Raw genomic sequence first — 137,489 nt, 5'->3', positions numbered from 1 at the left:
TCCCTGTTTCTTACCCTAATAGTTGAATTTCAGGATCTCCTATTTGTCAATTCTAAAATATCGCCATGTCTTTCTTTGCACATTTGGACTACAGGAACAGAAGGAGAGTTTAATTTCCGATTTCTTCACCCTGATTTTACTAGTGTAACCTTGATTCCATTGCAGAAGAAATAAGATATTCAGAATCACTACAAAATATAAATAAACCACTCATCTACATGCAGCAAATTTAGTTTGCCTCTGTGATGAAATCAATTTACAATTGTTGCTTGAAAAGTCCCTTTATTTTTCTGTTTTAAAATGTTGCTCAAAATGTACTGATCAATGATAAAAGCTACAAATTCTTTGAAATCACTTGGTGCTAAAGACAGATTTCCATAACTATGGCAAATTTATAAACCACATCTATCATTTTAAAAACCTTAACAAAAAATAAATAAAAGTGATAGACTATTTCATTTCTTTTTAACAAAGAAGTCCATGTAACCTTCTTCCAATTGGTAAAATTTAGTCATGAATATATTGTATATTGAAATCTAAAGATGTTGACTATTTCTTTTTCATTCTTATTTTGTAGGAAGATGAGAGATTCAGTAGTAATAACACCTGGAGCTTCTACTGATTCAAAGGTTAAAAGGGAAGTTAAACCTGTTCTTTTAATTACCCCTGATAGCCTCTCATAGAAGTAAGGTCTATAAACAGAGTTGCTAGGAAGGGAGTCTAGAAGTAATTTACATCACCGTCAAACACAAATTATGCCTAACGGCTTTGCATTTTGATAACTCAAGCTAAGTTAGGAAGAGCCAGTATAACTAATCTTGTGTATAAAATGAGACTTAGATTTAAAAGACCGCTTTTCAACATCACAGAACATGCAAGTCTCATACCTGAGAGTGGTTACTTTCAAAAACACATTGAAATGAATTTCATTTTAATCACTGTTCCAAACGCTTGATTTTATTAATACATAAAAGGGTAAGTACATAAAAATAATAGTACATGTGTGGAATTGTAGATGCAAGAATATCAATTCAACCTGGAGACATTGTTTGATGTACACACAGTGATTTGTCCCTTACTCTTTCATGCTCTGAATTTATGCACTCTTCATAAGTTGGTCTTATAAGTGGAAATTTGAGCCCTAAGTTTCAGATGCTGTCTTTTAAAGCAGATTTGCATTTGCTTCTCCTGGAAGTGAAAGGTAACTCTCTTAAACAAGATCACACTATCCCCTTTCCATCTGCTCTGGCTTAATTTCAGGGTTTCAGAGTCTGACCCCCCAGCCTTGTCCACTTGTCAAATGCTTCATCTCACTGTTGAAATACAGATACCAGCATTTTTATTTTTCTTCTTGCTGACTTTTTTTCAGTATTTGCTTCCTTTTTAGTATTTGCTTACTCATGTACTGGCTTTAAATGAATGGGGGACCGAAAAAAAGTAGCAAATGAAATTGTAATTCTGACTATTAGCCCAATATACAATTAAATACAGAGGTTAGATATTCTAAAATGACAGCCAAGATATCACTCCCTTGCTTACTAACTATAAAATTAATTGGTTGACTTTCTTCTCTAAGCCTTAGTTTCAGAATTCTGAAATGGGGAATATACTAATACACAATTAAGATTATTTCATGTAAATTCTTAGTAGTGTTACACCTAGTAACTGTTTAATATATGGCAGCTATTATTTATCACTGTTTTAATTTCTTGTTAGATAATGCAGAAACAAAAAGGAAGAGGACGGAAAATACAAGAATTGTAAGAAAAATGATCAGAAACCAAAATGCCGTTGTATATTGATTAAGATACAAAGAGAACAGGAAATTGAGAGAAATAGATATAAAGAAAGATAAACAGGCATAGACTCTTGGAATAAGATACAGAGATAAAGAAGTATTTAGGTTCAGAAAAAAGTAGGGCCGAAAAAATGAGAAACAGATTATGGAGAAACAAATTCAGAGAAAAATGAAGCAGTGAGAGATTCTGTAGATACTGAGTGAATTACATTTGTAAAGATTTGTACTGAAATCACTTAGTTGTAAAAAATCAAATGTCACGACCTATAAAGTTTCTTTAATTCAGATTTTTTCTAAAGTATTTCCAATTATTGTGACTGTTACTCCAGCTTTCATTCATTTTTACACTTCTGAAAGTTACCATTATATAAAATAATTAATACTTTAAATATCCATTTATCAAAGGAAACACAAAAAATATATTTTAAGATGACCAAATGGCATCTAACTGCTTAATTTTTATTCAGTTTTATTCATTTCTTTATAATGCCTCTTCTACAATTGCCTGAAGTGATATAAAAAGCTGTGTCTATATTCTATTATTAGCAGTGGAAAGAAGAGAAAACCCAGAGTCCCTATGTAGTCAGATTCATTGTCAAAAACACATAATAAGAATCAAAATATAGGATTAAGTGTACAGGAAGACAGACGCTGTCTGTGTTCATAAAATCTATAGAAATGTCTGGCATTCATGAATGAAAAAAATGTGTGAATGAATCACTGAACATATAGGAAGGTAATGGAGGTGGGAAGGAAACTGACGTTTATGGAGTGTCTGCCAGGATGTATTAAGCATTCTGCCTTTGCATTTCATTCAGTGCTCAGCACTATCTTGTATGATAGGAACTACCATGCTTGTTTTCACATTAAACTCAAGTTCAGAGTCCCTTGGTAACTCACCTAAGGTCACATTCATACTGAGCAGTATCGTCAGGCTTCTCGTTACAATTTGCTTGATCTCAAGCCCATTACCTTTCTACTACACTGTACTCTGTCCCCACTATACAAATATAATTTTCAGAATTAAATGATTATTTTTCTTGAGGAAATCTGCCTTTATAGCTTCAGCAACTCACTAGTGTGAAGGATTATTCTCTAGGTCACACTTTACCTCTTCTTATTCCAATTAAATTGAATATAGTCCATAGAGCATTGCACAAGCAGTCCTGAAAACAAGTTTCTAGTGTTCCTTATGGCATAAACTAGCAATATTACTTTTTGTCAAGTTAATAAACTTTATTAGAGATAACTATTTTATCAACTGAGCTTTGGATTTAAATATCCTTAACATGGTAATTCATTGAGACAAATCGAAGACTCCCTCAACATTTTCATCTTGTATATCCAACTATATAAATCATAGCATGTTGTAAATTAAACATCTTTTTGTAACTTTTTCTCCATCTGAGTATCATATATCTTGTTTTCTATTTCCTGTATATTTCACTATGTCCACTCCTCAGTATACTTTTCCACATGAAATCCCACGCCTTTCATGAGGTTTAATGCTTCCATGGTGGACATAACCTGTGTTTTAATTGACATCTGTGCATAGAGTCACTGGTTAAAATTTGTTTTAATCACAGTCTAAAGTCAATAAGACTTGTGATTATGCTTTTTTCTTTTCTCATATGCACCATAGTACTTATGAATTATTAACATACAAATTGAAAAACAAGTTGGTAACCAGAGTTTAGTGGCTGGCAGTAATCCATATTAGTTCCAAGAACAACTCTACACACACACACACACACACACACACAGACACAAACACACACACAATATGATCTGATATATGTTCAGGAATATATATATATATATATATATATACCCATCTATGTATAAACCTTGATATAAACATATATATATGCTTATCTTCCTTTGAGTAGAATAATTCATAATATCCTTTTTTGTGATTTATTATGTGAGGAGACTTACTATACTGTGTCAAACTGGACTCCATCATGTCTATATATTCAATCTTGACAGACATGCTCTTTTCTTGAAGAGTGAAAAATTGACTTTATTAATTTATAATCAAATCTTATTTTAACTATGAACAATATCTAAGATAAAGACAATGTGACTAAAATTGTACAACGTATATTTGATAATCCTTTATATGTTTTAAGTGCAATTGAATTAATCAAAAATTTTGGAATTTCAAGAAATGTTTTAGTGATGCTATACTTTTAATTCTAAAGGGCAAAATGTAGTTACCTATCAAAATTCACAAAGAAGGGAATGTTGGAATATAATTACCATCAATATTTCTTAAGTTCAATATCACCTAAAAAGAAACTCCCTATCTTTATTGAGGATGGAATGGCAAATATATAAACACAATTTCTGAGATGTATTTAGTGTTATAAAAAACAACCCAAAAAAATCAATGTTATGTAGAGACCAAACATTATCTTTAAAAAATAAAGTAAAAGAGACACCATACTGGAGAAATATTAGGAAGTGTTATTAATAATGCTAAAACTAAAGAATATATTCTCACCAAATTTGATATGTGGAATTTTGCCTGAAAACAATGAGTTAATATTTTTGAGTATGCAAGCTTTTGTTTTCTTTTCTTTCTTAAAATCAATACACTACATTTTGATGACTGATAGAGGAGATATAGAAACAGGGGAAATAATAAAATAATTCAAAATTATTTGATTTTATTGTTTTCACACACTTGTAGCAAGAACCTTTAAAAATTAAGGTATATTTAATTTAAAAAATCAAGAATCCTCATTGTATAAAATTGTAAAATAAACTTATAAAAAGAAAAACTAAATGCAATTTAATCTTTCAATCTAGATACAAATTATATTACCATTTTGGTTTCTTCCTAGGTTTTATTCTAAACATGTATCTTTTAGAGTCAACTACATATTAAATAGTTTATCTTGCTTATTGATATTTTTACATAATACTAAAAGTACATGCATTCAAAGTTATTTAAAATTATTAACTGTAATAATCTTGAATGTGTGTGATTTCAGCCTATGTATATACCGAAATATTATCAAGCATTCCAAGAATGAAGGGTATTTAAGTGTCACCAATTTAAATACATATATATTTAAATATTGTGTGTGTGTGTGTGTGTGTGTGTGTGTGTGTGTGTGTATTTTAAATATAAAACACTGGGTGAGGTAAAAACAGATGCCTAATACAAGGGCAATCATTTACACACCACTATTGTCACCTGAGAGCTGTTCTTATTCTTTCTTTAATTTCAAAGGAGAGAAAATAAATGGTTAAAGGTGCAGTGAGAATGAGGCCTGATCCCTTTATATAGAGAGAAAAGTGTAACTTATTTTCTAACAGTGCAAAAGGGAAACAAAATACTGTACTTTGAAAGTTTGGGAGACCACAGATTTTAAATCTGGAGGTCTGATAAGGAATAGATGTATTGAGAAAGTGATAACGGAAATGTAAACTGAGAAGGAACATTCATTCTGAGGCAACTTTGGGAAGCTTTATCACTTCCTATTTTTTTTTTTTTAATATTCTACTAACTCATCAAGGAAGTGTCCTTGGTCTAATTAAAATAAATATTTTAAGGCAAATGGTGGTTTATCAGAATATTTAAAGATCACCTTTTAAACTTTATGTTATTTAACTTAACTAATTCAAAGACAGTGTGGGATATTTCAGTATAATACATGTTTATAATTTTCACTTTCTAAGTTTATGCATCTCTGCAGCTAAAAATTAAACCAATTTTTTATAGTATCTATCTGGAATAATTATTACTTCTTGCAGCATGTGAAAAAAATAGTAGTTTCCCCAACAGCAGCCATTCACTGTTACGCATCTATGATCAATCTATTCTTTTCTCATGACGGAAAGAAAGGCATACACTACGGTAATCTCAGAGGGAGACAAGCACCACTGCAGTTCATACACCTGACTCCTCTTCTTGCCTAGAGATAAATCTCTGCCAAGGTGAAGTAGGTAGGAAATAGGCAAGGAAGAAAAAGCCAGGAGAGACCCATTTTTCTTATCAATTCCATTAACAAAATACAAAGATTCAGAATCTGAAGTCAGGAGACAGTAAATCACTTCCCAGCAAGCTTCACACTCATGGAAGCTCTATGAAAGATTAACATATAAGGACTCCTTTTCCTGCACAAACACAGACTAGAGATAAGGGCAAGATTTCTTCTAACCCCTTGCTAAAAATTAATGAGTGTTCAGATAATAAGCCCATTTTATTCATCCAAGCCAAATCAGGTATTTTCTTTCACACTAGGACTGCGCAGTCAAACTGGAACCAAATATTTAAACTACAGCTAGATGATTTCAATTCTGTAAATGTTTCAATAGTTCTTTGTGCTTTTTTATTTCCCCCTTCAAAATGGAAATAGCTTATTCATACAATGCTTTGAAAGAACTGTTAAATAACAGACTTCAATTCTAACTAAGGATTAACATTTTTGGTCTTTATTTGAAATATTGTGGTTGTTATGGGAAAATCAATGATGCTTAGCATTGGAGAATTAATAGACCTAGATTTCTTAGGAAACTAAATAAAATAAATGAGATCAAATGACATTTAAAGAATTTTAAGAAAATTTGAAGATAATCTTATGAGATTGTCTACATAGCAATTTTCCAAGGAAGTAGGGAAATTCACTATTTTGAAATGGTTCAGAGGGGGAAAAATGTAATATGCATTTTCAAACCTAAAACTCTGATCTGTGTAAGTATGACTCAGAAACCACTTGATGTTCTAACTATAATCACACTCGTATTATATTATAATCTTGTTTACTCTTTCTGTAATATCCATTCCTTATTGTCCATCTACTCCATGAAACATTCCTAGTTTAGATATTTTAAATACCACATTGCTCATGGCTATGGAGATATTTATATTTAATCTTTATTAAAAGAAACATTTCAAAAGAAATTATGTTCTAATTTGTTTAGTCATGTGAAGTGTAAGTCTAGATTCTTTAAAGAAATGTTATTCAGGTGAGGAAATCCTCCTCCTTGAACCAGAGGTAGGCACACCATCCTGGGTCACAGTAATTGTTTCAGGGGTAGGAATGAGATTAGGTCAAGGAAAAAAATAATTCTTTGTTCCTTGGCTACCTTTATAAGGAGTCCCTCTCTTTACTTGAAGCCAGAAGACTCATGGACTCTTCAGTTTATCTAAGTCAATATGAACTCTGTTTGTGTAAGCAAGATTGTTTTGGGTTTTTGTCTCTCATAAATGCAAATTATTGTCTAATATAAGAGGAGTTAAACTTAAGTGTGGATTTCCAGGAACATCAGCTGAGAAATAAAGAAAGATAATTTTCCTAATTAGACTTGATTTAAAATTCCTTCCCACCAAGCTGTCTTAGTTAAATCATCGTTATATCAGATAAGGATTTTTAAACCTTTAGTTACCCAATTATCATTCCTGTTAGGCATTGTCTATATTTCCAAATGGAAAATGCCATTGTACCTCATATATTTTGGTAGAAATAACTAATTTTTTTAGAAGATTTTTGTTTTGTTTATTTGTTTTATTGAAGTATAATTGACATACACCATTATATTAGTTTTAGGTGTACAGCATAATTATTCAATATTTGTATACATTGCAAAATTATCACCATAATAAGTCTAGTTACCATCAATCCCCATACAAAGTTACAGATTTTTTTCTCTTGTTAAAAACTTTTCAAATTTACTTTTTTTAGCAACTTTCAAATTTGCAATATATTATTATTGATTATAGTCACCATGTTGTACATTAAACCCCCATGACTTATTTATTTTATATCTGGAAGTTTGTAGCTCTTGTTCCCCTTCATCCCTATCACCACTGTGGGGACAGAGTCCCAGAGAGCAGATTCCAGGCTCTCGGCCTCACGTGGAAAGGTCCTGGCTCAGGTAGTAGATGGTAATCAGCTGTGACTAGTTGGCCATTAGCTGTTACCGGTTAGCCATTAGCCACTGATATACCTGCGGTGGCTGAGCTAGCAAGTGCGGATTGCGGATTGCTAAGAGGTGGATTGCAGTTAGGAAGTGAGGTTGGTTGGCAGAGAGGCAGACAGTGAGTTGCGGATCATGTGGCTCCTGCTTCCTGTGTCTCTAACCCAGCCGCCAAGGAGACTACCGTGGTATGACTCCCCTATCTATGGCTCCGTGGGTGTTCCTTTTTGGCCTCACCATGTGACCTCGCATGACACCCCGCATGACACCCTGCATTACAACCACCCACCAACTCTTCTCCCCTCTAGCAATCACCAGTCTGTTCTCTGTAGCTGTGAGTTTTGTTTTATTTTATTTTGTTTGTTTATTTGTTTGTTTGTTTAGATTCCACATATAAATGAAATCAGACAATATTTGTCTTTCTCTGTCTGACTTATTTCACTTACCACAATTCCCTCAAGGTTTACCCATGTTGCAAATGTCAAGATTTCATTCTTTTTTTTTTTTTTTTTGAGTTGTTAGCCAGGATTTATTTTTAAATTTATTTTTTAAATTTATTGGGGTGACAATTGTAGTAAAATTACATAGATTTCAGGTGTACAATTCTATATTACATCATCTATAAATCCCATTGTGTGTTCACCACCCAGAGTCAGTTCTCCTTCCATCACCATATATTTGATCCCCCTTACCCTCATCTCCCACCCCCCACCCCCCTTACCCTCTGGTATTCATTCTTTTTTATGGCTAAATAGTATTACACTATACCACATCTCTTCATCTATTCCTTCATAGATGGACGTTTAGGCTGTTTTTATATCTTGGCTAGTGTAAATAATGCTGCAATGAACATGGGTGTGCATATATCTTTTAAAATTAGTTTTTTGTTTCCTTCAGGTAAATACACAAGTGGAATTACTGAATCATATGGTAGTACTATTTTTTTTTAAATTTTTTAAAGGAAACTCTATAATGTTTTCCATAGTGGCTACACTGTGGAATACACTAAATTCCCTCCAAGAGTGTACAAGTTTCCTTTTATTGCACATCCTTGCCAACACTTGTTATTTCTTATTTTTTAGATAATGGACATTCTGATAGGTGTTGAAGGAACAGCTTCACTGAGTTCATACATTCTTCTGAGTTCAGTGACCATTTTTATGAGCATTAGTTTGAACTCTTTATCAGGTAAATTATTTATCTCAGTTTCATTAAGTTTTTTTTCCTGGGGTTTTATCTTGTTTTTTTATTTGAAACTTTATTTTTTTCTGCTTGTCCTCTTTGTTCGTTTCTATGTATTACATGAAATGGCTATCTCTCCCGGTCTTGAAGGAGAGGCCCCATCCTGACATTGCCCTTTTATCCTTTATTTTGAAGTATAGCTCTTCAGCATATTCTCAGCTTTTCAGAAGAATTGTTCAATATCTATAAATCCAGCTATAGCTTCATTGTGGCCCTGGGAGGAGATGTGTTCAGGATCTTCCTACGCATCCTTCTAAAGAACAGCTTCTGACTTAGGGAGAAAAGCAAGAAATCTGGCCCCGAAAGATAATCACTGTGCTTCCACGTCTTGGTCTTTGTATAAATGCACTCTTTTTAAAAGCAGCAGATAAAAGTTGTACACCTACCTAATTCCTTTCATCAAAAATATTCCCAAGCATTCTTCTCAGATAGTGATAAAGGGAGATGAGGAACACATATTTTCTTGAACCTTCTGTCAGTGTTTTTGCCAAGCTATGTGAAATATGGCAGACTTACAGTGTATCAATAAAGGAGTGTAAACAACCATGAGACATTTAATGTTTAGGGGGTTGGAGTAGTTTGTTATAAATACATAACACGATCCATTGATTGATTGTCTAATATTCACTTAGTACCAATATAAGCTTGGCTATATGTTTTATTACTAAATTAAAGATGTCTATGTTACACTTGAGCAGAACATATCCTATTTATACTGTTTCGACTCTCTTGGAAAAGAGTATGATATCTAGATTGAAAGCATTCTTACAATAGTTGTTAATTTCAGTGATCAAATGCAGCACATAGCACCTTGATATTGTTAGAATACAGTTAAAATAAGCATATGGGTAATGATCTCTTATTGCACCCTCACACAGATCTGTGCAGAAAGCCTTTAGGCAGCATATCTGGAAAGAGTTAAGTACTTTTGTTGAGTAAAAATATTTAGACAGTGTCAACAATAATGGGAAGTCAAGTTGCATATATTTGGAAGGAGGAAAAAAGGATAGATTACTACGTACCAATTTGTGTTCTAGGTGCTTTTGCATATAATTATTATTTCTTATTCTGCAATTCATGAAAAGGGGAAAGGGTTTAAAAGGGATACTAGAAAAAATAAAGAAAAGGAAAAGAAAGGGAGGGAGGGAGAGAGAGAGAGAGAGAGAGAGAGAGAAGAAAGAAAAGAAATCACAGAGAAAGTGATCGGATGTTTCTAGATTGGCCAATCTTCCTAGAAGTTTTCTTGCTATGCATTGCTGTGGCATCAGAGTGAACTGACTTTTGAAAATGTTGAGAGTAGAGATGAAATAAATCACTGAGACATAAACATCTGTATGTACAAAAAAGATGATATCAATGGAGAGGTGAGGTCATAAGAATGAGGTTTGTAAGAGTCATGGACAGTCCATGTGTATGGTTTGGGGGGGAAATGAGACTTATTAAGGCATTAATACTATGTTTATGCAGCGGGGTTTTTCAGTCAGCCTTCAGTCAAAGAAGCAGAATCACTATAGGTGTTATTGGATAAGGGATTTACTGTACTAATTTGATTTTTTATATTTGTTGATGGAGCTTGGATAGCAAAAGCTGAAATGGGGAATTAGAGGAACAAAGAAGTCACTGATCAGTCAGTCTCAAATGCCAAGCACCTTTACCTTTAAATGTGGGCCTGAGAAGACTAAACTCTTGATGAGACCTGTGTGAGGATGCTGCCTCGGAGTAGCTGTCATCTCTGTCTCTCAGCTCAGCATATGGGGGTGGGCTTGGGACTATGTTGTTTAGCAAGTTCAGGAGTAGGAAAGAAGAGCTAAGGAGATAAAAGAGAGTTTGGAACTCATGGGTATGTAACAATCCTCAGTAATGGCCCCTGCTTCATTCCTGTTTTCCAAATTTCATGCACATTTCTCTTTTTGCCAAACATCACCTAGAACCATACAAGGAAAGGGATTCTGAAAAACATAGTTCCAGTGTAACCAAATCAACAGTACACATAACATGACCAAAGTTTTAGCCCCTTAGAATACCAAGTTGTCTAAAACCAGACTTCAGAGGAGGAAATCAACCAAAGAGAGTGTCCAACCTTGAGAAATGTGTGCAGTATGTCACATATTCAATAGAAAAGATATGTAATATTTTAACTAAATACGACAAAGTTTGGCCAAACTCTATATTTATATAGGTACGGCTTTTGATTGCGACTATGAAAGGGTGGCCCATAAAAACTTACTACATCTTACCATTTGCAACAACATGGATGGACCTAGAGAACATTATGTTAAGTGAAATAAGTCAGAAAGAGAAAGACAAATACCATATGATCTCACTTATATGCGGAATCTAAAGAAAAGAATAAGTGAATGAACTAATCAGAAACAGTTTTGGAAACATGGAGGAAAAAACAGAGGGTTGCTAGAGGGGCGGGGGGGTGGGGATAAGGGGAAGGTGAGAGGTTTTGGGAACGTACAGAGGGATAGTGGATGGGGGGAGGGGGGTTCACACAGTGTGAGGGATATAAATGATAAATGTCTAAGTTTTGCTTTGTCTTGTGCACCTGAAACTAATTAATAAAAAAAAACAAAAAAAAAAAAAACTTACTACAATGTAGAAAAGTGTTTAACATGACAAAAGCAAATTACAAATGACTAAGTAAGAGCTGTTTTCAGAAGAGAGAGTGTCTTGCACTTAGCAGTGAAACATAAAGAATGAATAAACAAATGCTAGGAAATTGAGATAGATGAAAGATACAACCAGTAGTAATAGCAGCAGGAACTAAAGAAAAGTAGCAGCCATTACAGTTTAAAGAAATTAGTGCATAGAGGAGCTGAAAGGTCCTGGGGCTGATGTACTTTTAAAATTACCGCGTCAGGAGAAAATCACTAGTTGGAAGGACAATACAGATTCCAAGGGCAGAATGACGAAACAGAAAACAGGGACAGAGCAGGACACTGCCTCTAGCTACATTTTGCTAAAGCACTTTAACAGTTCTTGATAAAGAGAAATGAGCAACTAAAGAAGAGGGCTATTAATAGATCATAAAATAAATTATAGACAGATAGACAGATATTACGTTTTAGTTAACTTAGATCATTTTCTCATAGTGGAATACAGATCATTTCATAATTTGCATTTAATTATTAAGCACAATATGAAGTGATCCATTTCTAGTTAAACTAGAAATTATCCAAGTGGAATGAACTAACTGTTTGGAAATCACCTTGTAATTATTGATGATCGCTGGACAACTGACACTGTAATACAGTTTATAGAGTTGACTCTTAAACACGGACTAGCCATTTGTGGCCAGTCTTATTGGTGCTGCAATCAGTTGAAAGTTGTTATGCATTTCTGACTCCTTATCCCCCCCCCACACACACACACTTTTATCACAGTGATTGGAAGGCTAAACGCTACATTTGTCATTCTCTCTTGAAGCTAGAGTTCTGTATCTATCTAAATTTTGTTCGTAAAAACACTCTCATGGGATTTGAAAGAAAGTTTAGCTTAGACCGTCTTCTTACACTTTTGATGCCTGGCAAGCAAGACCTGACATATATAAAAAATTGTAATTGATTCCAAATTTTTTGTATTTATAAGTTTAGCTATCAGTGTTCTAGATGTGAGGCACACAGAGAATGCAGTGATGATAGACATACTAAAAGATTCCTTACATCCTCTGTCTCCAGCCCTTCAACTAGTGTTGTAACACAAAATATCCTGTATTAAATTCTTCTTGGTTGAGATTCCTGAAGTAGGCTCTTGCACTGTTTCTCTTATATTGTGCCCTGAGAGATAAACAAGTGCCTCTTACAATCATTACTCGATTACATGTATACTGGAATCTTAATTAAATACCACAGGAGACACTGAATTATGAAGTTCTAATACAATATTCACTTGGTTGAGAAAAGAAAACATCCCCTGTTGGATTCTGAGATAGTGACTGTACAGTAGTACATTTTAAATATCAAAGTAACCTGAGCACATGGACGGTAGGGCTTCCTTAAACTTCTGTGTGATCTCGCCTCAATTGTCCCACATCAGCTGCACTTAGAAATCAGATGAGGTGTGTGCAAACATATTGGCACACTCCTAAGCAGCCATTATGAGTTACTGTCAATTATTATGTTTGAAATTATGTAAAAGCAATGTGATAGTACTTCTTACCCCCCAAAAATACAGATATTTTGACTTTGCAATTTTAAAAAAGGAGACAAATAGGGAAAGTATTTTTAAATCAATCAGTTATTTGTGAATAACTGATTTATTTGTATTTTTTATCACTACAATGTATCATTTGTGCTTAATATTAATAACTTAGTCATTCGATACTGTGATAAACTTATTTCACTCAGAGTATGGTATCCATACTTGCTTTACTCCATAGCATTTCTCAGTTTGTTTGTTTCTGACTTTATTGATACTTTTATCTTTGACATCAAAGCTTTTCAACTTTTTGGACCATGTCCCACAGTTAGAAAAAATATTATTTTTCAATCTAGTATGCACACACATACACACACATTTTCAAGAAACAATGCATACCCTTTCTACATGAAACATACCCTACAATTTTATTTTTTCCTGTTTTTATGTTTTTGTTTATTTTGTTCTTTACATTCCACATATAAGTAAATCCTATGGTATTTCTTTTTCTCTGTCTGACTAATTTCACTTAGCATAATACCCTCTAGGTCCATCCATGGTGTTGCAAATGGTAAGATTTCATTCTGTGTTATGGCCAAGTAATATTCCATTCTACATGGTCTTTATCCAATCGTATATTGATGGGCACTTAGGTTCTTTCCATATCTTGTCTATTGCAAGAAACACTGCAGTGAACACAGGAGTGCATATAAATTTTGAAATAATGTTTTAGATTTCTTTGGATAAATATCCAGAAGTGGAATTGCTGGATCATAAGGTAGTTCTGTTTTTCCAGTTTTTTGAGGAAACACCAATCTGCAATCTCACCAACAGCACAAAAAGGTTCCCTTTGCTCCACATCCTCACCAACATTTGTTGTTCGTTGATTTATTGATTTATTGATGATGCCCATTCTGACAGGTGTGAGGTGTTCCTCATTGTAGTTTTAATTTTGCATTTCTCTGATGATTAGTGATGTTGAGCATTTTTCATATGTCTATTGGCCATCTGTATATCCTCTTTGGAGAAATGTCTACATAGGTCCTCTGCCCTTTTTTCAATTGGATTATTTTTTCTTTTGTTGTTGAGTTTTGTTGTTCTTATATAATATATGGAGTAAGAAGATGTTCCAGTTTCTTTTCTTTTCGTTCTTTTATTTTTGCATATATCTGTCCAGTTTTTCCAACACCATTTATTGAATAGACTGTAATTGCCCCATTGTATATTCTTGCCTCCTTTGTCATAGATCAAGTGACCATATAGGTGTGGGTTCATTTCTGGGCTTTATTCTGTTCCGTTGATCATATGTCTGCTTTTATGCCAGTGCCATGCTGTTTTGATTGTTATTGTCTTGTAGTGTAGTTTGATATCAGGTAGCATGATACCTCAAATTTGATTCTTCTTCCTCAAGATTGCTGTAAATATTTGGGGTCTCTTGTGGTTTCATATAAATTTGAGAATTATTTGTTCTAGTTCTGTTATAAATTCCATTGGTATTTTGATAGGGATTGCACTGAGCAGGATTGGTATTAGATCCTCTTTGAAGTTTTGGTAGGATTCACTAGTGAAGCCATCTGGTCCCAGACTTTTGCTTTTGGGAAGGTTTTGGATGACTGATTCAATTTCGTTACTGGTGATCAGTCTGTTTAAATTTTCCAGTTCTTCATGGTTCAGCCTTGGCAGGCTACGTGTTTCTAAGGACTTGTCCATTTCTTCTAGGTTATTGAATTTGGTGGCATATAGTCCTTCATAGTATTCTTGGATGATCCGTTGTATTTCTGTGGTGTCCGTGATAACTTCCTCTTTTTCATTTCTGATTCTTTTTAAATTTATTTTTTTTTAATTTATTGGGGTGACAATTGTTAGTAAAATTACATAGATTTCAGGTGTACAATTCTGTATTACATCATCTATAAATCCCATTGTGTGTTCACCATCCAGAGTCAGTTCTCCTTCCATCACCATATATTTGATCCCCCTTTTTGATCCCCCTTACCCTCATCTCCCACCCCCCACCCCCCTTACCCTCTGGTAACCACTAAACTATTGTCTGTGTCTATGATTTTGTTAATTAGTGTCTTCTCTGTTTTTATCTCAGTGAGTCTAGCCAAGGGTTTGTCAATTTTGTTAATCTTTTCAAAGAACCAGCTCTTTGTCACATTAATTTTTTCTATTGTCTTTTTGTTCTCTATTTCATTTAGTTCTGCTCTGATTTTTGTTATTTCCTTTCTTCTGCTGACCTTGGGTTTCACTTGTTCTTTTTCTAGTTCTTTAAGGTGTAACATGAGATTATTTATTTGGGATTTTTCTTGTTTCTTGAGATAGGCCTGTAATGATATAAATTTCCCTCTTAAAACTGCTTTCGCTGCATCCCAAAAATTTTGGTAGGATGTATTTTCATTGTCATTTGTTTCTATGTATCTTTTGATCTCTCCTCTAATTTCTTCTTTGACCCAGTCGTTCTTTAAAAGTATGTTGTTTAATCTCCATGTATTTGTGTTTTTTCCCCGCTTTCTTCTTGCAGTTGATATCCAATTTCAAAGCCTTGTGATCAGAGAATATGCTTGGTATGATTTCAATCTTCTTAAATTTGCTGAGGCTGATTTTATGTCCCAATATATGGTCTATCCTTGAGAATGTTCCATGTACACTAGAAAGGAATGTATAGTCTGATGTTTTAGGATGAAGTGCTCTATATATGTCAATTATGTCCATTTCATCTAATGTGTCATTTAGGGCTACTATTTCGTTATTTATTTTCTGTTTGGATGATCTATCCATAGCTGTCAATGATGTATTTATGTCCCTAGTATAATTGTGTTTTGGTCAATTTCTCCCTTTAGTTCTGTTAGTAGTTGCTTGGTATATTTCGGTGCTCCCTGATTGGGGGCATAAATATTGATGACTGTTATGTCTTCTTGTTGTATAGTCCCCTTTACCATTATGAAATGTCCATCTTTGTCTCTTGTTATCTTTTTCACCCTGAAGTCTGTTTCATCTGATATCATTATGGCTACACCTGATTTTCTCTGGGTACCATTTGCTTGGAGTGTCAATTTCCACCCTTTCACTTTGAGTCTATGCTTGTCCTTGTAGCTGAGATGTGTCTCTTGGAGACAGCATATGGTTGGGTTTAGTTTTTTGATCCAATCTGCTACTCTGTGCCTTTTTATTGGTGAGTTCAGTCCATTTACATTTAGGGTGATTATTGATATGTGAGGATTTCCTGTCATTCTATCTTTAGTTTTCTGGTAAGGCTGTGTCTCCATTGTTTCTTTGCCTTTTGTTGTTGTCTATTATTTCTGTGTGGTGGTATTCTATGATGTTTCCTCTGTTTCTTCTTTTATTACAGTATATATTTCAGTTCTGGATTTTTTTTGAGTGGTTACCCTTAAGTTTATGTAAAAGAAAGTTTGATATTTAGAGTATTCCATTTTCTTCAGCACGCTTACTTTCTCCATTCCCATATTCCAGTTCAGGCCTTTACTCTCCCCTTTTTATGTTTTGGTTGCCACAAATTGTCCCTGTTGATGGTGGTCGAATAGCCTCCTTTAGTATTTCTTGTAGTGCAGGTCATGTATTAGAAAATTCCCTCAGCTTCTGTATGTCTGGAAAGGTCTTTATTCCTCCTTCATATCTAAAGGATATCTTTGCTGGATATATTATTCTTGGCTCATAATTTCTCTCTTTCAATAGGTTGAATATTTGGTTCCACTCCCTCCTGGCTTGTAGAATTTCTGCTGAAAAATCTGATGATAATCTATTGGGCTTTCCTTTGTAGGTTACCGTCTTATTTTTCCTGGCTGCCTTGAGGATTCTTTCTTTGTCATTGATTTTAGACAGCTTCAATACAATGTGCCTTGGAGAAGGCCTGTTGGGATTGAGGTAATTAGGTGTTCTATTTGCTTCTTGGATTCGAGGATCCAGTTCTGTCCACAAGTTTGGGAAGTTCTCATCAACAATTTGTTTGAATATATTCTCTGTTCCCTTCTCTCTTTCTTCTCCTTCTGGTATGCCCATTATTCTTATATTGCTCTTTCTGATGGAGTCAGAAAGTTCTTGTAGAGTTCTTTCATTTCTTTTAAGTCTCAAGTCTCTTTCTTCTTCCATCTGTGTCATTTCCAGGTTTCTGTCTTCGATGTCACTGATTCTTTCCTCCATCTGGTCAACTCTACTACCTAAGCTGGTTATTTCATTCTTAATTTCTTCTATTGAGTTCTTAATCTCCAGAAATTCTATTTGGTTCTTTTTTAAAATTTCAATCTCTTTTGTAAAATGCTCATGTTGTTCTTTGATTGTGTTTCTGAGTTCATTAAACTGCCTTTCTGTGTTTTCTTGCATCTCGTTGAGTTTTTTCAGAACTGCAATCTTGAATTCTCTGTCATTTAAGTCACATATTTCCATATCTTTAAGTTCCTTTTCTGGAGACTTTTCACTTTCTTTCTGAGCTGTCTTGTTGCCTTGGTTATTCATGGCAATTACTGATTTATTATTTCTCTTCCTAGACATCTACAGGAGTGGCTTCTGCAACAGGTTGATAGGAAGAGGTCTTTCTTTTGTTTTTTAGTACTTGTTGGTAGAATGTTTTATTTTCTCTCCGACTGCAGCCCTTTTTTTTCTCTCTCACACGGTAGTGCTATGTTTTCTCTGCACTATTCCAGCTTCTAACACAATGAGGGGATTCCCTGGGAGACGGGTTTCTCCTCTGTTAATAGTTCGCTTGGGTCACAGGGCGCAGTGTCCGTGTGGGTATGCGGAGAGCTTTTGATGTTCCAAAGCTCTTCCTGCACCAGATTCAGAGCCCGTATGTTTTAGCAGTTCTGTTTACTCCTGCAGGGATCCACCCAGATAGTTGGGGCCAGGGGTGGGGTGAGTTGTGAGAGGTGGCCCAGACCAATGGCATCGACCATCATCACAGCCGGTCCTTCTTCCACAATTCCCTCCACTTTGCTGGAACTAGTTGGGCTGCGAATCTGTGTTTGTGTTCCATAGTTCTCAGAACAGCAAATATTCTGTTCTTTTTATCTGACACTGCTACTGTTTTCTCTTCTAGCACCAGGCAGGTGGGGGCAGGGCGAGCTCTGGGAGGGTAGGGAGGGGGCGGCTAGTCTCAGTGCCTAAGGCTTCCGTTCTCTGCTTGGCAGTGAGGGCTTAAACCACCATTTTCAGCCTTCTTCCCTCAGTCTTTTCTCCGAGGTCTCTGCGTGAGCATTGGGTTCAGCCGTGTTACATGCTGCCCCCTCAGCCCTGTGGGCCATAAGCAGAGCCCTAGCAGTCCGAGTTCTTCCCTCTCCCACAGCTGCGGTAGTTCCGGGATGCAGCGAACTCGGAGCACTGAGCTAGGTCTGCGTCCTGCGCCTGCGCGGCTCTGTCTCTGCTCTCTTCTCCCTTCCCTCCTCCCCCATTCGTGCGATTCGCCCACCTTTAGGTGAATTCAGTAGTGGGCCTCTTCGGCTTGCTTGTCTGCTGTGCAGGGAGTCCTTTGTGGAGTTATTGTTGTTCGATTAGTTGTAAATTCCAGGGGAGCTTTACAGAGGCTCACCTCACGGCATCATTTTGATCTCTCTCTCTATTTTTTTTATCAACTAACGGCTCAGTCTGTCCATATCCTGAGCAGTGTAGTCAATACACTGGCAATCTCATACACAACAGCTAATAAGCTCTGAAATTAGTCTTGCCGACGACGTGGTATTTAGTCTGCAGGAAAGCACTGGTTACCTGTAAGTCCTTCTCTCCTTCATCACTGCCCCTCCCACTGCCCTGTTGCTATATCTGTATAACTAGAGTTCGTCTTGCCTTGATAACCTTGTTCTTGTATGCTAAAATTCTGGCATTACACCAAACAAAAGCAAGCTGGTTGGAGCCTTGACACTCAAGCTTCCTTTTTCCATTCTCCCCAAAATTCTGTTCCTTCGTCAGTGGCACTATTCTAAACAGGCTGGTTCACTATTATCTGTCTGATTATAAGCATTGCTTGTCAACTATTTTCTCACTGTACCGTATCTCGCTCATCTTGATGGGCCTCCTCAGTTACCCAGGCCTGCCAGAACTGAGAGAGTTACGCATGACCCCTTAGAAACAGCAAAACTCTAAAGTGCCATATTTTTCTGCCAAACAACGGCCTCCTTAGTCAAGTTACCTCCATCAGTTCTTTTGCTATTCAATCTCATCTGTTTCAGTGTCTCTTTTTCCTCCTTCTGTTAATATTGCTCCGAAAGCTAATCTTTTCTCTGCTGGACATGATGAAAGCATTTCAGTTTTCCATTTCAATCACACTCCTTAGAGCTCATAAATCTTACACCCTTTGAGAGTAGGATAAGCAGTTTCCAAGCATACAAAATCTTACTTAGGCATGCTTTTCTGAATGTGTATCTTTTTTGTTTGTTTGTTTTCATTCTGAACAACTGGAAGTTTATATAAAGCTAAATAGCTATCAATAGACAGTGTAAGACTATTTCATATGCTAGGATTTATTTTAATCAAAATAAACATTGATTAAAGGACTTCCAAGCTGCTCTACAACACACAGACGCTTTATACTTGTCAATTTCTCAACATCTTCTTGAGCTGCTATTTCAGTGAAGAAGAAAAAAAAGAAAAATAACAGCCTTTCCAGAAGTTTCACACAGATCAAAAACAAGTGATAAAGAAATGTAGATATTCTCTTGCCTGTAACACCTACTGGCTCCACATATTTTTTCCTTTTGAAAGGAAAATCCCCTTATGGTGTATCAATAATATAGAATACTTTTTTGTGTTTAAGATGTATTTTACATATTAGGAATTAATTTGTTGATGCATCAATATAAATAAAAATTTTGAACAGGAAAACATTTAAGGGAAAAAACCACAATAAATGAATGCTTTTTATTTGTATATGAATGTCCATATAAATATATGTATATGAATGTACCAAATAAATATTTGTATAATTTAAAAATAATCCTGTTTAAATTCTCTTTTCTTGGTCTTCCTTTCATATTTGTCAAACTTCAACAAATTAGGGAAATAATGTTTAAGGTTGTTTAGAGCCCTGAAATTCTATATAGTTCTATGAAATCTATGTATAGATCTCATACACTTAATTCAGTAAGTATGCCTCAAAAGATAGTGTCTTGTAAAATGATTAATTGCTCTCATAAATGCATTCCATTTTAAAACTGTTTTTTCTTAAAAATCAGTATAACATAAAACCCTCATAACTTTTTGAATCAAATAAAACATATAATTATTTTTAAAGAAAGTAAAATTGTTTGAAAGTTAACATACTTCCAAAATGCTGAGGACACCTCAAATGTATTTTTTAATGGAAAATTTCCAAAAGTAATTGATCTGTATAGTGAGTGGTGTGGAATGGAAATTAGATATTCTTAAATTTAAGTGTTTAAATCTGAATTCTACTTAGTTTAAACTTGAAGTTAAGATGCATAAACCATATTTATTCCTTAATCTATTATTTATTACCATTACAACTAGGTCACCCAGATATTTTATTCCTCTTTAATTCATATCTAAGTGTCAAATAAGAAAATTCATTGTTAATATAATTATCTGTAACTTGGATCTACAACAATCTAAAATTAAGTTTTAAGCAGCAAAAGCAAAAATAAACAAGTGGGGCTGCATCTGCACAGCAAAGGAAACTATCAACCAAGTAAAATGCCAACCTATTGAATGAGAGATCCGCAAATCATATAGCCAATAAGGGATCAATACACAAGTAAGCTCAATAACAACAATAAAAAAATCTGATTAAAAATAGATCTGGGGGGCTGGCCTGGTGGCTCAGGCAGTTAGAGCTCCATGCTCCTAACTCCGAAGGCCGCCGGTTCGATTCCCACGTGGGCCAGTGGGCTCTCAACCACAAGGTTGCCAGTTCAACTCCTCGAGTCCTGCAAGGGATGGTGGGCTCTGCCCCCTGCAACTAAGATTGAACACGGCACCTTGAACTGAGCTGCTGCTGAGCTCCCAGATGGCTCAGTTGGTTGGAGCACATCTTCTCAACCACAAGGTTGCCGGTTTCGACTCCCACAAGGAATGGTGGGCTGCACCCCCTGCAACTAACAAGGGCAACTAGACCTGGAGGTGAGCTGCGCCCTCTACAATTAAGACTGAAAGGACAACAACTTGACTTGGAAAAAAGTCCTGGAAGTACACACTGTTCCCCAATAAAGTCCTGTTGAAAAAAAAAAAAAGATCTGGATAGACATTTTCCAAATAAGTCATAAAGATGACCAGTAGGCATATGAAAAAATGCTCAACATCAGAAATCATCAGGAAAATGCAAACGAATGCTGCAATGAGATATCACCTCACACCTGTCAAAATGTCGATTATCAGAAAGATAAGACATAGCAACTGTTGGAGAGGATATAAAGAAAAAGGAACCCTTGTATACTCTTGGTGGGAATGTAAATTTATGCAACCACTATGGAAAACAGTATGAAGAGTCCTCAAAAAATTAAAAAGAGATTTACCATGTATTCCAATAATCCACATCTGTGTATTTATCTAAAGAAAACAAAAACAGTAATTCAAAAAGATATATACACCCCCATGGTCATTGCAGCATTATTTACAATAGTCAAGATATGGAAACAACTAATTGTCCATCTTAGGATGGATGGATGAAGAAAATTAGATACACACACACACACACACACACACACACACACACACACACTGGAATATTATTTAGCCATAAAAAAGAAAAAAATCTTGCCATCTGTGACAACATAGGTGGAACATGAGGGTCTTATGCTACATGAAATAATTCAGATAGAGAAAGACAAATATTGTATGATCTTACTTACATGTGAAATCTAAAAGAGCAAACAAAGGAAAAAATAAAACCAAGTTCATGGATATAGAGTATAAACAGATAGGGGTTGCCTGAGGTGAAGGTTAGGGGGCAAAATGGGTGAAGGTGGTCAAAAGGTACACATTTGCAATTACAAAATGAATAAGTCATGGGGGTGTAACATACAGCATGGTGATTATAGTTAATAATATTGAATTACATATTTGAAAGTAGCTAGGAAAATGGATCTTGAGAATTTTCATAATGAGAAAAATATTTTGTAACTATGTGTGGTAACAGATGTTTGCTGGATTTATATTGGTGATTATTTTGCAATATTACAAATTTTGATTCATTACATTGTACACCTGAAACTTATACAATGTTATGTCAATTATACCAAAAAAAAAAAAAAAAAAGCAATACTTTTGCACTCCCCCACCACCTTATCTGTAGTTTTAGTTACAAAGTTTATGGCTACCCACAATCAACTATGGTCTGAGAATGTTAAATGGAAAATTCCAGAAATAAACAATTCGTAAGTTTTAAATTGTGTGCCATTCTGAGTAAGTGGGATGAAATCTCACGCCATCTGGCTCGGTTCGGCCTGGGATGTGAATCATCCCTTCGTCCAGTGTCTGCGCGCTGTGTACCTGCCCTGCTTCTTAGCAGCCATCCAGATTATTAGAGTGACTGTCCTGGTGCTGTAGCTTATGTTCAAGTAACGCATATTTTACTTACTAACAGCTCTACAGCACAACAGTGGTGATACTAGCAATTTGGATATATCAAAGGGATGTTGTACAGAAGAAAAAGTATTTGAGGTTTCTAAGATCTGTCATAAGAATGAATCTTCGTGAAATTGTGAACAAGAAAAAAAAATTCTGGTTTTGCACCTCAAACTGCATAAGTTATGGCCACAATGCAAGTAAATACTCAGTTAAGATGGGGAAAACAAAACAAAACAAAACATTAAATTTTTGAGTGGAAGACATGAACAGAAAAAGTGTTCCAAGTGATGGCAACATGTTGTGCCAGGAAGCAAGGGATCTCCTGAAACGAGTGACAGCAAGCCATTTATTGCAAGTAAGGAATAGGTTTGGACTAAAAATTGTAAAAACTACCTGAGAGAAAGCGAGAAAACCACATTTATGTAGCAATTTTATTACATATATTGTTATAATTACTTTATTACATTGTTATTGTTAATCTCTTACTGTGCCTAATTTATACATTAAATGTGATTGGAAGTGTGATGTATAGGAGAAAACATAGTCTATAGAAAGTTCAGTATTATCCGCCGTTTCAGGCATCCATAGGGAGTCTTGTAAGTATCCTCCATGAATAAGGGAGACTATTGTAAAAGCAGGATGCTGTACTGTTTGCATACCTTACTATAAGCATTTGTTTAGGATACAATATGTCAAGTGCAATGTAATAAAAAGTTTTAGAGAAATGCAGACAATACCATACAATAAAAAAGTTCAAAATTGTTTTAGCTGAAGGGGGGCCAGGTGTGGTTAGGGGTATATGCAACTTGGAATAAACAGCCAACAATCGGGTTTTGGTAACATCCCTCATTGTTCAAATGAACTCAATTATTCTTTTAAGAAGCTGGCTTCACGTCTTCTATAATATGGGTGAACTAGACTGAAAAACCTACATAGATCCTTCGACTCTAAAACCCTGTATTTCTACGAGTCTAAGTCTTACCCATGCACTGGCATTGCTGTCTAAACCAAAACTCAGGGCATGTGATCTCATGATGAAATTCTGCATTCTTTCCATCTGTGAGATGTGGTCTAGATGCCAAGATGATGTATGTGAGATAAGTGGCAGCACAGTGCCCAGAGCGTGATAAGCACTCAGCAAATATTAGCTGCCCTGGTTTTTACACTCTATCTATACACAGATGGCTAGAATAACTTTGAAACAGTACATTTCGAGGAAGAGGGCTGTGCCAGGGTAATTCTGGAGGAGAAGACGCATGGTAAGATAAATAAATGCAAACTTACATGTTCATTGTAACTGAAGATGTCCCCCGATCTTCACAGCTGATACCTAAGTGTTCTGGTCTATTAGTTGTCTCTGCCTGTTATTTACTTTTTTAAGCTTATAAAGATATTTGCTGCTTAAGTACAGCTTTGCACTGAGGGAAGCACAGGACTGCTTCCCAGGCAGGCACCCTACATAATATCCCTTTGTTCTGACACACAGGAAAGACATCCGTTACGTCACCTGGGCAAAATATACGCATGAAAGTTCTTGTGCTCAACCCTGAAAAGTGATCCTCAACACACTCACTTTCTATTTAGGCGCATCCCATAATAACCTGCTGTGGGGACAGAGTCCCAGAGAGCAGTTTCCAGGCTCTCGACCTCACGTGGAAAAGTGCTGGTTTGGTTATTAAATGGCCACCAGCTGTGACTATTTGGCCGTCAGCTATAACCAGTTAGCCATTAGCCACTGATATAACTGCCGTGGTTACGCAAGGGGTTGGTTGGTTGGCGGAGAAGCAGATGGCGGATTGCGCATCATGTGGAGCCTGCTTCCTGTGTCTCCAACCCAGTTGCCAGCGAGACTATAGTGGTATGAGCCCCCCATCCATGGCGCCGTTGGTGTTCCTTTTTGGCCTCACCATGTCCTGTGTTCTGGTGCGGGGAGAGGGAACAGAGACCCTGCATGACACCTGTGGTTTTTTTGTGTGTGTTTTTTTCAGACTACATATTCCCCTCTGCACCTATCTGGTGAGTGTATACGACATGTTGCAAGTCTTCCGCCTTCTCCTTTCTGATAATTATTGCTGTTGTCGTATTGTGAGAGTATGATGTAACTTTCCAATGGGGATAAATGGTAGTACAAATGGTTGTAAATGTAGCACAGTGCTACGTTTCTTGATTACTCCAAAGGACCTGTTGGTCTTATGTAACTCTTGCATTTTCATAATACATCACCTTTTCAAAAATATATCATAAAATTAAATACTATATACAGCAATTCCTCAAATAAAATCATTTCAATTCAATTTCATTTCATTATAAAGTTAATGAAATGCTGTAGGAAGTTAACTCTTGTCTATATCAATTAGCCTATGATAAAGTTGGTTTTATTATACGTTGTTGTGCTCAAAGTTGCAGAACCTATAAATGACATTAAATGAGGACTTACTCTAGTTTCTTACTTAGATGCATTTGTTCATGAGGCAGCACTGAAAGTGGAACAAGGTGACCATTTTTTTTAATTCCTGTTTTCAAACTGGCTGAACTGTGCATGCAGTATTCAAAGTGCCTGAGGAAGACAAGGAGAGAGAATAATTATCATGTATGTGTGAAATTTAGGCCCATGTCAGACGTACTGATAAGAGCAAATGAATGTTTAAAATTATTTGTACTAGGTAAATTTCATTGTTTTTTAGATGTCATCAGAGTCAAATTTAATATTTAAGGAAGCTCGGCTGAGAAAATAAGGCAAGAGATATGATACTTTGTCAATATATCTATACATCAAAGGGAAGTTTTCAATAATATGGACAGCAATTAAAAATGTTTTTTAAAAGAATAAGTAGAGATGGAGATGATAAGAGTATAGAAGAGAGATGGAGCAAGCTTCTTTAGTAATCAGAAGAAATGTGTTTCAGATCTCAAGGACCACACAATCAGCATTAACAAGTATCATTTGTTGTCAAAATTAACCAGCTAAATCATTTACCAAACACCATAAATTTTTACTCACTGAATATTTGTGTAATGGATGAATAAAATATACACATAATGAAAGTATTATGATTACTATTTTGGCCTCTAAAGTACTTGGACCACAAATACAAGGAAATTAAAGGCTTTAAAGGGGAGATACTATAGATGACAAATTACTCAAAGTTGTTTAGAAGATAAACCAAAAATGTATAACAGAGAAAATACATCTGTCATATTCCTGCAGTTAGCAAGTCATGACTGATTAATAATTTACTGACAGAAAAAAAATCCTAAATTATGATCCTCAATATTTCTGACCTCAAGAGATTTCCTTTCTGTGAAAGAAACCAAAATGGGTTCTAAAATAAATAGCATTCTAACATCTAGTATTTCTAATATTTGGGGAAAAAGTTGATTATTGTACAAGACACTATAACCTGTTATTGAAGAAGAGACTATTCTATGAAGTATTCAGATTAAATTTCCTGAAGTAAAGTCCACAAATTGTGGACCCTTGCATATTTTAGAATTTATTATAATCAGCGTGGTGTTTTGGTTTAGTTTGGTTTGGTTTGGTTTCTGCCTTTGTGAGACTTAGGGAATGGAAGGAAAAAAACTCCCCCTCCCCCCCACCCCCAGATTCTTTTTTGTTAATCAGTCACCCTCGGTGTAGACAATCACTCATACCCTGGAATGATCTGAAACCACAAGGCTATCAAATTCACATGCTATGCTGAAGTCCACAAATGCTTAGGTTTCCCATCTTGCTCTATACTTCTCTGGGTCTGCAGGGTCCAATATAAATTCCCTGTGAGCCACATATGTAATGTTCAATTCTATTAGCCTCATTAAAAATAAAATAGACTTTGTTTTTTTAGAATAGATTTAGATATATAGAAAATTTGATATGATAGTGCAGAGACAAAGAAGTCAGCTGAGATTCTGTTAAAGATTATATTAAATCTATAGATTAATTTAGAGGTATTGCTTTCTTAACAATACTAAATACTCCAATCCATGATATAGAATAATGTTCTGTTTATTTTGAAAATCTTTCATTTCTTTCAACATTGTTTTTTTCAGTTCTCATAGAATATGTTTTGCACTTCCTTTGTTGAATTTATTCCTGTGTAGTTTAATCTTTTTGGTGCTATTATAAGGAGAAATGTTGTCCTAATTTCCTTTTAGGAATGGTAATCGCAAGTGTATAAGTATACCATTGATTTCTGCATATTGATAATATTTTCTCCAATCTTGCTGAATTTGTTTCTTAATTCTAATGTGTATGTATGTGTGTTTAAGTGAATTCCTTAGAATTTTCTATATATTTATAGGATTCTGTTATCTGCAAATATAGTTTTATCTGTTTTTCAAATGTGGATGCCTTTTATTTCTTTTCCTGCCTAATTGCCCTGGCTAGAAACTCTATCAGTTAGTTAGGGTTATCTGTTTATCCAGAGACATGGAACCAGTGGAAAAACAAAATTTGTGGGTGTATTGGAGAGGGAGGGAGGAAGGGAAGGAGCGAGAGAGGAGGGGAGAGAGAGAGAGAGAGAGAGGAAGAGGGAGGGAGGGAGGGAAGGAGAGACAGAGGGATGGAGGGAGGGAGGGAGAGAGAGAGAGAGAGTGTGTGTGTGTGTGTAGAGATTATTTCAAGGAATTGGCTTATGTGATTACGGAGGCTGGAAAGTTTGAAGTCTGTATGGCATGTCAGCAAGCTGGAAACTCTCAAGTAGGAGCTGATGTCATCTTGAGGCAGAATTTCTTCTTTCTTGAGGAATCCTCAGTGTTGGCCCTTTCAACTGATTGGATGAAATCCATGCACATTACAGAGAGTAACCTCTGTCCTGAAAGTCTGCTGATTATGGACTAACCACATCTCCCAAATACTTGTACAGTAAAGCATAAATTAGTGTTTGATCAAATAACTGGTTGCTATGGCCTAGCCAAGTTGGCACATTAAGATAATTCCCATGTTCCATTCCTTGTCACCTTGACATGCACAACTCCTTAAACCATGATTAGTCTCCAAGTAATGACAATTGCAAAACATATATCCACTTAACATGATGCAATTACCCTGCATACAACCAAAAATATATTAACCCTTTATTTCCCCAGAAGAGAATACAAAGTCCTTGGATGATGTTCCCTCTTCTCGATATTCTATACCTTAACATTAAGATGTTATCAATAGACAATTGGATAAACAAATTGTGGTACATTTATACAATGGAGTATTACGCTGCCATAAAAAAGAGTGCAACAACATTGATGGACCTAGAAAATATGCTCAGTGAAATAAGTCAGACTGAGAAAGACAAATACCATATGATCTCACTTATATGTGGAATCTAAAGAACAAAAAAAAAAATGAGCAAACAAAAATATACACTAAGATACAGAGAAGAAACTGAAGATTGCTAGATGGGAAGGGGGTTAGGGGTATAAAGAGAAGGTGAAGGGATTAGAAAGTACAAATTTGTAGTCACAAAATAGTCATGGGGATGTGAAATACAGTGTGGGGAACATAATCAATAATGTACAGATTATGTAGGGTGCCAGGTGAATACTGAGCTTATTGGGGGATCACTTCATAGATTGTGTAGATCCCGGACCACTGTGCTGTACGCCTGAAGCTGAAATAGAATAATGTTGAACGTCAACTATAATTGACTATATTCCCTATGTTGTACTTCACATCCCGTCATGGTATTTTAACAACTATATACAATGCCAGAGGGGTAGTAGACTTGGAGGGGGTTTATCATGTTGAGGGGTATAAATGTCTAATCATTATGGTGTTTTGTACACCTGAAACTAATATAAAAAATGGAGTAAGTAAAACAATTAAAAATTGACATATTACTATTATTAATACATCACATGTTATGTAATAAAAGGATAAAAGAGGAAAGGAAACAAATCTAATGTATATCAGATACACACACAAACAATCATAACAAAATACAGAAGAAATACTCAGAATATTTGTAGTCCTATTTCATGCAACTGCTCATGTGCTCATAGATAGGGTTTCTGACTACCTTTTCCCACTACCCGTTCTATATTCCCTTTTCTCTCAGCAAGCACTTCAGCTAGTTGTGAATCTTTACCTGGTGGGGAGACCCACACCTTCACTCCTGAAGTGTCTGAGCCATTAGTAATTCTGTCTGAATTGAGTTGGTGTAACTCTCCATCGGCAGTACTAAGAGCACCCTGAGCGATCTCCTGTATTCCAGACCTACTCTTCCTTACTTCCATTATCTAGTAGCAGTTCGGTTTCCCCTTGGTAATTGGAATCAATTACCCTGAGTAACTCCCTTTTCTGCCTGTTCATGCAGGAAAATGAGGAGCTCAAAAGGGGTTGGGTGGCAATCTTAACTGCCAGTTCAAACAAAGCATTATTGTGTCACCTGGTGGAAGCAGTCTTCCCTTTGGAACTAATATCTGTAGACCAACTAAGCATAAGATCACAATGACAGGAAGCAAATACTTTGTTAGTGGACCTCTGGGGGTAACAGTGAGTGGTGCCCCACTCATTTCTACCACGTGAAACTGGACTCGTAAATCCTGGCTATGGGAGAAATGGCACCGCATCTTGGACACTGATTCAAAGCATACTTGCCCTCTGGGGAACCCTGCCACCTAGCTGGGACTGCAGCTGCATGTTAAAAGGCCATCTGTCACTGGATCTGCTGGATCCAGTGGATCCTGCATGAACTGAGGAGAAGAGCCGCTTGCATAACCGCCTGGATCTGTTATGGATCCTTGTCCTGGATCCACTTAGATTTAGCAGCTTTTTAAGTCACTTAGCAATGGGCCAGAGTAGCACCCCTAAAAGAGAGATGTGTTGCCTCCAAAATCCAGAGAGGCCCCTGGGTGTTGTGCCTCTTTTTGGGTTGTAGGAGAGGCCAGATGCAACAGTTTATCCTTCACTTCAGAAGGGATATCTCAACATTTCCACACTACTGGAGCCCTAGAAATTACACTGAGATATAAGGCTCAGAATTTTTGTCAGATTTATTTCCTCTAACATGCAAATGTATTACCAATAAGTCTAGACTTGTGGCGACTTCTCAGTCACTGGGTCCAGTCAGCGTAACGCCCTCAGTGTAATGGACCAATGGGATATCTTGTGGACGGGAAAAGTGAGTAAGGTCTCTGTGGAGTAAATTACGACATTTGATGAAAGAGCTGATATACTCCTTATTTCTGACCTTAGGAGGAAACCATCCAGTCTTTCACCATTAATTTGATGTTAGCTGTGGGTTTTCCTAGATGTCATTTATCAACTTGAGGAATTTCCCTTCTATTACTAGTTTGTTGAGTATTTTCTCGTGAAAGGATTTGGATTTTGTAATTTTTTCCCCTTTGTGACTATGGAGACGATCATATGATTTTTAAAAATGTTATTATTATGAGGTGTTATGTTAATTGATTTATAAATTAATGTAACACGTTAATTACATTAATATGTTACATTTTGGAGGCAGGATAAATTACAACATTTCATTACTGAGATGAATCCCATTTGGTGTATAATTCATTTTATATTTTGCTTGATTTGGTTTGCTAGTATGTTTTGAGGATATTTGTACCCACATTAATAAGAAATGTTAGTCTGTGCTTTTCTTGTGATGTCTTTTTCTGGTTTACTATCAGGGTGATATTGGCCTCAAAATGATTTCTGAATAATTATTTTTCTTTCTATTAGTTAAGTAGCAGTACTCCTTCTTTTTTTCATGATTCTAGTAATTTTATTTTTTTTAAACAGGACTTTATTGGGGAACAGTGTGTACTTCCAGGCCTTTTTTCCAAGTCAAGTTATTGTCTTTTCAATCTCAGTTGTGGAGGGCACAGCTCAGCTCCAGGTCCAGTTGCTGTTGCTAGTTGCAGGGGGCACAGCCCACCATCCCTTGGATGGAACTGGCAACCTTGTGGTTGAGAGGATGCGCTCCAACCAACTGAGCAGCACCTGGGAGCTCAGCGGCAGCTCAGCTCAAGGTGCCGTGTTCAATTTTAGTTGCAGGGGGCGCTGCCCACCATCCCTTGCGGGACTCAAGGAATTGAACTGGCAACCTGGTGGTTGGGAGCCCACTGGCCCATGTGGGAATCGAACCAGCAGCCTTCGGAGTTAGGAGCATGGAGCTCTAACCGCCTGAGCCATCGGGCAGGCCCCATTCCAGTAATTCTGTGTCTCTTCTTTTTCTTGGTCAATCTGGCTAAATGTGTGTTAATTATGTTGATATTTTCAAAGAACAAACCTTTGATTTCATTCATTCTCTCTACGGTTTTTCTGTTTTTTATTTTATTTTATTTTATTTCATTAATGTTTGCTCTGATCTTTATTATTGTCTTTTTTTTTTTTTTTGCTTCCTTGAGGTTCAGTTTACTATTTTCCAGTGTCTTAAGGTACCAGGTTAGGTTATTGATTTGAGATCATTATTTTTTCTAAAATACTAGCATTTAAAAGTATAACTTACGTCTGTTGGAATTTGTCTGATGTTGTCTCATGTTCAGTCTGTGGTTGTGATTTCTGGGAGGAAGACACATAGGTAAGGGGGTATTCTTATTATAGCATACGTGGTACATACTATCAACATTGTTTATCACTGTTGATATTGACCTTGATCACCTGACTGGGGTAATGTTCTTTGGGGTTTTCTATTGTAAATTACTATTTCGTCCCCTGCCCCCATTTTTATGCTGTGCTCTATGGAAGGCTGTCACTCTGCACAAACCACTCTTAGGGAGTAGGGGGTTATGCTTCACCTCCCTGGGGGTGTTGTATCAACATAATTTACGCGGAATTCTTCTATAAGGAAGATTTGTTTCTTTCCTCCATATATGTATTTTTTCAATCATTTACTTATATTAGTGTGGATTCATGGATGCTTATTACACTTGATATAATCCAATACTAAGTTATTTATTTTGTTGCTCAAATTGGTCCAGCTTTGGCCATTGGGAGCTCTTTCAATTGGCTCCCGTGCCCCTTTAATATACTTTCCTCAATATGGGCTTTTGTGTTCCTGAGCGCTTTCCATTTCCTGTCAGTACAACATGCTCCAGGGTCATCGTGCATGTTCCCTGCCCCTGTTCTAGAATCAGCATTTCTATAAGGATCACTGGTCCTTTTATTGAAAAATGGTGTTAGAAACCAGGATCTGGGCACCAGTTGTGCTCATGCCATTAGGGTGCCACTTCTTCTAAGCCCTCAGCTAAACAGGAGAGGAAATACATGTGTGTATACTAACCTGTGTATATAAATATATCTATAAAAACATATGTAACTACTGTACCTGTATTAAGCTAAACATGAGTTCATACTATCTCCAATTCTATTCTATAATCCAAATGGATTTTTGCAGACTCCCTGATTATTTATCTGTAAATTCATGGTTCAACAGTGAGAAATCTGCATGTAAGCACTGTATTCTAGTTGCTAAAGTTGGTTCCTCCAGGGGTACAAGTTAACTATTCTGAAACTACTATACAGATATATTCAAATTCCAATTAAGTAAATAAATAGCTATTCTTAACCCTCTATTTATTTGAAAATGCACCACTTCTAGAATCCTTATTCTTGATGATTGGAAAAGCCTTATTTACCTTCATCCTATAAGGATACCATTTTAGGAAGTAGAAAATATCTGAACTTAGGAACCAGACCCAGCTATGAATGTCTGTGTTAGCACTTTCTAGCTAACTATTTAATTTCTATGGACCTCAATTTCCTAATCTTTCAAATGGGCATAATAATAAGATGAATCATTATAAAAATTAGATATGATAAGGTATAGCAAAACAATAAGCATATAATAGCTGCTCAATAAATATCACTTACCCTCTTTCCTATCTGTTTGTATTTTTCTCTACTCTGTCACTCTAATGATTCCCTCATTTACATGTAAAGTAAATTTTGCCCAGGTCAATTCTTTACTATGTGTCCAGACTGATCTTCAGGCCTGTATAACCACACCTATACCTTTTGATGAGATAAATCGTCACAAAAATTTAACTCCATTTATATACCTGTCCTATTCAAAAGAAATAGTATCTACCCACCCCCAACAAAAACACTAATACCTGCAGTTGAGAATAAAATGATCATGACATTTCACAATATAGCCCCTTTCCAAATTCTCCATTTTTACAACTTATACCATAGGCCCAAATTTAAAAAGAATGTCCAGAATGGTCTTGTATTGTATTACTTGAATTTCTTCTTAGATGTTGGTTTACTCTAACTGAAATACTCTTTCTATTGCAACCTAACTATTTCTCTCATTTCAGAAAGTTTATTTATTTAGAATTGCACATTGTAATTCCTTTTCATTAAACCATAAATAAAAATGACACTCTGCCAAATTCTCCACACATTTTAGATAAGGTGTTCCCTTATCTAAATTCTCTTGAAATAAACATGACCATTTTCTTTCTGCCAGTTAGATCATCTTTGATTTTTTTATTTGAGAAAATTTGACCCTTTATTGCTTACTTCTTTACCTTGTTTGACTGCCTGTATTCATATGAGCTGAGATTTCTTGGATCAACTAAATATATGACTGTGTGAAGCTCTCACAGATGTGTAAATCACAAATTGTGCATTACAGGACATTGATGATATGAAAATAGCACCTTCACACAGAGATAAGCTCAGTGCACATTCATAGAACAAACACTGAGGTTCCAGTTTGAATTGAGTTTTGACTGAATTGAAGGTCATTACAATATAACGTGCATCTTCACTACATTTTGAATATTAATGAAGTTGAAAGGAATTAACAGAGAAGGAAATTTGAAGTGCAGATACCAGTGTAGTAGCATACTGCATTTTAGTTCCGTGTGTACATTATGTTTTTGGTGTCACATTTTCACAATTTGAAAAGTTAAAATATTTATATCTATATCCACAGAGAGATATGAATATCTGCATTCAAAGTGAGTTCAAATGACTATCAAAGCTGGATTCTGGTACCATAAAGAATGCGTGTGATTCATGTTTTTGTGGAAACATTTAATGCAAAATTTCACATAAACACACTTTAACTGAACAATCAAAAGCTATTTGAAAAAGGATTCTTGAAAAAGTGAGGGATGATCTCTTATGTTTATAAATTGTGTTGTTTCTAAGGTCTATAGAAATGTCATACTTTGCATTTCCTTGAGTTAATCTCTATCTCAACTCTACCAATATATAATATATACTATAAATATATATGTATGTGTCTCTGTAATATCTCTTCTTATAATTATTTTATATTATTTAAGTTTTGGCTGAAAGATCTCTGTATCCATGAAACTTTCTCAGATCAAATCAGTATAACTGAAACCTAAATAATCAAGTAGTAAGCGAGTAAATAAAATGTGTAAGCAGATACTGTCAAAAATTTTATAAATAGGAATCTTATATTCTAGAAACTTGTACTAGGAAACAAAAGCTTGTGAGTCTCTCATTTAAAGGACCTTATTAATTTATTCCATATTGAAGTTCTCTAACTGTAGAGAACCTGAAAAAGTCCACCAAAAAACTATAAGAACTCATAAATGAATTCAGTGAAGTAGCAGGATACAAAATTAATGTTCAGAAATTGGTTGCATTTTTATATATGAATAACAAATTATCAGAAGGAGAAATTAAGAAAATGATCCCATTTACAATTGCATAAAATAAATAATAAAATAAAATATCTAGGAAAAATTTAACCAAGGAGGTAAAAGACCTGTACTCAGAAAATTATAACACATTGATGAAAGAAATGGAAGAATATACAAATAAATGGAAGCATAGAGTGTGCTCACAGATAAGAACTGACATTGTTAAAAGGTCCATACTTCTCAAAGCGATCTGTAAATTCCATGCAATCCCTATCAAAATACCAATGGCATCTTTCACAGAACTAGAATAAATAATCCTAAAATTTACATAGAGACACAAAAGACCCCGAATAGCCATAGCAAACTTGAGAAACAACAAAGTTAAAGGTATCACAATACCTGATATCAAACTATACTAAAAGACCATAGGGATCAAAACAGCAGGGTACTGGCATAAAAACACACACTTAGACTAAAGGAACAGAATAGAGAGCCCAGAAATAAACCATGACTATATGGTCAATTAATCTATGACAAAGGAGGCAAAAACATACAATGGGGTAAAGACAGTCTTGTCAATACATGGTATTAGGAAAACTGGACAGATAGATATGTGAAAAAAGATGAAACTAGACCACCTTCTTACACCATCTACAAGAATAAACTCAAAATGGATTAAAGACTTAAATGTAAAACCCGAAACCATAAAACTCCTAAAAGAGAATATAGATAGTAAACTCTCTGACATTGATCTTAGTAATACTTTGTTTTGTTTTTTTCTGATATATCTCCTGGAGCAAGGGAAACAAAAGAAAAGAAATAAACAAATAGGGCTATATCAAACTAAAAACTTTTGCATGGCAAAGAAAGCCATCAAAAAAAAAAAAAACAAGAAAAAGAAAAGACAACCTACTGAAAGCAGAAGATACTTGCCAATGATACATCCAATAAGGGATTAATATAGAAAATTTATAAAGAACTCATACAACTCAACACCAACAAACAAACAAAGAAACAAACAATGCAATTAAAAAATGGGCAGAGGACCTAAGCAGACATTTCTTCAAAGAGAACATACAGATGGCCAATAGACATATGAAAAGATGTACATCAGTAACCATCAGAGAAATGCTAATTAAAACCACAATGAGATATCACCTCATACCTGTCAGAATGGCCATCATCCATAAATCAACAAACACCTGTTGGTGAGGTTGTGGCGAAAAGGGCACCCTCCTGTACCCTCCGGTGGGACTGCAACTTCGTGTAGCCACTATGGAAAAGATTTTGGAAGTTCCTCAAAAAAACTGAAACAGAATGACCTTATGTCCCAGCAATTCCACTTTTCGGTATTTATCTGAAGAAATCCAAAACAATAATATATGCACTCCTATGTTCAACGGCAGTGCAATTACAACAGTCAAGATATGGAAGCAACTAAGTGCCCATCATTAGTTGATTGGATAAGGAAGATGTGGTACGTATATACAATGGAATATTACTTGGCCATAAAACTGAATGAAATCTTACCATTTGCAACAACATGGATGGATGTGGGAGATACTACGCTAAGTGAAATAAGTCAGAGAAAGACAAATATCATGATCTCATATGTGGAATCTAAAGAACAAAATAAATGAACAAACAAAATGAAACAGACTCATAGATACAGAGAAAAAATTGATAGTTGCCTGATGGGAGGGGATTGAGGGGATGGGTGAAAAAGGTGAAGGGATTAAGAAGTGCATATTGGTAGTTACAAAATAGTCAAGGAATGTAAGTACAGCATAGAGAATATAGTTAATAATATTGTAATAACTATGTATAGTGCCTGGTTGGTGCTAACCTAACTGGGGAATCAGTTTGTAAATTATATAACTGTCTAACCACTATGCTGTGAATATCAACTGTAGTTGGAAAAAAAATGAAGTATCTCAAACTGAGCTCGTATTATCTCTAAATACAAATATGAATCACCTTTCTTTATCACCTACTGACCGATCGCTCACACACTGCCCTAAACTTACCCACTAAACTATGGCTTGAACCAAACGTCAATCCAGCTTCTCTCCTCTCCACACGCCTCTCTAAACATTGTCTCGCCTCTAAATCTGAGCCAGCACTAAAGCACTAGGTGCATATTCTCCCTCCTCAGCAGCTCTTTCTGAGAATCAGCCAACCACACAGACAAATGTTTCTTGATGCATCCTGATTGCCACCTGCACACTCATACCATCGCTCTCTTCTCTTGCAAAGTCCCTGTTGGCTGTTTTTTTTTCTGGTTTGTTTGATTTTGAGATATTTCCAAATTACTCAGCTCAGAGCCTCCTCTGTATTATAATACTCTTTTAAAATAAAGTCTCCACTTATCTAAGCCCACATTTATTTTTCTTTGGTAATGTATTCACCTTCTCTCTCACCAAGATAGCTAGCTAATTATCAATGAAGTGTATCCTTTGTAGAAAACTCTATATCCTATCTAGAAGTGGTTTGAAGAATTATTAGGCTTTTTTCTTTTTTTTAATTTAAGCACAAAGGATTGTAAGGCAATGAAAATATTCTGTATGATATTATAATGGTTGACTCGTGTCATTAGACATTTTTCCAAATAATCAAATGTACAGCTCCAAGAGTGAACCCTTGTGTAAACTATGTTCTCAGTGATTATGCTGACGGTGTAGGTTCACACCCTACAACAATGCACCACTGTCAATAGAATAGTGGTAACGAGGACATAGTTTATGCGTGTGTGGGGCCAGGCAGTACACGGGAAATCTCTGTACCTTCCCCTCAACGTTGATGTGAACCTAAGACTGCTTTGAAAAAGTAAAGTCTGTTTTCTTTTTTTTTTCAGTCTTTGCTCTCTTTGATTTTCAGTTTTCGATGTTTCTATTGTGATATATTCATAAGCTCAGAGATTCTTACCTGAGCTGTGCTCAGTCACTCTTAAACACATCAGAGGCTTTCTCATGTCTGTAACAGTGATTCCGATGTCCAGCATTTTATTTTAGTTTAGTTTAGTTTTTTCTTAGTATTGCCATCTCATTGCTTATGTTGACTACTTTTGTTCTTGCATGCCACCTACTTTATTGATTAGAGCCCTTAGCATATTGAACACAGTTGTTTAAATTTCTGGTGTGATAATTCCAACATCCCTCCCATGTCTGTTTCTTAAGATCACTCTGTCTCTTTAAATCATGATTTTTGTTTGTTTGTGTGTTTGTTTGTTTTGCCTTTTAGTGTGCCTTGTAGTTTTTCTTGATAGCTGAACATCTTGTACTGGGTAAAAGGAACTGCTGTAAACGGGAACTGCTGTGAATAAGTCTTTCGTAACGTGATAGTAAGGTATGGGGGAAGGAAAGTATCCCACAGTCCAATGATTCAGGTCTCTGTCTTTTAATGAGCCTATGTGTCTGGACTGCGAACTTCACAGTGCTTTTCAGTCCCCCTCCCAGAATGGGACAACATTGCTAGAGTGTGTTGGAGTTAGTCTCTGATAATACTTCAGCAGGTTAGGCTCTGGTTAACTATTTTTTTCCTGAGAGCACATCCTTTTGAGAACTCAAGCTCTGGTATATTTCAATACGGTTCTGTTTTCCCCTCCCATTGCTGGAAGTATGAGAGTATGCCCCCCCTCCACCCGATATTTACTGTGAGAACTTGGTCGAGCTTTTGGAAGTAAAACTCACAAAAATATATGGGCCCCCATATAACTGCATCTTGCTGGAGTTTCTAATGCTCACACTTGTCTTCTCTCAACCTCTAGTATTTTGCCAATTATAGTTGAAATTTTCCTATTGCAGTCTTGTTTCCGCAGAGATTTCTACTTGTGAATCTCTGCTGTTAGCTGTGACCATCTGTATTCTCCTGTCTGTCTCTCCAATTTTGGAAGCCGGAGTTTGGAGGTCTTGCTTCCTCATCTCTAATGTCATTGGTTACAGAACATGTCTTTACGCTAAACTTGCCCTGTCCTTTTCTCTGACTGTATATCTCTTCCAATTGCCCATCCACTGTCCCATGCACTTACATCATTTTAAATGAACAATTTCTCCCTTATAGAGATTTGTGTTACCATCTAGTTACAAGGGCTTAGAAAACTAATTGTTGACATCTTTCTTATTCTCATATTCAAATCAATGCTTAAGAAACTGTATTTCATTCAATGGACTGTTTCATCTGTAGTTATCAATTTCTAATTCTTTTAATCTACAGATATTTATTAAGTGCATATTATGAGCCAGACACCATGACAAACAAGAAAAGCCCACACCCTATTGTCACCAAACTAGCTGATGAACGATGAGTGGAGGCGCTCTTACTTCTGTTCCCATTTAGTCAACTCTCCATTTATTAGTGGTTTTCATGGATCTTCAGTTACAATTCATACAGCTACTGTTTGTGCACACTTTACAAAGTATACAGCTGTATACAAATATATGTAATTAATTGTGTCAATAACTAAAAGCAACAAGGAGATAAAGAGGGCATTCATTACAATTACTGCTGTTTATTTTGTATTTTCCTTCTCCTTCTCTTCACTTTCCCTTCTTTTGAGGTTGTACAAATTTAGGGAAAACTAAAATTTTTCTAACAGCCACTCTGGTATCTGTGATTATTGTTGCACTGCCTGAGGGTATGAGAGTGATCATTTATGAATCACTGTGATTTAAATTGGAAATCTCCACAATTATTCCCAGATGTAACATTTGAAAAAATAGATACTGAGGTTTTACAGATACCTGGTTAATTTCATGATGGTATTAATAGTTAGATGATTCAGATAATTTGAAATTTGAACCCTGAGAATGAGAATTATTGGGGAGACTTCTTGGGAGACAGCTGGCATGTCTTGGGACAACACCTGAATATCCTCTTATAGCTGAGAAGTATGTATTCCAACAACTAAGTTTTAGTAACTTTTTTTGTTGTTGTTCTTAATTTTCTCATCAATAATAACATTTTCTTTTCTTTGTTAACAAGTTTCTTAGGTTAGTACAACCTGAAAAGCCTTCTTAACTAGGCTTTTACGTAACTAAAATTTATGCACAAGTGCCCTTTTTTATTATTTAGATATAATTTGTATCCAAATTTGTATCCAACAAGCTGTAACCTGAGTAGGAAAGAGTTAAGGAAGTAAGGCCTCCCAACCCCAGGCGTGGTGATGCTCTGATTGTGTGTCTTCTGTGCAGCAGGCATTTGGTAGTAGAAAGGGAGAAATTTGTTTAGCATGGAGAAAAGTTTGTGACTGTTGAGAAATAATCATTTTAGTTACATTTTGCCTGGAGTTTTTTTGTGTTTTTTTTCTTCCCCCGCCCCCACACAGAGGAATAATCCATCCCACATCCTCTGAGGGGGTTATAGTCAGTCCCACCAAAAAGAGTGGAAGGAGGAAAGCTTATGGTATCCTTTCAAAGTCCAAGAGGTTCAACCGCTCAAAACTAGACCCCCTGCAGTCACAGAAAACCCTACCATTGGATGTGCCTCCTTCCAGAAGGGCAAGGTATTGTGTATCCAAGGAGAGCTGCTGAAGAACAGAATAGCCGCCACAATAGAAACACATATTCACTGCGGAAACCCACAGTTTAACCTGCAAATCTTCTTTATAATCCACTCTTTTGTGTTCCTGGACTAGTTATTTTCACAAGGCCTAGGGGACTGGAATCTTAAAAAATAAGTTTTGATGGTAGATAAAGATGGGGTTATTAAAAATATGGAGCACTGGTGCTATGCAGAATTTCTCGGTGTGGAGTATGTACTCCAGAAAGATACCACTACTAACAACTCTTCATTACCAGACACGTGGGGATGTCTTGGTATTGTCTCTTGGACACATAACAGGCCTAAGGTCTCCCAAGACACCACCAGAGTGACAGTTCCCTTTGATGCATCTTTTCACAAAGTATTGTCTGAGGAAATAAATTTTGTGAGCTACTCTGAAATAAAATCATTTTGGAGTCAAATAAGTTTGTCTCTATATCATATCCCACAAAAGACTCAAATATGTCGCACATAACGCATTAAGGTATCTGAGAAGCCATGAATTAAATATACCTGCTTAACTTTGTTTCACATCATGGAGTCTCTCTTTTGTTTGAAATGAGTGATATCCTGTGGGTTTACTTTGGATAATAGGGCTTATTTCTTTCTGATGATTTTTTTTTGTCAACTTAGAAAGTGCTATCTATATGCCAAGCTGCTTTCTTAGATGAGGAAGCTGGGATAACAAGATGTTATGGTTATTTAGTGTTGGAGGCAGAATTCACACTTAGGGAGACAAAGGCATTTGATCACTACATATTAAAGTTTGACCTCAAGCCTTGAATTTTTAGAAACTTGATTCTGCTTACAAGTCAAGGGATGCTTCATCTGTAGGGTTGGAGGCACATTAAATAAAATCAAGAGACTGAAGTTTCAAAGCAGAATGTCTACTTTATAATTTACAAGGAATTGCCACCATAGAGATTAGAACATCAAAGTGCTTATTTATGCTTTCTTCCCTTCTAGGAAGACCTATGTGGGAAGCCAGACCACATGCAAAATGTTGCTGCGTGGAAATGAAATCAGAACAAGGAGAGTTAATCAGATCACTGTTTCTCATTCTGTGCTTCAGGGACTTATAATTGTGGGGGAAATAATGAGTGAAGTCCTTTATTACTGATATAGTGACGTTCAATTTTTTCTCACAAAAGTTCATTGTTTTTCCCCCACAAAAATTCTCAGCAGTGGGAATATTGCACCTGAATGGAAAAACTGAAAACGTGTGCTTGCTCACCTCTAAACGCCAATGAAAAGAAAGAGAAGTTTCATTTATTCAATGAATAAATCCACGACTAGGCCAAAGCTATACAGAAGGTCATTAGAAAACCAGAACTCGCATAAAATTTCTGAAAGATAAAAAGCAAATGTGAATAGATGTTTGAAGAGTAAAATCACAGGAAAACAAACTACAAAACATGAATAGGCTACGCCTGAGGTGGTAGTGATACTCCTGATTGATCTTGGCCCAATGTAATGAACATAAACTGTTGGATGGAACTTGGGATATTTCTCAGAGGATTTCATTGCTGAGCTACAGCTTGTGTCCCCAGAGCAACTAAGCCCCTCCCCTTCCCCTGTACTCGACCCAGCAGTGGTTTTGGTGTTGCTTGGTCACAGGATAAAGCAAAAAGCCAGAAAAGAATCATGCAATCAAGGCAAGATACCAGCTAGTTATCGGTGTCCAAGAAAGACAGAATTACCTCTACTTAAGAAAATTTAACTCACATCTCAAATTCACCACGGCCCTTCCCTCTTCTGTCCGGTCAGTATGAGGGGCAGGATGTGATCATCAAAGTAGTCAGGCGTTGTTCAATGTAGACATGATCAAAGAGTCAAATATATGAATTGCCACGAATCACTAAATATATGACGGAATTAACAACGTGAAAAAGAGTCACCAAAACAAACATAGGTACCAATAACACCTGACAAAATAGAGTAATTGAGAAAAGAGGAAAAAAACCTTAGGATAAGCATAATTAATATTTTTCAGAGAAGTTACAAAGAATTTTATGATCATAAAAGGGAACAAGGTAGAAATTTTGGACATTAAAAGTTTGTTGGAATAAAATGGAGTGGATGTAAAATAGGCATAACTACAGAGAACATTTTGTGAGCCTGGAGATTAATCTGGAAATTTTTCAAAATTTCAAGGAAAGTTTAAGAAAAGGATGGAACATATAGCACAATAAAATAAACACATAAAAGTAAAAGAGAATAAATTAATTCAGACAAAAAAATAATTAAATGTAAGAACCAAGAGGGAAAAAAAGCTGTTTCTTTTTTTTTTTTTTAATGAATAAAGTAGACAAGCCTCGGGAATAATTCATCAAGAAAAAGTGGGAATATGAAACTATGTTAAACATGAGAAAGAAGACCTCAATATAGATAAAGAGGAGATTAAAATGTGTGAGAAATTCTGTACAACTTTTTGTCAGTGCATTTGAAAATCTAGACAAAATGGATGACTTTGTAGAATTAAACCTTGCAGAAATGAATTCAAGAAGATGCAGAAATTGTGAATGGACCAATAACCAAATGAAGAAATAAAAAAGGTAGGTAATGATTTATTCCAAATTGATCTTTGAACTAAATACAATTCCTACCTAAATTCCAATAAGGTGTTTTAATGCAACTTGCTACACTGAATCTAAAGTTTATATGGAAGTGAAGAATTCCAGGAACAGCCTGGACACTTTTTGTAAAGGATAACGAAGAAGGAAGGGCTTCACTATGATGTATCAAAGCCTATTATAGTTGTAATAATCTAAACAAATTTATGTTAGTACAAGTACAGAGTTAAAAAGCAGTTCAATGTATACAGGAGAATTTTTTTTAAGATGGTATGTAAATTTAGAGGTAAAATGATGGACTAGTCAATAAATAATGTTGGAACAGCAAAGAAATAGGGTTATATGCATAGTCACATAATTTGGAATAGATTAAAGAGCTAAATGAATTTTATTTTAAAATCTCTGAAAAGGATTAGAAATACTAGGAGTTTTCTTTTTTTAATCTTTATTAAATTTATTGGGTGACATTGGTTAGTAAAATTATATCGGTTTCAAGTGTATAGTTCTGTAATACATCATCTATATATACTTTGTGTGTTCACCATCCACAGTCAGTTCTTCCATCACCACATATTTGACCCCCTTTACCCTCCTCTACCACCCCTCTCTTCCCCTCCCCCCGTAGTCTCTGGTAACCACTAAACTGTTTTGTTTGTTTGTCTTGTTCATTTGTTTTAGTTTTATATCCCACTTATTGAAGTCATACAGTTCTCAACTTTTTCTGTCTGACTTAATTTGCTTAGCAAGATAATGCCAAGCTCTATCCATGTTGTCACAAATGACAGTATTTTATCTTTTCTCGTGGCAGAATAATATTCCATTGTATACATTGTTATGTACCAATCTTCTTTATCCAATCATCTATGGAAGAACACTTTGGTTGTTTCCATGTCTTGACCATGGTGAATAATGCTGCAGTGAACATAAGGGTACAGATAAATGTTTGCAGTTTTGGGGTAGATACCCAGAAGAGGGATCGCTGGGTCGTATGGTAATTCTATTTTTAATTTTTTGAGGAAACTCCAAGCTGTGTTCCATAGTGGCTGTACCAATTTACATTCCTACCAGTAGTATATGAGGGTTCCTTTTTCTCCACAACCTCTCCAACACTAGTTACTTGTCTTGTTGATAGTAACAGGTGTGAGGTGGTATCTCACTGTGGTTTTGATTTGCATCTCTGTAATAGTTATATCTGTTGGCCATTTGTTTGTCTTATTGGAAGAAGTGTCTGTTCAGGTCCTCTGCCCATTTTTTGTGGAGTTGTATGAGTTCTTTGTATATTGGATATTAGCTTCTTATCGGTTGTTTGCAAATATCTTTTCCAATTCGGTGGGTTACTTCTGTTTTGTTGATTTTTTTGTTTGTTTGTTTTGTTTTGTTTTTCTGTCTATGCAGAAGCTTTTTAGTTTGATGTAGTCTCATTCATTTATTTTTTGCTTTTACTTCCCTTGTCTTTGAGGTCAAATTCATAAAGTCCTCTCTGAACCAGAGGCCCGTAAATTTAGTAGCTATGCTTTCTTCTATACAATGTATTGTTTCAGATCTTATATTTAGGCCTTTGATCCATTTTGAGTTAATTTTGGTGTATGGTGACAGCAGTCTAGTTTCATTCCTTTGCACGTGGCTTTCCAATTTTCCTAGCATCATTTATTGAATATGCTTTCTTTTCTCCATTGTATGTTTTTTGCTCCTTTGTTGAAAATTATTTGCCCACAGATATGTGGGTTTATTTCTGGGTTCTCAGTTCTACTCCATTGTTCTGTGGTTATGTTTTTCTGCCAATACCATGCTGTTTTGATTATTGTTGCTTTGTAGTGTAAATTGAAATCAGGGAATGTGATACTTCTGGCCTTGTTCTTTTCTCTTAGGATTTCTTTGACTATTCAGGGTCTTTTGAGATTCCATAAAAATCTGATATGTTTTTGTTGCATTAATATTCCTCAACTCACTGGTTATGGAGCTCTCAGAGTAAGGAGGAAAGCACTCAGTGTCATTGTGTGTGGCAGAGCAGGACAACCTGTGTATGATCCAACAGAGCACCTCCAAGTAGGAAAGTCCCCTGTTTCTATCACCCTCCAATGCTCAGGATTTCCCATTCTTTACATTTTTGTGGACATAAATATCACAGTTACCATCACCACCTTATCTCCTCCCCATAGGTGAAGCAGTCTAATGCAATCTGAAAATGCAGCTTTTTGTCTAGTTGTTTTTTGTGTTTTTTTTTTTTTTAGCATTTCCTCCTCTAGAGTATAAGGGTCATGAGGACAGGAACCTTGTTTGATTTATTTTCTGCTGTAAACTCTCTTCCTAAAATGGTGTCTGGAACTTAGTAGCTGCTCAATAAATTTTCCTTTTATGCTTGAGTGAATGTTTATGTTTGGTAACATTTAATGTTATAACCGCTCTTGTCAAAATTTGATAGAATCATAGAATGCTTGGGACACTGGGACTCAACCTAATGAGTCTATTTCATTCATTTTTCAGATAAGGTAGCTGTGGCCCAGAGGGAGATTGTTACTTGTGGAAAATCACATACCCATTATTAGAGCTCTTAGATGAAGAATCAGATCCTACGTCTGTCAGACTAAGGTATTTCTTACTTGTTTACATTTCTTCCTGTTTTTTTTTACACCCATTCCTTATGATTATCTTTGTGCAATCATTATTTATTATCTTGCTTTCTTAGCTATAGGAAACACTCAGTGTTTATTTTCAGTGTACATAACTCTAAATAAAGCTGTTCTTTGATTCTGGTCAGTATTAATTCTACTGGATAATGCAAATCTGTATCTCAAAGAATTAGAGGAAAGTTATTAATGTGCATCCCAAACAATTGTGACTGGAGAGACCTATGGTATAATCTCTTCCTTTGAACTTGCAAACAGACAGCAATATAAAGGCTTTTTCTACTCAAGCAGTTTATCATATGATGTTTTGAGTCTTCTCTCCATTTCCTAGATTAACTGGCCTACCTCATGGCTATTTCATCATCTTGACCCAAAATAATAAAGTTAACTTATGCTCCCATTTATTTTGAGTCAAGTCTGATGGATTTCTACCCAGAGGTGGTGCTTGACACTTCAAGATACATTACTTCACTCACTTCTTCAGCGGTACCATTAGCCCTATTTTAGGTAGGAGAGACTGAGGCTCCCAAATGATGACTTGCCTACAATGGCATATTAAGAGGAAAACCATGATTTGAAGCCAGCGTTCAGTGTTTGTTTACTGAACATGTCGTCGCCTCTCTTTCCTGTAATCTCCCATGCTTGTGGGGTGGGTGGGAAGTACAGACATCACTATTGATTTTGGTGACAACATAAATAATCAGGCTGACTCAGCTGTGAATTCACCTGCCATGATTATCAGAATAGATCCACACTCTGCTACTTTCCTCCACTTCCTTGCTAGGGATAACAATGCTTCCAAACATTTCCTAGGGTGACAATCTTAATGCAGTACCAGATAAAGGAATTTTATTGCTATTTCTTCTGTTTAAATATAACGGTTTAATCTGTGGAATGATAATAGTTTCATCTTTTCAGTGCCTTCCTGTTTAGTCTTTCAGGGTAGGACTGAAATTGACCATAAATGACATTCTGTGCTATATCTGGGCAAAAGGAATGGTGAGATGGGGCCCACTTATTCCACTAATATTTTCATTGTCGATGGAGTCATCATCATGGGCATCAGATTCTTTCATTTTCTTCCAAGAGTACAATGGAGTTTTTGCTTTGTTTTGTTTTAAAACCATGACTTTGGGATTTTTTTTATCAGTGTTAAAAGTCAGGCCTCAGAGGCAGTGTGACTTTGGCTTGGATCTTAGCCCTGTGACATGTGAGCTCAGTGTACTTTAGCAAGTGAGCCTGGAGGAACCTGAATTTTCTCATCTTCAAGATGGATACAACAATATATTTCCTATGCTTAATATCAAGATTAAATGGTTACTGCAGATAACAGTATGTGGCTCATAGTAAGCCTTGAGTGTATATACTATTTGGCGAACTTGACTCAGTGAAGAGTCTGCTGAACCTTCTTTTTTGCACAGATTATTTGAAAAATTGTAGGTGGACATCATTCAAAATTTAAAACATGAAAAATCGGAACTAAAAACAAATGAAGAAACAAGCAACAGTGCAGCTTCTTCATACTTTGCTCATCCCATCCCTGAACTCAGATACCCTCTTCTTTTCCTTTGGGACTCATTGAATCCCTGAATGTCATTGATTGATTATAGCCTACACACATTACCTACCAAAAAAAGAAAGTGGAGAAATGGCTCAAATCAGTTCATCTTTGTTGTTTTATCTTTATAAGCATATATAATATCAGTTGGATAAGTTCAAAGTTGACCAATCCATAAAAATCTATGAAAAGGACATTTAGGGCTGTTCCAGGTATATTATAAAAGATAACTGTCATTTTTTCCTTCAGTGTCACTTTTTATTTCTGTTAAGAGACAGAATCCTGAATTGGATAGGTAATGGTTCTGTCTAAAAATGGCATTTCCTTCCTGAAAGGAGTTGACTATAGACAAATGTTTATTCCTGTGTTCCCTGAACTATTCAGCAGCAGAAACATTGAGTATGAATCGATAGGATGAGGGTGAGAGTTTTAAGTGCAAATATTTATGACTTAAGAATGTGACCAAGCTATTGTTTGCTTTAAAATATATGGAAGCCTCCCCCATTTGAATGGCTTTCTGGAAGATTAGGACATGATTACATTATACAACTATTGGAGTGTTTCATCATGAACACAATGGCTGTGTGTGGGGTTGAGGGAAAGATTGTTGGCAAGTAGTTAACTAGCAACATGGATTGTGATGACCCTATAGAAAAAATGTTCTAAGACATTTTAGCTACAAGATGGAAACATATTATTTTAAATGCTGGTGCACTCTAAACGATCCATAGTCTGAACTATTTCTGTAATATTTGTAGTTGTTCAAGTGACTTAATTAATTTGACTGATACGCTAGAATGGATCCTTGGCGTTTGCTGAGGCCAAATATGCATGATAAACTTGCATATATTAAACGTGTAGAGTGTCACCTATTATCTTAATTCCTTTTGCTTGATCCTAACAACCCTGCTGACAAGCATATTCATGAGAAGTCTGGGCTCACAGGAGTCCAGCGTCTTGCAATGCCCACTTAGGCCTTTGATACCAGGCGTAGAGTAGCCCAGCTCCCTGCATTCTCCAGTGGAACTTTCCTCCCTGACTTCCCAATTTAAGTGGAGAAAAGTTTAAAACATTCAGGAAAAAATCTCTTATTAGGCTAGGTTTGAACCTACTGAAACCATCAATGTTATGAAGACTATTCTAATTCTCAGGGACAAGTTATTATATTGAGTAGCTATTTGTTTTTCTTTTATATATGCAGAAAATAAGAAGGAGATCACAACCAAACTTAGTGCCAGTTAAGGCCGATTTGAAAACAAGAGAAATAAAAATGTAGATGTGGATGCAGATGTGAAGCAATTAAGTATTTTCATCCAAAATAATTGGACTATTGGGATTTTAAAATACATAAAAATATAACATCTATTTAGATATATATATAACTGTAGGGTTTTGTCTTAAACTTAGAAACAGAAACTAATCCCACACCACATTTTAAACTGTAGTCTCTCTACATGTCTGTAAACATGGAATTTAAAGACTGATGCGTGAAAAATGGATTCATTTCAGCCTTCTCAATGAGCAGCATGGCTGTCTGCATATATTCTCAGTATTGATTTTGAAGGATAGCTATGCTTTCATCCAGATTATCTATTTCATTGTCCCAACCATCTTATTTTGATGACCTTCTGTCTAAAATACTACCTATTATTAAAGAATTACCTCTGAATATTTTTTTGCAGCAATGCTTTGTAAGATTCCAGTGTCTTACAGATAACATTTATTTTGATATGTTAGACAGAGTATGTGATTAGAATTAAATATTAAAAATACAAATTATAAAGAATGTTAATTTATTTTGTTCTGAAAACCTATTAACTGGAGAAGTCTCTCTTTTTTTAAAATCTATTTTGAGTATCTAGTGTCAGCAATATCATGCTCATAGCACACCTCATTAAGTAAGACAATTTAACAACAACAAAAAAACTGTATCCAAATGAATGTTAATAACTTATAAAAGCACAAGTAAAATTGAATTTGTATGAGGAAGAGTTTGTCTATGTCTAGATAATGGGTAATCATTAATTTCTACATATTTCCTAGAAATAATTACAGAATTTCATTGTTTTTCCCAACCTTTGGATTTTCAAGAATACTACATAAGATTAAGGTTAAAAAATAAGCAAGAAATCCTAACTTTCCCCCCAAGTTTTTATCTTTTCTAAGAAAATCTAGAACTATTTTAAATCAATATGCTATTTATTTCCTTTTTCTTTCCAAGATTCTCATAGAATTTCATATCAAATTGTGAGTTTTTGAAATTAGGAAGGAATTTGAACCCGAGTAGAAAGTCATAATAATAAGTAATGATATTCTTTAGTAATTATAACATTTTTGAAGGAAAGTATTTCCTATAGAGGCTCCTGAATCAAGCAATCAAGAAATACTGACTCTACCATCTGTGAGACAGTATTTTGAACCTAGTTGCCTCAGGGGCTATAACTTTGGGAAACGGCTTTCTCTCACATGGTGGAGAACTTCAATTACCTAGAAGATCTAAAATTCAGTCTGCCATTGTACATGGAACTTTTTTTTAGGATACATGCATAACATAGACAATTTTTAGGGAAGAGGATGGTTTTTAAAGGAACTTTGAAAATACTTTCATTTTCACATGACATTTTTCTGTTCAACGATTATTGGTCTTAATGTGGATAAGCATTTTGAGTTATACCTAGCCACGCAGGAAGTCACAGTTCTTTTAGTGGGCATCTGCCAACATCTATATAACTGATCCTAAGTATTTTTTCACATATATCATGTTCTTTCTCTAATAACATAAAACTTGTTTATGTTTTTCTTTGTTTATTGTCATTTTCTGGAACTAGAATGTAAGCTTCATGAAGACAGAAGTTTTTCTCTTTGTTTTATGCTATTTTACTTTCAGCAGCACATTGAACGAAAACTTATCTCTGCCTGTAAGGAACTCAGTCACTTTATACATATATATATATATATATATATATATATATATATATATATATATATGTCATATATGTGTGTATATATATGTCATATATATGTCATATATGTGTATATATATATATATATATATATATATATATATATGGTAATGCTGAAGAGTAAGTGAGCTAAATTTTGTCAATTTGTGGTTTTAAAATATTGAAATTTTTATTAAAGTCAGTTATTTCACATTAAAACCTTGAGTCGCTGTAATATGAGATTACTTTTGTAGGGTTTGTTTTAAGGATCAAAAAAATAATTATCAGTCACTTAGAAAAATGCTTGCTACAATCATTCCATTGTTGTTAGCTATTTGTCCCCCAAACATCATGTTTTTTTTATTTACCTGATTTATTTTCAAATTTAAAAACATATTTTAAAAATACACAATATGATTCAAAAGTCAAAAATGTATGCAAATTTATACCTTGAGAAGTTTGCTTCTACTCTCATCTCTTTCACTCATTCTTTCTCACCTACTTTGGTAATTTAAAAAAACATTTTTTAAATTTATTCTACTAGTGATTGTACAAATAGACTCAAAGGGCCTATTTCATTAGCAATATTTAATGCCTTTTAGGTGAGTTTTTTTCATATTTATATCTTATACATTTAAGGCAGTATTTATTCTTACCAAAGTTCCTGTGCTGAACAAGAAGGCACATAGTTAGTAATTATAGTTTGTTATTGAAAAGGCAAGGTGGTCTCTGGAACCAGACTGATTTGAATTGACATTCCGAATCTGCTACTTACAAGATATGTGGTTCTGTGAAGTTAGTGTCTCTGAGCTAAATTTCACCACTGCAAAGTGGAAACAATAACATTTACCTCTTAAAGATTAAACTAAATGTGGTAGTTTTGGAGTTGTGATGCTTAGATCTCCCGTCAAGAGAAACTGCCTCTTTATTAAGGCATAGCATGTTCCCCATCTGTAAAGACACTGTAAAGGTCACCTGTAAGGTGACAGATGCCCATTCAGGAGTTGCTCTACCTCCTCTCTTGGCTGCCAGGCCAATAACCAGGCTTAAATCTCAGTATAACCTGACTGAAGACAAGTTGAGTCTGACAATGGAGAAAAGAATACATCCAAAAGGGTTACAAAAATTACTTACCACGTACCACCTGGACCCAAAGGAATACCTTTAAGATTGGATTTTGAGGTTGCTTGATCAAGTAGGCCAGAATGTAAGTCAGGATATGCAAGCATTCATTATATTGTGTGTGAAAAAAAAAGTCAAATCCTGAATGTGACTTCCGGGAGTTTACTAAGCCTTTTGGGCAAATGGGTTCTGGGGTGTTAGGTCTACATTTGTTTTAAAGAGGTGTGTATGTTCTGAAACTGTCTGATCAATAATAATACTAGGATGCTATATAGCTGCATTTTAAAGTACAGCACATCTAATCTGTGAATAAAGATGAATATGTTTAAAAATAAAGATAAAGGGAACAGATAAAGTGAAAACTTACTTCTCTGGTAAGTCTTATCTAATAAATTTCAAATTTCCTTGTAAGAGTCCACATGATTTTCACTTACTGTCAGTGGAAATACATTTTAACAGATCTTGCTTTGTCCAACCTAATCTTGTAGTGGTTCCATATCCCTACACCTGAGTTAATGGTTTCTCTCAAATAGTACTTGCAACCATTTACAGGTTTGTGGGTCAATCCACATTTGTAAATACTCAGTAAGGAATTTTAAAATTAACTCCCATCAAAGTGATAGCAAAACTATGTACTGATATAATGCTCTATAAAATGAGATGGTGACTGAAAATTTCTGTTATTTTTACTGTCTTATTTCTGCTTCTTCAGTTACTTGTTAAGCATTATATTGAGCCACAAGAAATCAGACTCGTAGAAAGAAATGTGAACATATACATATTTTAAACACTTCTTTATTTCCCAATTTTACAAATGTATGACAAGTTCTGGTTACTGAAGCTCATACTTGGACCTGAATTGATTTCAGGGACGAAAGAGCAAAAACACAGATGGATGACTGCTTTCTGGTGAAGGACCCCAGTGCCAAGTACTGGAAGTCCCGATGTCTTCCATGGTGAACAGGATTATCTTTGGAGGAGACTACCTGAAACCAAACCAGAGGTACAGGATTGAGAAAGGCTTCTTGGGAAATTTCTCACATGCAATAAAAGGTTGTGATATGGCAACAGTATGGTATATGCTTACAGAGCAGAGTAAAATTCTGAAATTGTGCTCGAAATGAGGAAATGTTAGAATAGGTATCGATGTATTGGCTTTCCTGTCTTAGGAGTCCTCAGACATTGGGCCAGAGAAGAGAGTGGCCAGGAGACAGTGGCATGAGAGGTGAACAGGGAATAGATCTGATCATATCACCAAGAGCTGGGGCTCTATGCATGGAGGACGTAAACTGCCCCAAATAATATCTTGGAGTTTGGTGAATGTTTCAGTTGCCGAGCTGAGTGCCGAAGCTCTAGGTCAGAATTTCATGATTCTACATACACTGCCTATTTGTCTCTCCATTCTGTGGCTTTTTAAGCTCCTTAGTGAGAAGCGGTATTGCTAGAAACAAATTATTTTAAGTTTCATGTTGGAAGCCCCAAGTCACATTTCCCCCTTTCTTTGATGACTATCTATTTTCAAAGAAGTTAAATTTGATCCAAGTTTAGGAGGTAGAAAAAAGATAAAGTGAGAGAAAGGCAGCATTTTACCGAGAAGAGACACATCGGTAAGTTTTTTGGCATCAGAAATATAATACCTAATTCAGGAAATGTTGTTTATTCAACAATCATTTTTGAGTATTTCCTACATGCCAGTACTTTGGTAGGTATTAGATAGAGCTATGAAGATAAATAGGACACGTTTCTGCCCACAAGAAACTTACATCCTAATGGAGGAATACAGATAAATAAGCAAAAAATGACAATACAGTATGTCCCACTCTCTGGTGGAAATCGTATTTGCTGGAGGTACTCTGGGAAGGGAGGTATACCTAACCGACATGAGGGACAAGAGGGAAGGGTCAGAAAATATTTTCAGAAAAGTAGTGGCTGGGATGTTTAAATATCACATACATGTGCTTGTGACTGTGTACAGGGCTATCTGTTGAGTTGTGACAAGTAATATATCAGTGCTATCAAAGATGAGTTAGTTTTGGGCCTTGACTGTCAAACTGGGGAATTTTGATTTGATAGAAATGAAAGATCATCTAAGATTTTAAGCTGGAAGAAACAATATGGCAGAAATGCTTCTAGGGCTTTCTGTCAGCAGGGCAATCAGGTAAAAAGAGATTGGAGGCAGGGAGGTAAGCTAATAATATGTGTTGTCAACAACTTAAGTGTGAGGTCATGGAAACCTCAATCTAGGCTGGTGGTTATAGGGGAAACACAAATTGTCAGAATGTGAGTCAACATCTGAGTTTGTCTCAAATGCTTTTTCTTTTTCTTTTTTCCCCTGTCAGGAGTAGTCATTTGATTGAAAACAGAGGAGAGAAGGAAGCCATAAATCAATCAACAGGGGCACCAGGGCACTCAACTGATTACTAATTCAAAGACTATGAAACTCTTATGAGATGTAAACACAGGATTTGAAAGAGAAATGAAAATAGGTGTAAATAGAGAAGAAGGTAAAAGTTGGTTCCAAGATGAAGGAATTAGTGTCCATTTGCGTGCCCATTTATTCCTTTAACAGAGCTGCGGTGGTTTTTTATCATTATGAAACCTTCTAAAAGAAAACAGGAATGGCTATTTGTGAAAAGATTGGCCAAATAATGTGAGTATGGCCAATAGAAATTTGTGAATTAAAATAAATTTTACTATGCCTAGCAACGGATAAATATTATTTTAATACCAAATGATTTTTTGAAAAGATTGTGTTATGTGGCATTTGGATTAGTCTTAGCATGAGAATTAAGCCCCTCTTAAGATAATTTATCATGATAAATAGAATGGAGAAAAGGAGGAAGAAAATATTTAATGAGTACTTATGCTATTCCAGACATCGTGCTAGGTGCTTTATTAGAACAAAAAAACTTCTTGAATTTGAATGCATACATGTCCTACTTTATCATCTTACTTGAGAAGTTTAATGGAATGACATGTGTTCATCCTAACAAATAAGGTTATAGCATAAACAATTTTGGAAAAATAATTTAGAGTCAAAAAGTAAACGTTCAGATCAATTTAAAAACAGTGGAAAACATTGTGAATGGCATATTCTTGATTATACATAATTCTTGCCTTTGTTTGTATATAGTTATAGTTGTTGGTACATGTGCCCTAGGGCATGTGCCCTAGGTTCAGTCCCCATGAAGATGGCAACTTTTGATCTTCCTGTTGGTAGAAGCTACTTTTTGACAGGGCCATTTGTCTCAGGGACTGATCACCTCAAATTCATCACTGCCACAAGAAAATTAATACATCAGCTATTTTTTGGTTCTCAGTCTGCAGTAATCATCTCCAAATATGACGGGCAGTGTGCGGTTGCCCAAATGTAAGTCAAAAACAGTATTATTTTTCTTTAAACATTCTAATTTATCTGAGTTATCTTTTTTGAAGTACTCATGATTTGACATAAAACAAAAGGACTGAGTAAAAGCTTACTTAGAACAAAATAAATTACCCTTTGATATCCAATGTGGCAACACAGTATTTGAGAAAAACAGAACTTCATATATTCAGTATTTGACAAAGTGTGACCCATTTACTGAAGCAGAAAATGCACCACAGGTTTTTCAGTGTTTCCCTTTTTTTCTTCTAAAAGCAGATAAATCATATTTATAAGCCAAAGAAAAGAAATGCATCTAGACTTATTTAAGGAAAATTTGGGAGAGAAACGGGGGGGGGGAGGGTGGGGGGAAATACAGTAATTTTGCCTCAGAATGATACTCCCAAAATAAAATGTGGTGGGCTTTAAAAGGTTTCATAGGAATGTCAAAATGTGGAAAATATTTGATGAATTTACATGAAGGAAACTAGTAGAGCCCTTCAAGCCTTTTAGAGACTGTGAAGACACTGATAAGTTTATAGAAGTCATCTGTTCACATTGCAGCTTTTCATAGGAAACTTCTGAGATTTTTGTCAGGATTTTAAATATGCTGGAAAAAGAATAAACATTACAATACAAAAACCCTTATCCTGACTTATATATATTCTCCTAAGTGCTCATCTCTGTGGTAGTACTTTTTACATTTTCTGCGTGTCCCAGTTTATGATTGTCTCTTCTACTAGACTGTCAACTCCTTGAGAATGGGGAGCTGTCCTATACACCCCCACGTGCCCAGTCCCTGGTACTGCACTTCACACAGAAGATGGATCACCAAATACTTGCCGAATGTGAGACAATGAGGGGAAAAAAAACAGAGCATATGGGCCATTCTTTATGAAAAGAGTTTATATTATTGTATAGATTGAGATTTTTTATATTAATCAAGTATTTAAAATTGCCAATTTGATCACTGATTATGTTTAAATATCCTTCCGAAAAGAAGTTACCTAAGAGAAAACTCATTTACACCACTTCAACAGTTTTATAAAATACCAAAAAGCAAGTGATTGTAATTAATATTACTTTAAAAATTCCAAGTGGTGAATATGATGTGAATAAGGTAGACTTCACTTCTCAGCCATATTTTTAGATTTCTTGGATTTTTTAGATTTTTTAGATCCATGCTTTAAGCCAAAGTCAGAAATGGGACTAAAATTTAGTTTTCTAACAATCTAGGTGTCTTGTCTTTTATTTAGTTAGATATAAATTTTTAAGTATATAGAGGGATTAAAAAGGCTTTAGATATGTTCCTTTATTCATTAACAATCATTCCAAATGGCCTGATAGAACAGATCAGATGTAGCTAGAATGGGTTGTGTCCACAATGCTGCAGATCAAATTAAGGAAAAAAAAAAAAGAAGATAGTTCTTGGGACCCTTGAAAACCACTTCCGGTCTACAGCCATACGGACAGAAATGATCAATAATCGTGGCTATTTGGTTCATTCGTTTCTTTTAATGAACAGACCTCACGACTCACTAAAAGCATTCTTGCAGGACTGGGATGGATTTCAATTCTCTGGTGACTGACAGAAACAGAGCCTTTGATAAAACCTGGAGGAAGCTGCACTGCTCCCCACTGTCTTTCCTCCCGTCTTTCTTCCCCCTCATCTTTACAACCAGGTGCTGTTTAACTCAGAAGAGTATGTCATCTCGGTACAGACTGATAAGCAGTTGATCGGCAACTAGCAGCAAAATTTTCCCTGTGATTCTTAATGCAATTTATTTTAGGCAAACATCTCGAAACTGTGGATTTGTTTCAAATATGTAAAGTGTAGCAAATGTAGGAATAAAGGCCTCAAGAAGAAATGGGCACTGAGTTGGTTGAATCATTTCGTTAATACTCAATAGGATCATTTCCATGTCTGGTCACTGCCCTATTTCAAGTAAGCATTAATTTGTCTCTAATAAAGTGCCATTAATACTGTGGATACTTATAAACTGCTTTTGATAAATGAACAACGTCTGGATTACTGCAGCAGCCTCTTGTGTCACTTATTCATGTTTCTTCCAGTTATTATCTATTTTATATCTAACTGCTGGGAAGAAAACAACCCTGTCTTGAATTTCCGCCAATATTTAACTCCCTGCATATGCAACTAGAGTTTGCTTATTTAACAAAATCAAAACTCTTGTGCCTGAGATTAAATGTTTCCTACCAATTTCCCTAGATTTTCATTTCTTCTTACTCAGTTAATCTCTTATTACTTCACTGCATCTATATTTTTCAAAGGACACATTTTTTTGGGGGGGATGTCTACAAAAAATTTAAATGTAGAATGTCATAATCTCAAAAAATAAGTTTAAGAATTTCTAAAATAAATATATTTGCCTGTTGGCAAACAAAGGATAGAAGGTCTTTGTGACTTCAGAAAATGTCCTTTCTTAGATCTAAGTCAGAGGTGACTTGGGCAAGAATGGAAGAAGGTGTAGGGATGAAAGAAAGGGAAGTGATGACTCACTGGGACTTTCTCTTTCACAGTTGCTTCCTCTTCTCCCTACTTTTAATACCATATAATCTGTACATGAGAGTTTTTAATGTTCAAAGGGCTAGTGAATCTTTTCAGAGCAAATGAACAGTGTAGTTACCAATCAAGAGTGGGTTTACTAAGCATACATATAATTCTCTAGATGGGGTTTTCAGAGGTTCTAGTGTTAGAGTTACATACTAGTGTTAAAGTTACATAGCACTCTATTATGTCCTGTCCTAATATTTCATGATGCAAATAGATCATGAGGATAAACTTAGATCAAAACTCTCAGAAGGCATGAGAGAAATGGGGAGACTTTCAAAAGTCTGCTTGTATGGTGAGACCCTTAATGCCAGGCCTGCAATTTAAAATGAATGCTTTTCTTCAACGATTATTTAAATTCTTGGATTCCTAGTTTCTATGTCATTGGAGAGTTGCTCTGCAAAATCAGTTACAATTTTCCACTTCATAGAGTATCAATAAGTGTCAACTCTATTATGAGAAAAGAATTGAAACAAAAATGTAGGAGCTCAAACATAGAAGCACTTCTTCACTTGTTTTTCCTCATCTCTCATAAATATACTTTCCAGTTTCTGCCAAATTATATCCTTAACAGAATCCCTAAAATATTTGCCTAAATCATTCTTCAGAACTTAATGGAATCCCTAAAACAAATCATTCTTGATTTTGAAAATATTCCCGAGTTGGCAAAATTCCAGAAAAACAGTTTTTATTCATTACGGGACTTTTCTTCCCCCCCTTTCTTCTGCCTCCCCTCCAGCCCAGTTCAAGCCCTTGTTTCTCAGTCTAGTTGTTGGCCCATGCTGGTATTGAGCCCCCCATTGAGGCTGAGCTGGCTGCTGCCCAGTGTAGCACACAGCAGCACAAGATGGCTGCCGGCCACATTGGCGGCCATTCGGGGCAGCACATGGCAGCACACAGTAGCACAATGATGGCTGTGGCCGCACGGGTTGCCGGCCACTCGCGGCTAGCACACGGTAGCACAGCAGCCGCTCAGCTGCATTACGCAGCGACACACACTGGCTGCTGTCCACTCGTGGCAGCTCACGGTAGCACACAGCACCCCGCAGCAGCTCACGCAGCTCACTGGCCCTGTGGGAATCGAACCAGCGACCTCGGCAGTAGGAGCAGGGAGCTCCAACCACTTGAGCCACCGGCCGGCCTGGATACTTGCTTCCTTTTTTTTTAACCTTTATCAGGATAGAACAAGTAGAAAATGAGTACAGTGGGTGCATATTGGCTTTATATCCTCTACTGTTACGAATCTAATGATAAAATAGGATCACTGAGAAAGAAGTGTGAAAGCATTCTGTAAATGGTAAATTATTATGGAAGTATATTTACTGAGAGCAACAATAACTTGATGCAAACAGGAATCGAACCAGCAACCTCGGCATTAGGAGCATGGAGCTCCAACTACCTGAGCCACCGGCTGGCCTGGATGTTTGGGCCCTTTTTTTTTTAACTTTTATCATGAAAGAACAAGTAGAAAATTAGTCCATAGAGCGTATATTTAAATGTGCAACCTCTGTTGTCTTTATATCCTTTACTGTTGTGAATCTAATGACAAAATATGATCACTGAGAAATGGTTGGGAAAGCTTTCTGTAAATGGTAAATTATTATGGAAATATGTTTACTGAGAGCAACAATAATAAATTGGTGTGTGGGATTTTTATACTTAAGTCTATAATTTTACTTGTTTATATCTCAAAGGAGGGACCTCCTCACTCAGTATTTTCACAGCTTTTGATAAGTCAGTAAAACATAATGTTTATGTAAATTAATATGTAATTATCTACAGTTATATATAATCATAGATAATTACATAACATAAATACAGAATTCTAAAACATTCATTAACCATTCCTCCCAGCCATAGAAATTAATTCAGTTCAGTTATTAGGTGTGACACACAAGTTATTTAAAAAGTCAATTGTAAGACACTTATCACACTTTTAAATCTTGAAATCAGGGTACTTCTCATAATATCCATAAACTTGCTGACTATCTTTTATACTGTAAAGCTTTCATTAATTATGTCTTACAACCAATTTTGTTTCATATTTAAGGAAGTAGAGAATATTGTACCACCACATGTCAGAAACTTTTTGTGGATATAAATTTGTATTACAATATTAGCCTCCATGATCTTTAATGCATTCTATTTATTTTTTTGCTATGAAGTAGTTATGAATGATTATTCTACCTTAGTCTTCACCTCGAGTGAGTGGCCTGGCTGTTTGTGTATTTTACCGCATATGGCCCTTGGTGAAAAACGTTGAAAAAAGTTTGGACACCCCTGCTCTAACACATTCATGCCGTTCTTGGACCAGCCTTGCTCCCTTAAATGAAACTCAAAAGATAACAGTGCTGAAATCACAAAAGGGGTTCTAATTAAGAATAGAGAATTGCCTCAGAGGTGACTCAGATTCGGATCTCATATATATCATGACCTAAATGCCATTTTTTCTTTATTTTAAATTTCTTGAAAGAAAGCAAAACCAAATTAGTACAATGTTAAAAGATATATTTTAAAATGGCCTTCAGTATTATGCCATCATGAACTAGCTGCCTTTCTAATTACTTGAAATATTTTCACATATCCATTATCTCTACATATGGTTCCTACGGTACAATATGTGAGCCCGATGTCCCACAGTCTCTGTTCAGGGTGAGAGTAGAACTAACTTCGGACTGAGAAAGAGGACTGGATAGTAATACCATCATCAGAAAAGCAAAAGATGTCCTCCTGTTCCCAGCCATTTGAAAACTTCTATCACCGCATTATCGGCACTACCCTTTTCTATACCCATTTTAATATAGTAGATTGCATAATCTAGCATCTGTTCAGTCACTCATTCAGAAGAGATGAACACACGTTCTACCTTCAAAGACAGCCTCATGTGGAGGCAGACAATTAACAACCAGATACTTCCAGAAATGTGTGGTAGAGCAGTAATACAGAAATGCCCAGGAGCAGAAAAAGGGCAGTCATTAGGACACAGCTTGGCTTAGTCTGGGGAGACAGAATTTTGTCCTAAAGGAGCCAGTGTCTGGCCCGAGTCATAGAATATGAGTAGAAATGAACCAAGTTGTTGCTACATGTGCATGTTTTCCCTCTTCACTAGAGCTCACATTTTGAAACTTCAGATTTCGTCCTGGGCCCTCTTGCCTGATTTTTATACACTCCTCCTGGAATGTTATCATTCACTCTCATGGCCTTAATGCCATCTCTATGCTAATTATTTCCGTTCAGACGTCTGAGGGCAGATTTTTCCTTCGAGCTCCTGCAGGGGTTCAAGGGATTTTGTGTCTGAGCAAGGAAAAAGATTTGACCACAAGGTGGCAGTAGCATACACAGACTTTACTGGAGCAGCTATGACAGATTGGGGAAGACCCTCATAGGAGTCTGTTTAGAGACAAAGGCTCCTGGCTGCTACTCAGAAGCGGAGGAGGACGAGGGAATTTCTGGGAGAGACGGGAATTGGAAAGGGGGCTTCTGTGCATAGGCAGTGTTGCGCACATGCGTGGCAGGCAGCCTCTGGGTCAGAGAGCTCCGAAGGGCAGCAGTGGCTGGGGTCTTTATGGCCCAGGGTATATCTATGGCTACCAGATGTGGGATGAGATTTCGTGGAGGTATACAAAACAGGCAGGCTCTAAACGGCCAGTCAATCAATCAATCAATCAATCAATCAATCAATCAATCAAAATCTGCTTGTTTGGCCTATTTTAAAAATAAATGGATGTGTAAAATGGATGTTAGAAGTAAACCTACCTTAATTCGGTGATAGCAGCAAAAATGGTAATGCAAAGAAGAATATGATTATTGAACATTTACTGAGTGTTTACTCTGTGCCAGGCATGATTCTAAAGGCTTTATATGTTCTAACTTACTTGATCCCATAAGAAGCCCTACGAGTCAGGTACGCGTATTGTCTCCACTTGACCAATGTTGCCTGCAATCTGACAGAAAGCAACAGAACCGGGAAATAAAACCAGGCTTTCTAGCACACAGTCATTTGCCGACCACTGCACACTACTGCTTACTCCTAATTATGCCCCACTCTTTCTTTTTAGTGATCAGAGTTATTATGTAAGCTAAAGGAGTGCACATGCTACAGATATCTTCTAAAGAGAGCAGGATTGTGCTCATAGAGAGGAAACAGAAGGTTGGCACAGCAAATATAGGGATGTCCAATTTGCTTTTTGGAAATCATTAACTTTTTGCCAACATATCTGTAGATTTTGTTAGTGGGTAGCACCAACAGTGGTTACCGATGTGCCAGGCTCTGTGTTACGCTTGGGTGTTAAGTGGTAAAGCAAGTTGTGGTAAAGAAAATCTATGGACGGAAAGAGAAAATGAAAACATAAAACACGCACATATGCACGCTCATACATGTGGGTGTTTTCTGCATATATGGCTTACACATATACTTACATATACTTTATATCTACTATATGTTTTACATATTTGTATACATTTAACTTCTTTATTCATGTGCTTAGTCTACATATATTTTATATGTATGTATATACGAGGTCTGACAATTAAGTTTGTGAACTTGTTGCAATGATGTTGCCAACCTTTTTTGATATCAGAGGCATTATTCATTGTGAATTTGTACCAACTGGACAAACAGTTAACCAAGTTTACTATTTGGAAGTGCTGGAAAGGCTGCGTGAACAAGTTAAGACAACTTGAACTTTTTGCCAACAATTCAGGGCTCTTGCATCATGACAAAGCACCAGCTCACACGTCACTGTCTGTGAGAGAGTTTTTAGCCGGTAAACAAATAATTGTATTTGAACACCCTCCCTACTCACCTGATCAGGCCCCAATGACTTCTTTCTTACCCGAAGACAAAGGAAATATCGAATGGAAGATATTTGGATGGCATTCACGACATCAAAGGTAATACGACAACAGCTCTGATGGCCATTCCAGAAAAAGAGTTCTAAAATTGCTTTGAAGGGTGGACTAGGAACAGGCGTCGGTGCACAGCTTCCCAAGGGGAGTACTTTGAGTGTGACGGTAGTGATATTCAGCAATGAGGTATGTAGCACTTTTTCTAGAATGAGTTCACAAACTTAATTGTCTGACCTCATTACATGATTTTATTTTTATGTTCAATCACATTGCAAAACTAATAAGAAATGATAAAAGGATTACAGACTTTGAATTTTTAGATTGCGTATTTATATTATGTAGTTTAAGTTTTAACACTGAGTGTAGATTACTTTTGTAATTAAAAAAAAAGGAGACAGTATATATTAAAGAGAAAATCCTCCCTCCAAAAAAATACCAATTCACTGGCAATTCTGCCATATTCTAAGATAATCATTATTTGTACCTGAATGATTTTTGTCTTCTCACATTCCCATGTGAAGTTGGGAAAATGACAGAAGACATTGGGAAAGGAGGGGCAAGATGTATCAGAGAAGTTTAAAAATGTCCTCATGTTAAAAAAGTCAGGTATAAGGTTAGAATATAGGAAATATGGAACACCTGTGTTAGGGCAGACAGAGAATGAGACGGGGGAGGGGACATTTTCCTACTTGGTAGAAGTCATCCTTAGAAGCATCAGGTGTTAGGAAACCCTTGTCTAGTGGTGACATTTGCTTCTAGAGAGGTTCTAAGAAGAGGATCCCAGCTTCTCCACGTGTCTTTTGGAAATCGATCATTCACTATATTCCACTGTGAAATATGAACCATGGTAGAACAGAAGCTTGAACAAAATTAGTGTTTAGTAACTTTTTACCATTTCTGTACTTTTTTTTGGTAAAGGCAAATAATAAGCTAGCTGTTGTGAAAGCATCCAGTGGTGTACAAATCAGACAGCTCCCTCTCCTGTTTTCTCAATCTCTCTCACGAGGAAGTGTGAGTAATGGAGATAGAAGACAGCATGTAGAGTGATCTTTTTCCCTCATGTAAATGATCTTTTGAATACGAATGAATAACTTCTATGTGAAGAGACTAGAAAATTAAACTTCATGATGGTTGGGAGACTGGTGCCTGGCAGTCAACAAGAACACCTATCTTATTGTTAACTCAGCTGCTTTAATAGGGCACTAGGATGTCCAGAAACGATACACAGGATATTGGCAACAGGAAATGCTTTGTTTTTAAATATTTAATATTGAATGGTACCTTCCCTTTGTGTTCTTAACACATGACTGCATGGCTTATATCAAGATATTTCTGGTTTGAAATTAACTCTCATACTTGAAAGCAGAGTTCTGATTTATAGATTGAAGAATGAAAGCCTGAAATTGCTCTCACGCTTATTTAATCATGTCTTTTTTCAGTGTCAAGATAGAGTTTAAATTATGAATGAATTCATTTGTTCTGTGGCCATGCTTTATGACAAATGCAGGATACTTTCATCTAGAGTTTTCTATCATGAAATCAGAACTTTCGAAAGTGACAAATTTGAGGCAAGATCAAAGTAAAGATGCACTTTAAGTTATAATATTTTATCCATTTTTTAGTTACTGTTCATCATATTGCTACAGAATAGAAATTATGTTAAGGCTACTTGAGATCTTAGGTTCTCTTTTCAATCAAATTCATTAAAAGCTGGGAATCACCATAGCATTCTGGAAAATGTGTGGGTTATCAAACTTTGGTTTAAATATTTGTTTTGCTATATATTAGCAGTGTGACATTAGTTAAACATCTGAATTTCAACTTCCTCTTCTGTAAAACGAGGTTAATTATACTTCCTTTGCAAGCTTGTTGAAAGGATTACAGATGTTTCATGTAAGTTTTTATGTGAAAATGCTAGTACCTTGCTAGGCATGTGTGGTCAGAAAACAGATAGCATTATTATTATTTTTTATTGTTATTATTACTGTGCCCTCATACCAAATATAAACCATGTCATTGATTTCGTAAATTACCACACAATTGGATATTTTCAATCACTTACTACATAATTTTTTGCAGTAAATATTAAATCTTCCCATGGAATTTGCAAGAGTGTCAAACAGATAAGAGTTTTCAGTAATAGGCAGCCCCTTGATACTGAAAAACGACACTGAATTTTCAGCCAAGTCAGATTACAATCGCTGTTCTCTATTCCCTTTAATACACACACACACACACACACACACACACACACACACACAAAACCCTATAAGCTTCTATATTACATTAACCAAGAAACATAGAGATAGAGAATGCTACATAATTAAAGGATTACTTTTTAAAGGAACATTTGTGGTTTTCAAAGTACCAGTCTATATATTTTTAAGTGAAGAACGAAAAGGACAAAAGTCATATTTTAATAATACAGTTGAAGAAACAATTTCATTAAGAAAATTAATGAGAAACTTTAATATGTCTTTCTGTTCCAGATTTACTTAAAAACTATTAGTACTTCATTGTTACTAAATGACCTTAGTTCCATTAATATACTGAAATAATTATCTAAATATTACAAATACAATCTAACATCACTATTTTGTCTCTTAACTGGCATCAAGTTGATTCTGATTTAATCATACTTGAATGTAGTAAAGCTTTTTGCTAGACAAATATATGCAGACAGAATAATTACATATTTATTACTTACTAACGTTATTATTACTATTTTAAGTACTTTGTTTTGTGCCCTAAGCTGGCTACCTTTGGTGTTTCCGTGAGTTCCTTGTTGTTTGTTGTAGGCTCATCAGTGCACCAAGTTACAGCGTTGTCTGATACAATGTATGGCACTTGCACACAGATAGCTTCAAGTCCACTTGGATGGAATGCACTGTAATTTAAAAACCTTAATTTGTCATGCAAGTTTGCATGACTTGCCCAGGTGAAATGTCAGATGTGAGAATGTTTGTACTGGCAAGATAACTGTTCTGGCAGCACTTTGACATTAGTGAGAACAGACATGACATCATGAAGGGATCCAAATGGGACCCAGCATCACAGTCTGACGCCGACAAGAGAAGGAACCCTCTGGCTGGGCAGACGTTCATTAATTAAGGCCACTCGGAACAATTTTTATTCTATCAAAGGTTTCTGCTGAGAGACCACTAACTTAGGGAAATTCTCATTCCCTTTTGCCAGAGAAGCCGACTGTATTCACTTCTGAGTATTGTAAGAGTTGGACAAGTTATGTAATAAATGACTGCAATGTACTTTTAATAATATTTTTCTGTACCTCAACTTGATTTCAATCTCCAGTCCTCATACTGCCAGGCAGAGAAAAATAATCTCAGCCAATTCAGATGAATTTTGGTCAGGACTTCCTCCATCAACTCAGGGATTTATTCCCCCCTCTCTTTTTCCTAGTTGGATTTCAGTTTTGCAGGTGTTGGTGGCAGGGAGCAGCTGATCTCCCCTTTCCATGTTGTAGCCACTGATAACCTGCATCCTGGCGAGTGTGGGTCCATGTGGAGGCTACTGCGCCCTGTCCTGCCGCCTGCAGAGGTGACTGTGTGTGCGCCTCTGTCTGTCTCACCTGCTGCACTCTCGCCAGCATGGAGAAACATTCTTCTACAGGACTGTACCTGCAACACACTGATGTGGGGAACTCTGTGAAGCTTGCTGCCTCCCCAGGCTCTACTTTAGACAAAGGTCCCCTCTGCGTTCCAAAACTATCTCAGGCTTTTATTGGGTAATTCATACAGTGTACAGACTTTGTAGTTAAGGCCACTCTACTGTCTTCCACTAATATCTTAGTTATTGCTGCCTCATAAGCTTTCTTCTCAGCCTGGACAATAATTACCTTGTAGATGTGTGGAGGCAGGTGGATGGAAGGGAGACATTCATTCATTCATTCATTCATTCATTCATTCATTCATTCATTCATGGATGGGAGTCTTTTAAATTCGTTAACACGTAAACTTTATGTCCTGCGTAAACCCTACTCAAAATGCACACTTTTGAAACTCCAAATCCCTTTTCTTACAAATCATTGTTTTTGAGCTTTAAAAACTCTTACTTTTAAACTCAACATCTAAGAATGTTCTCTTCTCTTGTTTAGCACTAGTGTTTCTGCTGTGATAGCCCTGCCCTGAGTTAATGAATTTGAAGATAATAGTCTGAATGGTGAGAGAGCCACAGGGTTATAAAACAAAACAGCAACAATAAAGTAATTACAAAAACATTGATTAATATATCAAAATAGTAACAAACTGCGACTAATCTTGCTTTCCTTGCTTTACAAAATCAAGTCAATTGTTTGAAAAAGATCAAAGGAAAAAAATACACAGGATATCTGGATTAGAGATTCTCCCTTTGGTTTATAAAAACTAGCTTTTTTAAAGAGTCAAACGAAATATGGAATGTTACTGATAAACAAAATTTCTCTAACTTTTGGTCTTTGATTTTGCAGCTTAACAAAGGGACTTGATTGAGGCACATACAGTATTAAACAGTTGTTGTTTTTTTAACGATTTTGATTTTAGGAAAGCTATCTCAGATGAAGAGGCATGAGTGACTATAAAGTTGACTAAATGTGAGGTTTGCATTGGTTACTTGGGGTGATTTCCTTAGAGGAATAGTTCTGATTCTTTACTTCAGACCTACAGCAGCTTCCTTTTATTTTTCCAATAAAAATCTGAACAATTGAACACAGTACTTGGGGGCAGCCAGGACCTACCTGACTGGACCCCACCTCTTCAGGCTTGGCTTCCGCTCTGTGCCTTCATGAATCTGGCCATCAGGTTCCATTGACCTCCATTCCTTTCAAAGTTTTCCTGAACTTTCGGGACCCCATAAATTGATGCATCCTGTTCCCTTCACCAAGTGGCACTCGCTTTCTCCTCAACAAACAGGTTCTCCCTTTCATCCCATGGTCCCCTCAGTCTCTGCCCTACTTCCGCGCCTCAGGACTCTCTCCTACCACTCCTGTGGCACTCTTTTAAGGCTACACTGTGTTGTGGATATTTGGATATTTGTGTAGTAGAAAGAGCACCAGGCTCAGAAGGAGAAGACTTGGGTTTTCCCCTGTTTCAAATATCATGGCAAAGCCATTTCAATTCTCCGTATGTCAGGTCAGTCTGTGGATTTTGTAACCGCCTTTGCATTGTTTTCAGTGTGAGTTCTATTGGCTACAGTTTTCAACACCTTGTGTACAGAAATCACCTCTCAATTTCCAATAGTGCTTTGTGTTCAGTGAATATTTGCTGAATCAAATAGAATGGCAGATGAGAAACAAGGAGTTTATTGATAAATCCAGTGGGATAAAGAGGGAAAATAATGGTAAGTTTAGTTACTTTATTTGACTAAGTAAAAGTTAATGTTAATAAACATTAACAAGGGGTAGGTGACAAGGGGAAGGTGAGTGGTTGGTTATGGGTTCTCCTTTCCCATCCCTCCATCTCAGCCAACAATTGTGATTTCCTTATATCTGCAGAGCAAAAGTTTTTGTATTCTTTCTTTGTATAGTTAAGGAGATATGTAATAGTTCATAGCAAAGAAAAGGGTTGGATATTAACTACTAATTCATGTTTCACTTGACAAGCTTCTGAACAAGCTCAGAAAGCCTTGCCAGGTGAACACCAAGTCAGATCACTTTATTTCAGAGAAGATAAAAATAACTCAGTTCCTTGACAACAATCTAAACGTTTCAGTGTTTCAACAAGTGTGGCATTTGATGTTGCTCACTGCCATGGGTTCCTTTTGGTAAAGATTACCTATTTTAGAGAAAATAAAAAAATAAGCTTACTTTTATCCTTCTTAGCCCATCACTTCTGCTATTCAATTACATGCTCTTTGTTTGTGTATACCTGAAATAGTGAGAAAGAATAAAAACAAAGAAATTAAATGTAACTCAATGGCATTTTGTGAAAGGCAAATAACACAACAATTTTAATCGATGACAGACACACACACTTCATAAAACTATTACCATGCAACTCCAGCTGTAAAAACTGAACAGCAATATGCCTAAGCTAATTCGCAGCAAAAAAGTAAACCAATCACATTGACAAAAGCCACCATAAACAAAAAACCTGTATTTAAAAGATTAGCAGTTTTGGCATTCATCCCTACCATTCAGTCTTTCACGTTCTTTTTTTCCATCAAAATTTAGCTTACGTTTGATGTTAGTAAGAGTTGCATTACTGTTATTGTTAATTTAGTTCTGTTTAGTACCTAGAGGGTTATATATTGTAAAATAATTTTGGTGCCTCTAGTTACTGTTAATTGGTTGTTTTAATAACCTACAGACCTATTTGTTATGTTTTTGTAGGTTTACACTTTTAACTATCAGGAACTTAATAACTGAGAATATTTAACATTACTGTTGCATAGGCAAAATTACAGAGTTACTATTAGTGTTACCTGTTTAATGTTTAGTTGTCCTTTGAGTCCTGCGACATATTTCCTTAATAATCATCAGCCATCAAGTTTGATAGTCTCAAAAGAAATATCAGTCCTCTAAACTACCTTCAAGGGCGGTGATATTTAGCACTGAAAATTACAAATAAAGTTTCTGAGTTTGAATAGCAACAACTGGCCTGATGATTTGTTTGTCAAAACAAATTGTTATAAACTATGCAAATGAAGCCATGCACTCCTTTGATTGAAAACAATAAAGTGAATCTACGCGATGCTTACATGTTGGATGGGATATTTAATGTGTAGGGAAACTCAAAGGTTGAAGAACTAGGCATTTAGACAGTGATAAGCGGTAACCTTACCTCTTTATACTCATTACTCTTTCTCACGAGAGACATGCTAATGCAAACAAGACAATCAGAATTTGTGTTTAGCAAGATAAAGCTTAGAGGATAGTTTAAAATCCATTTATTATTCTAAATCCATTTTTTTCCATTAATGTATTATACATTAGTGTTTACTAACCATGATTCATGTAACAGTTTAGTTTGTTAACTTTTAAATTATTTAACAACCATAAGTTATTAATACATTTTTAAAGTATTATACATATATCTTAAAAGAGGCTTGGGTTCATTTTTGTAATTTTTAAATAGAAAACATTTTAGGCATCTCTTGAAGAAGAAATAAAGCAGGCATTTAAACCTAGAAAACAAGTAGTTCCAAATTTAGTTTCTACAAAAGTTTTCAGCTTTATTTAAAAATTATGGCAAATATATTTGACAAATTGTGGTTTCCTATTTAGAGAAGCTTACACATGGGACTTTATGTGTGTGTGTGTGTGTTTCCTTTTTTAACAAATACAGGTTAAAACACTGAACAAATTCAGTTAGCTACGTACATACAGTAGCTGCTATTTTCAACCCCATTAAAACAGCATTTAAAATTAAATTTACAAACTTAATATCGAACATCGTCATCTAACTAACAGATATTAAAAGACAGGTTAAAACATCTTATCTACAACTTTATTATCATCTAGTTCAAAAAATCATATTACAGTCTTTTAGCAACCCTAAACAAAGTTTTTGCTAGTTGATTGAGACTCAAAATTTGTTAACAGATTCATGCTCTTTCTTAAAAAAAATAAAATAAAAAAAGAAAAGAAAGAAAAGAAAAAAGAAATTAAAAAGATTACACACAACAATGAAAAACAACCAAGAGAATATCATCCTACTGAATGATTTATAGACAATGCTTGCCAATGACTCTTTTAGTCTGTTTTTTAAAATAATACTAGTGTCAATGTCACGCCAACAGTATAGGGGAAATACAAGAAATATATGGGAGTAATCATGAGCAGTTATCCCTAGAACAGAAAGAAAGAAAAAAAAAAGGACTATTACTTGTATTGTTGCTCTTTATGTGGAGACCACAGGCTATGAATTATCTTTGAGGTGAGGTCACAGTGGGGAGGACCTTCAGTATCTACCATAGGGGTGACCCTGAACACCCCTCTGGCTGAACTTGGCAGTGGCGCATTCAGGCTGGAATGGGTCATGGACCCTTCTTCTGGTGCTACGTGAGAAAGACAATAACATGCACATGCTTCACAGTTATCAGAAACAGTTATTTAAGACACAGTAGTCTCAGAAAGAAAAGGAAATAAAAGATCTCAACACTGATGGCTCAATCCTTACTACATTTTCCACATGATGAGATCATCTCCAAAAAGGATATATGTTGAAATGCAGCCACTTAGATGAACTTGCAGGGAATTGTTCAAAAAGAGAGAGTTCTTAGATTGCCTCATATCTATTATGTGTGAAATTTCTATGCCACAAATAGAAAGAGGAGTACCAATACAAACTACTACAGATTGAATCCTTTATACAGACTCCTAAAAGAAATTGGATATAGAAAATCAGTTGTTCTTAGGCCTTGATTAACTTGAGAATCACCAGGGAATCTTAAAATGAAAAACAAAACAGAAAATGACTATTGCCTGTCCTCTAGCTCCCAAACCAAATGACTAGAAAACTCTACAGGGTGGGATCTAGGTTTTGGCGTTTTTCAAATGCTTCCCTAGATGATTCTTATGTGTCCCAGGGTTGAGATCCACTGTGTAAAACAAAATTGGTCAGAGATAAGCAAGATATGGAGTAAATTTTAAGTAGCAAAATCAGTAAAGGAAAACAATATATTAGTTTTACCAAATAAACAAATTGGAAAATAAAGAGGTATTAGCACACTAGGAAAATATCTTATTTACCTGTTAATCGGACTACCAGTAACCTAAATGTTTTGAAACCTAGCCAAAACCCAAACTTTTGCGTATATGGAAAATAGCATTTATAAAGTTTATGCCCCCAGAAGAGAAATGCAGCCCTCCTTCAAAGGCCAGGGACTTAATTTTGGCTGTATGATGACTTATTTGATACCAGAAACTAGGTTATCTGGGTCTTTCAATCAGAATTTAGTTCTTCAGTAGAGAGCAGATTTCATTCGTGGGGTTACAGTCGGAGGAAGTACGGACATAAGAAAAGGGGTTACTAGAGACACATTGCTGTGGATAGCTGGTATCAAAGGTGGTGGTGATGACAATATCAAATGGAAAATCCCTGCAGACTGAGGCCAACTGATGTAGAGTATATGCCTCCTAAAAATATCTCTACACACTTACCCAACTGACCAATAAGACCTTTTGTTAAGCTAAAAAAAAGAATATCTTTGGCAAAAACAGTAAGAAAAAATTCAATTGAACTTAGTATAATATAAGGCAAGGGCTAATGATCTACAGTATAGAAAAAGGGTCAAAAGTTTATCAATGTAGAAACTAACAGCACTTAAATGGGTAAACATGAGGTTTCTGAGGATATCCTTTATTATAAATCATACCTGGTGATACACAGAAAATTGTATTTCCTTCACTATTTAAAGTACATACTTGCGTTTATTTCATTATGTGATAGGACATAAAATAGAAGTGAGAACCGAAATAAATATGACAAATGTTACCTTTACCCAGAATACAGACCTATCTAGATCAGGGATTGGTGAACTATGGCCTGTGAGCCAAATGTGGCCAGCTGCCTGGCACAAGCATGTCACAGCATGTCATAGGCATGCTTATTTCCAAACACTATCTGTGGCTGCTTTCACTCTCCAAAGGCAGAGATGAGTAATGTGACAGAAACCCTGCTGCCTGCAAAGCCTAAAATAGTTACACTGTGAGCTTTTACAGCAAAGGTTTGCAGACTCCTGATCTGGATCCTATTGTCTTTTTTTTCTTTTTTTTTTTGGTGGGATATTGTAGGTGTTGGTATTTCTGATGTGATCCCTTAAGGTCAAGAATGTACCCCTGAGCTTCCAGAATTTCTCAACATAGACATTTTAGAGAAGAATGTACGTGTGTACTTGTTTGCAATTAAACAAAACTTTCTTTGATGTACTAGAAAGGAAAACGGACTTTTGCTACAAGTTTGAAAGTGCCTTCTTAGCCTTATGTAATATAAATTTTATACTGCCTATGAATAATCAAGAATATGTCAATGTCCTTGTCCTCTAGTGGTCAAAGCTATCCCAGTTTATTATTGCTTTTAACAAAGGGAATGTACCACTTTTTGCTCCATTTGTTCTAGGGTGTTAGAGATCCCTGGGTTGCAGTCTATGGGTTTAGGAGCTGAGATAAGATAGGTTTCAAGATTTCCCAGGGAATGGAAGTTATGGATCCTTTCTCAGATGCTGAATATTCCTGGTAGGTTCTGTAAAATAGTGAAACCACCATGAGCAGAGGGACAGCAATACCTGCTTCATCTACCCTCAGATTTGCCAGAACTTTTAAACTGGAATAATCCTGGCAATTTGCCACAGAAAACATAAGTGTTTAATAACAACTCATTGATTTGGCTTTACTTCACTATACACCTAAAGCTGTAGGCAGCTAATTGGTGGACTAAAACCTTAGATTTCTTAACTGTTGGCCAACATTAAAATGAAAAGTGTCACTGTTCACTGCTCTATCCCTAGTGACGGGAAAAAATACAATGCCTCGTAGGGGTTTGAATGCAATGAACAATTGTAAGAAGGAATGATGAACTCTAGGAACTGTAAAGCAGAAAAAGCTCCCTGTGACAACCTTGGAAACAGTAACAACTGGGCTGAAGAAATTCAACATTAATTTTAAAAGCTGTATAACTAGAAATCTTATGTATTTGTTATTGAGTTGAAGTCAGACTTCTTACTGGAAAGAGTTAATTAGCTAAGTACCAAAAGTATTCACTATTGGATTCAATGAAACAGTCATAACGGAGTCCCACCACAAAAAAGGGTGAAAACATTATGTTTCATTGCACAAAAATGTGCTCTTTTGTCATTCTGTTTGTATGGGAATTGATACTACGTTCTTTCCTCCCCGAAAAGGCTAGGAAAATGGGAAATACTATTAGTCTTCCATAATGGTAACAAGAAAGGCAGATAAAATGAATTCATACCCAGGCAAAATGAGTTTTAGATTTCCTAAGTTTCCTTACCATTAGCAGAGGATTTATTAGTCAAGGATCTATTCCCTTAATTAAGATCTTGAGTTAATTGTTTACATGTTCTCCATAAAAATAGTGAATTGAGATCAAGAAAATATTTTTTCTATTTATGCCAATTTTCCTTGGTCTCTATTTTCCCTGATATCATAATGTTTATATACACTATAGTCACACATTTACAATCTCCATACGATAATATAAGCCAGCATCTCTCAGTGAAGTGATGGTCTTTGATCTAGACAGGAGGGCACTGATTCAATGAATATTTTTCCTTTGTCATCATATAGTGTGTAATTGAGCCATATATGATCAGCTAATCCCCTCATTGCTCACCAGAAGCTCTTGGGTTTCTTCAATATAAGTATCAGAGATAGAAGTGATTCTTAAAAATATAAGGCATTCTAACTTGAGTCCACCATGGAAACTTGCACATGGAAAACACGCAAACATAAGGTCCTCACGGTGGGAATTCTCTAAAATTTGAAGTTATTAAGGCCCAGGAATGGCTTTAGAATTTACATGTTTTTCTTGGGATTCTCTTTTCAGCAAACAAGGTAGATTTAAAATATTTTAGGGCTTCATGCAAATTTTGGAGTCCTAGCCAATTGCTTCTATTCCCATGAGGTGGTCTAGAATGTCATTAGAAAAAAAAAAATCATTGCAGACAATGAACTTCAGAGATAATCTTTCTTTGTCCTTCTGGAAAATGATAAAGGAAGTAAGATGCTCTCAATATCAGGATCATTGTCATATCAGAAGTATTAGCTAGCCTATGCATGTGAATCAAGTAAATGAATTATTACTTAGAGAAGGTACAAAATAACTGTCTGCCAATTGAAATTACTGGGATGGATTACAGAATTGTGGCTCTGGAAATAGCAAATGAGGATATGACAAACATAGTTTAAATGACTTGATCACATTCCCAACATTTCTAGACTTCTCAAGTAGATTTTAATGTACCATATAGTATATGAAATAAGAAGGAAAGGGGGCAAATAAAGCATTCATTAAATAAATTGTTCATTTTTTTCTTTACCAAAGATCTCATATATGCCAGTCACTGTATCTACCCCTGCATCTGAGGATAGTTTAAGGGGCTTTAAGGAGATCACAGAATACAACTAACATAAAATTTCATTGATTATAATTGATATTTGAAGAAAATGCTGGAGAAAGCCTAAATAAGGGAGCTGCTAACTTTCATCATTCAAATGAACTCGGATTGAACTCTAACATTTATTCTCTGTGTTTTTTTTTCTCAAAGAAGTACTATTCTGAGCAAATATGTAGCATAATTAAGAATTCAGATGTTGTTTAACCTATGTAAGAGAACTCACTTTCTTTAAAGATTTTCCTGTATTAATTATTTTGTATCATCTGGCCTTGTTTCTTAAACTGGATTCTAAGATCTATGAGAAGAGACCTTCTAAGTTAGCAAATGCCTAGTAAGAATACCATAAATACCTGTAAGCTACATATAAATAATGATATTACTAACTAAAAAGGAATTTACATTATGCAAAATAAGTAAAACAAGACTGTTATTCAGAAACACATTGTTAGCAATTAGGTTATAGTGTCGCATATATTTAAAATATATCAGTATTTCTTTTAAAAATTACTCCACCTCTTTTTTTTTTTTTTTAACTCACACTGATTTTCTAACCGAGTTTAGTCAAGTTTTACAGAATGCAGTAGAGTACATCTCCATTACATGTTCATAAGAATCACTGAGGAACGTTTTACTTTGATAAAGGGGTGTAAATTACCCCAGTATCTCTTCTTGTGCATTAAACGTTACTCTACTGACTTAAAAAGCTTCTGCATCTCAAATACTCTGCTCTCAGCAGAATCAGGCTGATTAAGTGGTGTTCATGTCTCAGTGTGCTCTCATTCCTGCCATGGGACCAGGTACTTTGGGAGCTGTCAGAGTGGGAAAGAAAAATCTGGATGATTTTTAAACTTGCAAAACTGTGTTGTATGACTGTTCCAGAGATACTATAAATGTTTAGATTTGTGGGAGAAATAAATTAAGCATGGGAACAAGGCACCAATTGAGGAAAAGTCAGCATGATTTAAGTACTTGGAAAGCTTGGAAAGTAAACTTTTAATGTTTATCTTCCTAGAAGTGGGTTTAAAATGCCACCTTCAGAGTAAATTAACTTTCAGTCAGTTCAGACAGGATACAGGAAATTGTAGAGATTTTTGAAGGCACAACCCTTATGTTCACACTTTGCTAGACCAACATAGTTAGTTGTTTATGTTTCAGAGATCAGAAAAGGAATCTCAGAAATAATTTATTTTACAAGGTATTGAGAATGTATTTGAAGTAGTAATGACTGAAAACTTTCCTAATCTGGGGAAGGAAATAGACATACAAACCCAGGAAGTGCAGAGAGTCCCAAACAAGATGAACCCAAACAGGCCCACACTAAGACACAGTATAATTAAAATGGCAAGGATTAAAGACAAAGAGAGAATTCTAAAAGTAGCAAGAGAAAGGCAACTAGTTACTTACAAGGGAGCTCCCATAAGATTGTCAGCTAATTTCTCAACAGAAACGTTGCAGGCAAAAGGGGATTGGCACAAAATATTCAATGTGATGAAAAGCAAGGACCTACAACCATGTCTACTCTACCCAGCAAGGATATCATTTAAAATTGAAGGAGAGATAAAGAAATTCCTAGACAAGGAAAAGCTAAAGGAATTCATCACCAGAAAACTGGCATTATAGGAAATGTTAAACGGACTTGTTTAAGAAGAAGAAGGGGTCAAAAACATAATGATAAATAATAAAATGGCAATAACTATGTATCTATCAACAATCACTTTAAATGTATATGGATTAAATGCTCCAATCAAAAGACATAGGATAGCTGATTGGATTAGAAAACAAGACCCATACATAGGCTGTCCATGGGAGATCCACTTCAGATCGAAAGACACAGACTGAAAGTAAATGGATGGGAAAAGATATTTCATAAGAATGGAAACAAACATAAAACTGGGGTAGCAATACTTATATAAGACAAAATAGACTTTAAAACAAAGGCTATAATAACAGACGAAGAGGGACATTACATAATGATAAAGGGATCAATCCTACAAGAGGATATAAGTCTTGTAAATATTTACGTACCCAACATAGCAGCACTTAAATATATAAAGCAAATATTGAGCACCGTAAAGTGAGAGATTTACAGTAACACAATCACAATGGGGGACTTTAACACCCCACTGACACCAATAGACAGATCTTCCAGAAAGAAAATCAACAAGAAAACAGTGGCCTTAAATGATACACCAGACTAGATAGATTTAATTGATATTTTTAGAGCATTTCACCCCAAAGTACCATAATATACATTATTTTCAAGTGCATGGGGAACTTTTTGCAAGATAGACCACACATGAGGCCAGAAAACAAGTCTCAATAAATTTAAGAAGACTGAAATCTTATCAAGTGTCTTCTCTGGCCACAGGGGTGAGGATACAAATCAATTACAAGAAACAAAAAATGAAAGACACACAAACACATGGAGGTCTAATAACACGCTACTAAATACTGAATAGGTCAACAATGAGATCAAGGAAGACATCAAAAGATACCTTGAATCAAATGAAAATCAAAACAGAATGACCCAAAATCTACAGGCCACAGAGAAAGCAGTGTTAAGAGGGAAATTTATAGCAATACAGGCCTACTTCATACTAGTTCATAGTGAGTATAGGAAAAAATAATAAAGATTAGAAATAAACAAAATAGAGTCTAAAAAAATACAAAAGATCAATAAAACAAAGAGCTGGTTTATAGGAAAGATAAACAAAATTGATGAACTTTTAACCAGACTCAAGAAAAAAAGAGAGAAGACCCAAATAAATGAAAGACAAGTACAATGAACACCACTGAAATACAAAGGATTATGAGAAAATATTATGAACAATTACATGCCAACAAATTGGACAATCTGAAAGAAATGGATAAATTCCTAGAAACATACAATGTTCCAAGACTGAATCAAGAAGAAACAAAATCTGAACTGACTGGTTACTACTAATGAAACCTAATCAGTAATCAAAAACTCCCAAGAAACAAAAGTCCTGGACCAGATGCCTTCACAGGTGCATTTTACCAAACATTCAAAGAAGAATTAACACTATCCTTCTAAAACTATTCCAAAAAATTCAAAAGTAGGAAAAGTTCCTAAGCACATTTTACGAGGCCACCATTACCCTGATTCCAAAACCAGAAAAAAACAAAAACAACATTACAGAAAAAGAAAACTATAGGCCAATATCCCTGATGAACATAGATGCAAATATCCTCTGGAAAATATTAGCAAACCAAATTCAGCAAAACGTTAAAAAGATCATACACCATGATCAAGCACATGTATTCTTTAAAGTTTGGTTCATTATATACAAATCAATTAATGTAACACACTACATAAGCAAATGAAAGATAAAAATCATACAATCATATCAATAGATGCAGAAAAACACTTTTGACAAAATCCAGCATCCATTTATGATAAAAACTGCCAGCAAAGTGGGAATAAAGGGAACATATCTCAACCTAATAAAGGCCATATACAACACACCCAGAGCTAGCATCATAAACAAAGGGCACAAGCTAAAAGCATTCTGCTTAAGATCAGGAAGAAGACAGGGATGCCCAATTTCACCAATTTTGTCCAACATCTTAATAGTACTGGAAGTCCCAGCCATAGCAATCGACAAGGGAAAATAAAAGGCATCCAAATTGGAACGGTCAAAGTAAAACTGTATTTTCAGATGATATTATACTCCATATAGAGAGCCCAAAAGATTCCACCAGAAAATGACTAGAACTGATAAATGAATTCATATTCAGAAATTGCTTGCCTTTTTCTACACTAATAATGAACTGTCAGAAAGACAAATTAAGAAAACAAACCCATTTACAATTGTATGAAAAACAAACAAACAAACTTAGAAATAAATTTAACCAAGGAGGTAAAAGACACATACTTGGAAAACTATAGAACAACGAAGAAAGAAATTGAAAGAGATAAAAAAACCTATGGAAGCATACGCGTATACCATACTCCTGGATAGGAAGAATTAACATCATTAACGTGTCCACACTACTCAAAACAATCTACTGATTTAATGCAATCCTTATCAATACACCAATGGCATTTTTCACAGAACTAGAACAAGTCATCTTAAAACTTATATGGAACCACAGAAGACCCTGAATCGCCAAAGCAATCTTCAGAAAGAAGAACAAAGCTTGAGGCATTACACTGCCTGATATTAAACTATATACAAAGCTACAGTAATCAAACAGCATGGCACTGGCATAAAAACAGAGACACATAATCACTGGAAGAGAACTGAGAGCCCAGGTACAAACGCATGCCTATATGGTATTTAATCTATGACAAAGGAGGCAAAGAACATACAGTGGGTTAAAGACAGTCTATTCAATAAATGGTTGGGAAAACTGGACAGATAGACCCAAAGAAAAAGAAAGAAAAGAAAAAGAAAAAAGAAACTGGATCACCTTCTTATACCATATATACCACATACAAGAATAAACTCAAAATGGATTAAAGACTTAAATGTAAGACTCGAAACCATAAAACTCCTAGAAGAACACACAGGTAGTAAACGCTCAGAGATTGCTCTTCATAATATTTTTTCTGACCTATCTTCTCAAACAAGGGAAACCAAAGGAAAAAATAAACAAATGGGACTTCATCAAACTAAAAACTTTATGCACAGCAAAAGAAACTGTCAACAAAATGAAAAGAGAGCCTACTTGAATGGGAGAAGATATTCACTAATGATACAACTGATAAGGTTTTAATATCCAAAATGTATGACGAACTTATACAACACCAAAAAAACCGCAAACAATTTGATTACAAAATGGGCAGTGGACCTGAATAGACATTTCTCAAAAGAGGACATACAGATGGCCAACAGATATATGAAAAGATGCTTAATGTCACTAATCATCAGAGAAATATAAATTAAAACCACAATGAGATATTACTCACACCTGTCAAAACGACTGTCATCAAGAAATCAACAAACAACAAGTATTGGTGAAAATGTGAAGAAAAGGGAGCCCTTGTACACTCTTGATGCGATTGCAAATTGGTTCAGCCTCAATGAAAAATGGTTTGGAGGTTCCTGAAAGAATTAAAAATTGAACTACCTTATGACCCAGCAATTCCACTTCTGGGTATTTATTTGACGAAATCCAAAACACTACCTTTAGAAGATATATGCACCCTTATGTTCATTGCAGCCCTATTTACAAGAGCCAAGATATGGAAGCAACCTAAGTGCCCATCATGATGACTAAATAAAGAAAGGGTGGTACCCATATACAATGGAATATTACTCAGCCATGAAAAGGAATGAAATCTTGCCATTTGCGACAACATGGATGGACCTAGAAGGTATTCTGTTAAGTGACATAAGTCAGACTGAGAAAGACAAATAATATATGATCTCATTTATATGTGGAATCTAAAGAATAAAATAATGAACAAACAAAACAGAAACAGACTCATAGATACAGTGAACAAACTGATGGTTCCCAGATGGGAGGGGGTTTGGGGAGTACAGTGAAAAAGGTGAAGGGATTAAGAAATAGGAATTGGTAGTTACAAAATAGTTACATGGATGTGAAGTATGGCATAGAGAATGTAGTCAAGAATGTTGCAACAACTATGTATAGTGCCAGGTGGGTGTCAGACGAATTGGGGTGAATAACTGCATAAATTATATAGTAAATGTCTAACCACTATGCTGTACTCCTGAAACTAATATAAAATGATATTGAATGTCAATTGTAACTGAAAAAAATAATTAATAAAAATACCCCTCAAAACAATTTATTTTAAACACTCTACAACAAAAAAGGGCAGCTCATGCTATTTATTTTTCATACACTATAAACCAATAAGCAAAATCCACAACTAAAGTAGGAAATCTAAATTAATCTCTACTGCTACAGGCTGCTAGTGCCTGGTTTTCCAGTCATATTAGAGCATTACAACAAGGTTGATTCAAATTTACACTGGCTCTAAGCCACTCAGTTTGTTAGTCTCAGCTAAGTTTCTGATCTTTCAGAGGAATGTCATTCTATTTATAAGCATTTTTCAAATATACACTTACATGTTGTTTTAAGGATACTTATTCCCAAAGAAAATAGGTTAGCTATTTTATTGTTTTTGTTGTAATTCACTATAATAGTAATGTCCATTTTCCTTATTTAATTTTCAAATATCTATCCTATTAGAAAAGGAAGATACTACCATCACACTTTCTGAGGGAGAAACACAGGGCTAGACATTTTACGTATATTATTAGCAAATATAATTTTCCTGCAAGATAGGTGCTAATGTTGCCTTCCTTTTTAAGAAAAGGAAACAAACTCAGAAAGTTTAGATGTTGGGAAGACTTAGAATTTTTATTTATAACTGTCTCACCATCTCTTCACCACCTCTTTCATCTCAAAGAAACTCCGGACTGCCACTTCTTTTTCTTTGTCTTTCCTAGAAAATAGGACTTCATTTTATTTTCACTCCTTTCAGATTATATAATACTTGGTAATTCCAAAGACAAACAATTAACTAAATGACTGAGATTGTAACTTGATTTTTGATAAGAGGAATGTGGCTGTTTGAACTGAATTGTAAAGGTGCAAATCTAGGTGTTCACTCGTGCAAAGTGACAGGCAGAGTTATCTGCTCTGCCCTGAGCATTTAAAAATATTTATGGAATTTTGGGACTGAATGGCCCCACCCTTCATCCACACAATTTGTATTGCCACTCTTTGTAATTTCTGAGTTTGTTGTTTTAAAAAAGCAGAGAGTAAAAGGGAAAACTACTGAAGGAGAACTATAAATGATCAGCATCTGTTTTCACAGACAAACGTAGTGAATTATGTTCCAAGAAGAGTTAACTTTTAGTTCACCATCAGTTATGCTGTCAGGAAATTCAGTCAGTTTATGGGAAGCATTTACAGCTTTTATCCCTGTTTCAAAAATTTTTAAAGATATTTTCTGTTAGGAAAAAAGTAACACTGGGGATAATCCACTTAGAGAATAACAAAAGGAATTTGTTAGAATTTTACGATGCACGTAGCAGACACTTGGTAATTATTTATTGAATAAATTAATTGTATTTAAGTATTTTACATCTAATTTTGTACCTATAGAAGAAACCACAGGCTTCCTTCAGAAGGATCTCTTCACTTTGAATGGGAGTCCCAAGAATTTTGCAGCCAGAGCTGCATTTGACTTCTGGTTCTTCCTCTTCCTTGTTGAAAGACCCCTGCAGCAAGTCTCTTAATCTAATACTGATGACACATTTCAGTTGTCACAAACCATTCTGAGCTTCTGACATGCATATCTAACTGCCTGTGGCACATATGCTCAGGTGTCTCAAAGTCAACTTTTTCCAAAACTAAACTCATCTTTTTCTCCATCCTACCTAATAAATCTTCCCAAATTTCCTATTTGAGCAAATGATGCAAATACCTACTATCTATCTACCTAGTTACCCACCAAAACCTCTTCACATTGTCATGATCTCCTCTTTTCTTTGCCCAATGGATCTAAGCAATAACTAAGCTTTGTCTTTTCTTTCTTAATATATATTTAACCCAACCATTTCTTCCCGTCTCCACGAACCCTATTTCACTGCGGGTCATTGTCATCTTCTCCCAGAATACCCAGCTCCCCTAATTACCTTTCATGCCTTTGCATGATTTTATTTTTATCCATATTATAATGTATACTTTATATATATATATATATATATATATATATATATATATATATATATATATATATATAATAAAATATATTATATATATATTGATTAAGCCTGTAAAATTGTTCTTGTAGCACATTCCAAATCAAACCAAAATTCCTTAGCCAGGAATTCCATGCAAGGTCTAACTTGATCTGATCCCTGACTTCATTTTAGACAATGGGAGTTGATGACTGTGGTGATCACCTAAAGTATAAGTGTTCAGTGGGATTCACTGAAAACATTTTTTGGTTCTTCAAGTAGAAGAAGTATTGTTGATAAAATTAAGATTTGCTTTTTTTTTCCTGGCACATTTTGTTACCAATGCTTTCCCATAGTTCATTTTATATGGCTCAACAAGAGTTGTTAGCTGCGTGTGGGCTATTACTGTAATTTTTGTGGACTCTGGTAAATTTTTGACAAAGTGAGGTTTGAGATTTAACTGTTCAACACACAGTTTTCAAAAAGGGACCAAATTCTATTTCCATTACCTAAAGTTTTTTGTAAAAGTGAATTTAAAATACCAGTTTTATAACACAAATGTTTACTTACAAATTACCTAATGTTCTAAAAGTAGCCTGCATATTACTTGTGTGTTATTGCCGAGAATGCTAATGCCTGGCACAGTTTTGACCTCTCATATTAAGACCACAGGCTACTGTCATCATGCTCCCAGGCATGTATCTGTCTAAAACTTATTCTCAATCTTAGCTTGCAGCAGGACCACCCAGGAATTTTTAAAACTGATGCTCAGTTCTCATCCTCAGTGATTATGATATTTCATCTTTTCTTATGGCCAAGTAATATTCCATTGTACATATGTACCACCTCTTCTTTATCTAATCATCTATTGAAGGACACTTTGATTGTTTCCATGTCTTGGCCACTGAGAATAATGCTGCAATGAACATAGGGGTATATATATCTTTACGGATAAATGTTTTCAGATTTTTTGGGTAGACACCCAGAAGAGGAATTGCTGGGTCATACAGTAATTCTATTCTTACCTTTTTGAGGACTCTCCATACTGTTTTCCATAGCGGCTATACCAATTTGCATTCCTACCAGTAGTGTATGAGGGGTCCTTTTTTCTCCACAACCTCTCCAACATTGTTATCACTTGTACTGCCACTTGTGACAACATGGATGGATCTTGAGATTATCATGCTAAGCAAAATAAGTCAGACAGAGAAAGTTGAGGACCATATGACTTCACTCATATGTGGGATATAAAACTGAAAGGAAGAAACAAATAAGACAAACAAACAAAAAATCATAGACACAGACAACAGTTTTGTGGTTACCAGAGGGTCAGGGGGATCAAACATACAGTGATGGAAGGAGAACTGACTCTGGGTGGTGAACACACAATGCAATATATAGATGGTGTATTATAGAAAATGTACACTTGATACCTATATAATTTTACTAACCAATGTTACTCCAATAAACAAACATTTTTAAAGAGTTTCTAAGGTAACAATTGGAAAAAAAATATTATGATATAACTGATCTGGGGTGGTAACTGGATATTGGTATTTTTTCAAAACTCATTCAGAGGACCTGAATAAAGGAAACAAAAAGTGCATTTTGCCATGCTATGCTATTAACCCACTGACAAAGAGTCAGCAACACCAGAAGATGTTTCCAATACAGAAAACGAGTAATAAAGTTATTCTGCTTCTCATTCGGAAATAGACATTGAAACACAGAATGCCAAGAAACCATGGGAAAGCATTAAAAAAATTCTTTATAAATATTACTTACTCGTTTGGCAAAGAATGAAGTGGAATTATAAAGGGACACAACAATGAAAACATCCAGAGAGATCCACGTGTAGAAGAGAATAGACATCCATGTACCCGGATGTCTATGGTCTTTGGTGATAGAAACCTCAAAGAAATACCCCCTTTAATGTGGCAAAGAGCATAACAACATATGTTTGGTATCTTTCCAGGATTTCAGCACTCTTCTGTTAAGGGGATGGAATATAGTATCATATAGCTAAAAATAAAGATTTGTATCAGCTGCCCTATTTTTTTAATTAAAAACCCATTTACCAGAGTATGTCTTTGAGACAATGAGCAACTACTAAAATAAATTAACACCAGCTCCAAAAATCAGACTTTTGAGGATTACTAAGGTGACTGGGTCAGGTTGGCACTATTTATTATGTCCAGGACTGTGTGAGGTGCTTTCTCACCCTTAATTTCATTAACACCCCATCATAAATCCATGAAATTACAGCTCAGGAAATTTAGAGAGCTGGTAATAATTTACCTAAGGCCACACTGCTGGTTAATTTGACAATGAATTCAAGTGCCATGTGTCCCTCCAAACAAAGGGCATAGTAAACATGACTACAGAGGAGAATATTACAAAATGGGCTGTTAAAAATAAGAGAGAAAAAGACCGATTTGATGGATAGAAGGGTCATATGATAGCACAAAGGACAGTTTTCTAAAGTCATACACAGCAGTGATGACTCTCCTTTGCCAGGACACAGTGCCACTATGCCACAGATGCATTTCTGTTTCTTCTTTCATTCTTTCCTTCACTCCACTGGCAGTTCTAAATGACACTCCACCCTATAATATCAATAGGAATTACATCTTTGATCTCTTTGTTCAGTCAATTAAAAGGACAAGATATCAGAAAGAAGACATTGTCTATTGACTAGAAGCCAAACCCTTCTGCCTTGATTTCTGACCCTTAGCAATTTGGTTCCATCTACTTCTGTAACCTTATTTCCCACTACTTTGCTCACTAACAATCCACCACTCATTGCCTGTCTAACCTCTGTCAGTGTCAGACTCATTTCCACATTGATATTTCCTTTCCCCTTGTTAAGCTCATCGCCCAAATGTGCTCCAGCTTCTCACTGCTTTAAAGAGGAGAAAGGGGGCACTTAATTTACTTGGCAATTTGGGATTTTGGTAGACATTTTCTTAATCATAATCCCAGTTTCTAAACTAAATATCCTCCCATCATGCCATCCGTCAACACGAGTGGAACAAATTCCTCTATTTAATTATACTAATTTAAATACATAAATGTAACATAGTATAATAATTTTATTTTAGTTTAGTTACACCAGAAATATTTATATACTATTTCTTCATTCACTTCTTCGCAACCTACTAATATCTGAAATTCCCCAACTCAGAACTCTCTTCCCATGGGGTCCATAAGAAATATATCCCTTGGAGTTGCAATGGTGTAGGATAATGTAAGAGTAAAAGCTAGACATTTGTCATAATAAATGTAGAATTAACACAAGAATGAAGACTATGGGAACGGTTGAATTAAAAGTGCTGATTTTTAACACAAAAAGTCAAGAACCATATGACCTCACTCATATGTGGGATAAAACTGAAGACAACAAAGGACCATAAACCCATAGACACAACAGTTTAGTGGTTACCAGAGGGTAAGGGGGGAGAAGGGAATAGTGCAATAGGAGAGGGTAAACGGGGTCAAATATATGGTGATGGAAGGAGAACTGACTCTTGGTGGTGAACACATAATGCAATATATAGATAATGTATTACAGAATTGTATGCTTGAAACCTATGTAGTTTTGATAACCACTGTCACCCCAATAAATTAAAAAAAAATAAAAAAGTGCTGATTTTTGGATGGGTATGTGGTTCAAGAAATTTTTAATTAGCATTACAAGAAGAAAAATGGGGGTAACCTATATTAGTGGCAAATAATATACTTCAATGGATTAAATTGGGAAATAAATAAAGGTATAATTAGAATACTTAACCAGAAAATGTATAAAATGTTTATTTTTAAACCACTCCATCAGAAAACAACCTTGCTAGAAAAGTATGGCAGTGCAAAATAAGTTAGACTTAAATTTATATTAATATTAATAGCATTCGATAGATATGATATTACAGGCACATTTTTTACATTAACTATTGTAACTTGTTCTGTTTATAACCCCAAGAAGTAAATACTGTCCATCCACATTTTACTCATCATAAAACTAAGGCACAAAGTCCAAGACCACATGGCTCAGATGTATCCAAGCTGGAAATTAAACCCACAACTATCTGACTCTAAAGCTGATTGCTTAGCATTCATACACAGAACTTGATTATAAGATACTATAAAAACAGAAGAAACTCACCAAATTGTAGTACTTTATTTCCTCTACTGGGTTACCGTTCAGTATACTAACTCTCTATGCATGTTATTAAAAACAGGCAACATATTAGAGGTGTTTTTGAATACGTGATGGAGTCTCAGTACATTTTTATCCATAAACTAGACAGAAAACTTCGGTTAATCAACGACTTAAGAGTAGTGGAATAATTACATTCTGTTAAACTTGGGACACTTTTTTTGTTTTTCAGAGAAAAATTGGAAAAAATTTTACACCTCTTGTATTTGACATTTACTTTGTTTTCAAAATTTGGTTATTATAAATAATGCTGTAATGAACATCTGTGCATATAAATCTCTGACCTCATCTCTCATTATCTCCTTAGGGCACATTTCTAGAAATAAAACGAATTGCCAAAGAATCTCCATCTCTATTTAATATAAAATTATGAGTGATTATATATGACTTGACCATGATCAGTTTCAATCTTCTTATAATTTTGGAGATTAATTGTAGAACAGATGCATTGCAGACAATAAATAATTTACACATTTTAACTCTTATGGTTTTTCATTACATATGAAAAGCATGGATTTCCTTTAGAAAGTGATTACTCAGTTTTATTTATGTCCCTCATTACAGAAAAGTTATAAGGTATCATATGAAGCACTTCATTCTTCCTCTTATTTAGTTTTCTGGTTTGTTTTTGTTTACTTTATAAAGTGGTCTGACCTATCATCGATCCAAAAAGCCCTGGTATTTTTCATTAATGTCAAGGTCCTAACCTAAATTCTGGCCCAATGCCAATTTGAGTAATTACACATTTCCCACTTTCTTCCAATCAGATTCATTTGGGAAAGTTATTCTCTTCCTCCTTTGAAACGACAGTGTTACTTTTACTATAAAGGTGCAAGGTTTCAAAAGCAGACTGGATTTAAGCAGTTAAGGTTTACAATAATCAGCTCAGCTCAGGAAACCTGCAAAATAAGTCTGCTCCCTAAAAAGTTGCTTTATGTGTAGTTCTGAATAACAACACACTGGTGTGCAAAAAAAAATCCTAATATAGCATTGTTAGAGACACTGTAATCTATTATCTAAGTACTATATTTTACTGAAATGTCATTAATACATTTGCAGGAAATAATTTTGTTTTACATGTGTCCCAAATCAATGTTGGCCAAAAACATAGGTTTCTTATAGATATAGGCAAAATAGTGATCTCATAAGCTATTAAAAAACAAAATCCTCTATTAGATATTGTTGGAAGAAGGAAACCTTACTCAGCCACTCTCATGTTGTGAAATATTGGTTGATTTTGACTCTGGCCTTTGTCACCTATGAGCAAAGAAAGAAATATCGAAGAACACAAATTACTGAAAACTCCTACTACTTATAGCTGCTTGATGAGATTTTATGTGGTCATTATTTCTAGGCTTATTGTCTTTTTCAACAAATTATTTGCTTTGTATCATTGAATTTTAACGAGAGGGGGAGAATAGTGTTTTCCAGCTATAGCTCAAATATTGCTTTATTTTATCATGCAAAATATCAGTGTGAGAACAATTTGTTAGTATACATTTCACATCTAATTGTGTGATGTTTATGTAGTTATCTCACATATTTCTATATGACTTTTGTAAAAGTCTTCCATCTTGCATATTTTATGCAAATCTAATATTCCCTGGTCCTCAAAGATAGATAGCACATATCTAATAAAGTAAAACTCTATTATAGACTAAATTCAGAATGGCTGATTTTATTTAAACTTAAAATCCACCATTTTTTTTTTCTTAAACTAGCATGCTGATTCTAGGAGAGTCATTTTCAATGAGAAGTTTTACTAAAACCAAACTGACTGGAATTTACTCAAAATATGCCATTGGTAAGAAGTGAAATGTTCAGAGATTACATTTATAGAAATCATATATCATGATGTTTGAAAAGCATGAAAAACGTTACCTTACAAAAAGGGATCCTACTGAATGGGAGAAGATATTTGCCAATGATATATCTGATAAGGGGTTAATATCCAAAATTTATTAAAAAACTCACTCAACTCCAAAAAAACAAATAATCCAATTAAAAAATGGGCAGAGGACATGAAGAGACATTTTTCTAAAGAGGACATATAGATGGCAAACAGACGTATAAAAAAATGTTCATCCTCACTAATCATTAGAGAAATACAAATAAAAACCACAATGAGATACCACCTCACCCCAGTCAAAATGCCTATCATCAATTAATCAACAAACAAGTGCTGGCGAGGATGTGGAGAAAAGGGAACCCTTGTGCACTGTTGGAGGGATTGCAGATTGGTGCAGCCACTATGGAAAACAGTATGGATGGAAGTATTTCAAAAAACTGAAAATGGAACTACTTTATGACCCAGCAATTCCACTCCTAGGTATCTATCTGGAGAAATCCAAAACTCTAATTCAAAAAATTTATGCACCCCTATGTTTATTGTAGCACAATACACAATAGCCAAGACATGGAAACAACCAAAATGACCATCAGGAAACGACTGGTTTAAGAAATTGTGGTACATTTATACAATGGAGTATTACACAGCCATAAAGAAGAATGAAATCTTACCATTTGCAACAATATGGATGCACCTAGAGACATTATGCTAAGTGAAATAAGTCAGACCGAGAAAGACAAATACCATATGATCTCACTTATGTGTGGAATCTAAAGAATAGAAGAAATGAACGAACTAATCAGAAACAGTCTCAGAGACATAGAGGAAAACCTGAGGGTTGCTAGATGGGGGTGGGTGGGGATAAGGAGGAAGGTGAGGGGATTAGAAAGCACAATCGGTAACCACAAGATTGCAACGGGGATACGAAAGTCAATTTGGGGAATGTAATCAATAATGTTGTAAAGATTTTGTAGGGTATCCTATGGAAACTTGTCTCATTAGGGAGACCACCTCAGGGATGATGTAGATGCCTGATCACTGCACTGTACACCTGAAGCTGAAGCTGAACAATAATGAATGTCAACTATAATTTATAGTTACAAGAAGCGGAGTACAGCATTAGGAATAGAGACAGTGGAAATGTAATGGCTGTGTGCAATGTCAGAGGGGTAGGAGATGGGGAGGTGGGTTATCACTGTGTGAGGGATATAAATGATAAATGTCTAACTGTTAAAATAAATAAGTATGGAATAAAAAAATGCTAGCTTAATTTTTTTTTAACACATTAAACCCAAGATACAATAAAAATGATGAAAATAAATCAGAGAGGCAGTAGATTGAAGTTAAGAGTGAAATGTCTAAACTAAATTCTTGGCTTAGTATGTGTAGATTTTAGCAATTTGCAAAGATAAATTGAGAAGGCAAATCTTGAGTATTTAAAATTGAAAATGTAGTAGGAGGTAAGCATGGGAACAGTAAGAAAGTAGATAAAGTTACTGTGCAATTGGCTGTGAAGGTAGAAATCAAAGTTAAATAACAGGTTTATTCTTAAATATAAAAAAATAAAGAAACACATTTAAAAAGCAAAATTGCTAAGTACACATGCATGGGAAGAAGCAAAATGTGGTGTTAGTAATTTAAAGGAACTATATGTGTTGGTAGGTAACGTGTTTTAATGATCGATTTATAGTGATTAGCCAAAACAAAACTCAAAAGAATCAAAGAAATTAGAGGCCCTGTAAATAAGTTTCTAACATTTTATTTTGACACACAAAGGCCAGGCTTTTAGGCTATACATTACAGTACATTTATTCCTGTCCAAAATGTCCATAGAGACATTGGTGTATGCCAAATGGTCCTTGATATTTGGTCCTGTCAAACACGTCCATGCTTAAAAGACATCCCTGGGTTTAAACAGTCCATAATGTTTATTTATACTTTAGGATTACAGGACTAATACATAAAAAATACTACCATGCATTGGTCCAATTTATCGGCTGTATTGCCAATAATAACCCTTTTGCCTCGGTCGCTTAGCTGGTGATGGCACATGATCAAGGACCTTTTGGTGTGTACCAAATGTCTACATGGATATTTTGAATAGGACTGAATATCAAGGACATTCTGACCTGTCTCTGTGGATATTTTAGACAGGACCAAATGTCCGTTAATCAATGGGGTTGGGTTTGTCATCATTCCTTTAGTCTTAAATGCCTTGTGAGCAGGAGAATAATTTTCAAGATATTTCTTTAGGGTTAGAGTTTCAGAGTTTAATTAGTAAATGGAATACATTTCATGGATGTACAATCACATCTACATTAGTAGCCAGTGAAAACCTACCTAAGAATATTTATCTCACAAGTATGCAGTAAATGCACCACTAGGCATACTTTATTGTTGAGGAAGCAAACTTATTTTTTTCTCGTGCTAAAAATCCAATGGCTAGTAAGTTGCAAAAAAAAAAAAAAAAGATCTGAAGTTCTGCCTAACGTCTAACGTCTAAACTGATGCTTTTCTGTGGAAATCACACAGTCTTGATAAAATTCAAAAGGAGGCATTGGATAGCACAGGTAGCACAGGGAATTTGAAAGGAATGGGAAAAAGAAAACTAAAGATCTCAAAAACACTTCATCGGAAATAATACATAGATGAAAAAAAGCAAGAGATTTGTTTTCAAACTTTGAAGAGAACAGTGCTAAAACAAAACTAAACAAAAATGCAGCCAACAAAATAATAATCATTGACTCTGATAAGCCAAAAGGGTAGGCCCCATTGTTAATGAAGTATATAAGTTTCAATTATAATGTTAATTGAAATTCTTAGAAAATGATACTTTAGAAAAAAGAAAGGTAAATAATCTATTATTCATGTTGGTCTGGGTACTACTGAATTGATTCAAGTATATACCCCTTGTAAAATCAATGGCATTTTTTATCCAGGACAAGACTATAGACAATGACCAAAACGAGTAATGCACTTTCCACATTAAGGGTGCTTTTTAAAAGATGTCTTTGTTAAATATAAAATAGAAATCCTTGAAAAGTAAAATACTACCAGGATTTCATCTGGTGTTCTTTTGCCTTTCCCTCTTCTTATTTTGCAGTATTTGCCCTTTAGTTTATCAAGATTTCAAATCCATTAGATTTGAAAGATGCTTAAGTGAATGCAATGTAAAGCAGGAATTACTAAAGAAATTAATCAAAGCTCTCACAATACACCTTACCTGCAATTTTGTTTTTAAAACAAAAGCAGAGCCAGACAAGAACAGCCTGACCCAGCAAGAATAATTCCTTAACAGCAGTTCCACTTACAAATCTCTTCATCTGCAGTGTTCCACGTAGGTCTCAAAATAACTGCAAATTAATCATTGGAATTTTCTCCTTTAGTCTGTTCTTCTCATGAGTTCATTCATTGATTTTTAAATTAAACTACCTTGTCTTATTGGATAAACCATATTTTCTTTTATTAAATTACCATTATCATTGCTGGATACAGTTTACTAATATTTTGTTTAGGATTTTTTGGTATCTGTACTCATGGTGAGTGACAATTTTCAGAAATTTACCTTCCATGCACTGCTGTTGTCAGGTTTTAGCGTCCAAGTCATGTTGCTTCAAAAAATGATTTCTTGAATGATTTCTGAATTTCTATATTCAGAGTAGTTTGTGTCAATGCTGGCATTTGTTCCTTGAATGTTTCATAGAAGGTACCAGTGACACATTAGTGTGGAGAATTTTCTCACCATTCTCTCTTGTTTCTTGCTTGGCCTTTATGTTCTGTGGGGTTTTTTTGTTTTGTTTTTTCTTCTATCTTAAATCTGTTGAATTTTTTTTTTCTCATTCTTTGTTTTGCTTTCTACTAGTTTGGAAATTAAACCTTCTCTTGCTGTTCTTCATTTGTCTAAGTTATTAAAGTCTTTAATTTGTCTAGAGTTAGCATATTTAATTGGTCAAAGTCTAAAGTCTAAAAGTAATATATCTGATGAACATCTTGAAAAGTAGGACATTTGAACACTTTAATTTCATTCACTCATCTGTTGCCCTCATGCATATGGTACCTATTCATATAAAAATTTGTATTTCTATTTAAATTTTATATTCTTTTCAATCACAGAAGAAACATATAGTCTAGATTGAAAAATTTTTACTTTAGGCACTTTGAAAGTATCATTCCTAATACCTTATTTCCATTGTTGCTGATGAAAATCAGAATGACAATTAATTAGAAAATATAATAAAAATTTTAAAATACTCTCCCCAAATCGATGTTATCTAGAAGTATGGATTTTTTAATAGATTATTCTGAATGGAAAATATCATGTTCCTAAATAAAAAGACTCAATATCATAAAGATTTCAGCTCTCCCTAACTTAACTATCAATCTGATACAAAGTTCAGTCAAAACTCTAAAGGGTTTTGTGAGTGTATGCACACCCTAAAATTCTTATGGAGCTATAAACAGCCAGTAATAGCCAAGGAAATTTTGAAGAAGATTAAGAAAAGTAGTGTGGGTTTTTCTCTACTTAATTTCAAGACTTATTATAAAGTTTTGGTGATTGATATCTTTGAATTTATTATAGGGATAAAAAGAAAAGAAGAGGAAGATGAGAAACAGATCCAAGCATATATAGGAACTTAGCATATGACAGTGTGGACATTATAAACCAGTGGTGAAACAATGGTCTATTTATAAATGTGTTGGGATGGTAAGCTTAATACAGAAAAAAGTAAACCATGGACGCTACCTCATAAAATTTACAAAATAGATTTCAGATAAAGATCGAAATCAAAAAATGAGATGTAAAAAACTGACGAACATAGGATAATATATGAATGCATGTCATTGTGTAGGATCAGGTTTCATTAAGAAACACTATATTTATGGATATATATAATGTAGTAAAAATATAAAAATGTAAACAGGAATTCACCAAGTTAGGTAAACTAATTACCTCTAAATGGGAAGGTCAGGATGAAGAGACATGGAAAGGGAGCGTCAACAAAACTGTAATATCTTATTTCTTTAAAACAAATCAGTTAAATCAAACACTGCAATATGTTGATATTATTAGTTGGTAAATCTAGGGAGGTGTGTCATATTATCTTGCATATTTTTCAATATGTTACCAATATGTCATAATTATTAAAGGATGATTCAGAAATATAAACTTGCTTTGCAAATTGCACCAGCTGCCACAAACCAAATCAAAGAATTATTTTTTAATGGTTATACGCACACATGCCTTGCTTCCTAGTGCACGCACAGATTTTTCCAGATGTTACCTCATAAAGAGATGATAATCATCAACAACTGTAGCATTCCCTTTGAATTATGCCAGTGTTAATGTCATATATTATAATAAGAACAATTCTCCTGGCAATGGGCAATGGCAATTTACCTCAGTTATTTGGCATGCTACCAAGAAAATAACACACTTTTAGTACGTCTTTGGTCAAAGAAGTGTGAAACATATAAAATGCTAAAACAAATTTACACAACAAGAACCAGCAAGGTTTAGAGAGTTTTGGTAGTACTGAAATCTTTTTATATTACATTTATAGCTCAATTTACTGAGCCCATACTACGTGCTGAGCAGAATGTCAAAAACTTTATACACAGTATCTCATTTGATGATCACAGTAACCCTGGGAGGTAAAATTATCACCCAGTGCATTGATGGGAAAATGGAGGCTTAGTGACCCAGTAATGTACCTGAGATCATAGAGTAAGTGGCAGAGCCCCACAGAAGCAGTCCTTACTGTCTAAAGGCCTAGTCATTAACGACAACTTTATAATTACCAAGTAAGTTGTTTTCTCCAGAAAGGAAAATGATGTTTTTTCATGGCATGTTAGCTAGCTGTATTCTAAGCTGTCGAAGCATCTATGCATTTTAGTGGAGAATTTTTATCAGCATCAAATTTTAAAATGATCAGTTAAATATAATAGCTTTTTACATGGTTAGGTAAGATTTAACTGAAACATCAAACTTTTTTTTAAATAGTGTTTTTATCTCAGAAAATATTTGAAACCTTATCAAGTGATATGAAAAGAGCATGGCATTAGAATTGCAGAAGCTTTGCAAATTATGAAACATCTGGAAATTTGAAATATAGTCAAGATTTCTTCATAAAGTAAAGACAAAAGTAGTTCTTTACAAGTTTAGAAAGTTGCTATATGCAAAAATGCATGATTTTTTAAAGTATGTCCCTGAAGATTACTTAATCAGGGAACTTTGGTGAATCAGAGCAGTTCTGCTAGGAATTCAGAAAAGAATATTTAATGTTATTTTTGTACATTATCTATACTATCTTCCAATCATGTACCTAAGTTGTCTCATCTATGTACTAGAAATGCTGAACTAAATGTATCGAAGGACATGCTGTTCAGAAATTCTGGGGAAAGAAAATGAATTATTAGGCGTGGCTTACAATCCGGCAGACACTCAATACAAAAAATACCTGAAGGGAGGCATGTCAATTTATACACAAAATTAAATCTCCTGCCACAAAACATTTTGCAGATTATAACTTGATGGGGAACACATACAGTCAGAGCTATACTTGTCATACACAAGTACTTGAACATCTTTAAAATGCTTTAGTTGAGGCAGCCATAATGCATCCACTGATACAAATCATGTTTTTAAAAATCAGTGCTCACTAATGTAAAAGGAAAAAGATGGTTTGAATACCACTTTTGTTTTGGTTTTATCTCTCTTTTTTAGTTTCATAAAGGTTTTACTTGCCACAATTTTATTTGTGTGTGCCCTCTCCAGATCAATGCAACTTATTTGTTCTTCTCCTGAAAATCATTTTTACATTTTATCTCCTTCTTCTTACTGTGGAGTATATATTTGAGCAACAAACAACATACTAACTATACTCTTTGGTTTGCTTATTTAATCCGCTCTACTTCAATCATCTTACTTTTCAGTAGACCTAAGTACTTTGTTTCTAAAATAGTGAGGGTTCTCATTATTCTATCATAGAATCCACGAATGTTAGGATGTTCACAGAGAAGTGAAGGAAAAAGAACAAATGACATAGTCTAGTGGTGAAGAACATGGGATTTGGAATAAGATGGTATGTGTATGAGTTTCAATTTTGTCACTTTTACCTGTGTGACCTCAGATAATTGTGTTTCCTTATTTGGAAAATGAAAAATATTAGTAAGTTGTTCTAAGATTGAATGAGATTTAAAATTCTACTTTCTGGAAGGCAGAAAATACTAGTCTTTCATAGTTTCACTTATTCACTTATTTCATTTATGAGATCTCCATAATTGGCTTTTTATTACTAAAACAAATAAGTAAACTTGAAACATATTATGCAACTCTTTTCCACTAGCGTAAATAGAGAATTGGCTTCATTGCAAAGCCTGAAGAATCTTCAAATTATGTAATAATTTTTGAGAAGTAAACTACACCATTCAGTACATGCCTTTCAGTGTTCTATTTATTTAACAAACATTAACTGAATACCTATTATCAATGAAGCATGATTCAACTGATGACAGTTTGGTGTTAAACAAAGCAAGCCTAATTTTATACTTACAAAATTTACTTTTGACTCCATTCCTCTTAAAGTTTACACTAAAACCACTAATGAATGGCTTTATAAAAATAAATAATTAAAAAAATAATGTAATGTATAATGACAAATGAACCCACAAATTGCTTAAGAATTTTAAAAATATTTAATATCTAGCATGACTGTAATTTTGGTTATGTAAAAGATTTCCTTTATACTTAAAAAATATATTGGTTATATTTAAAAGGGACCATGTACTTGATTTTGATAGCCTTTCAAAGGATGTAATTTAACCCCATATATTATATGCTGCAGCAATAATTTATGAGAACGGATGGCCACACTTGAAAATATGTCATGGAGTCTGAGGATTCCCCATTATTTAATGATAATTCTTTATCACTTTATCAAATGGTGATAATGAACTTGAGTTTCCAAACTACCTGTATTTTATGTTTCCAAATAACATATATGCAAAACAAAATATGCAGAAAAAATATCACAGTTTTCTAAGTAAATTATGTAAGTGATAATAGAGAACAAAACTAAAAATTCCAGTCTTTTATAGAAAGAAGCTTCTGCTTGAATAAAGCATCTCTTACAGTTTTTTTGTAAATTAAGAGAAAACAAAAAAAGAAAAGAAAACATCACTGAAGATACCATGCCGAACATGTTTTTGACCATAAAAAAAAAGGAAACTGAAGATCCTGTTTCCTGTTGCAATTAGGGGAAATAAGAAATTGAGTGAAGGGGGAAAATGTTTGTTGAACATGAGATGACATACTATGCTAAACACAGCACTATAGGATTTCCCATCCATGTATAACAGCTTTCTAATAGCTCATTAAGTGTATGTGAGCTATGTTCTGTCCCAAAACTTTTCATCACAACCCAGTAAGATAGGTATTCAGATCTCATTCTTTATTAACAAGGACACATAGGATCAGAGTCTAACTTGCAAGAGATGAGAGAAGCATGAGCATGTATGACTTCAAAGAAAATGGTAACTAACCTTTAAGACAGTCATGTTCATTCCCCAAACATCTTTTTAACCAGTTAGCAAGTACTGGGAACTCTCCCAAATGTATTAGTGCTCTTTCCTTTCTACTCCTGACCTCTAGGAAATGCCGCGTTCCCCTTCATTGATTATACTAAACATGCACTAATATTGACCCATTTTAACATAATGAGTTGTAAGAACAACTCATTGACCTCACAAAATAGCCTGATGACAGCGCACTCGCACACACAATATATGCCTAGTTCAGATAAAAATGCATGCATTGAATGTAAAGGGGATTTCAGTCCTTTGACTGAAAGGAGATATAGCTCATGTCTGATTAGCATAACTATCTCCAGGCAGAGTGGTTATTTTTTAAATTTGAAATATGATTGGTATGTAACATTGTGTAAATTTAAGATACAACATGTTGATTTGATACATTTTTATATTACAATATGATGATTTCCAATTTATCTTTCACTAACACCTCTAAATCATCTCGTAATTGTCATGTCTTTTTTATTTTGTGGTGGGAACAATTGAGATCTAGTTTCTTAGCAATTTGGAAGTTTATAAAACAGTTTTGTTGACCGTAATCACTGTGCTGAGCATTGGCTCTCCAGGACTTATCTGCTAGTTCCCAGTCTGTACCCTTAAACAACATATCCCAAATTGCCTGGTAACTACCATTCTACTATCCATCTTTAAATTTAGGTTTTTTTAGATTTGACATATACATAATATCATACAGTATATGTCTTTATCTCACCATAATGAATCAAGGTCCATCCATGCTGTTGCAAATAACAGGATTTCCTTCTTTCTCGTGGATGAATGCTATTCAATTGTGTATATATACTGTTTTTTTGTCCATTCATCCATTGATGGACACTTAGATGGTGTCCATATTTTGAGTATTGTGAATAATGCTTTAATAAAGGAGTATATATATTATATCTTTAAAGTCCTGTTTTCAGGACCAAAAGTAGTTCTATTTTTATTTTTTTAAAGGAAACTCCATACTATTTTCCATAGTGGATGAACCAATTTACATTCCCACCAACAGTGTACAAGGGTTCTCTTTTCTCTACATATTTGCCAGCACTTGTTTTCTCTTCTTGGTGATCACCATTCTAACAGGTGTGAGGTGATGTCTCATTATGGTTTTGCTGTGCGTACCCTGATGCTGAGTATCTTTTCATGTACTTGTTGGTCATTTGGATGTCTTGGAAAAATGTATATTGAGTTTTATGAGTCCTTTATATGAATTCTTATCCAATATACATTTAAAAAATATTTTCTCTCTTTCTATAGGTTGCTTTTCCATTTTGTTAATTGTATCTTTTGCTATGCAGGAGCTTTTTAGTTTAATATAGTCCCAATTAATTTTTTCTTTAGTTGCCTTTGGTTTCTGGTGTCATATCCAAAAACAAATCATTGCTCAGTTCAATGTCAATAATTTCTTTCCTATGTTTTCTTCCAGGAGTTTTATGGTATCAGGTCTTCTAAGACTTTATTTAATACATTGTGAATTAATTTTTGTGAGTGGTGTAGATAGGGGTCCAATTTCATTTTTCTGCATGTGGTTATACAGTTTTCTCAACAGTATTTTTACGTTGAGTATTCTTGGCATATTGTTAAATATTAGTTGAACATATATGTGGGGGATTAATTCTGGGATGTCTATTCTAATCTGTTGGTCTAATCTTTATTCAGGACCATATTGTTTTTATTACTACAGCTGTGTACTATAGTTTGTAATCAGAAAATGTGATGTGTCTGGCCTGTTCTTTCTCAGAATTGCTTTGGCTATTTGAGGTTGTGTTTCCATATAAATTTTAGTATTGTATTTTCTGTATCTATGAAAAACGCCATTGGAGAGGAACTGCACTGAATCAATAGATGGCCTTGGGGATGGACATTTTAACAATATTAATTCTTCTGATACATGAGCACAAGATATCTTTCCATTTGTTTGTGTATACTTTGATTTCATTTATAAAGGTTTTGGAGTTTCATTGTACAGATCTTTCACTTCTTTAGTTAAATTTATTCCTAATTGTATTGTTTTTGAAGCTATTATAAATTATATGCATTTCTTTATTTCTTTTTCAGATGTTTCCTTGTTAGTGTATAGAAATGCCACTGATTTCTGGATATTGATTTTTATATCCAACAACTTTAACTGAATTTATTGATTAGTTCCAAGTTTTTTTGTTTGAGTCTTTAGGATTTTCCATATATAAGATCATATTATTTACAAATAATGACAATGTTACTTTTTCTTTCCTTATACGGATGCAATTTTATTTATTTATTTATTTATTTATTTATTTATTATTGGGCCTAACTGTACTGGCTATGACTTCCAATACTATGTTTAATGGACTAGTAAGAGAGAGACTTTTGCCTTATTCCTGGTCTTAGAGAAAAAACTTTCAATTTTTCACCATTGAGTATAGTGCTAGCTGTAGGTTTGTCATATATGGCCTTTGTTATGTTGAAGTATGTTCCTTCTATACCCAATTTTTTAACGGTCTTAATCATAAATAGATGTTGTATATCATTAAATATTTTTTCTGCATATATTGAAATTATCATACGATTTTTATCCTTCATTTTATTAATGTGGTTTATCATATTGATTGATTTGCATGTGTTAAACCATTGTTGCAACCACAGGATAAGTCTCACTTAGTCACAATGCATAATCCTTTTAATGTACTGTTGAATTCAATTTTGTTGAGCATTTTTGCATCTATATTCATTAGGTATATTGGTCTATAGTTTTCTTTTCTGGTACTGTCTGGGTAATCTGGCTTTATAAAATGAATTTGAAAGTGTTGCTTCCACTTCAATATTTCTGGAAGGTGTTAAGAAGGATTGGTATTAATTCTTCTTTAAATGTTTGGTAAGATTCACCAGTTAATCCACTGTTTCTGGTCTTTTCTGTGTTGGGAGGTTTCTGATTACTGATTCAATATCCTTTCTTGCTATTGGCCTATTCTGATTTTCTTTCTTATTGTTTTTTAATTAAAGTTTATTGGGGTGACAATTTCTATTTCATTCTGATTCAGTACTGGTAGGTTGCATGTTTCCAGGAATTTATCCATTCCTTCTATATTATCCAATTTGTTGGCATAAAGTATTCCCAATAGTCTATGATCTTTTGTAATTCCATGGTATCAATTGTAGTGCCTCCTCTTTCATTTCTCATTTTATTTGAGTCTTCTCACTTTTTTTCTTAGTTTAGTTAAGATTTGTCAATTTTGTTTATCATTTCAACAGACCAGCTCTTAGTTTAGTTTAATTGATAGTTTCTCTATTTTTTTTTTCTGGTCTGTTTCATTTATTTCTGCCCTTTTTTAATTTTTAAAAATTTTTAAAAATTTCCTTCCTTCTGTTAACTTTGGGCTTATTTTGTTCTTCTTTTTCTAGTTCTTGAGACATAAAGTTAGGTTGTGTATTTCAGGTCTTTTTGTTTTCTAATATGAGAATTTATCACTATAAATTTCCCTCTCAAAACGGTTTTAGCAGCATCCCATAGGTTTTGGTATGCTGTGTTTATACTTTATTTGTTTTGAGGTAATTTTTATTTTGTTTTTTATGTTTTCCTTGATCCATTAATTATTCAGGAGAGTGTTGTCAATTTCTTCATATCTGTAGCTTTTCCGGCTTTCCTCTTGTTTTTGATTTCTAGTTTTATACCATTGTGACTGAAAAATATACTTGGTATCATTTCAATATTCTTAACTTTGATAAGACCTGTTTTGTGTCCTATCATATGGTCTAATCTGGAGATGTTTCATGTTCACTTGAGATGAAACTGTGTTCGGCTTATGTTGGATGGAATGCTCTAAAAATGTCTGTTGGCTTATCGGGGGGATCACTTCATAAGTTATATAAATGTTTAACCAATATGCTGTACACCTGAAACTAATATAATATTGAATGTCAACTGTAATTAAAAATAAAAATAAATAAATAAAAATAAATTAAAATGTCTGTTGGACCCATTTACTTCAAAGTATGGTTCAAGTCCATTCTTTGCTTGTTGATTTTCTGTCTGGAAAAATGGCCTATCTATTATTCTAAGTAGGATATTGAATCCCCTTACTATTATTGTATTGTTATCTATTTCTCTCTTCAGATCTGTTACTATTTGCTTAATATATTTAGGTGCTCCTATGTTGGGTGCATATCTATTTATGATGTTATAACTTGATGGATTCACACATTTATCACTATAGAATGACTCTCTTTTATATTATATATGTATTCTATATTATATATCTCTTAACACCTTATAGTAGCTATAATTACTTTTAATACTCTTTCCCTTTGACCTATTATACCATCTTATTAGATTGAGAGTTTTCTGAGTATATATTTCCCTTTATCAGTGTGTTACAAACTTTCATATGTGTTCATGTCACTGATTAGTGTCTTTTGATTTCAGTTGGAGAACTTCTTTTAGCATTTCTTAGATGCATGTGTAGTGTTGATGAACTCCTTCAGCTTTTGTTTGTCTAGGAAGGTATTTCTAATCTGTATAAGGATAATTTTACTGGATAGAGTATTCTTGGCTGTCATTTTTTTTTTCTTTCAATACTTTGAATGTCATTCTACTCTCTCCAGACCTGTAGGGTTTCTGCTGAAAAATCCTAATAGCCTAATGGGGGTTTCTTGTAAATTACAATAATCCCACCCCCCCAGCTGCTTTTAGATTTTTAAATTTATCCTTGTTTTTGACAGTATCATTATCATATGTCTTGGGGAAGGTATTTTTATATTGAGAAAATAGGGTGATATATTTGTTATATAAACTTGGATGTCCAATTCTATCCCCAGGTTGACAATTTCTCAGCTATTATAGCTCCAAATAAAATTTCTGCTCTCCTCTCCCTCTCTTCTTCTAGAATTGCAATTATTCTAATATTTGTTCTTTTGACGAAATCCCATATATCACATAGGATTTTTTCACCCTTTTTCATTATTATATTTTCCACTAATGGGGTTATTTCAAAACTCTTATCCTCTAACTCACTTATTGTATCTTCCATTTGTTGTACTCTACTGCAGATGCTCTTTATTGCATTTTTTCATTTCATTCATTGAATTCTTTAGCTCCAAAATCTCTTTGATTTTTTGCATTTGAAGTAGCAGACATCCTTTTAAATCTTTGCTAGTTGCCTTTAAATTGGGTATTCTATTCAAAGGTGGTGTTTTTATTACATGTTTTTCTTCTTCTGTCCTTGTTTTGTTAAACCTGCTTCACTAAACTTGCTCCGTCTTATGGAAAGATTCTTAAGCTTTTATGTCTTCTCTGGTTCTTACAAGTCACCAGGTTGGTTACCTCTTTTGTTTCCAAAAGTTGGGGCCACAGCTCAACTTTGTGGTTTCTCTCTTGTCCAAAGAGCATGGCCCGTTTTCTGAGTGTACTCTGCCTGCTGGAGCATATATGTCCTTATACTTACACTTACTTGGACAAATATGATTGAATAATTATAATAGCAGACACTTAATCATACCTATTGTAAGTCAGGCACTGTGCATGGCACTTTTATACATATCATCTCATTTCATCTTTATAATGATACTGTAGGGTAAGCACAACTATTACTCCTGTTTTAGAGATAAGAACATCGAGGGAGAGTGGTTCAGCAATTCGTGCGCAGTCACAGCTTTCTTTCCCCTTTGATGGCGTCCCAGTTCATAGAGGCGGTACTGTTGCACTCACTTGGCGCTGTCTCTCCATTATTGCTTCCTCTTTTTCCTCGTCTCCCACTGCTGTCCAGAATCTGCTGAACCATCATAACCCCATCCATGTTTATTTTAGTACTAAAGGATTAAGTCCTGGGTTTAGTCTGGTTGAACTCCAGCAAGATTAATGAAAGAAAGCATGGAATTTATTTATTCCTTTATGGAGATCTGGCTGAAAATTTATACTACCTGACTTTCAAGATTCATTCAAATGATAGTTTCTATGATTCTTTGAATCCTGTGACAAAAATATGTCAAATCCGTTCTTCAAGGCAAATAGTTGTTCATTTATTCCACAAAAATCAAAACTTTGAGCCATGGTTGCCTTCCATAATATAATGTAGCAATCCACCATGATTGAAATTAAAATAAATGACTACAATCTAGTCCATGTGCTAAAGTAAATAAACATCATTTAAAACTGTGCAATGCTGTTAACATGGTTTAGCTTTACGTAAAATCAGAAACATGAGAGTTTAGGGTGAAAAGCCAGTATAAATAACATGATGACAATAATAATGTTCTATCCCTACAAATATTACTTGCCCATAAGTATCTGTGTATATACTTCAACTTGAAATATTAGGTTATGAGTTCTTGCTGATCTATTCACATATTGCTAGTGGTCTAGACTTACTCTGTATTTACAAATGTTTGGCTGAGATTATCCCTATGGTCAGTGGCCATGAACATAAGAGAGAGTACCTGATGTCCAGAATGTTCAATTCCATGATCCTTATTAGAAGATTAGTATGGACTTAATCTCCATGAACACTTCTATCCCTGAAGTAATTACTGAGGGAAACTTTGCTCTTGCTTTTAATGAAAAATGTATAATTAATATTCTCAATCAAGTAAATGAGTTCTGGACTCTACTTTCACTTTTGGGGACTTCTTCATCTTTGGCTAAATTATATAAATTTTAGACTTTGTATAAGTTATCTGTGGCTACCCATCATAAAACCCTACGTTGATAATAAGCAGTGCACTGAAAAGCCCTGCTAAAAGTATTTTTTAATCTGTTCTACTACAATATGTGTTAATATCAAAGCAGAAAAATAAACAAAACTCAAATTTTATTATAGGAAGGATTTTTCAGTCATGCTCCTCATAAACTCAAAATTCATTAGTGAACCAAACCTCATCCTCACCATCCATCCCACCAACTCTAAGATGATGGAGTAATGCATCTGTGAGACTTCTTATCACTTGCCAAAACAATAAATAAGTTTTAGTTAAATAACGCTTCTGATTTAGAAAATACTACTGCAAAATGTTGTATGGATTAAATTGTGCTTCCTCCAAAGGTATGTTGAAATTTTCACCCCTGAAAACTGTAAACGTGACCTTATGTTGAAATAGGGTTTTTGCAGATATAATCAAGGTAAGACGAGGTCATCCGGATGGGCGCTAATCCAATATGGTTGGTGTCCTTATAAGAGAAAAAAACCTCATGTAAAGACAGAAACACACAGGGAGAATTCTATGTGTCCACAGAGGAAGAGATTGAAATGATGCAGCTGCAAGATAAGTAACACTAAGGATTGACAGCTATCACGGAAAGCTAGGGAGAAGTAAGGGAGGATTCTACCTAATTTCTCAGAGAGAGCACAGCCCTGCTGACCCCTTGATCTCAGACTTCTAGCCTCCATAACTATGAAGGAATAAATTTCTACTGTGTTAAGCTACCCAGTTTGTGGTACTTTGTTATCATCGCCCTAGGAAATGAATATAACACTGTTATCTATTTATAATCAAATTTGCCAGATAAATCAGTTTACTCTTAAAGCATAAATCTACTAAAATGTAGAATGCCATGAAGTTATGTAATGAAAAAAAATTAACACTACATTCATATGATGTGACATTTAGCATTTTCCCACAGGAATTTTCATTGTACTAATATTTTCATGTGAAAAATATTCTTTGCCAATTTATGGGAGTGGTCCTAATTTATTTTATTTATTTTCTTTCCTATTTTTCTTTTTTTTAATTTATTTTTTAAATTTATTGGGGTGACAATTGTTAGTAAAATTACATAGATTTCAGGTGTACAATTCTGCATTACATCATCTGTAAATTCCATTGTGTGTTCACCACCCAGAGTCAGTTCTCCTTCTATCACCATATATTTGATCCCCTTACCCTCATCTCCCACCCCCCACCCCCCTTACCCTCTGGTAACCACTAAACTATTGTCTGTGTCTATGAGTTCTTGTTTCTCATTTGTTTGTCTTGTTCTTTTGTTGTTTTTGGTTTATATACCACATATCAGTGAAATCATATGGTTCTCTGCTTTTTCTGTTTGACTTATTTCGCTCAGCATTACACTCTCAAGATCCATCCATGTTGTCACAAATGTTCCTATATCATCTTTTCTCACCACCGAATAGTATTCCATTGTGTATATATACCACAACTTCTTTATCCATTCATCTATCAAAGGACATTTTGGTTGTTTCCATGTCTTGGCCACTGTAAACAAAGCTGCAATGAACATTGGAGCACACGTGTCTTTATGTGTAAATGTTTTCAGATTTTTTGGGTAGATACCCAGGAGAGGGATTGCTGGGTCATATGGTAATTCTATTCTTAATTTTTTGAGGAACCTTCACACTGCCTTCCATAATGGCTGCACCAGTCTGCATTCCCACCAACAGTGTATGAGGGTTCCTTTTTCTCCACAGCCTCTCCAACACTTGTTACTATTTGTCTTGTTGATGATAGCCATTCTGACTGGGGTGAGGTGATATCTCATTGTGGTTCTTATTTGCATTTCTCTGATGATTAGTGATGTTGAGTATTTTTTCATATGTCTATTTGCCATTTGTATGTCCTCTTTGGAGAAATGTCTCTCCAGGTCCTCTGCCCATTTTTCAATTGGGTTGTTTGGTTTTTTGTTGTTGAGTTGCATGTGTTCCTTGTATATTCTGGATATAAGCCCTTTATCAGCGGCACTGTTTGCAAAAATCTTCTCCCATTCAGTTGGTTGCCTCTTTATTTTGTCGATGGTTTCTTTTGCTGTGCAGAAGCTTTGAAGTTTCATATGGTCCCATTCATTTATTTTAGCTTTTACTTCCATTACCTTTGGAGTCAAATTCATAAAATGCTCTTTGAGCCCAAGGTCCATAAGTTTAGTACCTATGTTTTCTTCTATGCAGTTTATTGTGTCAGGTTTTATGCTTAAGTCTTTGATCGATTTTGAATTAATTTTGGTACATGGTGACAAATAGCAGTCCAGTTTCATTCTTTTGCACGTGGTTATCCAATTCTCCCAGCACCATTTATTGAAGAGGCTGTCTTTGCTCCATTGTATGTTTTTAGCTTCTTTGTCAAAAATTATCTGTCCATATTTATGTGGTTTTATTTCTGGGTTCTCAATTCTATTCCATTGGTCTATGTGTCTGTTTTTCTGCCAATACCATGCTGTTTTGATTATTGTAGCCCTGTAGTACAAGCCAAGGTCAGGAAGTGTGATACCTCCATTATTGTTCTTTTTTCTTAAGATTGCTTTTGCTATTCAGGGTCTTTTGTGGTTCCAAACAAATCTGGATAGGTCTATTGGGTTGGGCTAAAGTGAATTCATATGGTTTCATCAGGTCTAGATGAAATACACTTGAAAAGTAGATACCTTACTTTGCTGTTGTTCCATGTTCACTAGATAATTTTGACACTAGATGATGGAAATGACATGAAGGTCATTGAAAATGTGTGGCTCCTTTTGTAAATTGCTGGTTTGACATTCTTTATTATATCTCATCTATCTCTTCTGGGTTTGATTAGTGGAAGCCATTACTCCTGAACCTGCTAAATCTAGAAGGATAGTGGAACTGGGTTTCTAGATCCACAAAGTGAGCAAAATAAGCATAAAAGATTATGTCACCCAGACTTGTCTCTTTCTAACAATGTTTTTTGTTTCCTTTCCTTTTTGCAATTATTATCTAGTATAATGTCCCTGTAGTCTGAGAAGAAAGTGTTCTCAAAGAAAATACTTATCCTTGTATATGTCACTATGTTACTGTGGATTGATTTACTGAATCTCAAAAGGTTTGGGAAAATCTATAATATCCTCAGTAGTAATTTAATACATAATTGAATTAACTATTTATTCTAAATTTCTCTCTTTTCAATTTTTCCCAACATATTTTTCTTTTAAAAATCTTCATTTTACCTGTAATATTTTGACATTTGGGAAACCTTCATCCCTTTTGTAAGGTAGGCAGTATTTAACTTGTAAAATATAAAATAATGATTTCGTTTATACAAATGAGCTTAGGGAAATGAATGTGATCGATGAGGCCAAAAGAAGGAATAAGGTAATAAGGGATTGAGGGCAGACATTTTCCCATCCAGTTTTAATGGATAATTTAAATGAAAACTTTTTATATAAATTTCTTCAAAATATTGTCTAATATGATGTAACTTAAGGAAATAAAACAAAATTCTGGACTTCACCTTCTCCCTACTATGCTTTTCTCCATCCCTACCCCTCTCCTTCCTGAAAGATATCCAAAATCCTGGGTGTGATACGCCTTTTCTCTGCCTATGATTTTATGCTGGGTACACAGATATCTATAAATAATACCAACATTGTATTTCTAACAATTTTTTTCTTGTTTTACTGATTACTAATTGAGGGCACTACTTTTCCTGAGATTAAACGATATCCAATAGGACTTTACAGTAAATTTGATTCTGCTAATAGATATTGTTTTCAGTATTAGAAAAAGCAAATTTCCATCCCTCTACAACTTTGGTGAATAAATACAGAAAAATAAATTAACTTGACAGTTGTTGAAGTTATGAGAACTGAGGGAAATCAGCAGGCTGACGAGGGAAGATATCTCTGAGGAGTTGACTTCCAACTAAAACCAACTGATAAGGAGGAGATGGCTAAGCCAAGATGTAGGAATGAACAGAACTGATAAAGAACATTACAGGTGTCCTGAAGAATTAACACATGTGAGCTTTCCAACAAACAGAAAGCATCCCCAAACACTCTGTGAAGTACTTTCCATTTTATCATTTATTTTCAGATGTGACACAGGAAGGTTTACTAACTTCCCCAAGCTAGAAAGTCGTAAAGCCTAGATGCAAACTTAGATAATCTGTTTCCAGAATCTTGTTCTCAACATCCATATAGTTAATTGGCTGAGCACGCAAGACAATTAATGAAGATGTGCTAGGAAAAGTTGCAAGAGGCCTTGCTTTCCTGTGAGAAGAGATTGCATTTTTTTGGTTTGCTTTGTCAAATTTCAGTGGGAAGGCATTGAAGAGTTGTAAGTGGTTGAGTGATATCTGATTTATATTTGAGAAGGATAATCCCTTCTGTTAGGAAGAATGGATTATTAGAGGAGGCATAATAGAGTGAAAGCCATTAGAAGACTTTCACAGAATGAGTGATGATGGCTCAGATTGGGCCACACTTGGATGGGATGTTCAGTAAGTGTTTCGTAAGTGTAATCAACATAACTTTCTGATAGATTTGATATGTGAATTTAAAAAAAGGGTAATATAGGATGACTACAGTTTTGCTTGAACAATAGGAGAACAGACATATAGGGGAGATGAAGAATACTGGACCAGAGACAGGTTTGAGAGAGCCTGAGGCTATAGAATAGAAATTCTGTTTTAGTGATTTTAAGCAGGAATTTGGATCTTGGGGAGAGTTTAATTTTGGAAAATCAATTTAGGTTTGATGAAAGATGAATTATTTAGAGGGTCAAACCAATCCATGCATCCTGTCTAGAACAATTTTTGCCCTTAGGAACTCTCTGGCAGTCACATTTGCAACTGTTTTGATAGAAATTTGTGTATCACAATCTTTTACAACCCATTCATGCAGAAGAAATCTCATATCTTGCCGGTTCTTCTGTGCATGTGTAACACATTTAATAAAACTATTTACTAGAGCTGTGGGTTTTGATAACAGTTTTTTGGAGATGAATTAAATGGCAGTAAACACCAGATAACTGAGGGAAGCAAAGTGCTACCCAGACAGCCATATTTATCTGCCACCCCTGCTTCTCAAGTTTGTAATATCAACCCTGATGCGAATGAATAGCTTCCTAATGATTGTATTAGGAGAATTTTACTCAGAATTGGCACATCTACCTGGACTACTTAAGCTGATTGAATCTGAATTTAAACCTGTTATTATTTATTTTCCCTTGGATTCCTAAGACTAATCACTATTAGATACCTCTGTATTTCCTTCTAATTAAACAAGTTCACTCCTCACTAACTTGAATCACTCTGTCTTAGAACATTTGGCTTTCAATTTTCCCCTGCTTCAGAGGTTTTCAAAAGTAGTTTGCAGACAACCACTGTCAGAATCTACTGGGGCACTTTTTAAATAATATGAAAACATAGCCCTAACAAGACCTCTTAAATCAGAAAGTCTAGATTTAGGACTTAGAAAAGGCATTTTTAATAAACTTCCAGGATGATTCTTTTGTTTTTCTTTTCTTTTTTGTTAAAATTTGAGAATAATTACTTTACATAATTGGTAGAATGTGTGTAATTGTATTGTCTCATTAATGAAGTATACGAATGAGGACTCAGCCCAATCCAGGTGGAAACTTTTTCAATGGATAGGTTTCCATGACCCAAAATGCTGACAAAATACAAAAGGTTACAGGGAAGTTCTAAGATCTACTATCTCTGAATTGAAGGTGAAAATTTTATTGACATATTTACTCTTCCCTCCTCTCCTCGATTATGTTCCTGCTATCCCTCTACAGATTGCTACAGCAATGGCAGTTGGAAGCTCATTTTACTACAACATTGAATTTTTCCCACTTAAACGTCTTGGAAAGATGAATTCCATTTAGTTAGGTTTTAGATGTCCTATACACTGCTTCCATTAATGGCAGGTACCATATCACTGAGGTTTCTTTTTTTGTTTGTTTCTTCCTATGAGAACAATCTCTTCACCTTTATATAACCCTAGAACAACACTGTGCCACACCCAGGGACCAAGGAAGGGGAGTCCTTGTAGAGTAAAAATTCAATTTAACAAAGTCCAGATTTTACAGTTGTCTAGAGTAGTCTAAGGCTTTAATCTACTAGGATGCTCACCCCAGATAAAACTTTCTTCATTTATGTAGTCAAAAGACACAGTTGGCCCATGCATTAAATTTTCCAAAGAATTTTCATGAATTCCCTTGAATGTTTTTATTATTTAAGGTTCTTCCTTGTTTTCTCTTTCCTTAAAATATTCTCAACCCCAAATTACCTCATTAATTCAAATGACTTCAGTAACAATCTCTATCAAGAAAACCTGATTGTATCATACCAAATTAGCTTTTTCTGATGAATTTGAGATCTGTATTTCCCATTGCTGATGAGTTATCTTTTCTTGGCTGACATACAGGCTCTTCAAAATCAGTCTATCTAAAACTGAGTTCATCTTCTTTCCCCATATTGGTTCTTCACTCTGTATAGTCAGTCTATGCCAGTGAATGATGCCAACATTTACCTGGTTTCCCAAATCAGAAAGCTGGGCATCATCCTTGAACTCTCCGTCCTCCTCTTTTCCTATGTCCAGTTGACCACTGAGTCCTGTCAAATGCATCCTCTAAATGTCTCATAAATATACTTCCCTTCATCACCAGTACCACAGGCCTTGTATTAGATCACATTTTCTCTCACTTTGATCAGTGCTTCAGCCTCCTAATGTGGTTCCCCACACCCATTCACCAATTCTCCATACAAAACTCAGAAGTCTCTTTCTAAAATATTTAAAACCCTGTAATGTTTTTCTGTTATTCTTAGAATAAATGTCTAACGTCTTAAAATATCCTAAAAACATCTTAAATCAGAATAATTATGTGCCACCAGACGAACTCGCCAGGCTAACCTATTTCCACTCCATACTTCAAGCTTTTCTGTTCAGTTCTGAGTGTAGCAGGTCAGCACTGTGGTTTACAGAGGAGCTCTCTGCCTCACAGACTCTTAACTTCATCTTCCAAACTGTGATGTGGTCTTTCATTCCAACCTACAATATTCTCTCTTTCCCAGCCCCATACACAGATCATTATTTCTTTTCTCTGTATTATTGCTTGTATTATTTCCATTGCAATCCTTGAAACAGTTGACTTTAATTAGTTGTTTTTGCAATTCTGTGTTCCACCAGTTGGTCAGCTGTATGAGGACAGGCACCATTTCCATTTATTTTTCATTTTTTCACTGTTGTAGCTCCAGTGCCTGACATGATGCCAAGGTTAACATATATGTGCTGGATGACGAAAGCTGTGGTGATTTTAACTGATAAGTGTTGTTTGCTGGGTTTACTGAGTTGAGGTAGATTCTAAGCCTCTGATGCAGCAGCAAAGGGACCATGAGGATGGATTATTCATGTCTGCCATGGTCAAGAAGTTGGGACTGGTGAGGCATACACCACACTGTCACCATCCCATAGCTCTCACTAAGATTTCCAGCTCTTTAGGGAGGAGACATTGGGGGTTTATATTGGAATCTTTCACAAGAGTTGTATGTAATCTTTTATAGTAAGCTAAAAATATTTTAAATACATTTTGTTCTGATAAAGCATCTGGGCTTAGTGTTTTGCAAATATCATTGCTATTATTCATAAAATTCTCTTTTAAAAGTGAAGCCTTTTCTAGATGGAGAGATTGGGTAGAAGTTATTTGACGGCTACAGATAACAGTCCAATGCTCCAAGTGAGCAAACTCAGAAACAGAGTATCTCTTCCAGAATGTTGTCCTAATATGGGTTATTTCTCTCAGAACGTGATGCACATTATAAGCAAACTGGTGTAATGAGTCTATTTATCAATAGGGTTATTGCATTAAAATGGTTTTCCATTATTTATTTTCCAATCAGTAAGTGTCTATGAATAGTCTTCCTCATAACATAGTTTGCCTCTGGAATATTTATGTGTGTTTTGGATGACTGTGTTGGAAGTAAAGCTTGCTCAAATTTACAGTTTTCAAAAATGTGTGGCTACTATAAAATCTGGAGATTACAAAATTAAAACCAAGAATGTAGGAGCCAGTAAAACATGTACATGGGTCTCCAATGAAGAAACAGTGCCTGAAATAACGTGCTGCAACATACCAGATATGTAATCCAAGTTAAATCATGTACAAATGTTTACTATTGATCCTTTCTTAATTTGCATTTTGTTTTACCTTTGGAGTTTTCCTGAAAGACAGCTTTTTTCTTCCTTATTTTAATAATATGAGAGATGCAGGAATTTAAAAGTTCAAAAAGTATTTTAAAAACTCCAAACACCTAGGTTTACAGCCAAAAATCTCTGAATGGAGTAAAGCCTGTGCTCCTAATTTTATTCATCTTGTGTAGTCGACATCTACTGAAAGCATAGGCCTCTACTTTGTACTAGAATCTGAGCACTGGAAGACACGCATTTCAGAACTTCCGATTAAGGTATGCTGAGAATCCCAAAAACACACATAACTGGGAAGGAGGCTTGATTTTAAGTCTTAATAAGACATTCAAATCATTTGTGTTTTAGGTGATACTATTATGTCATTCACATTCAGTTGGTAGATTTTCTGCAAATGACTTCTGATGTCAAAAAGCCAGATCTTTACTAAATTCCTGAAAATAAAATTTACTACATATTTTTAAAATTAGAGTAGTGCAGTAATCATAGTCATGTCATTCAAATGGCTGATTGTTCACTTTACTAACATTAAAATTGGGTAGATTTATTACGGTAGGTGGTTTTAAATCTACAATTTCACAGCTCTTACCTGGATAATTTTCATACAGACTCATCTTTTTATACAGATTTAATTCAGTATTTATTTAAATACTCATTTTATTTTAGTTGAAATCAAGGGATGGATTATTTCATTAGCCAAAAGCATCTGGGAAATGATATATTTTAGGTTGTGAAATGGAATTCATTTATGTTAAAAGAATATTTTTATAAATGTCACTGAGGTCTTTAAAATTACATTTGTTAAGGAATTCTCATCTGACAATGCATACATTTTCTTTCTAATGAAAATAAATGAATTATCATCTTAAATTAGCATTTCCATATTGAGAAACACATTCTGAGTCTTTGAGACTGACCATATACCTCTGGATTTGGTCACAATAGTAGCTGCCATAATTCTGTATCAAATTACACTTAATCCTCTAATGTGCCTCTAAATTTCTAGTTCTGACAAAGAGTACCCCAATCTGTGTATATTTACACCATAATTATCTCAAATAGTTTTTGTAATAGGTTTGACTGTGAGGAGACAATGGATCTTCTCTACAGGTTTCACAAACAAGTTAATATAGTTGAGAGGAAAGTGAAAATTCATGGGCAAAAATACCACAGTCTGACCTGTTGACATGATCACCACTGAAAATTTATCTGTACTGGGAATGTGTCAGGTGACAAGTCCCCCATAAAAGAGGTGGCATATTGTGGCAGCCAAGAATACATACACTGCAGCCCAAGACCCTGGTAAGGATGGCGGCTCTACCCCCTATTGTCTGTATAAACTAGGAAAAGCCACTTCACTTCTTTGAGTCTCCGTTTCCTCAGATACTGAATTAGGATAATGACACTGGAGTCTACTTCATATGACTGAGTATTAAATGAATAAATCAGTATCCATAAAATTTTTTAGAGCCACACCAGCCATATAATACACGTAGGCTCTATAAAATCAATTGTAAACAACATTTTGAAGAAACAGTGCTAGATTAGGATGTCACCACTTAAAAGATTTCTCTCCCTCCAAAAATAGGAGATAGAATATCCTTTATCAGACAAAACTATGTCAGAAGATATCTGGGTTGCAAATGATAAAAGAAAGGATTTTTTTCTAAATATATTCTGCTTATTTTCCAAATGTTCCTAACTTATATTCAGACCTTGGCCCTGATCTTCATATAAAGAATTGTGGCATTTTTAGGGGTTTTCTGATCCTTATTTTCTATTTGCTTTCCCATATCTATTATTTGGCCTTATCCACTACACTCTGTGCCCCAGGAGGCTAACCTCTGCAGGTTGTGTCACTCAGGCTCTCTTGCCACCTGGCTTTCTCTTGAGTTAGGACAAGGAAAGGCAGGGGGCACTAGCAAGAAATCACAGGACAGGAAGAAAAAGAAATGAAGATGTTCATCCCCCACCACCACACCTTCTCTCTTTTGCTGGACCAAGAAGGTTTGATTGTAGCTCCCATAGGGCGGCCCCTTTCCCACTGTGTGACTGCTTTCCCAGATTCCCTAACAGTGCCTTTCTGTTTGCCCCTTCAGGGCAAGTTTTTTTAAAAAATTAAATTTATTGGGGGTACCACTGATTAACAACATCATATAAATTTCAGGTGTACAACTTTACAATATGACATCTGTATACTCTATTGTGTGCTCACTACCTGAAGTCTGGTCTCTTTACATCACCGTGTATTTGTCTCCGTTTATCATATGTAGGATATAAAACAAAGAAGCAACAAGTGAACAAACAAAATAAACACACAAAAGACAAACTCATAGATGTATATAGTACAATAGCATTGTGTTTACCAGGGCAGTTTTAAAGGCTTCCTGCTGTTATTAGCCCCTGGCTGCTTTACCATCCCTAATTAAAGTGGTGCCTTTATTGCGTTCTCTTGAATTGCCTCTGAGTGTGCCATCTGATCAGTGCTGGCAACAGAGTCATGCAGCATTCCTTAATTAGTTATATATCTGACCTTTCTGGCCTTTAAAGAAAGTCACGCTGAATTTTCAAAATAATTGGACAATTGGTTGTTTCCTATCTTCTGTGAAAATGTTTATTTGCATAAAATTCAATGGTTCTTTGAGGGGATATTTTCTACGTTTTTTTTTACAAAACCTTAACTAAATTTACCAAATTTTTTTAAAGCAGAGTATTTTCATAATTTTTTCTAGCATGACTCACAGAATTCAAAATAATATTAAAAGTGAACCCATCATAGCATGATATATAAAAAATTGAGTACGAGACAGAAGGCACCAAAGCCTGTGTTCTTTCCTTCAATTATCCTAGGTCTACAAGAACATAATTTCACCATATATATATATATATATATATATCTCATATATAACATATATATAAAACATGTACACATACAAACACATACATAGACGCAAATATAACTAAATATAACTAAAAACAACATAAACCTCTCTCTTTAAACAAACTAGGTAATATGTATAGTTCAACAATCCAGTTCTAATCTGAATATGAAGCTGTTTCTTGAGAAATCACAGTATGATGAAAAGAACACTTCAGAGTTACAGAAACTTCAATTAAGCAAGTAACTGAATTAACCAATTTGATTGGTGTTTATTGTAACTTTCCACATTTACAGGCTAAAGGACAATGATAGTAATACTGGAGTTCACCTTAGCACATGCAGGTATAATTCCCTTAAGATAAATGCATGAATAATAAACAAACAAAAAAAACTCTTAGCAAGTAGAAGGAAACTACTTATCCTAAAAGGACATCTATTTTTAAAAATTAAAAGAAAAAAATTAAGAATATAATACTTATTGAAATAATCCTTACTAAGACAACAGAAAAAAAATGCTTGCTATTTCCATTATATCTAGGATTGTACTGAAGTCCTAACGAATGCAGTTAAAAAATAAAATAAAACCTATGATTGGAAAGTTTAGGCAAAACTCTGTTTGCATTTCATGATGTGACCGCCTATACAGAAAGATCCAAATGCAGTTTTGTTATTAGAATAAGTAAAGGTTGCTGAATCAAAAAAAAGCTGACATGTAACACGCAATTCTATAGGCCACAACATTGTTAGAGAACGTTTTTGGTTTTTTTAAATTAACATTTAGAGTGTCAATTTAAAAATACATAAAAGCCCTTTATAGAAAATATTAAAACATTTTATTGAAAACATTAAACGATATTAAATAAATGATGACGTTGACTATATTCTGGAGAGGAGAACTCAAATTATGCCAATATTCCTCAAGCTAAGCTATAGAATCAGTGCAATTCCAATGAAAACCCCAATGGGGTTTGATAAACTGATTTTAAATTGCATGTGGAAGAAACACAGGCCAAGAGCTTGAGAGCTCTTTGAAGAGGGACTAGGTAGGGAAGGTGGTAAGTGAAGGAAGTGTGCGAAGGGTGAATTGATAGACTATAGAAAACTGTCTAATGGTTCAAGCAAACTGAGAACTAAAAACTCAGCAATGTATTTAATCATATGCAGGGCATTACTGACTTCGATAGGACTAGATTTCAGGGATTATTAGCAAGGTGGAGTCAAGACAAGATGTATTTGAAGAAAGAAATTTGAGAGTGAGTTGTGATTGCTTTTCAAGGAATTCTGATATAAAACATAGGAGAAAAATGCAATGATATCTGAAGGATAATCATGTTCCAAAGAGTTTTGCTTGTTTGTTGGGTTTAAAGATGGGGAAGATTGCAACATTCTTTAATGCCGATGAAAATAATCTAGCAGAGCAGAACAAATTGATGAGGCTGACAGGGAAAGGAGAGTCCTTGGAGCAATGTCCTTGTGTAGTTAAAAGAAAATGTGATAAAGTAATTCATATATTCCGATTGGTTTTCAAAAGTAGAAGATGAAAGAACAAGCATTTTCAGTCATAAGCATGAATACCTGCATGAACTTTATTTTGACTTTTGTTGATTATTAGCAACGTAGCTTTAGTTAAATTATTTAAACTCCCTCTACTTCAGCTTTCATCTGCACAATCACTCCTTCTTATGAGGCCACTATAAGGATTGAATAAGATAATGTATTTATAATACATAACAATTTGCTTTGACACACACTAGGCTCTCAAATAGACAACTATTAGTGTTCCGATTTTTTAAATAAGAAAATCAATTACTTCATTCTTAAAATAGTTATCTAATTGTTGTCGCCATCTAAATTCGCAAGTATAATGTCTGGAGTTATTTAAAAATGTCTTAAACAAGGATTTGTTCTGTTAAAAAAAAGCACTGATATCCGATGGTAGGTAACATTAGAGAAATTAAACAACACCTAGTTTTCATAATAATTTGCAACTTAAATTTAATTCAGTCATTTTGTTTCTAGTATAGATATTAAATTACAATAATCTGAAAATATCATTTTAAAAAGTTAGTGACTGTAGCTTGATTTTTATTAAGACATTTATAAATGCTTTGTAAATTTAAATTAAATTTGATTAATTTCAATTTTGTTTTACTTCAAAATTTTAAATATGAATTCACATCATCACTTACCAGTGTTCTCTATATGATTTAAATCTGAGACTAGATGATTCTTTTTCAAGATCAGAATTTGTACCAAAGACAACCATACATATGTTTAGTGATCAGCATAATTGTTCATGCTCTGTGTTAATTGCATACATAATTGCCATCATTACTAATTTAAATGTCCAAAGCATATTATTTTCTTTCCATTTTTCCTCTTAGCTGCAATAATTCCTAGGCCTCCATAATTGTTATAAATTGCACATTTTTTGAGTACCTGGATCTTTAAGTCATCACATACAGTTTAAAAGACTAAAGCTTAGAATCTCAAATCTCAATAGCTAAGGTTACATTATATCTTACAGCTAACACACACACACACACACACACACACACACACACACACACACACACACACACAGAGACAAACACACCAGAAGAAGCATAGTTTTATAGTTTCTAAGCAGAATTTTCTCTAAAACTCTTTTTCTTCCCTTTCCAGATAACACAATCAGAGGATGAACATTACTATTCTCACACTATTGGCTATTTTAGAGTCAAAATTATTTACTGGGAAAATTCAAGACATTCAAACTCACAGGGTGAGGCCCCAATTTCAGTGCTGCCATAATTATGTGTAAAACAAAACCCTCTGTCAGAGTTGAAAGCTCTAGTTACAGTACTGTGAATGCCATGAAGAACGGTGAAGGGTCTTCATTGGTCTCAGTGGGAAGAAGGACTTGCCTAGAGACTGGTCTCCAGGAGATAAACAAAACATATTCTAATGTGATACAAAGTTAATAAACTTTCAAGCATGCACGAAATGAACAAAATTCAAATGCACGCATCAGTGATTTATATAGCTGTAACTTAATTATTTGGGAGGAATTTCCATTTGTGTTATATGTTCTATTATAGATGTAACTCAATTGGATTGCCTTCTTGTATTTGCATTTTAATGCACTAAGTGGATTTAATTTGAACTTTTCTCCCACATGGCTATTCCCAATGGAAATTTATTTCTAGGTTACTATGTAAGCTGCATTCCATTCATTACAATCCAACATCTCAGAGTATGCTATGTTGCATATAATCACTCTGAGTATGTGATCAGTATGGAATCAAACTCAACTTAATTTTTTAAACAACCTTGTCAGATTGGGAGGATGACACAGAATCCAAAATCACACTTCCTCGTGATGAGGTTGGAAACATCAAGAACATCATGGTTGTTTTGAAAATTTGATAAGACAAACATAATGATCAATATGAAAAAAGTGCATATTACTTCAAGGAACCAATACAGATAATCAAAAAGAATTAAATATAATCTGATATACCCATGTTATAGTAATCTGATTCATTAAATTGTTATTTTTTAAAGTCTATTTTTTATTTTGCAATTGCCTTATAACAATGTTTTTAAAATATTTATTTTTTTAATGTAAAGCTAGTTCTGAATAGTTATTCACACACAATTATTGTTGTAGGTTGTAAATTAGAAGAATCCTCAAAAAATTTTAAAAACATAAATATCTATACTATACAATAGCATTTCAAATAAATACAGACCTAATACCAGTACATACACACACAACAACAAAAACCAAAAATACAAATCCATCCAAGCATGCAGATTCATACAAACAGAGTGTTATGAACATATACAGTATGAGAATTTATTTGTTAACAATAATGAATGGGAAATCTAATTATCAAAACTTATTAATGGTTTTAGAAGTAAAAATTTAAATACATATTTAGAAATATTTGGTGAAAAATGCCTATATTACCAGTAGGTATGATAAAAACCAAACTTATTTTTCAAAAGATCTATAAAAGGGTAAATTTATAGAGGGTTTCATACAGTATTTATAGTCAAGATTGTTCTAGGTTACACAACAACCAATACCATAATCTCAGGAAGTTATATTTGTAAAAAATGTATTTTTTTGTTTGTGCTATATATCTATTTAGGGTTGGCGGGTGAAGTCTTCATGAAGTTATTGAAAAAAATAGAAAACAAACTGGTGAAAAGCGCCCTACTTTATGATACTCTCACGTCAACATTAGCATCAGAAAATGCCATAGCAAGAGAAGAAAACATGCAGAATCAGACACCAGCTCCGAAATACTTCCGGATGGGAATGACCCTTATTTTACTGTTCTTCTCTCATTGGCCAAACAAGTCACATGACCACATCTAACTCCAAGAGGATTAAGTCAGCATAATCTTTGTATGCACAGATTGTGACAAGAACAACAAAATTATGCAAAATGATTTCTACCACAGTTCAGGACTTTGAGTATTGCAAAGCTATAATATCCTTATGTATAGTATGATTCTCCAAAGCTGGTGGTGAGACTACATTGAATTTCCTAAACTTTTTGAACAAGTGATTTTTCAGTACTCTGTCGCCATGCAGCAGCTTAACCGTGTTTCCTTCTACCTGCCCCCAAAGAAAGGAGTCTATAAGACGGATCCTTTCAGGGACTTTGCTAAACCTTTGTGTTTGCACCTTATGCCTCCCTGTTTGGTCCCAGAAAGATGATGATGAGTAAGATTCCTCACGGAAGGAACAACTCAAGCCAGATGCAGTCACGTGGGGACCAACAGGAGAATCCACGGGGTTTACAAAGGTGGGCACAGCCCCCCACCTTCCTCAGGCTAAGGAAAGCCTCAGCCTCTGTGGCTGCATTCCTTCCCAAAACCTGCAAGGGAAGTGATTCAATGAAGTGCTCTCCATCTATTCATATGCATATAGGTTTTGTCCCTTGGGGAAGTTGAGACTTAAGTCCAGCTGTCTGCAGGCAAGGGTGATTGACTTAAATCAGTTTCCTATTACGATGTATAGGATTCACAGATCTTGAGATTGACAAGCTTTATCTCCTTTGCTTCCCCATCTAACTAATAAAAACTATTGCACAGGCCTGATTAAGCGCCCCAGCCCTGTCCATGAGGCTGCTGGTCCCTTGGCCTCCACACTTAAACTCTATTCATGGCTACTGTCTTTTCTTAACCCTGAGCCGCCCTCCTTCCTCCCCACAACTCTCGTTGTGGGGGACATGACAATACTCAGCCTTAAAAGAATATACATAAAATAAGAAAACAAACAAACAAAACACTGTTTGATATTACTCTTCCCAAGTTTGTGTGAGGAAAAATATCGCAAAGTCCAAATCAAAACCTTTTGTTTGTATCTTTCACCATATAATCATAGCTATGAGGCTCATAAATGGAGTTTCATATTCAAGTTATTACAATAACAACCCCCCTAAATGAAGTGGCTGAGTGTATTTGTTCAGAATTATATACAAAAATATGGAAGATGGAATCATTGAAATGAGACCTATACAAGGTTGCATCTAATTTCAATTATAATGAAACAGCTTAATCTTAGCTTATCATTATCAAATTAGATGACAATAAAGATTCTTGTCACTGAAAAGTCAATGCAGATTCAATTTGTCTATATATTTATCTTTGCATTGATATAGGTATACATATATCTAAATATTTCTTAGGAAAATAAGATGATTTTTTAAAAATATTTTGTTCCTGGTAAAAGTGCTGCCTTATGACTTGACTTAATTTGTAAGTCAGTTTCAATATCTTAATTTGTAAGATCAGTTTAACATCTCTTTCTAAGATAAATATTTGGAGTATGCCAGAAATACAAGGTCTAATATTTCACCATTTAGTGATAAGATTTGAATGAAACACAGAGGTAAAATGCATTAATAAAATGAGTTTTATTTTCCCTCTCAGTTAGGGAAAGTATTAATTTATGGTGTTTTTGCTTTTTGCTAACTTAGCATTTTTTAATTAAAAAATAATGGATAATCAGGATTGCCTGGGAATAATATCTGTATTTTGAATTTTAGTTACCCAAGAGATGAGTCATTTTGAAGAAATACTTATGTACTTGCGAACCCCAGTGGTTTCTAGAAAAACATACTGAGCCTGATGTAATTTTATTGCCAACTTTAGAAAAACAAAACAAAAACAGCTTGTATGGAAAACATGAGACTAACATTACTGGTTTAAAATATATAGTCACGCAGCATCTGGGCTTTTGAGCTTGAGAGGCCCATGTGTGATTCCTGTCTGTGACAGCCTGGCCTTTAACCTCTCCAGAAGACTTGGGCTCAGCCTTGATTTTACCTTTAAAAGTTCTAATAAAGATTTAGTGAAATAACTTATATGGTATCAAAAAATAGTTCCTGAGATCCAATAATTGCTCAGTAAATGGCTATTTTTATTATATCACTGACTCTCATTTTCACTGATTCTGTAAAATCAAGTTAAGGTTCTCTTAGATTAATGGTCAAAAGACATACAGAGAAAATTTACAACAGAATTATTAAAAAAAATGGAAACGTAACATTCACTAATAAGCAAATGTAAATAAAAATCCAGAAAGTGTAATTTTCACTATTAAATTAAGAACGTAACATACAAAATTATGGTCAAATATCTCAAACATTACAAGCCTAAATGGATTGATGTAATCATTATCGAAAATAATATGATAATATTGATTTCTAATCTTAAGAACAATCTGGGGATCTTATTAAGTAATTCAACTTTTGGGGAAATTTTATAATAATAAAAACTTTGAATGGATTTCAAGTATACATTTCAAAAGTCTGTAGATCATTTGGCATTCATATAAATACTGCATGCCAAACAATAATAAAGTATAAATTTTACTAATAAAATGAAAATTTAATATGATCCCAGTAAGTCATATATGCCGCTGTTGAATTTAAGTGTTCTATGTAAAAAGGCAATTAATTCCCAAAATGTCATTATGCAAGGAATCTATTAATTTAGTTTAAATCAAGACTGAATAATACTATTAAACTGAAACTATGTTAAGAAGTTATTAGCAATAAATGTTCGCTTCTTTTTCAAGATTGCTGCAATTTAATAGATCATTCTTACAGCATAATAGGTGTTCATTTGAAACCTTAGGGTACATTTGATATCCGATTATACATTAAAAAAGTAAAAATTTTCATTTGAAAGTGTTTAAATTAGCAAGTTTTATATTTTCACTAAGAGTGAAAAATCATGCAACAAAGTCCCAATTAAAAAATAACTTGAGACAGTTGCTACTTTCATATATATAGGGCATGTAAATATGGGAATATGGCTCTTAGCATGACGTTGCTAACTGAAAATATTAAGAGTTTCTGAGGAGTGACATCCTTAGCTTTCTGCTCGAGTTTAAACATTTGGAAGGATGCTGCTACAGCTGCTGGGGTAGAACAAATACCTATGTTTAAGTCCAGTGTATTTAAGCTAGTCAGTAAAATTTTAGGATATGGCCTGCCATATTATGACTATCACAGATTTAATTTAAACCTAATGATATTTTATATAAGTCTATTGAATACTGGGCATCTACTTCTCATGTTCTCTTTTCTGCATTAAGAACCCTGTGATAAGATATAAAAATTGGGCAGTAAAAGCTTCAGTATCACAGACTGCGGTCTTCATAGTACTTCAACAATTTATAAAGCAAAACCATTTGCCTTCTGTAATAAAAGGACAAAGCAATTGAGAAGGAAATGGTGACGCTTTTTCAACTACTTAGGCATGAATTTCACAACTTCAAAAATGTTATTTTGAACTGAAAAATATCTTTACTTTCTATACATGAAGAAGACTATTTTTGAAGAAAAGCACGGTGACATTAGAAAGCTAGTATCAAAATATCAGTAATGCCTTCTTGAGCTTCCTTTACTGATTTTCAGACAGTTGTTAACCTCACTGAGAGGTTCAACAAAACATATATAGTTAACAAGATGTCCAGTTGAGTGCTAGTAGCATTGAGGGCAGTTTTCACAGCTGGGCACGCAGCTCTACTCCAGACATATCAATTAAGTTGTACTGATACAGGAGAGTTAGGATGTCCCTAGGTAGACAGGGAGGTCTGTGGTGGAATAAACAAAAGACAGCCATATCCTAAAACTTCAGGTTTTGAAATCACTCCTTTGCTCCAAGACATAATGTAACAAGGTCTTGAGGTTAATCATAAAATTCATTTTGGCCTGACAAACGGAGCAGATCTGATAGATAAGAGTGTGTTACTTTGCTAATTCCTTTAGCATGGGCAAGCAACACCAACCTGGTAGACAAATTTCATTAGAAGGTTCCCTTCCTCAAACAGTTCCCTTCTCCAAACAGCTCCCCTGCCCCAAGCAGGCAAGGGAAGGTATAAAAGTAAGAGCTTTTGCCTCAGTCATGGGGCACCCCCCATTTGGGACAACTACTGTAAACTCTTCATTTGTTTTTGCACATATCTGTTTTGTTTCTTATTTCTTGCAAATTTTCATTTCCAATTGTCTCTTACCTTGCCAATCAACATGAGAGCTCCTTAGTAATATTTTCATGCTAAAAACCTGGTGTACGCCGAAGCATACTAGACTAAATAAAAAAATAACAATACTTGGAAGTTTCATTTTCCACTAAAAATTATGTACTATATTACATATTATTATGTAAATTATTTTCTATTAAGTAGCATTTGTTGAGCCTACATGTTCTAGGTTCCCATTGCATGGTTATGGTTGAACAGAATCTACAAAAAAATCTCTCTCTCTCTCTCTTTCTCTTGCGCGCACACACACACACACAGTCATTCAGAAAACCTACTGGAATGCTCATTGGAATATTGGAATTCTTGAACCCTGAATTTATTAAAAACATTATCTCATCCATTATAATAATATCAACTTCCTCAATACCAAGGTGATTAAAGCACAAAGGGACCAATTGTTTTGTTGTGTGGTGACCCATTTGATGGGAAAATTAGGATATTCCACAAGAGACCTTACAGCTCATCTTAAGGAGACTATGCCCAAAGGACACTGGAGGTGCTGAAGCAGAATGTGATTAGGCTGTTTGGTACAGTAAAGTGGGTCACATGGATGTGAAAATGATGTTAACAAAAGGAAGTACTTTCTTCTAGCTTATTTACAAGTGTTTTTGGAATTTTTAATACATTCATTAATAAAAGTATGGTGATTTGGGGCAAATATGAAGGGCTAGTAGAAACATTATTCAGGATCTTTTGGCACCATTGATAAATAAGCATTATACTTGGAAAATGGCTATTATTCAAAAGGAAGTCTCAATAAACTATTATTCACATAATTTTAAAAGTCACTTTTAAAAAGCCAATTCACACAAACTTTTTATCATATTTCAGGCTTATTATTACCTTTTGCATTTCTCTATTGTACATATTAATAAATAGAAGAAAAAATTAAAAAGAAAGCAATATGTAGCCTTGATACCATTAAAACCCAAATTACTTCACCTTTATCTTAAATCCCACCAAACACATAGTTATTGATCTTATGTGTAAGGAAATAAAAGACATCTGTCCAACAGCATTTTTAATTTCATTTTTTTGTCTTTATCCACGTGCTTTAAGAAACTGAGAAACAATTAAGAAAACAACTTGAGCATGTCATGTGATATAAATAATTTCAGTAACTTTTCTATGCACTTTTTGGTAAAAGTTCATTATCTTGAAGGAAAAGAAGTGCTGTACATACTTGCAGTACCTGTGTATGATAGCTTTAGCAGGCTATCCATTGTGGTACTGAATATTCCTTCGCATTTTACAACAAGTTATGACTCCAAAACATGGTCATTTCTTTGTGGTACAAAGAATTAATGAAGGGCCGCCACATTTGAATATCTTTCATAGGTATCTTCAAAGTTGGCTATTTTATTTGTTTACAGTACGAATCATATTCTGTATCCAAATAGTATTCCTTACATGCTAAGTCTGGGCTAATTATGGTCACCTAATTTTACCTCTTCAGAAATAAGATATAAAAGCTAAATATGTTAAAAATATGAGGGGAAAATACTTCTAATATTCTAAATTTACAATCTCATTGAATCTATCTTTGACTGATTTCATTATTACCACTAGCATATTTCGACTTTAGCATTTAACCATCTCACTGTGACAATGTTAAGCTTCATTTGAAAGAATCCCCGATATTGGTAGTTCAAGCTAACTGTTTATACTTGAACAAAGACATCTTGGAAAACTTTATGCAAAAAGAAGTCACTGAGATACTAATACATTTGGATGAACACAGTGTTTATATACGTTACTGCCTTTCAAGTAAGTTATAAAATTAAAATATATGTTGACATTTCAATACAATAAAGAAAATAAAACTAAAAATTTTTAAAAATCCATATTTTGTTTGAAATAATTGCTGAAAAACATAACCCTAGTAGTTGAGTGATACTTAACTAACTCTGCAATGGCTTATATTTTACCCATTCCTATTAATATAGGACATCTAGTTACAACCTGAACACTCTCCCTGGAATGTAAAGGAACCTCCACCCCAATATTTTCCAGCCATCATTTATATTTACTCTAATGTCACTAAATGACATAAATGAAAGATCATAATTCTATTAACCAGATAGACCATCGTGCCTGTCAAATAGTCTGAACAGTAATAAGAAATACACAGCACCAGCTAACTTCTATCATTTAATAATTGTTCACTATGAGAAGTACTGTTTGGTGGTTTTTTGCACTGAATTTTTTTTCCATACAGACTCAAAACACACTGCCAATTGACAAAAGGAGCATAGCGTCAAAAGAAAATCTCCTAAGCGGAGAAAAGCTCTCTGTTAAGCATGCAAGAGGTTAAACAGTGCTGAAATAGCCAGGCATTTTCTCAGCGCATGCTTCCCAATTCCATTCAATTACCAACAGCAGCAGTGACTATAACACAAGCTAAAACTGTATTATTAAATCAAAGCTTCCCATTTATATCTTCTATCCTAATGGGGTGGGAGGGGATGACATTTACTCGTCAACAGCAGAACAAATAGCCCCCAACTTGGAAATACACATGACCTTGGGGTGTAGAATTCTCAGAGACTGAGTTTCACAAGTTTTATTTGGATCTACTGCATAACAACACATATAAATGAACCCAGCATGGTACAAATGCTCCTCTCCCTACCACCTCCCCTCCAAAATGTTAAAATAGCTCTGCACTTTGCAGTCTATGCTTTAAATACCAGACGTATATTAACTAATCAGAGATTAGTCTACTCAAATTTTTTTAAGATTGCATTTGTTTTAAACAACTTGTTGGTTGATTTATTTAATGTAACTCATTAAAATGTTTGGGGGCTTATATTGAATGATTCCTGTTCCTTGAGCCATGCTGGAAGTATTGCTCTACAAATATTTATATTTATAAAGCAAGATGTAACATGATGACTTCACAAAAAACCAAAGCCCTCAACTTCCCCTCTAGAATTCAGTGCATAATCACCAACAGATGCTCTTGCAATAATAATGGCAATAGTAATTATTAAAATAATTATTGCAATCATTGCCAAAAGTCCCATTTAAAATTATAAAAATATTAACTTGCTTTTTGAATCATTTATAACAATATTATTATTCTTACCTTATTTTAACAGTCAAAAAAGTCTCCCAGAGAGATTGCAAAAAGGTGTGGATATATATATGACAATAATAATAATTTTAAAAAATGAAAAGATCCTCTTAGCTGGAGAAAGATGAAAATCGTTTGGTCTAAAACTATAAAAAGCTCCAAAATTATGCCTCAATGGGCGCCCAGGTGGCAAACAGAGCACTCTCCCACGTCCGTCCGATACTACACTCCCTTGTCAAGTTGATATAGTCCTGCTGGTGAAGCGGTCCTGTGGGGCGCAGAGGGTGCAAGAGGGTGTTGCCTGGAGGTGCTGGAGCAACCAGTCTGCTGGCGTCCCAGGTTCAGCACCGACAGCACCGGGACAGCACCAGCTCCTTTCACCTCCAGTTTGTCTCACTCACTGAACCGGGCTGATTCTTGCGCCTCCTCCCTAAGCAAGAGCTGCTGCCACTCAACCGGACGTGCCCCACCCCCTACAGCTGACGTAATATTTTGCATATCAACTCCCTGAGAGGTACGGGCCGCCACCTTGACTGGGCTTCTGCTAGGGTCAGCTGAGACAATCAAGGCGGAGAATTCCAGGCTTATGAGCAACATGAACATCATTGGACTTCACGATCCATCCACCAACAGTCCTGAAGAAACTAAATGCTTTCCGCGTCGCATGAGCCTCTGCCTTCACTGGGACTGCTTTTTTTGTGCACGCTAAAGATCACTGCTGGCACAGCTCCGGCAGAGGGATGATGGGCGGGGGAGGGGGCAGTGGAGCACGGAGAGGCTGGGGAGGCGGGTGGAGAAGGGACAGGCGAATAGAATTAATCAACTCAATCACTCCAAAAGAAGAAGAAGAAAAAATCCCCGATCCTTTTGATCTTCCTGGCCAAACTTTCCTCTTTCTCCCTGCCATTTATTTACTGGAAAGGATGTATTTCGTGTGTCGTTCCCTTTCCTTGGTTCATGGAACTGCTAGAGGGAGTTACTGCAGCAGAAACTTGTTCTAGAGAAAAAAAACTGCTTTGAGCACTGGGAGTTGTGAAAGCTTGCAATGCTTATCATTCGTAAACAAAATATTTTCTTAATTTTTTTATATGAGTGCTGCGTAGTATAGACTTCTTATGTGTTCCTACAAAATTTGCGTAACCCTCCCTCTTCATTCTCATAGTTGAAATATATCATAAAGGTAAATGGAATTGGAGATTCCAGGGCAAAAAAAAATCAGCTAATAATGAAAAAAGTGAAAGTTCTCAGCTTCAACTTCCACTGCCAACGTTCTGAAGGTTACGCAATATTTATTATGTCTAATATATCAAGTGTTCTATGAAAGTGGGATATACTGGAAACATTTCATAGCCTTTAGCAATTCTCTCGGTATATAAGTAAGTGATGTATCTTGTCCCAGTGAGGCTCTTGACGGCAAGAGAAAGAGGGGCTGCCAGGCCAGATCCCTGACTGCTTAAAATGGTAAAGAAACAGTGAACTGAACCAATCAGTCATCCCAAAGGGTCATTATTCACACACTATCCACATGTCCCACCTACAGCCATTGGGACTTACTTGTATAAAGAAACAGGCAAATAAAATTAACCCTAACATTTTCTTCACTTGGCTAAAACACTTTTCATAAAAAGTTTATTAAATTCCTTAGCACTCAACATATTGTTTTCCATCAAAATGCACACATACTGATATGTGCCATTATATTCCTGGAGAGTAATATAAATTTGTACTAAATCTACTCATGAGTGTTTTCAGGGACTCTGTTGAAATGAGTACACTTGTTCATTTTACTATCAGGAAAAATAATTAATAAACTTGATTTTCTACAATGTTTAAGAAATTATTTGAGGAAGCATATTTACTTTGTGGGCATATACACCCAAATTGCATTTTAAGAATTACTTAAGCGGGAGCCAAATTGAGAAAAAAAATCATGGTATTTTTGCATTTGAGGGAACTTTCCTTCTTCTGCTTTACATCCACATAGACCTTTCTTTTCAGCTTTCTTCCAGAATTTGTCAGTTTCTTTCCCAACTATTAAAATCCCTGGGGATATATCTCCAGCATGTCTAGACCATACTATATCCAGGTAATCTGCAATACATTATTTTCTTCTGACAAGTATTGATTTTATGTAAATATATAAATGGTAAATGCCATACCTTTTTGCCCTGCTTACTATTAGGCTGGTGCAAAAGTAATTGCAGTTTAAAAGGTTAAAAATAATTGCAAAAACCTCAATTACTTTTGCACCAACCTAATACATAGACATACTTACATACACACACATTCTAATAGTGCCTCAGTTCCCAAAGTGATTTTAAGTGATTTCTGACACCATGGTAGGGACATTTAGATGCAGACGGGCACTTTACAAATACAATAAAAGCCTATTGAATAATCTGTACTTAGGCTTATAAAGTATGCATCTTATTGCTTCCTTGGGAAATGCCACATGTCATCTTTTGTTCTGCTTCATGGCAACATGTCAAAATGTCAGAGAAGACTTAAAAGTTCACTGTGGAAACATATAGAGTATGTTATAAAATTCCACCCAAGTCTATGTCATATGTTGTTTAACAGACACTAATTTTCAGTTCACTCCAGTGATCAGATTATTTCAGGCTATGAATTCAATTAAGGCAGGCATAATATTATTCAAAAGCCTAAAGGGATGAAACTGGAAAGCAGACCTATGTTTCAAATATGGAAAGAAAAAAAAACAAAAAACCAGATCACTTTCTCATTGTGTCAACAAAAGGATAGAGAAAGAAGAAATAAAAGAAACAGAACTATTTCATCATACATTTATGAAGAAGCACACATGGAGGAAAGTATTGGGATGACTGCACCCTCCTAGGGTATCTAGGTTTTGTTCTGTCTTAATTGGCTATGTGAGCAAGAGCAAGTTATTTAAATTACTTCATCACAATTATCAAACTGAAAATTTGAGGATTGCACTAAATTATCTCTAAAGTTCCTTACACATCTGTCATTCTGTGATTCTATGTTAGAATTAAAAACTTCAAAAATTTCTATATTAGAATGCAAGACCTTAAGAACTCCTCCCCTGGATGCAATAAATTAGAATCTGGCTACTAATACTACGAAAATAGTAGCATAGGGCAAGTAGTCTGGGAAGTGTGGAAAGGGGATGAATGACTAGTACCAAGGATGAGGTTAATGAGGTAAAAAAATAAAATTTACCTACCCAGGATGGAACTGAGAGGATTAAATGGGTCTGCTAAAATATTCATTTATTTTATATAAGCAATATTATATTCTCACATATAGTCACACTTGTAATTACTTTAGAATATTTAAAGTAATTGTAAAGCAACAATAAAATATAAGGCATGCAGAAAGTGATTAAATGGATTTTTATTTGTAAATTGCCATTGGAAAGATGACACAAATATTAAGTAAATATACTCAAGGAAAATACCTTTAAAGCTGAATGACCAACAACTATTAAGGATTTTAATTTAGGTGACCTACATGAACATGTTAAAATGTACTACACAAAAATTATGAAGTTCATTGTGTTGTTATCTTGTGTGCGTGTATTTATGCTTATACGAAATGTTAACCTTTTAATCATATTGCCTTTTGGTTCTCTATTTTTGGACTTCTGTAGTGTCACCAAATTTTACAAGCTGTTTTCAAATAGTAATTATTCTAATGTGTTTGTAGTATATTAGAATTATAAATACTCTAAAAATAATAACAGTGCATGCTTTGTTAATTTTTCTTTTTGAATCAATTATGAGAAGGTTTGCTGCAAATTAAGAATATGTTTATTTTGAAAAGCAAATATTCACTACTTTTCTGTAGGTAATTTTCACTATTAATTTTAGGGAATTAAAATAAAGCAGGGCTAGGAAAAATGTCGTAGCCATAAATCACCAAACCCTTCTTAATTAAAGAGAGCAGTAAGATCAAAACATAAGTACAAAATGTGTCTATGTCAGAGATCTCAACTATCCAGCAATATGAGCTTCTAGATGATTGTGCTTTTTCCTGATATATATAGAGGGGGAGGGCCAAACAAATGTATACACGTGACTTGTATTCATCTTTTGTTATTGGTATATATTGAGTATTACAATTTTAATAGTTTTTTCCTTTCTTAAAATGTGTGTACATCTTTTGGCATCGTGTGTGTGTGTGTGTGTGTGTGTGTGTATGTGCATTTGTGTATATAGAAATGGATGTAGATATACGGATATATATAGATATGCATATTGATATATATATATAGCAATTCCAAATGCTAAATATGTAATGTTTTACATTTTTTGAATATTTGACACTTTAAAATATATTTCCTCTTAACTTCCTCTCCCGTTTTTCTTCCTTACTTCCATTACTTCTTTCCCTTCTTCCTTTCTAACTCTGGCTCTCACAGGGCATTTCTCTCTCTCATTACCTATGTTTTATTTTAATGTCTTATTAATAAAATATTTATTAGTGATATATCTGTCGTGTTATGGGACATTTAAAAAGAGTATTGTGTTATTAAATGGAATTTTGATATAATGAATTTATGTTTAAATTTCTTAGCTAATCTAGAATTGTGACCTTAAATGTACTTTGTGCATAGTCAGGATTTAGGGGGTAGGGAAGCACGCACCAAAGAACATTTTCAAACATGTTTTCTTTAAAATATGGACATAAGGTTTAGTACATAAAAGTCAAAACCTAAATACTAACATATAAAGCTACAGACTGAAGAACACTGAGTTACACACACACACACACACACACACACACACACGTTTTTGACCTAAGTGGTATTTGCAAACAACTACACAGTTTTCATGGGATTATACTGACTCAATTTTTAAAATTCTCTATATATGCTGAAAAATGAAAGTGTGCTTGATTTTTGGTCTTCACTGTCTATCATAGTGTGGGCATTGTGTTAGTTTTAGGTAAGAAATTATTACACTTTTCATGAGTAACATAAAAGTCAGTTTTGTTTTTCTTACTAGTATTTACTTTAACACACAGGGAGATACATTAAAAAAACAATTTTTGTCATTTTAAATCATGAATTTACCATCAAAGTGGTACATTTCATAAAGGATTAGCAGTCTTTTTCAGAAATACCATGCTACAACTTGCATGTAACTCTTTATTTTATCCCTCAAATTCTCAGACCAATGGACATATGAACTCTGATTCCCACCATGTAAATGGGCCTTTCAAATTCCAGAAGAACTTGTACAAGTGTGTAATATAATAAAAGTTACAGGTTCAAGAAATTCATTGATGTCAATCTCTATGGAGATAATATTGAATAGAGAAAGGCTAGAAGATGTTTCGATAAATGCTGCTTAACTGGAAAGCTAAAATCTACAGCATTAAACAGAACAATTTAGATTGGGTTTTAAGGAATAGACTTGTGCATTATCGTCAGTAATCTGGGGCACAATATTGTCTATAATTATCATTAATAATTTGGGGTCAAATTACAATTCTGAATTCAGATTCAGGATGAAACCCTGATGGGCCAAAGGACCAACGTAGACTACAATGGAAGGTATGTACCATGGGTGCTGAGTGTGGGAAGACCTATAGATCTAATATTTATCTTATGATAAAATAGATTCTTAACTTTATAAGTTTTGTCTTCTAAATGTAAGGAAACAATAAAACTGACTCTTTAAGCATATCAAGGAAATGAACATTAACAGATTTACCAGACACAGGTTTGCGTTATTAAATCTAGTTTTTAATATTTCATGTACTTTTACCTGCCTCATTTAAAAGCACCTTTATAGACAGACAGCCTCTGACTTCTAAGTGATACAACTATGTATTTTCCTCAGAGCTATATTTTACCTTTCTGTTTTGGCTTTTTAAAGAATATTTTTTTTTGTTTTTTCTTTTTTAGTCTGAAAACAATGGGAATAAGCTTTCAATAAAACTGTCATCTATCAATATGTCCATACACAGAATTTTCAGGTTCATAGGAATCGTGTCAAAATGCGTTGTTCTCTAAAAGGGTGTTTCAAATGAAATGAAGATTCAAGGAAATATGTTTATAGTACATGTAACTGAATAATTAAAAAATTGTTTTTATATGGCCATGTGTCTATTCAATTTGGGATAGCCTCATTAGGAAGATGCCACATATTGGAATAAGCCTACAGGAAAATTATTTGGTCCTTGGCTTAATAGAAAAAAAAAATTTATAAACTAAAGGTGGTGAGGAAACATAATTCTATTTTTCCAGATTTATATAACAAATATATCTGAGTAATCTTTGTTCCATGCATAAACTTTAACGTTAAAAAAAATCTAGTAGAGAACTAGTTAAAATAACTTCCATTAATTGAGCTTGACATACTCTGCTAATAGTTTTGTTATAGAAAATAATATGAATTGTAGTAAAACCAGAAAAATCTAAATGTATCAGTTAATTCAACCAAATGCTTTACAACTCAACCTTGCCTTCTATGATTAAATTAACCTTAGAGTGATATTCACACACTATAGTTTTGGCTGCATTTATTGAAATTAGAAATAATCTATTTAAGTGGATCAGATGTATCACTGCCTTCACTGTAGTTTTTAAATTAATTCTGGAAAATTTCCCTTTTCTTTCTTCTTCTATTATTCTAATAATCAGAGTCTGGGGGAGATAATTTGGTATTTGGTAATCTTAAGAGTGTTTGGAATCTAAAAATATGCTCTTTCACAAGTATAACTGAACTGTGAAAATAAAGTCAAAGAACTTACTGATGCTCAAACAGATAATTTTAATTCTTAGAGTCATTGTGTTTAAGAGATCTCTTAGGGCATCTATTGGGCAAAGTTAGTATTGCATTTGAGAATTTGAGTACAACAATGGGAACCCTACAGTTCTGCGTTTCAAAACAATGATTTAAATACATGATGATAAAGAAATTCATGGTGGAATTTTTAAATATTTAATGTTGGATTTAAAATATTAAGCAAAGACATGAAAACAGTTATGGTGTGGGAGTTGGTCTCATAAAACTTTTATAATACAATATTTGCATTTTAACATTTTCTAAACTTCCATTGTCTCTTAGAATGTGTAGATCACTGTTGGGATGATCTGCTTTCAGGATTTGATTTAAACTTCTGGATTTTTTAGGACTATCAAAATAATTGTCTTTTTAGATTTCAAAAGAAGCACACAGAAGCATGTATTTTATTGTATACTCTGAGAGAAGAATGTAAAAGGATTTTGAAAATAGGGCTATAAATCTTCAGTTCAGAAAGATTACAATATATAAGGATATACTGCTAGAAGTGGAAATAATCTGTAAATTTGGCAAGATGGAGCAGTAATGTTGCCCAAACTATCACAGCTACTTGCTACATATTTGGCACAGCAATGAGAAAGAGTGCTGGATCTTAAGGTCCAGCATTTGTGTATGTCGAACATATAAATATATTACGTATTTAATAATATATATTAATAACTCTACAACTAACATCATAATAAATATAATTGACACAGAAATAAAAAATATTGGAAGTATATGTAAAAGGTCACAGGTAAAAATTAGTAAAATGTCACAGATAGAAAGTGATAAATCCTGAAAAAGAAGAAAGATTTTGGTGACGTGAGTAATTGCTACCTTACTACTGATCTTTTTCCCTTGCTCATTTAGCCTTCCCTGTATATAAGTTCGTTTCCAAGTATATGGGCCAGAGCAGTTGTCCCAGTTCATTCCCCAGAATGGTTCCAGCCCTGTCTGGGAGGAAATATGCTAGCAACAAAACAGACCTATATGTTTTTTAATTGAAGTCTCACTCCATTAATGTCTATTCCTATTGCTTATTAATATTGTACAGAAATGATTTGCAGTTAAAAAGTAAATAATGAAACTTGAAAACAATTCTATGGAACTGATTAGGATTTCACCATCTCATCTGTATTCATTAATGCTGCTTTCCTCACGTGAATGTGTCTGAATCACACTTTGTGGTCTCCAGTGGGTGAGTGGAGCCATGTGCCCTCTTTCACATGAAGAATCTGGGCGGAGAATTTAGCAAGATCCTGCAGAGCTCCTTTCTCTCTATCAGAGAAACTGGCAAAATTTGTGATAATGGCTCAGTTAGCCTGGATTCCTGAGGGATAACTATAAACTGAGAGGCCTTTGCTGGCTGTGATGATTAATTTTATATGTCAAGCTGACATTCCTATGCCCAGATAACTGGTAAAAGATTTTTCGGGGTGTCTCAGTGAGGGTGTTTCCAGGAGATAGTAGCATCTGAATTGGTAGACTGAATAAAGAAGCTCTCCCCCACCCATGTGCATGGGCATCATTACAGCCATTGAGGACCTCAATAGAACAACAAGGTGGAGAAAGGGCAAATTCACTCTCTCTGCTTGAGCTGGGACATCCATCTTCGCATGCACTCAGACACAGGTGCTCCTTGTTCTTGGCCTTTGAACGCAGACCAGGACTTCCACTATTGCCCCCCCTCCTCCCAATTTTTGGGCCTTTGGACTTGGACTAAAATACACCAGCAGCCTTCCTGTTTCCCCAGCTTGCAGAAGGCAGACCATGGTACTTCTTGGTATCCACAATTATGTGAGCCAATTCCTCTGAAAAATTATCTATTATCTGTCTGTCTGTCTGTCTGTCTGTCTGTCTGTCTGTCTATCTATCTATCTATCTATCTATCTATCTATCTATCTATCTATCTAAACCCTTTGGTTCTGTTTGTCTGGAGAACACTGATTAATGCATTGACCCATGAATGGTGTGGAGCATGAGCAAGAAATAAACCTTGGTTGTTTAGAGTCATTAAGATTTGAAATTTGTTTTAGGCCACTGAGATTTCAGTTTTGTTAGTCTGTTACAACAGCATAAATAGCTTAAACTAATTGATAATTATCAGCAACTGAGTTGATTTTAAAATATTTATATATGCATCAATCCCTCACAACACCTTAATTATACATTAGCTGACTTCTCTTGCTTCCTACATGAAAGATATCATTGATTTCCTCATAGGTAGGCTTATTTACTCCCTACAGTTCATATTTATCTTGAATTAGGTAAAACGAACCTCATCCTCTTACAATCCCCTCTAAAATAAGCTTAGGTTACACTGGCAAAATAAAACTCCCCTATATTGACCAGAACCAAGTTAACTTTTGTATCATTCTGACCCAGACGCATTACTCTAACGATTTGGCTTCTATTCTAGGCTTCTGTAATGGCTCACTCTCCTTTAGTTAAGGATTTCATTTCCACCTACTCACATTTACCCAGAATAAGAACCAAGCCCCTTCCTTGGTGGTTCTTTTAAAGTATGCCTTCAATTATCCATTCGACAAATAGAAATCAAGTTCTTACTCTGAAACAGATAGGCTGGGAATTAGAGATACAAAAATAAATACTATCTAAGGCCATAAATAAGACCTATCCAAGGCATTACAATAAAATGTAGCAAGTACTAAAATAGAGTCATGTGCCTACATCACCTCAGTCCAATAGGAGCCTTATGGTAGTTTATACCAACCAGTACATCAGGGTGAGTTTTAAAGGCAAAACTTTAGTCTGCCTTTAAAACTCACCCTGAAGTACTGCCTGGTACTTTCCATGAACATTTCTCCTAGATATAAAATACCTGACCTCTGGATTTCAACATATTGCCTGCCTATATTCTCTGTTCCAATACTGCACCCAGTCAATTAAGCAACAGTTAGTTAAATACATGTTACTCTATACTATCTACCTAAGGTTAATGTTAAATTACTTCCTCCTTTGAATGTTGTGACTTGCTCCAATGGCCGATTTTCGGCAATTAGTCTCCTTGCCTTTTTAAAGCTAGTGAGCTGGTTAAGTTTTGTCAAGTCCGCCTGCTTTCTTCCCATTCTCATGCTAGTCCTAAATTGTAATGATGAAACTAACTCCTTAATAAATTTCTAAGGAATTTCATCTAGAGTGCTAAGAAAAGTTAGGGGAAAGAGGACTAGCATTAATGAGAACATGTTTTACATCAAACACTGTTAGGTACTTTGAGTGTATTTCTCTTCTAATCCACTGTGACACTGAGTTTACTATTATTGTCACAGATTTACGGTTGAGGGAATGCAGAGAAGTAAATTAGTGAGTCCATGGTTGAAGACCAAGTAAGTGAAACACACCAGAATGAATCCAAGCCTAGCTCAGAAAGTCTTTCCACTCTACCACCATAGTTTCCAGAACACTTAGTATTTCAAAATTGTTCTGTTGATGTACGATAAAAGGAGTTAGGGGACAATCACTTCTTTTTGAAGAAACGAGGGATTACACCACAGAAGAGAAAAAAAAGTATTTTGGGTAGAAGGTCAAAGTGCAAAAAAAAGGCTGAACGATGGTTGTTTTATGATTCATTAAGTAATCTACTCTAGAAAAGCATGGTACACGTAAGATGCATGGATAAGAATCCAATGAGAGAAGAGTTTCTTTTTTAAAGTCAATCCAGTCATGATCTCCACTTTCTCCTCTTCCATTTAATTCTCCATTTGCTGTCATCTTTAAAGTGTCTGCTACAAATATTCTTTGGAAACTGCTCTGGTCAAGATCAAAATGATCAACTTTTCAATAAATGGCAAGGACACTTTTTCTGCCCTGAGCTCTGGGAATCATTTAGCATTACTCCTGCATTGAAACACATTCTCCTTTTGGCTTCTGTGATACTATACCATCCAGTTTTAAACAAATGGCCAATCATTTTCAGTTTTCCTTCTTTTTAAAATTTTTCTTTGTTTTGCTTCTTTTGTCCTTTATTTCTCCCTTTCCTCCCTACCTTTTTTCTTTCCTTCCTTCCTTCCTTCCTTCCTTCCTTCCTTCCTTCCTTCCTTCCTTCCTTCCTTCCTTCCTTCCTTCCTTCCTTCCTTCCTTCCTTCCTTCCTTCCTTCCTTCCTTCCTTCCTTCCTTCCTTCCACCTTTCCATTCCTCCTCTTCTTCCATTCTGAGGTGCTGTTTCTTAGGGATTGAATTTCCATTCTTTTATCTTTTTTTTATTTTTTTTATTAGGGAATATTGGGGAACAGTATATTTTCCCAGGACCCATCACCTCCATGTCAATTGTTTTAAATCTAGTTGTGGAGGGCACAGCTCATTGGCCCATGTGGGAATTGACCCAGTGACTTTTGGTGTTGTGCGCACTGCTCCTAACTACTGAGCCAACCAGCTGCCCTCTTTTATCCTTTTATTCTGCATATCATCTTGGAATTCTCCTCCACTCCTTCCATAATTCTCTATATTTTGTTGACCCTATTCAGAGTTCAGAGTCATGTGCCTCACTAAACAACTGTAATTATCTCATTCACAGGCATCTAAAAAACATCATGTCCCAAATGAAATCCATCTGTCACAATGAAATCTTCTTTTATGTTCCTTTTCTTATTGTTCAACACGTCTATCTATTAAAGTTAAAGTTCAAGACCTGGTTGTAATTTTTCAGTTCTTTGTATCCCAGCTTAGATGTCACTTTCTTTAGGAAGAATTAACAATTCCCTCTTTGCAGTCTTAATTAGGCATCCCAAAATTACGATCAATTGCATCTTTAATTCCTTAAAAATATTACTTTTATTACATTATGTGTAACTGCATATTTAAGCATGTATCCTGTTTCCTACACTATAAGCTCCATAACAAATTTCATTAAAGGATCTCTAATCTTAGCCTATACCTGGCTCATGGTATAGAATTAATACTTAATGAAAGTTGTATTGAATATACTGAATTTCATAAGTTCAGGAATTTGAGAAATTCCTACATCTTTAATAGGGGACTGACAACATGCACATTAAGGGTAGGCTAGAGAGACAAGGCATTTAGCTCAAATAAAAAGGTAATAGTTATCATAAAGATAATCAGAGAGATGACAAAAAGGTGATCATCAGGTATTAACTATGACCAAGTTAGGAAAAATAGCAATTACCCACTGGAGTTCCCAAAGAATTATACCAACTTCATGGGATTTAATTTCCATAAGGTATTAATAAAACTTCACACAACTTTCTCTGCAAGATCAAGAGTTATTTTATCAAAGAAGAATAAATAAAATACCACCATCATCACCAACAAGAAAAAACTTTTAAGGGATTACTATTGTCTCCTAAATAACTCCTGGCTTTGCCTTAATTCCTTTCTAACCTCCCACACAATTACAACTGAACAGCACAAGTTCACCAAACTTTGTAAGTTTATTTTGTCACTGCGGCAAACCTTAATCTATCATCATCGATGGCCTACCGTCATCTAAATTAGGTATCATCTATCATTTACTATCATCAGGTTGCCTAACTGATCTTTTTACTTACTGTCCTACCTTTCATTATAATGCATTTCCCATTCATCACCTATAGTTCCTTC

General features: G+C 34.9%; 1 long non-coding RNA gene across 2 annotated transcripts; it reads right to left on the bottom strand.

Annotated features, from left to right (window-relative positions):
* Positions 1-51,350: 51,350 nt before the first annotated feature.
* Positions 51,351-125,688, bottom strand: LOC141568326 (uncharacterized). 2 transcript variants are annotated; one of them, XR_012491454.1, is made up of 4 exons: positions 125,143-125,688; positions 69,178-69,349; positions 67,158-67,218; positions 51,351-51,559 (listed from the first exon to the last, which is right to left on the bottom strand). It is a non-coding gene; the product is annotated as an uncharacterized LOC141568326 (long non-coding RNA). The 2 variants fall into 2 exon arrangements; XR_012491455.1 differs by lacking the exon at positions 69,178-69,349 and having other exon boundaries at positions 125,143-125,686.
* Positions 125,689-137,489: the final 11,801 nt, after the last annotated feature.

The sequence above is a fragment of the Rhinolophus sinicus genome, linkage group LG02, assembly GCF_036562045.2.
Source record: "Rhinolophus sinicus isolate RSC01 linkage group LG02, ASM3656204v1, whole genome shotgun sequence".
Lineage (NCBI taxonomy): Eukaryota > Metazoa > Chordata > Mammalia > Chiroptera > Rhinolophidae > Rhinolophus > Rhinolophus sinicus.
The sequence above is the reverse complement of the archived record's forward strand: the minus strand, read 5'-3'. Positions and strand labels throughout refer to the sequence as shown.